The sequence below is a fragment of the Sinohyriopsis cumingii genome, chromosome 1, assembly GCF_028554795.1.
Source record: "Sinohyriopsis cumingii isolate HCF-2022 chromosome 1, ASM2855479v2, whole genome shotgun sequence".
Lineage (NCBI taxonomy): Eukaryota > Metazoa > Mollusca > Bivalvia > Unionida > Unionidae > Sinohyriopsis > Sinohyriopsis cumingii.
In genome coordinates, this window is record NC_142961.1 from 3,650,797 (window position 1) to 3,767,074 (window position 116,278).

A 116,278-nucleotide genomic window follows, 5' to 3' on the forward strand; every position below is an offset into this window, starting at 1 on the left:
GTGCAACACATGTACTTTATTTGATATGTAACACAAAGTGACATGTACTTTATTTACACTTGTGAGAATTAAATGTGTAACACATGTACTTTATTTAATTTATAACACATGTACTTTATTTAATGTGTAACACGTGTACTTTATTTAATGTCACACATGTACTTTATTTGATGTGTAACACAGTGACATGTACTTTATTTACACTTGTGAGAATTAAACGTGTAATACATGTACTTTATTTAATTTATAACACATGTACTTTATTTAATGTGTAACACATGTACTTTATTTAATGTGTAACACATGTACTTTATATAATGTGTAACACATGTACTTTATTAAATGTGTAACACATGTACTTTATTTAATGTGTAACACATGTACTTTATATAATGTGTAACACATGTACTTTATTAAATGTGTAACACATGTACTTTATTTAATGTGTAACACATGTACTTTATTTAATGTGTAACACATGTACTTTATTTAATGAGTAACACATGTACTTTATTTAATGTGCAAAATATGTATTTTATTTACACCTGATATAATTCAATGTGTAACATCTATTTTATTTAATGTGTAAAAGGTATATTTTATTTAACTTGTAATACATGCATTTTATTTAAACCTGTCTGGATTTAATGTGTAACACATGTATTTTAGTTACATCTATTTCACCTTTATCAGGTTATGATTTACTTATACACTCGATGTTTTTAATAAGTTTTTTCCCCTGCTAACTTTTACTAATTATTTATGTGTATTCCTTTTTCTCAAGCGTAAACTGTAACGCTCATATGTTCTCGTAACATAAAAACCAGACTTCTCTTTTAGATGACAATGTGTTGAATTGGAATGAAATTAAACATAAATCGAATTATTTTAAATTGAATAACCAAGATTTCATCCATATTTGAGTTGCAATCCATGAAAGTTCATGCACCTGTTTACCTATAGTTGAAATGGCACATTGTGCACACACACACACACACACACACACACACACACACACACACACACACACGCACGCACGCACGCACGCGCACACACACACATACACACATATATACACATACACACGCACACATACACACACAACCACAACAACGACGACGACAGCAATAATAAGGTAAGCAGCAAGCATATATAAATGCAAGTTCTGCAGTATTATTTTGCATGATAATTTTTAAACTATGGATGAACTACGTGGGTTTTTTTTATGCATTTCATTGTTTGTTTTGTTTTGCTTTTACTTTCGCATACTTAGAACTGTGTAAAAGGGCTGATTCCAAACGACAAGCAAGGAAAGATTGTTTGTTTATAACTTGATGAGTATAAAACAGAAAACGAAAACTCTCCTGTTCAATTTTTTTTTATAAAGAACTCTGCACCAGAAGTCTTCAAAAAAATGAAAATTTGCATTTTGTTCACTAAAAGGGTTTTAAAAAAATTAAGCATCTATTAATTTACCTGAAATTAGTGGAAAGACAAAAATATAAGCTATGACGCATTACACATTAAAGAAAAGACACGTGTCCCTGTTTCGGGGGTAATTAATGACTTGCATGCTTAATTAGCTAATTTGTGGATAATTAATATCCTTCATAATTAGGCGTGCTTCCTTGACTCAAATCGCACAGGTTGTCAGCTAATGACTGCATAGGAGATGAAATATCAAGTCCGGAAGTTTTAGAAAATGTATCGGAAAACTGCATTCGTGTGATTCCTCCACTGGATATTAGGACACTTACTGTGATCTTCTTTCATATAGCCAAGGTTTATGCAAGTGTGTATTTATTTATTTATTTATTATATACATCATGGCAGAAAGGATCCAGCAATTCTTCCTACAGATGATAGTTCTTTTCATCCATGGAACATGTGCAGATGTCGGACCGTACAAAAAAGTAATCATCAGCATGCACAATAATTACCGGGGTGCAGAAATGTCGTCTGATATGAAATTTATGGTAAGTTATGAACGTCATGTATATAGAAGTGTATTTTGTTGAGAGAGAGAGAGAGAGAGAGAGAGAGAGAGAGAGAGAGAGAGAGAGCAGCCTAAGTTATTGTGTTGCAATTCGTTGAAGTGTACAATGTAAATGCAACGAATTATAATGAGGTCTCAAGTGTATTCTAGACTCTTGGTGGACTTTTACATTTATATATAAATAATCCAAGTCGGCAATAAAAGGAGCTGAAAAAGATTTAATTAGGAAAGTTTGAAACATGTTAAAGTTTGAAATAGATTGGGAAGTTATTACTGAGATTTTGTTATTGACATAGTAATGACGTAGTAATGAATATATGTAATTAGGACGTAGTAATGAAGTGTATATATGCTCTTAAACTAAGCAATATAAAAGAATGAAACCAACAAGTTTTCTTAAATTCATTTTTTTAATCTCACTTAAATACAAAATGAAAATTTAAAAATAACTTGCAGTATTGCGACTTAAATCCCAAATAGTCCAAAATGTTCTAATTAAATTCAAGTGCTGTTCAAAATAAGATTCAGCGCTTAAACCATTGATGGGCCTGTAGTCTTTAATGTATTAATTACCAATGGCCTGAAGTGTGATGACGTACGAACAGTCTTCCTATTAATCACAATAATGTAATCCAAGATGTCCTTGTCCGAATTCACTGTAATTCCATATTAATGTTTCTGTCCAAGAATATTATTTAAGAGTACATTGTATTTCCAGTGAATACTAATTTGAATAAATAATTTCACCCAAACCAAATGCTGAACACAATAATACAGTTGATTCTGCCTAAGGATGTTAAAGCCGGAAGGAATAATTTCTCAAGTTAACAAGATTATATTTACAAAAAAACTACGACACAAAAGAGCCAGGATGTAGGACAAACGGTCATTTCTAGAACAATCTAAGTTATAATTAGACACGGTCTGCAACTACAGTTATAATAAAGAACATTGTAAAAATAATATTATTGACTCAGACAGAGAAAATAATCATTATATTTAACCAACACTCCTAGAGGAATATTAACTATGTATTATTCGTTTGCAAAATAAGAACAATATCAGTGTGTCTAGTCAGGAACAACACGAACTTGGCTTTGGGCAAGGTCAAGTCCAAAATACAATTATCCATAGCATATAATGAATTTAAATTATCCAACCAACAATGTAAATTAAAGATACATTACAAGTGCATCATACACTATTTTAATACAAGTACGTCAGTCCATGTAAGTACGAAAATGGTTTTAAAATCTTTACATAGTCCTTATGGAGAAAATTTATATTACTATTTGAGACATACAACAAGAATTAATCTTTGACGAAGCTCAATATGCCACTTGAAAATTTTGGTTACTGTTTCTATTAAAATAATGTCTATAGGAATATCCTTTATTTTTAGTGGCCAAGGCTTCCCTGCAAAGTTCCATGACGTCATAGATTCGTTTAAAATCTGTATATTTTTGCAGTTTATCTAGACCAACTCTAAATGTAAATACATCAATCTGTCATAAATAAAGGACATATATGAAATTATATTAATTAATAAATGGTGTACCTGAACCCTTATAAATGGCAGGGAATTTTAAATGAAGACAGCAAATAAATAATATTATTAGACGAATAGTAAAGAGTTTTTTATTCAAAGAACAGGCACGAGCTATAACTACGATGGTTTCATTCAAAATGAAAGCTTGCAAACTCGTTCTTATTTTTCTTTCGTCTCGTGACAAGTAACCCGTGGATTGGCAGTCATAGTATTCAGGGAAAGTTTATGACACGTGCAAGTGGTTTCATAGTATTCAGGGAAAGTTTATGACACGTGCAAGTTGTTTCATAGTATTCAGGGAAAGTTTATGACACCTGCAAGTTGTTGCATATATCACATGCATAGTCAGGGACGGTATATAACACGTGTCAGTGACTGTATATAATACACATACAGCCAAGGATGGTATCTAACGCGTGCTGGTAGCTGTATATAACACATGTAGAGTCAGGGAAGGTATACACCACATGTATAGCAAGGGGCTGTATACAGAGGCTGTATATAACACATGTACACTCAGAGACGGTGTATACCAGGTATGTTCAGGGACGATACATAGCACATGTATTGCCAGGAACGGTATATAATACAGTCGGCTCCACTTAAATGCATATCGCTTAATTGCACAGATCGCATAAGTGCATAGCGAAAGTATAGTCCCGTTTTTTCTTCATTAATATGCATAGTAATCAGTATCGGATGAGTGCATATCGGTTAAATGCATAAATCGTTTAATTGCATATAATTTGCTGTTATCAACCATTGACTTTAATTATACGTATTTGACACCGCTTAATTGCATAAACATGGTCATTACATCTAAATTGGAGGACAAGGCTGTATACGTGTAGACTGATATCCCAAAGATCGTAAAATATTGTAGACTGGTGCCCCGGCCAACCTCTGCGCTCATTAGCTAAGGCGTTATTAATGCCGGTGCACTGGTTCTAGAGCTAGAAATTATTGCCAGCGGGCAGCGGCCAGATGACCACCTGATGAGTCATTAGTCACAGTAATCTCAGTGGTTAGCACAAATTCCTAGTTGGCTGGCGGCCTAGTCTTAACCCCGCATCAGATCAAGTTTCTTGTACAACTCCTGAAGAAAGCAATGTAAATTCAACCCATGGACCAAATCCAAAATGGCTAAGCGCACATGTAAGACGTTATCGTTGGCGAATCGTGTGTAAGTGAAAAAGATGATAATAAAGAAAGTCAGTCGTCGATTTAGTTATTTGGTGTTAACCAAAGTGTGATATCGAGAATTCAGAAAAATAAGGAAAATATTCTTGAAGAGTGACAGAGTAACAGCAATCCTAACAGAAAGCGTCAAAGAGCAGGAAAAGCGGAAGATGTCGAGGAAGCCCTGTTGCGATGGTTCACCAAAGCGAGGAGTCTACAGGTACTTATCAGCGGCCCACTGTTGCTAGAAAAAGCCGATGGACTAACAAAGAGCTTAGAAATTGCGGATTTTAAGGCAACAAATGGCTGGCTAGAGAGATGGAAAGATCGCAATAATATAAAGTTCAAGAAGCAGCATGGAGAGAAGCAAAGACGCTAATGACTTTGCTGCTGGACGATGGATAACTGACGTTTTGCGAACTTGATCAAAGATTATGAACCAGCTGACATTTTTAATGCTGATGAGACTGGGCTTTATTGCAGAACTATCCCAGATGGAACATATTCATTTAAAGGTGCTGATGTATCCGGGGCTAAATTTGCGAAAGATCGGCTGACTCTGCTGCTTGCAGCTAACATGGATGGAAGCCAAAAACTAGAGCCACTAGTGATCGGCAAAAGTAAAATTCCGCGTTGTTTAGAAACGTTAAGGCATTACCTGTGCCATACGAAGCAAACAAAAACGCATGGATGACAGGGGACATATGGCCAGAATGGCTTAAGAAAATCGATAAATAGATGCGAAGCAGAACACGCAAGATTCTCATGTTGTGCGACAATTGTGCTGCTCACAGTGATGCTCTTCGCTTGACAAATGCCATATTATTCTTTCTACCTCCTAACACTACATCATTGATTCAACCGATGCTAACTTCAAGAAGCAGTACCGATCACTAGTGCTGCGTCAAGTTGTTAACATCATCGACAATGGAAGTGAAAGGCGTGCTGCAGAATTGGCGAAACAACCGAGTTGAGTTTACTGGATGCCTTGCATCTACAGAGAGAGAGGTGTGGAATCGAATTTCAGGAGCAACCATCGCCAACTGTTATCGACGTGTAAGTTTTGTCAAAAACACCGGGTTTACTGAAGACGTTACCGATGACGACATCACCTTCATACGGATGAAGAAACAACAGATGCCGATATGTGTTCAAACAATGTCCAGCAAGAAGTAAAGGATTCAGATCCAGAGGATGTGGAGGAGTCTACCAACGATTTGTCTGTCCCGCCGCCATACTTTGCTACTGCCATAGAAAGTCTGGAGACTATTAGAGCGTTTCTGGAAGCTTTTGGGTGCAAATCGTAGGACGGATTTTATAACTTGCAGACTACTGTCCACCAGATTGGCCGCCCAAACTGTGTTCAAAAATCAATTACGGACATTTTACCAAGTAACTTGCGCACTTTTGGCAACGACTTTGACGTCTTTCTTCTTAGGTAAACTTATTACTTTACTGGGAACTAATTTTAGTAGCGACCCGTATACTATTTTGTTACCAAAGAGCAATACACACTGTCAATAATAATTTCGGCAATAACAGTTTATAGTGTTTATCTGAATTTACATGTATTGTGGAATTAAATATATACGTAGATGTTTAATACTCTGAAACACAGTTATACAGCATATGAGCTTTGTTTGTATGATTTTCCATTTTCCAAGTACATGTACATTGCAAATATACATGAATTCCGCGTAAATGCATACTCCGTTTATATGCACACCTTGGGAACGGTCCCGAGGCTATGCATATAAGCGGAGTTGACTGTATATGTATAGCTTTGACAATATATAACATATAAAATTTGCACTGTATAATATACAATGTCAAACAATTGTGAAACCCATTCTTTTAAATAAAACTTCGATGGAGAATATTTTATTTGTATATTGATTGATACAATAGATTTGTGTATATACTTGCAAAACCTGTGTTTCTTCTCCGAAGGTACACGTTTCTCGTCTCTGTACAACAATATATATGCATATAGAGTATGCATTAAACATATTAGCATGCTAATTTTCGAAAGGACTCACGTTTGAGAGTTAAACATCGTAGAAATTAAAGGGCTTATATTCGAGGTCGGCCTATTTTGGAGGTCGACTTAGTTTCGAATATTTTTGTTCTTTTTCATCTATTCACAAAGAAGACTTTTGCGGGACCGTTTATGTACCATAAGTTACACTTCGAACAAGAGGCAAACGCCGAAACAGTGATGTCGTATTGGTACTTTCCATCACATGTATATTTGTATATTAATATTCTTTTGTTTCTATATTAGTTAAAAGTGGGGAAATAAGTTGAGTTACAAATGCAGACTTAACGTCTACGGCAAGGTATTGAGGCTATAAAGGAAACACGCACGCTTCCTGATTTCGAGCTGAATTACGCGAACGAAAGGGAGCCAACCAGAATATACCTTTAAGTTACATGATCTCAGAAACTCACCTAATCGAGATCTCCATTAAGCGCAATCGAGTTCTCTGTTTTGCACACTCGAAACGTTCACTTCTCTAATGGAACTAATTGTTAGCGTAACAGGCCAACAAGGACATAGCATGCCAAAATTTCGCGTGCTCAAGGCTCCAACATGCGATGTCTAGAGAGCCAATTGGAAAAAAGACTTTGATTCACATGACAAGTATTTAAGACAAAAAAAAAAAAGAAAAGAAATGCGTGGTCTCGAGTCTTGAATCCATGATCTCGAGACAACAAATCGGAAAGTTGTTTATAAACACATAGTCTTACTCTATATCACGTGTTTGAGACTCCAAAACACATTTCGCTCTTTGAACCCGTGATCAGGAGAGAAATCGTGGGATAAATATACTTCTCTGATTGAAATCTGGAAATCTCTACTTCTTGCTTTAATAACGCTCATTCATACTTTCTTGAATATGTGATCATGTGATTCAAAGGAATTTTCCAAAGAAGTATTTGTCATCACATAATTTCTCCTCTAATAACATATTCGATTAGCGATTCGCGCTTTCAGGGTTCTAAGGCGCGATCTCAAGTCGCGCATACGCGATCTAGAGATAGATCAGGTGATTAAAGCCAGCTGTCCAATCATCTTCGCCTCTCAAGGTTTCTATATGATAACCCTATATACACCTTTGGCGTATGGAACAGATATAGTGGTGATTTGTCCTAGCGACATCTATTGGATTTCATGAGTTGTCTCCCTTAGTATGTAATTTCAGTTATTCAATAGCGTAGTTCATTGTACATCGACTGAAAATGGTGGAAGCAATTGACCTAAAAATGGTACATTGGAAGTTTAACATCGAAAGTGTGACTATGTACCAGAGGGAAGCAATTACAGGTGTATTTGAGTGAAAGGTATTTGTGCAAACACGGACTGGCACTGGACAAATTCTTATTTATCGGTCCATTCAAGTTGTGTGCCGCCCTTATCTCGATCATGTAGGAACAGTGCTCAAATTTTAATTGGATGCTGTGACTTGCCACCGCATCCAATGAAATTTGCAGACCCAAAGTACAGAATTATCTGCTGGATACGCCAAGGTGTAGATAGGGTTATCACATCGGAATCTTGGCTAACGAAGATGGCTTTCCAATTTCTGCCTCAAGATCGCGTATTTTTCTGTTATCTCTGATATGCCATCGCGCGATTCAAATGACTTTTCCGAATTTCTCTTGCGAGAACTCAAGTGGAGATATTGATTATACATAATACGAAACATGGTTACGCGAGTTAGGAAGGTTATGTGATTGGGAAGTTTCTGCTGATTGGCTTTCTTTATTTCTCGTTACCGAGCCTCGACAGTGTGAACCGTTTCCACGTTATGGCCCAAAATGGCTTGCCATACAAGCCACATGTCAGACACAAGGCGTGACCAAGTATGTTTGTAATTAGTTTGTACTCCCTTTTAGAAACATTTATGAAGTTTAATGTTTCTGCATGTCACGTGGGGCAAATGTATACTGTTCTTTGTTGTTTCTACTTGAGAATATAACACATTGCTGTCTGTGAAAATGCAGCTCAATCGAATCGGATTAGATATTTGAAGATTAAATAAAAATTAGAGTAAACTGTTTATTTACAAACCTCAGTCGAACTTCAGAGCGATCTTTAAAATGATTCTGTCTAGGCCAAATGTTATAATAGCAGCATGTTTGGTATTTTTTTCACACACACGTTCACTGAAAGTGTACTGGTCTGTACAATGTTTGGAATAATCGAGTTCACAGAGCAGGGCTCACTTTCATTCAGATAAGCAATTAACTGATTACGATTTCTCTGATCGTTTTGAATTGAAATACAGTTCTAAAACATTCCAGCCCTATAAGACTAAGGCATAGCTCTAGAAAAATATGTATTGGAAAGATGAAATATTGACAAAGTAATCGATTATTACTTGATTATCGGCCAATCAGAACAAATGATGATCGATTATGACATTTGTTTCCTGATTTTAAACACTAATGATCTGTCACATATTCAAGTATGTCTTCTGTCAGCATGTTAGCCCCCCCCCCCCCCGTTTGAAGTAAATTAAACATACGTGTAAATAACATAAATTAGTCATGATGCGGATATCCATATAGCCTTGTCTTACAGCAAAGCGTTGTAGAGCTGTATTATACATGACATTTCCTTCATGAAGACCATGGTCTGTGTACGTGTTTATAATCTACAATCATTTCTTAGTATGAAACCGGACTTAAAACCTTTAATTACCTCAGTGCATGGCACAACTATGTTAGTACAGGACAGGTTACACAAATCTCAATGATATTTGATGTGAACTTGCAGACCTTGTAAAAAGTGTATGTACATGTTTATAGAAAGATAACTGAATACTACAGATGACGCATGGTTACTTTTTTATATTTTTATGGTCAGTGTATCTACATCATGTATGCTTGTAGCATCTTTATGAGATTAAACGAAATTATTTGTGGGGAATAATTTAACTTGATATAGTTACTTCTTTGTTATACCCAATGTGACAAGCACATGTGATGGTATGGTATGTTTATTATTTTATATTTGAATATCCCATCTGTTTTAATAATAAATTGTATCTAAATTCAATTTTACCTTGCATGTACATTTCTTCAGGCCTAAGTGGAAGACAGATCTAATGGCAAGTGCAATGCCTTGTTAAATATAGTATCAATAATATTGATAATGGGCTGCTTTACATTATCTCTGTGAAAGTCACGATGTGGCCTCGACGAACATTGACATATTGACGTGGCCTCGACGAACATTGACATATTGACTTGGCCTAGACGAATATTGACATATTGACGTGGCCTCGATTAACATTGACATATTGACGTGGCGTCTACGAAAATTGACATATTGACCTGGCCTCGACGAACATTGGCATATTGACGTGGCCTCGACGAACATTGACATATTGACGTGACCTCCTCTACGATCATTGACATATCGACGTGGCTTTGATTAACGTTGGCATATCGACAAATCTCGAAGAACTGTGCAAGTGACATATCGATCGGGCCCTGACCAACGTTGCCAGTGACATGTCGACGTGGTCCGGACTAAAATTGCCAGGGACATATCGACTTGCGTTATTGCTGACGCTTGAGTTTTAGTGTTAAATGTTTTTCAACATCTAAGAAAACCCAGTGAATTCTCACAGATTTTCCTCATAAGTGTTATTAGTTTCTGAGACTTGTATTATATATCGATATTTCATTCAGTCATGTTGTGAACTAATACGTCGGTAAACTATCGTTTGTCAAATCTAATTGGAACAAATATCATTCAGTTGTAACTAATTTTAAATTTAATACGATTTCGAACCTTAAACTAATAAATTACCGCAAACATAGTCATATCACCCATAATTCAATAAACTGTGTAATTGGTAACTGTATTTAAGTTTTCTTGTTACGATGGTCATTACAATGACATGAAATCTAGTAACTCGCACCTGTGAATTAATATAACAGCAACAGTGATTGCATATTTTTTTGTTGTTGCAGATAATGTTTTCCAGTATTATTACATGGACGTGGATTGAATTTACGATTTTAAATGAGGTACTGTTTGTATATAAGTCAGTATATGTTAACTATAGCCGTACCATTTCTCGCCTTATTTATTTACTTTCTTCATCCGCCAATCTCGCATTTACTGAAACTCACTGAAAGAGAAATCAAATGAAACTAGAACAAACAAGATAGACAGACAGACGGACGGACGGACCCAGCCCGTTAAGTGACTTCATGAAGAGTATATGCTGCTGGCAAGTGGCCTCCTGACTATTGGCACCTTCGTTATTAGCAGTATATAACACATGTAAAAACTGAATAAGTCATAACTTACATATTTCTTATCAAATTGACGTGAACATTTCTATAGTTTCTGATGTTTCATTGGGGTTTATTTTTTATTAATGCAGTCAGAAAGACTTTTAAACGTACATAATTTGCTATACTTGAAAAGGAGGCAGAGCTGTGCCTTCTTTGGCGAGACAGTAGTTCAAAAGAATTAATAAATAAAAAAAAACCAAAATACGAAGAAGACTCTGAGACGGCAAATGTTGCATGGCAGATCGGAGTCTACGATTTTCGCAGTTTTACGCATGTTATGAAAGAGAAAATTGGGTAATCTATAATCATCTATTACCTACCGTAATTCCTAAATCACCCAATTACCTCTACCAAAGGTGAATCGCTTGCGAGATCAGGGATTTAGATTAGCCTCGACGAGCCCTTTGACATATCGTAAAACGCGGCTACTGAAGACATTTGCCACACTGGCGCAGTAGCTAGTGCACCTGACCGATGACCACGAGGGTATGGGTCGAATTCTATTATTGGAGCATCCCAAAACAGCTAATGTGGTACGACCTTGGGCAAAAAATAATGCTCCGATTGCCTCGGCAATAAAGAACCTACTTGTTTAATTCCTAAAACACCAAAACCAAAACTAAGTCCACCTATGGAGATCAAAGACTAACTGTCATAATTCAATGCATGACGCCTAAGGCACAAACATCAATACATTAGGTAAAATAAGAGTGTTTTTATATATTCACGGTATATGTACCTATTTACCAAAAACTAAACAAGTATGTGTATGAAGAAAACCAAGAATAAAAGCTTTATTATTCTCCATCTACTTTTGATCCAATATGTCCAGAGTGGATCAAAGAAGTTGATACAATAAGAATATTTTGAAGAAAATAAATTACTAACATAATATTACAAGACTCTACTGAGAATGCGAAATGAGAAAAGTATGCATTCCAACTCACATAATTAAAACTTGGCATACTGAATCGCAAAATATTCACAGATTCCAGTCTGTCGGACTAGTTAGGGAGCATGGGAACTCCTGTAGGAAGTTGTGAGTGACGATTTTGTTATGATGGTTTAACGCCATTTTCCAAGACACGATGGTCTATACATAGCGGCTAGTATAACTGGTGGAGGAAGAACCCAAGAAAACCCCTTCAAGAACCACCGACCCACGTGAAGTTACTGGCACGATTTCTCAAGCACCTACATTAGCCATTTTCTGGAACAACGAGACCACAGTAAACTCGGCGATGCCGTCGCCACAAGAATGTGGCTGGCATTTAAATTTTAAGAGTTGGTTTTTTAGTCATAACCTTGCAACTTCCAGTACTAAAGTTTGTATTACTAATGATGACATGTAGCTCCACCAAGACAAGATGCCAAACATCAAGGCGGACCTGTCCGATCTCAGGGTTCAGCTACTGATACATGTGGCTGTTCTGACTAGGGAAGACGTGTTACAAAGTGGAATACGCGAGCACAATGCACGAGGAAAAAGAGGAGGGTACTCCTGTGAACTATATGTTGTACTTGCAAATGTCAAAAGTGCTTATGTGGTGGCAATACAGTCTTAAATATTAAGCCCGTAATAATTCTGAGTTTTCCCATAACACTATACCATTTATCAATAACGACTGTAGAATGGTATATAAATGTAAGAATTTAAAGCAGTTAACGTTTATATGATAAATGATAACAGTACTTAGAGATTGTTCCATTTCCTTGACTTAAGGACAACATATGCTTGATGTAGTGCATCTTGTGTAGATAGTAGCTTTTAGTGGCTGTGTCTGTTCTTTGTGAACAACCACCACCACATCTTTCCCATCTTTGAAATCTGGCTTTGAAGTAGTACACATTATAGATGAACTGTTAGATAGCAGCAAAGGTGTCATCAGTAGGCAGCGAGTCTATGCCAGGTCTGCAAGTGTAGTCACTGGCATACTGAAAATCCTTCCAGCAAGCTAGTTTTCCCTGTTCAAAAAAATTGCCTAAATTGTAAACACCGCTGATGACATAGAATCCTGGCACGGCGGCAGTCTTACTAGGTCAAAGGGCTTCACATATAGGTCTCAGTGGGATCCTCACCTCATCTTTTCCATCTTTGAAATATGGGTTTGAGCTAGTACACATTATAGATGAACTGTTAGATAGCAGCAAAGGTGTCGTCAGTAGGCAGCGAGTCTATGCCAGGCCTGCAAGTGTAGTCACCGGCATACTGGAAATCCTTCCAGCAAGTTGGTTTTCCCTGTCCAACACAATTGCCTAAATTGTAGACACCGCTGATGACACAGAATCCTGGCAGCCTTACTAGGTCAAAGGGCTTCACATATAGGTCTCAGTGGGATCCTCACAGCTGTTGTATCAGAGTCACGCAGCAGAAGCATTGTGTCGGCTTCTTCTTTGTCACTTTGAAAATGACCTCCGTGCCATCACCAAGTACTTCTCAGTTGCCTTATTCAACATCATCTCAGCCAGATAGCAGCAGACCAATGGCATCTTCATCTTTATATCTAACAGAACTTGCTTCATGGGTATCTTTGATATGTTTGTTTTATCCATTATACCATATGCTATTACTGGCTGGCTTCCTTGCCTCCTGTCAGGGGTGGCCGTTTTTAATGACATAGATATATCGTACTGGTCAAATACAGGGCGCACTGTATCCACGTTGGTGTATCTCTCCAGTACAGGCTGGTGAAGTGATCGGACAGTTGGTTGCGGTTCTGTATGGTGTCTGACGTTTCAAATTACTGAACGGCTTCAGTTGCATCCACAAGTGCAACGTTCACTTCAACAGGCTAACTAATATCTGAATCTATCATGTCTTCTGTGTCATTGTTGTTTATGCATGCTCATTTGTGCCAGGTACTGTGTCTTCTCCTTTGGACAGCTTCTCAAAGAAGGTCATTAGATCACTCTTCACTTTGCCGTGCAGCATTGCTACATCAGCTGCAAACATCAACCTTGACACAAGTGAGAATTTGTGCCTCATAACAGTTTACTGATTTCTAATCCTGACTTGGACACCAACAGCATCTAAGCAAACAAAAAAGGATTGCGTCTTCTTTCAGTCTAACCATCTTGTCTTTGGTGTTCATTCTCGTTTGCTTCACTGTGATTTTTCAGGTCACTGTTTGATATTTGCAAGTTTCCAACACGCGAATAGTTGCTTTCCTTGTGCTCTTAAGGACACGTTCTGCATCATTCACATGTTTTGGTTTGTGGAATTCTTCATAGGATATTTCAATTTGTATGAGTTGTTTAAATATTTCAGAACTATTAGTTCACCACATTATTGTCAGATAGGATGGCTATCAGTTCATTGGCTGTACTCGGCTTAAATGACAATGTATTTATTACTCTGCGACGAACATTTGTGATATGCATTGTCCAGCACCACATGTGTTCTTTGATGTCAATTTGTTATGCATATTTAATTTGCATTGTTTTATTTTTTATTCGTTATATGCTATGGGTGATGTAACATTGTTTTTCGTAACTGACCTTGTCCAAAATAAAGTTCATTTTCTATGATCGTTTTTTAAAAATTCTTGAAACAACTAATACATAGTTTATTTTTCTCTGTGAGTGTAAATATTACGATCATTATCTTCGTTGAGTCAAGGAGATTTTGTTTATCATGTTGTTCAGTATAATTTTAGGAACAGACCTTCCGATTACTGTATAACTTAGATTGGTCAAGAAATTACCTTTTGGGACTCATCCGGGGTCTTCTTTTGTGTCTTAGTGGGTTTTTAAAAAATATAATCTTGTGTACTGGAAAATTTATTTATTCCTCCGATCACATCTGGGCAGAAATCATTTTTATTGTTGTATTGAGATTTTGGTTTGGTTGAAATTAGGTATTATTACCTGGAATTAAAAAGTGCTCTATAATAATATTCTTGGACAGAGAGATTAACTTGGAATTATAGCAAATTCAAACAAGGACTTCTGGGATTGTATTATTGTTATTCATCAAAAGACCGCTGGCACATCATTGCAATTCAGGCCATTAGTACATTAGTGACTGTAGGCAACTATATGCACATAAACACCATTAGCATCGGAAATTATTTGAAAGACCACTAACAATATTTCAGAACTTTATTCATTAAAACTTGTGTTACTAATTCTAGGATTAATTTGGATTTAAATCGCAATTTCGTAAATTATGTTTACATTTTCATTTTGTATTGCAGAGAAATCAATTATTTGTTAACTTTTACAACACTTATTGGTTTTTGCTCTTTTCTATTACGTATTTCAATTGTTACGAGTATATGCTCTTAAAATAAGTAACATAAAAGAGTGAAAACAACAAGTTTTGTAAAATTCAAGAAATAATCTATTTCCATAGAATACAAAGTGAAAATGAGAAGAAGAAAAAAAAAACATACGGTATTCCAAATCAAATCCCAAAATAATCCAAGAATTACAGACACAAGTCCTAATAATTTAAAGTCCTGAATAAAACTCAGTAGAAGTCCACACTAAATCCAAAACTGAAGGTGAAGACGTGTCTGTGGAAGCTCCTTGAGATTCGATGTGCCAACAGTCACAGTCAAAAATTCCAGATTTCAATTCACTGTAAATTGCAGTGAATATCTCTATCCAAGAATTTTATCAGAGTAATTCTGTATTTCCAGACAAAATAATCATTTGAATTCAATAATGTGAAGAAATAAATAAATTTCAGCTTGGAGGTGCTAGGTCGTAAAGCACGAACGAAAAAAAATCCTCTTAGTTACAAGATGATATAGATCTCTACTTGAATTCAGGTTACCATTTTCTACAAAAACCCTAATAGGAAATAATTTGCTAGAATGATCCATGGTAAACAAATTAGTTATTATTAGAAAACAGAACCGTGACTGTGTCAAATACACTAAGGAAATTCCAAAACATAGACCTAGACCCAAATAAACACATTTACTTCTATTAATAATAATTCTGATTTTAAACGCAAACACATAGAGAATAATTTAGCTTTGTATTAGTAGTTTACAGAAAAAGGTAAACTCAGGTAAAGCAGAATAAACTCAAGGCCAAGTCCAACATACAATGCGTCATTATAACAACATGTAATGTGATTTAAAAAATAACAAACAAACAATGCAGATTAAAAATACATAGCACAATGTCATGGTATTTGTCAGAGAATGACTTCATAGAACCGAGTAAAAGTGTCTGAGTTCACCATATATTCTTGTACCGAAACCAGATAATACGTTCCGCATATGCTTCGACTACAGAAAAGTGATTTATGTGACTAAAACAGATTCATTTCCATTGCCAAGAATCGATGGAAATGCAAAATATGTTACCAAATTTGACCTTTGGAAAGGATTCTGGCAAATTCCACTGACGGAAAATACAAAATAAATTTCAGCATTCGTAACGCCAGAGGGACTTTATCAATATAAAGTGATACCGTTTGGGATGAAAGGTTCGTCTTGTACGTTTTAACATTTAATGAACAAGATTACATCTGGTCTAGATAACTGTGATTCTTACATCGATGATGACGTTCATCTACAATGACATCTGCAAAGATCACTTGGAAACGATTCTGAAATATTTTGACAGACTCGTTTATGTGACAATTATTTTGTAAGTAAAACCGAATTTTGTCCTGTTTGTGTTATATTTTATAGGTCCTGTTGAGGGACACAGTCATGTTAAACCTGTTCCCTGTGCCTATCAGTAATAGAACAACTGATAAGAGATTTAGGCATGGCTGCATATTATATGAATTTTTTTCTTTAATTTTTCCATAATTGCTAGACCCCTGACCAATTCGTTGGGTAAGAAAACCACGTTTCATTGGTCTGAAAAATGTCACGATGTTTTAGATATGCTAATGGCCATACATAAGAGCTCACCTATTCTTTCATCACCAAACTTCAGTCAATCATTTAAAATGTCTGTAATGAAAGTGATCTTGTGTTTGGTACATTATTGATTCAAGAAGACATACATAATGTCAATCATCCAGTGTGCTATTTTTCTAAAAAAAAATTAATAAGCACCAGATAAATTATTCCACAATCGAGAAGGAATGTTTTGCTTTTATATTAGCCTTGCAACACTTTAAAGTGTATATTATATTATATTATATTATATTATATTATATTATATATATATATATATATATATATATATATATATATATATATATATATATATATATATATATATATATATATATATATATATATATATATATATATATATATATATATATATATATATATAATAATAATAATAAATCTTATCAAAATATTATATCAGAATTATAGTCCCTAAAAATGTATCCGGCTGAGCCAGTCAGGTGAAAGATCATTTTGTTAATATTGTAAGAAATCAAATGAGTCTCTTTACTGGCCGAATCCAACCCTGCTGTGAGTTCTGTTAGAAGTCACTTGTTGTCTCCTGATTTCCAAGGACTTCTCGACAACTACCGTTGTCTACTTGAAACTACAACAAGCCCAGCCTATAAATAATTTTCCTCTAATCAATACATGACCACAAATATCACAACTACACATTTACATCACTACGTCACAACTGCATGCCAACCTCACAATTGAATGGTTTCTGTTATTACATTCCGGTAACGTAGCGTCAGTACTTCACCCAGTAAAAAAGAAATACAACTCAAACACCAAAGACAATGAATGTTTTGCTACTCTAGCCACAGGTCAGTTAAATCATGATTTGAAGCCTCATTTCGTCTGTAACTAAACACTATATTTACCATAATAGCAACAATAAACTTCGTCTTCAGGTAATGGAACAGTCCCTTCTCATTTATTCCATTGTGCAAATCATCAGTCTCTATCACACATACTTCACACGGAGGGACACAATCAATCATCACAGTTAGATTCTAATTGAAACTACTTGGCTAAGGGCCCACTTATGCGGCTCTGACCTGAACTCACTACTACACTAAACCATGCTATCACGAAATCTCATTAACATTGCACTCTGTGACATTTTCTCCTAGCAATTATCTAATTACTCTGGCTAAGGAATATTTCCCCCAATACTGACTTCCCATAATCAAACAACGAATCAGAAAAATCTCATGAATCTATAGAAATGGAGATGTACTTGCAAATGGCACATGCTCCAGATTTATTACAACATGTACTGGTGTAACTTATTACAGATTTATTACAACATGTACTGGTGTAACTTATTACAGATTTATTGCAACATGTACTGGTGTAACTTATTCCAGATTTATTACAACATGTACTGGTGTAACTTATTACAGATTTATTGCAACATGTACTGATGTAACTTATTCAGATTTATTAAAACATGTACTGGTGTAACTTATTCCAGATTTATTACAACATGTACTGATGTGACTTATTCCAGATTTATTACAACATGTACTGGTGTAATTTATTACAGATTTATTGCAACATGTACTGGTGTAACGTATTCCAGTTTTATTACAACATGTACTGGTGTAACTTATTACAGATTTATTGCAACATGTACTGATGTAACTTATTCAGATTTATTAAAACATGTACTGGTGTAACTTATTCCAGATTTATTACAACATGTACTGATGTGACTTATTCCAGATTTATTACAACATGTACTGATGTAACTTATTACAGATTTATTGCAACATGTACTGATGTAACTTATTCAGATTTATTACAGCAGGTACTGATGTAACTTATTACAGATTTATTACAGTATGTACTGATGTAACTTATTCAGATTTATTAAAACATGTACTGGTGTAACTTATTACAGATTTATTACAACATGTACTGATTAACTTATTCCAGGTTTATTACAGCATGTACTGATGTGACCTATTCAGATTTATTACAACAGGTTCTGATGTAACTTATTACAGATTCATTACAACAGGTACTGATGTAACTTATTACAGATTTATTACAACATGTACCGGTGTAACTTATCACAGATTTATTACAACATGTACTGATTAACTTATTCCAGATTTATTACAGCATGTACTGGTGTAACTTATTCCAGATTTATTACAGCATGTACTGATGTAACTTATTCAGATTTATTACAACAGGTACTGATGTAACTTATTACAGATTCATTACAACAGGTACTGATGTGACTTATTCCAGATTTATTACAACATGTACTGGTGTAACTTATTACAGATTTATTACAACATGTAGTGGTGTAACTTATTACAGATATATTACAACAGGTACTGATGTGACTTATTCCAGATTTATTACAACATGTACTGGTGTAACTTCTTACAGATTTATTACAACATGTACTGATTAACTTATTCCAGATTTATTACAACATGTACTGATGTAACTTATTACAAATTTATTACAACATGTACTGGTGTAACTTATTACAGATTTATTACAGCATGTACTGGTGTAACTTATTACAGATTTATTGCAACATGTACTGGTGTAACTTATTCCAGATTTATTACAACATGTACTGGTGTAACTTATTACAGATTTATTGCAACATGTACTGATGTAACTTATTCAGATTTATTAAAACATGTACTGGTGTAACTTATTCCAGATTTATTACAACATGTACTGATGTAACTTATTACAGATTTATTACAACATGTAGTGGTGTAACTTATTACAGATATATTACAACAGGTACTGATGTGACTTATTCCAGATTTATTACAACATGTACTGGTGTAACTTCTTACAGATTTATTACAACATGTACTGATTAACTTATTCCAGATTTATTACAACATGTACTGATGTAACTTATTACAAATTTATTACAACATGTACTGGTGTAACTTATTACAGATTTATTACAGCATGTACTGACGTAACTTATTACAGATTTATTACAGCATGTACTGACGTAACGTATTACAGATTTATTACAACATGTACTGATGTAACTTATTACAGAACCTATCTAAGACCTTATTGATATAAGGTTGATTTTTAGTTAAATTCGATCGCTGTTCAGTCTCTTAGGTGGTAACTAGCTCAGCAAATCAGATAGAAGATTATGTGATAAATATGCACAAATCTTGTTCAAAATCAAACTGACACAACACCTTTATAATACTAGTTTGTAAGTTTGAACAAATTTTGATCAAAGATATATACTCTAGACTGGAAACAAGCTCAACGAATCCGATGGAAGATTTCGTTATTTATGGGTCTCCATGCAAGATCCTGATGGTATAGACCCATAATTTAAGTCTTATTAAAGTGGAATCGGAATATTGCCTATAGAGTGTTGGCAAGCTCAGAACATCAGGCTGATAATTGCCAGAATAGTAACAAGATGAAATAATCTGATTCAAAATCATGAATATCCGTAAACCTCGCTCATTATCGAACCTCGCTCATTATCGAAGTGGATATTTTGATGATATACGACTATAGTCCAAGTTTGAAGTCGTACCAGAAATATGCCCCAGAGTAGTACAAAATAGTTGTTTACGGATGGATGATACCAGAATCTCACCTGACCTTATGGCTAGGTGAGCTAAAACTTCATCCAACTTCCAGTGCAATTACTAGGAGATGACGAAGTTTACATGCGAACGCCTTGCTTTCTGCCCACGGAGACTGATATTTTTTATCTGGCATATGTTGTTACAATAATTAAAAATGAACATTGCAGACAGGAAATAAAGAGTTTTAAAAAACCAAAAAAAAACCAAAAAAAAAAAACAAACAAACAATAAATCGATACCCCGCTTTAAACAGTTGACAACTTAATTCCGTCGTTAAAACAGTTTACAACTTGACTCCATCCTTTAAACCGTCGACAAATTGACTCCTCTTTTGAAGCATTATAAAAGGCTTGCTCGACTTTCTCTGACGAAACCATGACTGTATGAATGTACATATCTATCAGGAACATTATAGCTGATAATTCATCTTCTATATTCTCACTTACCATTGTAGCTAAGAATGGATTTGGTACGTTCTCGTTTCCCATTCTAGTTGAGATTGGATCTGGTAAGTTCCCACTCATGATTCTAGTTGAGACTGGATCTGGCAAGTTCTCACCTTTCGTTCTAGTAGCGATTGTATCTTTTAAGTTTTCACTTATCATTCTAGTTTAGTGTCTTGTATCTTGGTCAACGTTCCTGTTCGCTGCCGTAATATATTTTCCTCGATAAAAAAAACTATCATCTGCCTGTTTTTCTGTGTACATTTTATCCGGCAGAGACTTATTTTAACTCTTAAAAGGATTGAGTTCTGAAATAGGGGACGAAATTGATTGAAAAATAAAATAAAATTTTGCACAATATTCCAAATATCAATGAAGAAAACATCACATTTTGAAAGAAACAGAATACAACAATTTAGAGGAAATGTTGTTATTTAGTTAGTGGTTTGTCTCTGTTCGCCCTACTTAATAACAGTAAGACTGCGCATATAAAACATAAAAGATAAGTAAATAAATAAATGATAGATATATAATTAAATGTTTCAGGCTGAGGTGTATACATAATTAAAAGTTTCAGGCTGAGGTGTTTGGTAATTACTTATACATAATGGAAGTTAGTATGATTTCTTTATGGAAAAGTAATTGCTTTGCATCTCTGTTAAATATCTGCTATATTTAGCGTTGGTTTTATCACACATAGGGTTATGGGAATGTTTTTAAAGGAGCAAAAGGAGTTCCCAGTTAAACTCTACATACAAAGCCAAACTTGTTGATGTGATAGTAAGTTTAGCTATAAATTAATTATTCGAGAGTAGAGATAAACCCTTTCAACAACTAATCCTTGATGTAATTTCATTACCTTGAGCCACTTGAAAAAAATGCATTATTTTGCTTATTTTGCAATACTTGCTATATGAAAAAGATACCTACTTTGACCTTGACCTGTGAATCCGAGATCCTCTTTGACATGCAATGATTGATTTCTATCTCCGAACATTTTTTATATATCATTGGTTGTTTCAAACAGGTTGAAGAGACATTGTGGTTGATCTTGACCTTTCACCATCTTAAAACCTACTAAGTACAAGTCCAAATCAATGCTAATAATCTTTTCAGCACAATTTCCATGACTACCATTCCAATGATACATTTTTGGCCTATATTCGATAGCATGGGTATCGAGTCAACATCTGACCCAGACCTCCAGCCGGTGTCGCCGTACATTTTACATATATAAACTTAATTGACGGGCAGAAAAATTATGTAGTATATACGAAATAAATAATGAGAAGTAATTGTGGACTAAATCGAGAAATCCTACATTAAACGACATTTTATATTTATACGTTTTCTTTCCCTCTAGAAATGGAATACAGATCTCGAGCGTGAGGCCAGACTATGGGTGGAAGAGTGTTTTTTTGACCATCAACTGGCCGGGCATGGCGAGAACATGTATTTTAGCACCGGAAAGAGACAAGAAAACGTCCTGATTAGGGATGCGTTGAGAGCCTGGCACAGGGAGAAAAAAAATTACAAGTACGGGAAGGATTGTGGGAATGCGTGCCATTATACACAGGTAAATTCTAAAAGAAAACAAACCTAACAAACAAACAACAAATGACAACAACATTTATAATAGAAAATCATTATTTGATACCGACCATAATCATCTAGTGTTATTATTCCAAAGTGATAATACATATTTTTTTCTCCCTTCACAAGAAGAATTAACTAAAGATACATTTTTTCGACGTGCTTTATTTGTTAAAAATGTCAACAAAAAAAACGATGGTGTATAATGAAATCAACTATAAGGACATTTGAGGTTTATATTGAGAATAACTGCGTTCATATCATGTATGTATGTAGGTAGGTAGGTAGGTAGGTAGGTAGGTATCTTAATATAGAAAAGCAAACATAAATTAGATACAAACTAAAAACATGCCAATGAACCCCATCGTTGGGGAAACCGGTTATACCAATTTATCCACCTGACATATAGACATTCAAGGTCTAAATAGGTTTCAAAATATATGGTACAGAACAAAGGAAACATATTACATGGCTGTACATTACGTCATAAAGTTAGGTCATGCATTCCACATGTTGTTTGTTTCTTCGAATATGTTTTCTTTCCCCTTCAATTCTTGCCTAATGAATGGCAATCTGTATCAACTAATTATATGGACAAATCGTAGAAATGACACTAAATTTTGAATTATTAGGTTGCCCTCGTCATTACGAGATATATAGCAGTATATCAAATGAAACGAGCTACTGCCCTCATCATTACGAGATATATACCAGTGTTTCAAATGAAACGAGTTACTGTCCTCGTCGTTACGAGATATATACCAGTGTTTCAAATAAAACAGTTACTGCATTCGTCATTACAAGATATATACCAGTGTTTCGAATAAAACGAGTTACTGCCCTCGTCATTACAAGATATATAGCAGTATATCAAATGAAACGAGTTACTGCCCTCGTCATTACGAGATATATAGCAGAGTTTCAAATGAAACGAGTTACTGATTGCCTTGTTTTGACATGATTATTTAGAGATGATCAATTCATATACGTAAGTTGTGGCAACATGTCAGTAAGACATCAAAGATATATCAATATGTCATCATCTCTACATAATCGTGACACTACAATGCAATCAGTAACTCGTCTAGTTGGTATAAAAGATGCCTTGATCACTTATTCCATGAAAATATCTCACACACAACTTTACTATCTTAATATCTGGAAACGCCTTCGTTCTTAGATGTAATCGGCGCACCTGAGACAATATAGTAAATTCATTTAAATGGTGTGGCTTGTTGCAAAGCATGCTCAAAGTCATTACAGGACGCTTATTGGACGATTTATTAGATACGGATAGTTGTGGTCTGCTAATATTTCTTGAAGTAACAGAGTACTTTCTTATTGGACTGTCTTGCTCATATCATAGAAGAGAAGCTGAATCTGATAAGAAAGTGGTGTGCGCACGCTGTAAATAGTACAGTGGTGTGTGCGCACGCTGTAAATAGTACAGTGTACCCGATAATACTGGACTATCATTTTAAGAATAAGTGGGTACCCAAGAAGAATTCTATTTCTTGATATTGTTAGGTATATTTAATTTGGAATGGGTTTTTTGTGTGCATTTCTAAATGATTATATATTATCTACATATACATTTTGTACTTTATCTTGTCCAAACTCAAACTCACTATGTACCTAACTAGAGTCATTGATTTTGGAAACAACATAATACATAGCTAATATTTATCTGTAAGACCAGATTAAATATTAGAACCATTATCAATAGAAGTAAGCATGTTTATCTTAATCTGAGTCTAGGATGCTGGTATTCCCCCATATAAATATCTGGCCTAGATAACTTTCCCATGTTTTCTTTATTATAATTTCGTAATGGATCTTGTCTTGTTGACAACTTAGAATGTTTTAACAATGAAGTTTCGACCCTCATCCTGGTTCTATTTTTGTGTCTTAGCTTTTTACGTAATGTTGCTTACTTGAGAATTTATTCATTCTTGCCTTAACATCTTGAAGCAAAATCAGTCTTATTGTTATGTTCAGTTTCGTTTGGGTGCAATTACTTATTCAAATTATTATTCACTGGAAATACAAAGTGATCATCAGTAATATTCTTGTTTTACGTGTTTTGGTTTTTACAAAACGTAACAAAAAAGTGAAGACAAAAAGCTTTGTAAAATTTAACAAATAATTTATTTCCCTAGAAAAACAAGGTAAAATTGAGAAAAAGAACTTATGGTTCTACGAATCAAATCCAAAAATAATCCAAGAATAATCCAAGAATAAAAAATAGAAGTTAGAGTAATAAAAAGTCCTAATGAAACTGAGTTCGAATCCCGATGAATCCAAAATCAAAGGTGATGACGTATGCTGTGGTCAGTGTCGTACTGATGTGTCAACAGTTCTTTGTTGAGTCACAGAAATTAATATTCCAGTGTTTGAATGCTGTGTAAACTTCGATAACCGTCCTTGCCCAAGAATTAATTTTGAGCACTGGTAATTCCAAGGAAAACAAACTTGAAATCCAAATAATTAGAAGAAACCAAAATAATTAGCAAAGAAAAAAAAAATGGTTTCAAGATAAAATACTTTAACTTTTCAACAAGTGTTATGGCAAGAGTAACTATTCTTTTTCAAAATATCAACAATAAGTCTATCTACGAGCAAAACAGATGCCCGGATGTGGGTCAGTTCGCAGGAAAAATCAGAGTTTGAAACAATTGTTCATGTTATTTGTCGTACTCCAAGCATGGCCTCGATTCCACTTTATGAATCTTACTCTGAGAAAGAATATAACATAAATTAAAAAAGCTGTTTACTTCGACTCTTACTGGTTCTGAATCAAGGTCAGGTACTAAGTCAGCATTAGATATAAAGTTTCTATCATTATATGTTTACTACTGAATTAAATTTCTGGACAATGTCAAATCCAGTAAATAAAATTACATTACAATAACATGTAATGGAATAAAACACTTAAAACTAATAAGCAAACAATTAAATTAAATCAAATATAAATTAAATCAAATATGCATAACACTTGGAAACAAACATTAATTTGGAATTATGGTGAATTCAGACAAGAATATATTTGGTTTATAATATTGTGATACATCAGAAGACTGTAGCACATCGTCACAATCCAGGCTATCAACACATTCAATATTGGAATTTAATTGGAATACCACTAGACTTCAGTTCTAACTTATACATTTGGACTCGTGGTAGAACCTTACGGACCATTTGGGATTTAATTTACAATACTGTAAGTTCTTTTTAAATTTTCGCATAACAAATATCTTCTGAAATAAAAAAATATTTGTTGAGTTTTACAAAACGTTTGGTTTTCGCTCTTTTCTGTTACTTAGTTTAATACTATGGAGTCGTAACAGGAAATGTTACTTAGTTTATTATCGTAATGTCGTAACAATATCATGTCCTATTTTCGATTACTTCTGCGTGCTTAGTTAAAGGGGTTTGGATTATCTATCGATCGAATCTTGCAAAACAACTAAAGGAATATTAAATATGTGATCTAAAATGAACATAAAAAATATCCTTTGAATAACTCATCTTATCTGTTCCTTAAATATCAAATTAGACATGGATTGTAAGCATTGGACAATGTATCAGTTTGGATCCGGAAACTGGACGACTGGTTGCAGCTTTGCAGGTTGCGAAAGTTTTAATGTTAGCAGGTAAAACTGTCAGTATGGTGCATAATGTGTCCAAGTGTTAACAAATAAAATTTGGGGCGAGAAGCTGGAAAAATAATTTTCAACACCTATCAGCTAGATTTATTCAGTGATCATATTTACTGTGGCAAATTACTCCTTAAACCCACTGATACGTGGACACATCAAACTGCATTGTGTTGCAAGTGCAAAATTCAAGTGATCGCTGACCAATACATTAGTTATAACTAAATGCTTCGTTGTCTTTGGATGACACTACTATACTACCATCAAAGATTGATCATAGTTATTTCTTGCACTTTTATTATAGAACGTCCTCTTTGCTTTATCTGGGGTTTTGGGTGGATGTGAATTTTTGTGCTATTTTTATTCTTTCCGTAGAAGAGTACTTTTATTTGCAAGACTGTCCCGTTCATAATTACATAAAAATACACAGTATAATAAATGAATAATGCACCCGTCACATATCCTGCAAATTGAACTCAGCAGTCTACTACTACTGCTACTACTACTGCTAATAATAATAATAGCAATAATAATAATAACAATAATAATAACAATAATAAGAAGAATAATAATGTGGACTTAGTACAGCGCATGATCCATAAGATACAACGATAAGGTTACAGAAACAAACACTATGAAATTACAAAACAGAAAAATGCTGACAATAATTAAGGAAGCAAACATTATTAATTTGTTAAGGCTATTCTTTCTGATGAAATAAGCGAGTTTTAAGAGCACTTCTGTATGAGATCTCAGTGTCTTTGTGTCTAGGATCAATGGGCAATACGTTTCACAAAGCTGGGCCCTAATATGCAAAAGAGCATTGTCCGTCTTACTTCGTTTAACAGTTGGAACAATGAGAATGCAAGTGTCTGGATTAGAAGCGTAAGTTTCTAAGTGGTGTGTACAATGGGTGAAGTCAGATAGGTATACTGGACTGGAGCCAGTCAAAGAAATGTAGCATAGTGAACAGATTATGTATGGTTCTGGTTCGAACGGTTAGCCAGTGGAAGTTACAGAGCAGGGGGATATGTGCTCAGTTCTTCGCACTCTAAGAATAATCAAAGCAGCTGTGTTTTGAAAATTTTGAAGTTTTTGAGTTTGTGAAGTAGATACTGAGACGAACCAGATATAATTTTATTGCAATAGTCTATTCTTGAAAGTACTACGGTACACACAAGTGTTAAATTGCATCAGCTGAAAAGAATTGCGAATGGACCTGATGAGTCTCAGCTCCAGATATGCTGCATTGCATATATATTCATAACATGTTGCTGTAATGAGAGAGTACTGTCGAGAGTGACACCTAGGTTTCTTACTGACTGTTGGAGTGTAATGTTGGCATTGCTGATACTTATTGTTTGAGGTAGAGGATGTAAATGAGAAATTCTTTGCGTGGTGATCAGGATGACTTCAGTTTTATCACCATTCATCAGCAACTTGTTACAGGACATCCATGACTACACATCGGAAATGCACTTCTCTATGCCTGGGATTGTAGCCTTAGCTTCAGCTGGTCAGGTAGATTTGTATTTTAGTGTCGCCAGTGTACACTTATTGAGACACCGGATGTTGACACTTGAGAACGGCTGAGTATATAAAATGAAAAGAAATGGTGCCGAGAACAGATTTTTGTGGAACAACAAAGCATAAATCAACTGGGCTGGAATATTTTCCGTTAACGGACACAATTTGTCTCTTGTTGACTAAGCAAGACTTGCCCATTGTAAGGCCTATCGTGAATACCAAATGCATGCTGGAGACGGTGAAATAATATATCATGGTCTATTGTGTCAAATGCTGCAGGGAAGTCAAGGAGGGTGATTACTGTAATATTTCCACAATGCAAAGCACAATGAAGGTCGTCAACTACTTCCAGAACGTCAGTTTCAGTACTGTGGGGATGTTCGTACTATACATTGCTAAAATGACTATTTGAATTCAGACGAGATACAAGATGGGATCGAATAATTATTTCTAATATTTTTTACATGAATGGGATGTTAAAAACAGAGCGGTAGTTCTTTAAATCCTTATGGTCAAGCGTCGGTTTCTTCACCAGAGGCTATGCAATGGCAGTTTTAAACAATGATAGGAATTCTGCGAATGAGAGAGAAATATTGACAACATCGGTTATATAAAGCAATATTGAATTTAAGCACCCAAGCAGTAGTGATATCGGAATCATATCAAGTTGACATTACTATGTGGTGCTCATGGAATTGTATGTACAAACTCCAAAGAGACAGGTTCAAATGCTGTTAAACGTTGCCGTTGATATTCTGTATCACAAATGAAATTGTGTTGTCAAGCTTTTCTCTAATGGATTGTCCTTTGTCACGGAAGAAATCTGCAAACAGGTCCGGAAGGTCGACCGGAGAGAAGGTCGTAGGAAGTGGTGTACATTTATTTATTTCTTGACATTATCTTTTTCGTAATCTCGAATAGCTGTTTGGAGCTGGAACCTTCAGTGATCTTACTCCTGTAGTGGACTGATTTTGCTACATAAACTGTTTGTGACATTCTTCTTAGCAGCTTCATAGATCAGCTAATGAATAGAGAGGCTTGTGGAAAGCTAAATCTTCTTAGCCTCACAGAGTTCTCTTTTAAGAGTTCGAAGCTGGCCTCTAACACTAATACACCATGGACAACACCATGCCATTAACTGGTTGCTGGGTCATGTTGTCAAGCAATAAACGCAAGCACTTATCAAGTATTTCTGCTGTAGGAGGTAACGAAGTTGTTAGGTTTTCCTGGATGTCATGCATTAGTTAAGGTCTATTCATCATGTGGAGATTTCTTTTAGTAGCATAGTGGATGGAGTATTACATACTGATACGTTGAGATGGCATATGACGCAGAGGTGATCTGATTCAAATGAAGACTACAATATGACCATCAGGTCTACGAAGAATCCAGTCTAACGTGTGGTGGGTTGGCTGACTGGTTGTTTTAAGTTGCAGATGTGAATAGAATCTAGGAGATTTTACATATACGGGTTTCCAAGACATTAAAAATGAAAGGTAATGTCTCCCAAGAATAATCATGTTGCCACCTATAAAATTTTCATACTCCGGGAGGTTATGAATTTCCATACCGCTGGAGGTTATGAATTTCCATACTCTGCGAGGTTATGAAACTGCTCCAAAAGAGAGATACAGTCAGCTAGTATATTCAACTACGGGGAGAGCGGTAGATGAAAAAAAAAAAAGATTGACCTTTTGTTCGATTGTGAATGAGGTTTGGGTCAGTTCAATATGATGTGTGGTATAAAACGTTGGATTAAGGTGTTCTTTGCAATGCAGTGTGAACGTCTTGGTGGAATAACCTGAGGGTGTTATATCCGCTGATTTTGGCTCGTCGCCAGATCTTTTTAGTCTTGTTTCTCCGTCGATATCCTGACCGTTGATAAGGTGACTACTTCATTGCGCCTTTCCAGTGCTCCTACTAAATGAGCGTTGAATATTACAATACGCAACGGTTGCTCAGACTTCAATGTTGACAATGTAAGAGTATTTGGAGTTGTTATCCAAATTAACGGTCGAATTTTCAAAATGCTGTGACGAGAAAGAGCGGAAGGGAGATATCTGGAATTTTTCTTATTGTTTTATGCCGGTAGACTTTAAACCAACGTTTTTTATTTCGCTTTTATTTACATTTAAGTAAACATGAATGGAGTCCCAGATCGTTAAGTCTAGTGCACAATGCAGTGTGGAGTACCGACGAGCGTTTTTTTTTTTTTGACGCAGTATGGAGTGCCAACGAGTGGTTTTTAATGCAGTCTTGAGTGCTAACGAATGGTTATTTAATTCAATTAACGAGGGTCCATCGTAGCATAAACCAGTCGTCTTGCGAGTGACGTCATGTACAAAACAAAAGGTGTTTTCAGCATTTGGTTATGATGACTGAGAAAAGTCTAATAGTTCGCATTTCCAAAGCAAGTAAATGAAGAAACACATTACAACAGAATACCGATGCGTGATTAAAACACTAATTTAGACGAATACTGTCAACAAGCACATGTATAATGAAAAACGGCACACATATACGGAGTAGCTGTCACAAGCCTGTCAAGTGTGGCGGCCGCTTTGAATTTGTACTGTTCCACTCTTCTTTATGTGATGATAAATCTTTCTCGTATATGCTACCAAATATAAGACTTATGCCAAATAGTGTCATCAAAATAATGTCTTGAAACAATACTCTTCAAAAAAAACCATGCAGCAAAAATGATATGCAACAAAACAAAGTGAAGTCCTTCACACATGTCATACATCCCTTTGACGTTACTCTTACGTAAAGTACGAACCTTGTAGATGCCTGAAATTTGATGGGTGTGTTCACTTTTGAAATCACCACATGCTGAAGGTACATGTACGTAGATGTGAGATATAGAAACTGCACTGAATATTATCTTGTTTTTGTTTTCACGAGCACGTAAAACAGTTTGTTATCGTCACACTGTCAAATATTGTCTAAAGATATATTGGAGAAAGATCCAGGGAAATATTTGTGGTTGATTTTAATGCCCAACATAAGAAACTCTAAGATCGCACTCTCGAAGGTCAAATGGGAACAGTTTAATAATCTAGTTTTGCTTATACATTTGAACCATTCCTATCAACACTGTATTTAATAATGTTAAGTAAGTCAGAGTACAAGGCTGTCAAGTTATTCAAATGTCAGGTACATGTATAGCCGCTGAACATATTCCTATATCTGTATTCTGTTATTTCCTGTGGTCGAGCAGGAGTATCGAATATCGCCTTCGTTTCTATCGAGGGATGCAGTGTTGATTCAAGAACGAACTGAATACCAGTAAAACACTGAAGCATGTTTCACTGCAATCGAAACTATACGTTCTAGAACACGTTATGATATCAAAAATCTTTAATTGATAATTGTGAACTCTATGATACTAAAGAAAAAATCATTATCTACATATAACCATCATAACATATCCAGGTGGAATTCAAACGTCAATAGAACCCCTTCCTTCGAGATGGATCGAAAGTGATAATGGACAGTTCAAGATCGGCCATGTGTAATTTAATCATAAAAGTTAAAGGCTGAATAAGAATGCAGATAACTTCAGAGTACAAGAAAAAGACATATTAGATTTTAAAAAGCGTTGGTTTGAAGAACAGATACAGAAGCTGATTGTGATATTCGATAATTGTGGTATTTCATGAAAGCGAAACACGATATAAATTTAAAAGATTGTTTTGAGAAGAAGAAAAAACGACGGAAAGCATAGTACATCACACCAAGAAGTAGGAAACACCATCTCCGATTTCTTTCAGATGTGGTGTGAATTATCCCCGTATTGAAAAGGAAGATGACTGCATAAAAATGAAAGGCAATCCCCATACGTAAACATACATAATACTCCCTTTACATTAGAAGAGATATAACAAAACGGAACATATTATAATGCATAAAGCGCAATGAATAGATGATGTATGTACAGATGAGGTACAGAATATTCATTATAGAAAACTTTGACAAGTACTAAGCATATCTTTTAATGCTATTTGTCCAATCAGATATGTCCCAGGTACGTGAAAGCATGGATTAATTGTGTCTGTTTAGAAAAGTAATCGGCGTCTTCCTAGATATGATGAAGCGACTTGGTACAGTATAGCACAATGGTCTATTTTAAAATAATCTGTTAATCTTGGATTATCTGGGAAAATGCTCTCCTGCGTAAGGAATGCATGTCCAGATGTTAAACGTTCAGCACTTGTCAATAGAGTTTATTAAAAATTATTTCCAAAAAAACATGGCGTAAGATAAGGAACATAAGGAACATGCGTGACTTTAGACTTACTTGAAACATCACACATTGGAGCGAGTCTTTACTGCAGTAATCCGATTGAAGTGAATGATCTTGCCTTGTTACTAACGATATCATCAAACCAGTATCACATTTTGTGAGACACAGCGGTAAAGTATGCAAAAGATTGGTGCTCGACTCTCAGCCCAGAGAAAAGTTCTATCTATTAATTACAAAAGTACCAATCTATGCTCCTGTAATTGGTATGTAGTCAATAAATCACTAGAAACAATGCTTGGAACGCAACACATTGATATCCCATAACAAGCTAACCTTAAATGTTGTTCTGACAGTGACAAGGTGCGTTACAACAGGAGGAATGTCTTTTATTCAGCAAAAACTATATTCGTTTCCAGATCTTACCCAAACAAACAAAATCTTTCTTCAAAGACATTATAAGTACATGATAAACGGAAACAATAGAAATAAGCTTGTTTTACTTTAATAGTTGCAATTTTCCTGCTAAAATAAAAAATAAAATGGAAACATTGTTTTTTATGCAGCAAACTTTGACCGAATAGTGAAGTTTCAATGATCGTTTGCGAAAGATAGATTTTACTTTTTTCTCGAAAACTACATAGCCAAAATTATACTAAGATTGTGGAAATATATGTTACAAAGAAAGAAAATTTGAGCACGGCTACAAGTCGGTATACTGACCTGTATTCCAAAGTTAGCATTCAAGTCATGTCATCAACCTGTCTAACTCAATGAAATGCAAAATTAATGCATGCACTAGAGTTATTTAGGGATGATAATAGTGTGTGTGGTAGTAGATATCATTAAATATATATTAGTTTTGCTGGCGCGGTATTCATGAATTCGTGTATTAACATGTACATAGACTGCATTTCTTGCTTGGATAATCCTTAGAACTATATAAACGTACAAGTAGTATACACTGAATGTAAATTGTATTATCAAACTTCACCAAAAAAGAATAGTGTCCCTTAATGATCACAGTAACCTACATTGAAGTTTGTTTGTCCCATAATAATTACAGTAAGGGAATTGAAGTTTGTGTGTCCCATAATGATGACAGTAAGGGAATTGAAGTTTGTTTGTCCCATAATGATGACAGTAAGGGAATTGAAGTTTGTTTGTCCCATAATGATGACAGTAAGGGAATTGAAGTTTGTTTGTCCCATAATGATGACAGTAAGGGAATTGAAGTTTGTTTGTCCCATAATGATCACAGTAAGGGAATTTAAGTTACTAGTCACAGATTTTCGCAAGATGATTTAAACCCTCCTTTTAAACACTCATTTTGACTTTCCACCTGATTTGGATTCTTTAACCTTGCAAACAAATATTTCAAGTTTGATCCAGATAACACCAAGACGTGATATCCATTGCAGAACAGGACTTTTCATTTATATGAAAGAAATCTGGTGGATCACCATCATCACCATCAATGTCTTGGATCTTTCCAGTGTGCCAGTTATGTGTATTGTGCCGCTTCAGAGCCTCCAAGCGGAACGAAAATATTCGATGTAGGAAGTGTTTCACCAATCGCTACGCTAAAGTCAGTACCACACTGCAGATTTACACCAAATACCAGTGTATATGCCTGCCGTGCGTGTTCTACTGGAGAGGCCCCAATGTGTTCAGCTGACCAGGTTGTCTACTGCACATACCTCCCAGAAACAACTGACCTCTCTCACAAACAATATGAGATTCTTTTCCATGAATATAGTGGATCTTCATCGAGCCTTTAACAGGCTTAACCTTGAGATTGTTGATCCTTTTTAACTTAGGATTATATTTTATTTAGGGACAAAACTGAAAATGATATTTATATCTGAACTGGTTGCCCAGGTGCATAAAAAAACGTTCTTAGAATATTTTATGACACAACAACAACAACTCTTCACAGCCTTCTTTGCTATCCGTTCGATCGTTCCTTCTAACACTCTGTAGGTCCCAATACCGTGCCCTGCTTCGAAATAATCTCATAGTACATTCGTGATTTTTTGGTAGGTGGCAACCAGTGAAAGATTTGTTTATTTCTATACTGACTGATAGGACTGTCCGTCGACTTAATGTACTATATCTACTTCGTGATCTAGAATTTTCATTTCAGAAATCATTATCCTTCCCTTTCTCTTTAAAATTGACTCTTGTCCACCGCTCGACTGGGATTTCTTTACCACGGGCCAATATTAAGAAATATTATTTCATAAAAAAAAAACAACACTTTCTTGAGTGCTGAGTTTTAGATAGCTTCCATAGTAAAACCCTGAGGTGGAAATAAGGTAGGCAAATATATTTATAATTGCACAACCGGAATATAATAACTTTATTAATATTTCATGTAAAAATATTTCCTTATAAATAATCAGTTGTTACATTTTAGAAAAAAATGTACGTTACCTAGAGTCACTTATATTTCTTTCTGGTCAATGCTGTAAGCAGGAACATATCAAATGCTAGTTTAAAAAAAATCAGCTGCTATTGTGTACTCAAAAATGATACATAGACAAATTTTCTTTGCGTAAAATAACAATTTTATGTAATATTTGGTCAAGAGAGTATTTACATAGGTTATAGACAGAAACCGGCCGTTAATAAAAAATGCAAATAAAGATGTGGTAAGCTCCCACCCTAAGACCGCCAGCGCCGACACGTTACCATACCAGGTGTCACAGTCAATACACTACTGAGCAAACTGGTATAGGGGGGTATCACGGTACCAATTGTTTTTCCATAGACCTTAATGCTAATGTTTGGAGAAATAAATATATTTTCTATCCTACTTTAGCGTGCATGTCACAGACTTTTCTAGAGAGCTGTGTTAGATTGTCAATTTGACAAGGACAAAACCACGTACTCCATTGCATTTAAGAGAGATAACTCTGCTGGAACTATACAGGGTAAGAGTTATCTAGTCACAACAGACACGGTTTCAGACATGTGTACCACATCTTTTTAAAAAATCATAAAAAATACAAATATCATCTAGATAGGAATTAACATAATCTCACATGTTGAAAGGAGACACAACTTTTTTAAGCCTTACAGAAAGTACAACTCTTACATAATGCACCAATCACAGCTAGTTTTGTTGTTTATTTCGAAATACAATGTTCCCTACACCTTAAGCTCCGCCCACCTGGACTTGCGCAATTGGTACCGTTATACCACAGGCTAAACAGTTCCTCGATTTTACCACACTAGGTGCCAGTTGGGCGGAGTTTATTCATTGTACTGAAAATATGTTCTGCTACTGCGAGAAGTTACGAATAGATAAGTATTTGTGAATGAAAATGTATCAAAAATTGTTTCTTTTTCCAGTTCCATCTACAACATCGGTTACTATCGATTAGTTCCGACTTGTTGCAATGACAGTCGCTGTGGCTGCGATTTCCGACATACCCAGACCAAAGGTGGTTGCCGCGGCGATTTTACAAACTCTATCGGCGACAACACACACGTGTTTGTATTCACGAGAGGCGAGGTTTACTTGATGATTTCATCTAGCAGATGTTGTTCCAGTTTGATTATTTTCTCGCGCGGTCGTTTTGAGAGTCTGTCATGATTGTTTTCTCCCGTCGGTCATTTTAAGGGTCCGTCATACTTCTTTTACTAATACTGTCATCGTGGAGACAAATTACTCCACGTGGACGCGCTTCCAACTAAACACTTTTCTTCATTTAACAACCGTCATGCAATCATAGAAAATATCTGCCGGGGGAGTATTAAGGTCTCCGGCAAGTTTGACTTACTGATATTTGGCACCACGTTGATTTAGAAACGCACTAGTACTTTTTTCCTTTTCCCTTTAACGATCCTTTTCGTCTAAGAACTGTTACGCTGACAAGTGCGTCCTTGTTGAATAACAGTTGATGTCTTTTATTCTTAGTTGAGTCTGTGTTGGTTTACCATAATAGCTGGAGAATGTTACCGAAGTGAATTTGACTGTGAATTTTGCTTCATCGTTGTTGAAACAATCGATGGCTTATTTCACGCTTGCGGTGACGTCACTTTTTTGTCGCGCGTTTTCACCTAGCGTCAATATTCATTGACAACTAGAACATAGTTCCTATCAACGTTAGTATCGGCTGTCCAAATGCCCGTCCGCAAATTCCGCGACATCGTCATCGCGATCATAATCCATCATGGATATGTAATAACGAATGTTAAACACAAGCTCCAAACGACGGTTCAATACCCTTCCCGATAAATGTTGAATATTTCAAACTGAATTTCAACTTCTGTGACTAATGATATTGATACTACAAATGTGAAAAATTCACAATGAGTCACATGGTTGGTTTTGTCGATTCGTGAAAGTAGTGAAAAAAATCCAAAATGTCGCTAATTATGTATCAACTTTACTATTCTACTCCACCAACCTTTAGTTCCAGTTATGATAACAAAAGATGAGCTGACTTGCGCACATTTAAGATGCGAATTACACGTGCATAAAAGTGCATGTCGAACACAGGCTGCATAGGTCCAGGTGTTCCAACGAACAATAGTAAATCACATCTGACTACAGCTGATTTGTTCAGCTACTTCCGTTGTATTTGTTTGACTGTTGGAAAGCGAAGTTTCCACAAGAACATTCAAACATTCCAATCCGCGCAGATGATATACGGTTTATTCATCTTCCGTTGTACAGGGATAAATTCTAGAATGTTTATGCTTGGTGTTGTCATCATTATCTGCTACGGTTTCTCACTGATTTAACCACGGTAAAATTATTATCCGCGAGCAATATTTACCTGCTTAATACGTGCCCGCATGGAAGCCCTTTACTCCCTGATGCCTACTGTTTGTCGTTATATCATTCGTGGAAAATCTTTTATAAAAACATAATGATATCCGCACCACCGAGCAATCCATGTTGCTCAGCATTAGTAAATCAATATTGTACCGAAAATTTCTCACCGTGGATAGTCAAATCATCTGAAGGCCTGTATCAAAACCGAAACTTACTGATGTCGGTGCTGGGTACATGAAATTCGACGTTGCCAAACTTAAGTTCTCATGGGTATTGCTATATTTCTAGGCTGATCTTTGTTGCTTCCGCGCACGCAGCGTCATTTCAAAAAATCGGTTTTCATTAATTGTCACATTGATTAATGACGATGGTGGAATATACACTGGTGTCGGAATATAGCTAGATCATCGTAAAGGTTTGTATGGGAAAATGTGAAGTTGAACTTCCACGCAACTGGAAAACAACCGTCCTAAACCTTCTCTGGAATATTTTTCAAACTTTTCCAGGATCTTTGCATAACTTTCTTCAGTTTCGTTATTAATTGCCTCAATGTCTTTATGGTTCAAGTTCACACAAGGACCACTATGAAACATGGCTGTCATGCTCTAGATGGCGCAAAGCCGTCCATGGTTACATGGCCAAGCTTGGCAAACTCCACATTGTCAATGTCAACATTGAATCAGGATCATAGCGCCGTATCGCCGACATGCTACGGCATATCTGTTTGGCTTATATACATGTATTGCATTTATCTTAATCAACCACTGACACACGTGACCCCTTGCTGCATCATCCAGTGCACTTGAAAGGACTGTTATTCGCCATATTATTTGTATTATATATATATATATATATATATATATATATATATATATATATATATATATATATATATATATATATATATATATATATATATATATATATATATATATATATATATATTATTTTTGAGATAACCGTCCGGTAATATTTAAGACTACGAGAGCGCTTAAGTAACTCGAATTTTGGAAGCTCATATTGGTGAACATACGTAACAGCTTCAGGAGCAATAGTGGCTGCAATACGGTGGATTTTTTGTACACCCTACAGTATGCGCGCAATTTCTGAGCTCCTGATCAGTATAATATTTACCGCGGTACTTGTTTAAGATGCTATTCTCACACAATCTCTGCAAAATATATTGCATAGAAATATGACCACAATCGATATAAAATTCTCACACAAAGTAAAACATATCAGCAGAACAATCCTATTCCTGTAGATACTTGGTCTCACGGAAAAGGTTTATGTAAATCAGGCACTCGGATGTGTTCAATGGTCAAGGGTATAGAATACTTTGATGCATATCAATTACAAAATTCTAAACCCCCAGAATTATACTACCCTTGTCTGTAACCTAAAATCTGTTTAGATTTATAACGTTAATTAGATACATTCTACCTGTGCAGACTAAATCTCTTTTCTAAAAATCAAGAGTAGCCATCTGGCCAAATACGTTATATTTGAACACATTCCAAATTTTATTTTACTGGTTCTTTTTTTTAGGCAACGATTAATAACATGTTTATCAGTTAACAGTTTAGTTGGCAGCTACCACCATTCTGTTAAGACTTACTTGTAAACACTAGTCAATAAATATTCGCTAAACATGTATTTTTATTCAATTTTAGAAAATGATGTGGAATTTTTGTGTCTTATTTCACCACTGAATTGTGTAATTTGCCTTTGCTGTCTGCTGGATCTCATGACCTTGGATACAATTTATTTTGCTATATAACAAGGTTCTTTCATTTATTTTACAGATGGTGTGGGCAAAAAGTAGTGAGATAGGTTGCGCTTCCAAGCGTTGTTCAATGCTATTCACTGTAGACAATGTTTACAACGAGTCTTGGTTCTTTGTATGTTTCTATGAGTCACAGTAAGTATTGCATTCACCTAAGTGTATTATTTATTACACGTTGGTTACTTAAAATCATATGTTCATATTTGAAACAAAGAATGATGATCTGGTTCCAAAATGATGTTTTAGGTTGAGTGCGCATTTTCACAGAAAGAAAATTCAGTAATATTAGTAATATTTGGCAGGTCCCTTTCTTGAAGTTTGACACTTGGAGATATGTTTTGATATTGTTTGTTTCTTACATTGCTACAAATTTTATCTTTAACTACTATACCGGGACTATTTCACGCCAATAAATGTACTTTTCTGTAATTTATTCAGTATTTGTCATACTTTAAGGTCAGAAGATTTTAAATTTTGTTTTTGTTCAAGTTTGCGTTATGGATAATATTGAATGGAAACTGATAATTACTGTATCCGAAATACCCAATATTGTTATCACCCTTTTCTGATCCAGCTGATGAAAGGTGCACAAACATGTCCATTAAAACGTGGCCTAAAATGTGACTATTTTGCTTTTCAGGGGTAATATTGTAGGTTCATTTCCGTTTCAAAAGGGGAATGCATGCACAAGATGTGAAAAGGGAGAGCACTGTAATGGCAAGCTATGTCATAGTATGTAAAATTAGTTTGAGTTTTTATTGCACAATGAAAAGAAGACCCCACCCCCAATATATCAAGTTAATTTTGACCAGCTGATCGTTTTGCATTAAATTTCAGTAAATAATTATTTTTTACATGCTTATTTGTATTTCTCACCATACAAAAGAAAGAACCATCATAGACAAAACCTATTAAACGAAGCGCACATCATATATATATATATATATATATATATATAGATATATATATATATATATATATATATATATATATATATATATATATATATATATATATATATATATATATATTGCATATACTAAATATTGTATGTATTTACTTGTCGACACAGCAAATAATAAATCTGTGAATAACAAAAGAGATTTTGTTTTAACATAAAGCCATACTATTATTCCAGAAATGGATTGTTATAACAAAGTCTGTCTAAATACTTTTCTGTATGAGGTTGATGATGTTTCCAAATGAAAACTGCATAATATTTGCATTATGGGTAATATTGAATGAAAACTGCATGATATTTATACTAAGGTTACACTTAGTATGCAAATGACAAGAAGCAAAAACATTATCGTGTACACCAGTCTATTTAAAACATCTATGACTAGAACATCTGAATCTCAGGAGAGCTTTACTTGTATAAAGTGGTAATCCTATGTAAAGATATTTCTCAACATTTAAAAGCGTTTAATAACTGTCATAATACATGCATTTCGGCAACTCAACATTTAATAGTGTTTATAAATATCATAATTCAGGCGACTCAGCAAGTAATAGTGTTTTCTAAACGTAATAATACAAATATTTTCACGACTCAAGATTTAATTGTGTTTTATAAATGTCATAACACATACGTTTTGGCGACTGAGTGGTTTTATTTTTCCAATTTTGACTAATTCAATTCTTCACTCTTTGAGAAAAGGTTGTTATAGTTACACAAACATCTCAAACTTCTAACGACATCCATACAAAGCCAAAACCAATATCTAAATAATAACTTCTAACGACATCCATTCAAAGCCAAAACCAATATCTAAATAATAACTTCTTCCACGTAACTTGCCTGTTATCATATAATGACTGCGTTATTTTGTAGCATTCTGATGGATATCTGTTCATGTTGATTTGTTAGCACCAATATTTAACGCACATATGCAAAACATACAATGGCGTCTTTCACGTTCTCTAAGGGCCCCATAAAATTAGTAACATTCTCTAAGGACCACATACAATTATTCACGTTCTCTAAGGGCCACATAAAATTAGTAACATTCTCTAAGGACCACATACAATTATTCACGTTCTCTAAGGGCCACATAAAATTATTCACATTCTCTAAGGGCCACATAAAATTATTCACATTCTCTAAGGGCCACATAAAATTATTCACATTAAGTCAGATAATAACATATTATTTACAGAAGTGACTTTCAACACCATGCATAAATTCTAAATAGGTGGGGCATCGAAATTCAGAACCATAATATAATAATGGTTTGACCATAGAATCAAATATTTTAAAGGCATATCCACAAATTAAGTATCCAAAATTCCTTTGTTGATAAGGTGACATAGTTTTGATACTCTGGGCTACTGAAGTTTGTTTAGATTTTGTTTAAGATAATTTGGGTGTAAACACAGGACTCATACATTTGTAAAATGAAGCTCTAGCAATTCTTGCTCCGTTCAAACTTAAAAACAAAACAAAAGTTTTAAATTAAAAAAAAAAACGAAAACAAAACAAGAACAATAAAAGCTTCCCCCCCCGTAAAAACCAAAACAAACCACTTGCATAATTCTTAAAGGTTCTCTATTGCGAAACACAATTACTTTTGTCATAATCAAGTTAGCTGCCATTCCAGCATGATATTACAAAAGCGTTCTATTTTGTCTGTTTGTTGTTGTAATGTTATCGATTTATCAGTGCAGTGGACTCCATGATCAGCAAATAATAGGTCTGGTAGATCAGGGACATTTTCTGATCCCAAAATACGTTTGGAATAATTTTCTTTCAGTGATAGATTCAAATCGTTAATCAACAAATAAAATAATAGTGGACTCAAAACACAACATTGTATAGTGTCCAGTGTAAAATAAAAGTATTCGGTTAAACTTCGCTTGACTTTACACATGATCACAAATCAGAGTGCATTGCATCTATCATGGTTACAAATAGTCCAATGATATCTTTTTGAAGCTAGCCACCTCCACAATTTAACATGCTCGAAGTATTCAAGTACTTTGGAAAAATCTACATACAGGCAGTAAACCTCCTCCTCTTCTTGTATACATTTCTGTTGACAGATGGTAAAGTGAATATGTTTTCCCCGTCGAAACGCAGCTTGTGTTTCGTGAATAATGCAATTGGTTTCAGTCCACTCATTCAAACCGCGTTTAAAACATCGGTAAATGTTTAACGCATATCTTGAATCGATGATAAATGGTCATATAATACTGTCTTCGAATGAACAAGGAAAGCACAAGTATTAAAAATCTTTGTTGAATAGTGTTACTAGAAATGGTGTGACAAGCGGCATAGTACACGTGACAAATATAATCCGTACTCCATCTGGACGGCAAGCATTTCCGGATTGGAGTCTAAGTATAATTCCTCCTCAGATATAGGTTCTTTTAGAAAATCATAATCTACATTGTGTCTGTCCAGACGAGATTCCCCTCATTAATCTCACCAACAGTTTTTGAATGCAGTCGATGTTTAAAATGATTCATCCAATCGGAGCCTTTTATGCTAGATTTCCTGATATAAACTATCTTATCACAATATCTAAACGTTCTCAACCACTTTTGTGGATTATCTTTAACGGAAGCAAGCAGTCTATTCTGTTTCTCTTAACATTTTATTTTCTTTATTTCACAAATATATTTGTATTTATTTAATGGGAAAAAAATTCAAAACTCACTGGAGAATTCATAGCCCTAAAACTACGCAATACGTTTTTCATCATGTTTACGATTATCACACCCGGTATATCACTATCAATGATGGGATGAGGTTTATTGTACAATTTTCATACCCCGTACGTCACCATAAAGGTTGCGATGAGGTAGTTTGTTCAATTTACACGCCTAGTATCTCAACCAAAAGGGTTGTGATGAGGTAATTTTTTATCTTACAATTTTCAGACCCGGTATATCACCATCAAGGTTGGGATGAGGTCTATTGTACAATTTTCATACCCCGTACGTCACCATCAAGGTTGCAATGATTGCTGTATTGAATAGAATGTGTCGAATTTTTAAGAAAATCCAAGGCCTATAAAACAAACTAACCAAAGCGCATGTCTCTAAATACACCGTATACAAAGGTCATTGACTGGTCCCTAAAGAGAACCAATCATCGTAGTTTTCAGGCGTGGGTGGGTGGGTGGGGTAATCTTCTTTAATGGACAGTTTGTGGAATTGTATTGCATATAGCGATCTTTTCTGCCTATAAAATTAATGCACGGCCACCAAAAGAACTGTACAAAATATTCATGTGCTTCGAAAATAGCCTCAAATAGTCACACATTAACAAAATTTCAAATCATATCCATGTATATCTAGCTATTTCTGTTAGGGGAAAGTTATAAAAATCTAACTTTGACCTACCTATTTCAATCTAGATTAAAGTAAATCATACTTAAACGTATATTGTATATAAAATATTATGTTGTCTTCTGTCGATAATGAAATAGTGAGGCAATATGGTCTAAAAGATATATACCAAAAGCAGGCCTCTTTTTTCTCTTGAAGCCATGAAATCCCTGGAATCCCTGAAATCCCTGAAATCACTGGCAAACAAGTATTTTCATAGCCATGTGTATGCACATCCCATATTTACTTAAGTAACCATTTTCAGGCTTGGGTCTTGTATAGCAATCTAATTGAAATCTAGATCTCCGACATAACTCGATTTCGATTCTAATCATATGTTCAAGTAACATGGAGTGTGTTTAAAGTCACAACATTTGCCCAGTCCCTGTTATAAATTCTTACGTATATGTCAGCTTTTTCACCCTGAAATCTGCAATCCATCAACTCTTAGGCTTAGCTGTCCACTAATTACAATTATTTGTAAGATTAAAATAACGCTGCAAAATGTTTATTGTTTATATGTCAACTTTATATATATGTAATCGAAATATCACGGCTTACATGAATGCCATCTTGCTTCTTTATTTCTTTGTTTATAAAAGCATGAATGAATATTGAAAATAATAAAACAAGAAAACTTTTTCTTACCAGTAGCGTAGTTTTATCATTATCACTTGTTTAAAGATTCGAAATTCTCGAATTGATTGCTATATAAATTAGAGAAAAAAATCATAAAGTGTACAAAAATCCACAAATTCTGTTGCGAATCCGTAAACTTGTTTAAAATTCCGAAGTCTGCAGAAAATAACGTCAATAGATCAATTATTTTGGTTTGCAGATTTAAAGTCTGTGTAGATCATATTAAATTTTTAAATTTCAGATTAGAATTTGCATTTATTGATTTTCGTACAACACTTTGAAAGATTTTTTCTCTCTATTTGAACTTCATATTCAGGCTTTTTCTGTGACTGTTTTATTGAAATAGAACCAAAGGTGAAAAACATGTTTAAAACAGGAGACTGTGCCTGTAATGGGGTTTATTATATGCTCATTTTTTTTTCTCCGTTAAATTTACATTGTCAGAATCGTGCAATATTTTACAATATTGCACTCACGTGTACGTCATATTGCACTCACGTGTGCCCAATAGTGTATCAGGAACTACTTTGCAAACAAATCATTTACACTCACATAGTAGGCGCTTTATGTTTTGGTTGATTAAATTTGTTTCTAAATGAACTAAAGCAGATGTTTCGTGGACTGTCATATACCAGCTGCTTTGCCACAATCTGCGTTAACTTTATTGATACAATGTTTCGGATTCAGGTCATTGATAAACGCCAGATTTCATAAAATTTCTTGGTCCTTACAAATAACATGCAAGTGACAAGACATAAACTGTCTTCTTTAGCTGGTAATAAGAATAGCAAAAATATTCTAACAGTTTTACATCCTGAATTTCCTCAAACTGTACTTTATTAGTTCTGCAAATCCGAATTACATGAGCCATGTCACTGGTTCTCATACTTGATTAAACATTTCGAAATTGTACTGTAATTTCGACTACCGGTATATTCGAAGTGCAATTACATCCTCCTTACTGCACTCAAAATGAAATAAACATTATATTCTATAGCGTTTTCTTGATAATCGCAATTGAAAGACTTCATATTTTTCCCACATTATGATTTCAAACATTCAGTGGCAGAACAGAAACACACTTGCAGATGTCAACACGCTACTCCCTCTCCGCTGAAATTCGACGTACTTCATGTAGTACTGGCACAAATAAATCCAGTCCATAATCACGAAATTGCGTAGAATCGACAAAAATACCCAAATCTATTCATTTCAGATCAAATGGAAAAGCTGCTGCAATGCGCATTCATTCACAATACGACTCCAAATTTAAATGTTAAGTAGACCAAAATGCCATTTTCTTTCGAAAGTTATGTCTATCGCGTGACTAAGTTCAAATTTATCTGGGCGAAGTTATGTGCGCATTAATAATGTATTTGTGTAATGATGAATCAATATATTAAAAACAGGAGACTGCGTAAAACAGGAGACATTGTGTCTTTAAGGGGGTATATGGTACATATTTACAAGATAGGAAGCACTATGTAAAATAGGAGACCGTCTCTTTCTAGGGGTATAATACATATATTCAAAACAAGAGACACTGTGTCTTTAATGGATTATATAGTATATGCATTTGTTTCTGTGATCTTGTGTTTCATGCATCAGCCATGGAAGAATCAAATTGTGCAAACCTGAAAGCAAACGGTACACGAATCCATTAAACCTTTAAAGACCAACTGGATAGTTTCGTATTTTGAATCTCTATATTTTTTACGATAGATAACGAGCCTTATAATTATGAGCATAGTGTTTATAAATTTGTGATTTTGGTGTGTATTTACTCTTAGTGAGGGTTTAAAATTGATTGGTTTGTTTTGTTGTATATTTACTTTCAGTCAGGCTTGAAAAGTGATTGGCTTATTTTGGTGTATACCATTTACAGTTAGAATCGCAAATGAAAAGCCTATGCGTAACTTGGACTTCAAATGAACGGCCAATTCTGTTTACTTGTTTATGTACTTCTCCTACAGCGATAAATATCTAACAATCGGCATGACTGAGGGGTGACGAATAACAAACCAGTCTGTTATGATAATAGTGAACATTAATCATGCACAAGACCCATATTGTTTGTTTGAGTCACCTTGTCACAGTGGAATATTAAGAATAGGCCATGAATGAACTGAACATTGTACAAGAGGGGTTAGGGAAATATCAATTCAGTATAAAAGTTATACATTATACTCAGATTTAACTCAGATAAGTTCATAAATATGTTACAAGCTTTCTACAAAAATCGTTGGTTTATTTTATTTGTATCCTTTAATGCAAATTATTTTTGTGCTTCTGTCTTCTTCCTATAAAACTTAAATAAAAGGATGAAAGAGACTCACCCACCCACCCCAAAAATCCATAACAACGACAAAAACAATAGCTGTCCAATCTGACCTAGATGCTACCATCGTAAAACTGAATTGTTTATTATCCACCAGATGGCGTGAACGTAGTAAGAATCTTTTGGTCCCCTCGTTCACAAACTTTCGTTATGAAGTAATTTTTAAAAAAAGAAAGCAAGTCTAGAAACTTGACAGTACACTGACAATAACTAGCGATGAGTGAGTTCAGTTAAAAGCTGTCTATTGATGGGAAAGATGTCTGAGTGAGTTCTGTTAAAAGCTATCTATTAATGGGAAAGATGGTTGAGTGAGTTCTATTAAAAGCTATCTATTGATGGGGAAGATGGCTGAGTGAGTCCTATTAAAAGCTATCTATTGATGGGAAAGATGGCTGAGTGAGTTCTATTGAAAGCTATCTAGCGATGGGAAAGATGGCTGAGTGAGTTCTATTAAAAGCTATCTATTGATGGGAAAGATGGCTGAGTGGGTTCTATTAAAAGCTATCTGTTGATGGGAAAGATGGCTGAGTGAGTTCTATTGAAAGCTATCTATTCATGGGGAAGATGGCTGAGTGAGTTCTGTTAAAAGCGATCTGTTGATGGGAAAGATGGCTGAGTGAGTTCTATTGAAAGCTATCTATTGATGGGAAAGATGGCTGAGTGAGTTCTATTAAAAGCTATCTGTTGATGGGAAAGATGGCTGAGTGAGTTCTATTAAAAGCGATCTGTTGATGGGAAAGATGGCTGAGTGCGTTCTATTAAAAGCGATCTGTTGATGGGAAAGATGGCTGAGTGAGTTCTATTAAAAGCCATCTATTGATGGGAAAGATGGCTGAGTGAGTTCTATTAAAAGCTATCTATTGATGGGAAAGATGGCTGAGTGAGTTCTATTAAAAGCGATCTGTTGATGGGAAAGACGGCTGAGTGAGTTCTATTGAAAGCTATCTGTTGATGGGAAAGATGGCTGAGTGAGTTCTATTGAAAGCTATCTTTTGATGGGAAAGATGGCGGAGTGAGTTCTATTGAAAGCTATCTATTGATGGGAAAGATGGCTGAGTGAGTTCTATTAAAAGTATTTATTGATGGGAAAGATGGCTGAGTGAATTCTATTAAAAGCTAGCTATTGATGGGAAAGATGGCTGAGTGAATTCTATTAAAAGCTATCTATTGATGGGAAAGATGGCTGAGTAAGTTCTATTGAAAGTTATCTGTTGATGGGAAAGATGGCTGAGTGAGTTCTATTGAAAGCTATCTATTGAAGGGGGAAGATGGCTGAGTGAGTTCTATTAAAAGCTATCTATTGATGGGAAAGATGGCTGAGTAAGTTCTATTGAAAGCTATCTGTTGATGGGAAAGATGGCTGAGTAAGTTCTATTGAAAGCTATCTAGCGATGGGAAAGATGGCTGAGTGAGTTCTATTAAAAGCTATCTGTTGATGGGAAAGATGGCGGAGTGAGTTCTGTTAAAAGCTATCTATTGATGGGAAAGATGGCTGAATGAGTTCTATTAAAAGCTATCTATTGATGGGAAAGATGGCTGAGTGAGTTCTATTAAAAGCTATCATTTGATGGGAAAGATGGCTGAGTGAGTTCTATTAAAAGCTATCTATTGATGGGAAAGATGGCTGAATGAGTTCTGTTAAAAGCGATCTGTTGATGGGAAAGATGGCTGAGTGAGTTCTATTGAAAGCTATCTATTGATGGGAAAGATGGCTGAGTGAGTTCTATTGAAAGCTAACTGTTGATGGGAAAGATGGCTGAATGAATTCTATTAAAAGCTATCTATTGATGGGAAAGATGGCTGAGTAAGTTCTATTGAAAGCTATCTGTTGATGGGAAAGATGGCTGAGTAAGTTCTATTGAAAGCTATCTGTTGATGGGAAAGATGGCGGAGTGAGTTCTATTGAAAGCTATCTAGCGATGGGAAAGATGGCTGAGTGAGTTCTATTAAAAGCTATCTGTTGATGGGAAAGATGGCGGAGTGAGTTCTGTTAAAAGCTATCTATTGATGGGAAAGATGGCTGAATGAGTTCTATTAAAAGATATATATTGATGGGAAAGATGGCTGAGTGAGTTCTATTAAAAGCTATCTATTGATGGGAAAGATGGCTGAGTGTGTTCTATTAAAAGCTATCTATTGATGGGAAAGATGGCTGAGTGAGTTCTGTTAAAAGCGATCTGTTGATGGGAAAGATGGCTGAGTGTGTTCTGTTGAAAGCTATCTATTGATGGGAAAGATGGCTGAGTGAGTTCTATTGAAAGCTATCTGTTGATGGGAAAGATGGCTGAATGAATTCTATTAAAAGCTATCTATTGATGGGAAAGATGGCTGAGTAAGTTCTATTGAAAGCTATCTGTTGATGGGAAAGATGGCTGAGTGTGTTCTGTTCGAAGCTATCTATTGATGGGAAAGATGGCTGAGTGAGTTCTATTGAAAGCTATCTGTTGATGGGAAAGATGGCTGAATGAATTCTATTAAAAGCTATCTATTGATGGGAAACATGGCTGAGTAAGTTCTATTGAAAGCTATCTGTTGATGGGAAAGATGGCTGAGTGAGTTCTATTGAAAGCTATCTATTGATGGGGAAGATGGCTGAGTGAGTTCTATTAAAAGCTATCTATTGATGGGAAAGATGGCTGAGTAAGTTCTATTGAAAGCTATCTGTTGATGGGAAAGATGGCTGAGTAAGTTCTATTGAAAGCTATCTGTTGATGGGAAAGATGGCGGAGTGAGTTCTATTGAAAGCTATCTAGCCATGGGAAAGATGGCTGAGTGAGTTCTATTAAAAGCTATCTGTTGATGGGAAAGATGGCGGAGTGAGTTCTGTTAAAAGCTATCTATTGATGGGAAAGATGGCTGAGTGAGTTCTATTAAAAGCTATCTATTGATGGGAAAGATGGCTGAGTAAGTTCTATTGAAAGCTATCTGTTGATGGGAAAGATGGCTGAGTGAGTTCTATTAAAAGCTATCTATTGATGGGAAAGATGGCTGAGTGAGTTCTGTTAAAAGCGATCTGTTGATGGGAAAGATGGCTGAGTGTATTCTATTGAAAGCTATCTATTGATGGGAAAGATGGCTGAGTGAGTTCTATTGAAAGCTATCTGTTGATGGGAAAGATGGCTGAATGAATTCTATTAAAAGCTATCTATTGATGGGAAAGATGGCTGGGTAAGTTCTATTGAAAGCTATCTGTTGATGGGAAAGATGGCTGAGTGAGTTCTATTGAAAGCTATCTATTGATGGGGAAGATGGCTGAGTGAGTTCTATTAAAAGCTATCTGCTGATGGGAAAGATGGCTGAGTGAGTTCTACTAAAAGCTATCTATTGATGGGAAAGATCGCTGAGTGATTTCTATTAAAAGCTATCTATTGAATGGGAAAGATGGCGGAGTGAGTTCTATTGAAAGCTATCTAGCGATGGGAAAGATGGCTGAGTGAGTTCTATTAAATGCTATATATTGATGGGAAAGATGACTGAGTGTGTTCTATTAACAGCTATCTATTGATGGGAAAGATGGCTGAGTGAGTTCTATTAAAAGCTATCTATTGATGGGGAAGATGGCTGAGTGAGTTCTATTGAATGCTATCTATTGATGGGAAAGATGGGTGAGTGAGTTCTACTAAAAGCTATCTGTTGATGGGAAAGATGGCTGAGTGAGTTCTGCTAAAAGCTATCTGTTGATGGGAAAGATGGCTGAGTTCTATTGAAAGCTATCTGTTGATGGGAAAGATGGCTGAGTGAGTTCTATTAAAAGCTATCTGTTGATGGGAAAGATGGTTGAGTAAGTTCTATTGAAAGCTATCTGTTGATGGGAAAGATGGCTGAGTGAGTTCTATTGAAAGCTATCTATTGATGGGGAAGATGGCTGAGTGAGTTCTATTAAAAGCTATCTGTTGATGGGAAAGATGGCTGAGTGAGTTCTATTAAAAGCTATCTATTGATGGGAAAGATGGCTGAGTAAGTTCTATTGAAAGCTATCTGTTGATGGGAAAGATGGCGGAGTGAGTTCTATTGAAAGCTATCTAGCGATGGAAAAGATGGCTGAGTGAGTTCTATTAAAAGCTATATATTGATAAGAAAGATGGCTGAGTGAGTTCTACTAAAAGCTATCTATTGATGGGAAAGATGGCTGAATGAGTTCTATTAAAAGCTATCTATTGATGGGAAAGATGGCTGAGTGAGTTCTATTGAAAGCCATCTATTGATGGGAAAGATGGCTGAGTGAGTTCTATTAAAAGCTATCTATTGATGGGAAAGATGGCTGAGTGAGTTCTATTAAAAGCGATCTGATGATGGGAAAGATGGCTGAGTGAGTTCTATTAAAAGCGATCTGTTGATGGGAAAGATGGCTGAGTGAGTTCTATTGAAAGCTATCTGTTGATGGGAAAGATGGCTGAGTGAGTTCTATTAAAAGCGATCTGTCGATGGGAAAGATGGCTGAGTGAGTTCTATTAAAAGCTATCTATTGATGGGAAAGATGGCTGAGTGAGTTCTATTGAAAGCCATCTATTGATGGGAAAGATGGCTGAGTGAGTTCTATTAAAAGCTATATATTGATGGGAAAGATGGCTGAGTGAGTTCTACTAAAAGCTATCTATTGATGGGAAAGATGGCTGAATGAGTTCTATTAAAAGCTATCTATTGATGGGAAAGATGGCTGAGTGAGTTCTATTGAAAGCCATCTATTGATGGGAAAGATGGCTGAGTGAGTTCTATTAAAAGCTATCTATTGATGGGAAAGATGGCTGAGTGAGTTCTATTAAAAGCGATCTGTTGATGGGAAAGATGGCTGAGTGAGTTCTATTAAAAGCGATCTGTTGATGGGAAAGATGGCTGAGTGAGTTCTATTGAAAGCTCTCTGTTGATGGGAAAGATGGCTGAGTGAGTTCTATTAAAAGCGATCTGTTGATGGGAAAGATGGCTGAGTGAGTTCTATTAAAAGCTATCTATTGATGGGAAAGATGGCTGAGTGAGTTCTATTGAAAGCCATCTATTGATGGGAAAGATGGCTGAGTGAGTTCTATTAAAAGCTATCTATTGATGGGAAAGATGGCTGAGTGAGTTCTATTAAAAGCGATCTGTTGATGGGAAAGATGTCTGAGTGAGTTCTATTAAAAGCTATCTATTGATGGGAAAGATGGCTGAGTGAGTTCTATTGAAAGCTATCTGTTGATGGGAAAGATGGCTGAGTGAGTTCTATTGAAAGCTATCTATTGATGGGAAAGATGGCTGAGTGAGTTCTATTAAAAGCGATCTGTTGATGGGAAAGATGGCTGAGTGTGTTCTATTGAAAGCTATCTATTGATGGGAAGATGGCTGAGTGAGTTCTATTAAAAGCTGTCTGTTGATGGGAAAGATGGCTGAGTGGGTTCTATTAAAAGCTATCTGTTGATGGGAAAGATGGCTGAGTGAGTTCTATTGAAAGCTATCTAGCGATGGGAAAGATGGCTGAGTGTGTTCTATTAAAAGCTATCTATTGATGGGAAAGATGGCTGAGTGAGTTCTATTGAAAGCCATCTATTGATGGGAAAGATGGCTGAGTGAGTTCTATTAAAAGCTATCTATTGATGGGAAAGATGGCTGAGTGAGTTCTATTAAAAGCGATCTATTGATGGGAAAGATGGCTGAGTGAGTTCTATTAAAAGCTATCTATTGATGGGAAAGATGGCTGAGTGAGTTCTATTGAAAGCTATCTGTTGATGGGAAAGATGGCTGAGTGAGTTCTATTGAAAGCTATCTATTGATGGGAAAGATGGCTGAGTGAGTTCTATTAAAAGCGATCTGTTGATGGGAAAGATGGCTGAGTGTGTTCTATTGAAAGCTATCTATTGATGGGAAAGATGGCTGAGTGAGTTCTATTAAAAGCTGTCTGTTGATGGGAAAGATGGCTGAGTGGGTTCTATTAAAAGCTATCTGTTGATGGGAAAGATGGCTGAGTGAGTTCTATTGAAAGCTATCTAGCGATGGGAAAGATGGCTGAGTGTGTTCTATTAAAAGCTATCTATTGATGGGAAAGATGGCTGAGTGAGTTCTATTAAAAGCTATGTATTGATGGGAAAGATGGCTGATGTTGTTGTTGTTGTTGTTGTAGGGTTTAACGCCATTTTTCAGCACAAGATAGGCTATACATGGCGGCCAGTATAATTGGTGGAGGATGAACCCTGGAATACCCCGGAAAGAACCACCGACCCACGAGAAGCTACTGGCAGGCTTTCTCACGTACCCACGTTAGCCGAGCCTGAGACTCGAACTCACGCAGACAGAGGTGAGATGGCAGTGATCCGTAACGGTGAGCGCTTTAGACCACTCGGCCACTCGGGGCCCCGGGAAAGATGGCTGAGTGAGTTCTGCTAAAAGCTATATATTGACAAGAAAGATGGCTGAGTGAGTTCTACTAAATGCTATCTGTTGATGGGAAAGATGGCTGAGTTCTATTGAAAGCTATCTGTTGATGGGAAAGATGGCGGAGTGAGTTCTATTCAAAGCTATCTGTTGATGGGAAAGATGGCTGAGTGAGTTCTATTAAAAGCTGTCTGTTGATGGGAAAGATGTCTGAGTGAGTTCTATTGAAAGCTATCTATTGATGGGAAAGATGGCTGAGTGAGTTCTGTTAAAAGCTATCTATTGATGGGAAAGATGGCTGAGTGAGTTCTGCTAAAAGCTATATATTGATAAGATAGATGGCTTAATTGAGTTCTACTAAAAGCTATCTGTTGATGGGAAAGATGGCTGAGTGAGTTCTACTAAAAGCTATCTATTGATGGGAAAGATGGCTGAGTGAGTTCTACTAAAAGTTATATATTGATAAGAAAGATGGCTGAGTGAGTACTACTAAAAGCTATATATTGATAAGAAAGATGGCTGAGTGAGTTCTACTAAAAGTTATATGTTGATGGGAAAGATGGCTGAGTGAGTTCTATTGAAAGCTATCTATTGATGGGGAAGATGTCTGAGTGAGTTCTATTGAAAGCTATCTATTGATGGGAAAGATGGCTGAGTGAGTTCTATTAAAAGCTATGTATTGATGGGAAAGATGGCTGATGTTGTTGTTGTTGTTGTTGTTGTTGTAGGGTTTAACGCCATTTTTCAGCACAAGATAGGCTATACATGGCGGCCAGTATAATTGGTGGAGGAAGAACCCTGGAATACCCCGGAAAGAACCACCGACCCACGAGAAGCTACTGGCAAGCTTTCTCACGTACCCACGTTAGCCGAGCCTGAGACTCGAACTCACGCAGGCAGAGGTGAGATGGCAGTGATCCGTAACGGTGAGCGCTTTAGACCACTCGGCCACTCGGGGCCCCGGGAAAGATGGCTGAGTGAGTTCTGCTAAAAGCTATATATTGATAAGAAAGATGGCTGAGTGAGTTCTACTAAATGCTATCTGTTGATGGGAAAGATGGCTGAGTTCTATTGAAAGCTATCTGTTGATGGGAAAGATGGCGGAGTGAGTTCTATTCAAAGCTATCTGTTGATGGGAAAGATGGCTGAGTGAGTTCTATTAAAAGCTGTCTGTTGATGGGAAAGATGTCTGAGTGAGTTCTATTGAAAGCTATCTATTGATGGGAAAGATGGCTGAGTGAGTTCTGTTAAAAGCTATCTATTGATGGGAAAGATGGCTGAGTGAGTTCTGCTAAAAGCTATATATTGATAAGAAAGATGGCTTAATTGAGTTCTACTAAAAGCTATCTGTTGATGGGAAAGATGGCTGAGTGAGTTCTACTAAAAGCTATCTATTGATGGGAAAGATGGCTGAGTGAGTTCTACTAAAAGTTATATATTGATAAGAAAGATGGCTGAGTGAATACTATTAAAAGCTATATATTGATAAGAAAGATGGCTGAGTGAGTTCTACTAAAAGTTATATGTTGATGGGAAAGATGGCTGAGTGAGTTCTATTGAAAGCTATCTATTGATGGGGAAGATGTCTGAGTGAGTTCTATTGAAAGCTATCTATTGATGGGAAAGATGGCTGAGTGAGTTCTATTAAAAGCTATCTATTGATGGGAAAGATGTCTGAGTGAGTTCTATTAAAAGCTATCTGTTGATGGGAAAGATGGCTGAGTGAGTTCTACTAAAAACTATCTATTGATGGGAAAGATGGCTGAGTGAGTTCTACTAAAAGTTATATATTGATAAGAAAGATGGCTGAGTGAGTACTACTAAAAGCTATATATTGATAAGAAAGATGGCTGAGTCAGTTCTACTAAAAGTTATATGTTGATGGGAAAGATGGCTGAGTGAGTTCTATTGAAAGCTATCTAGCGAGGGGAAAGATGGCTGAGTGTGTTCTATTAAAAGCTATCTATTGATGGGAAAGATGGCTGAGTGAGTTCTATTAAAAGCTATGTATTGATGGGAAAGATGGCTGATGTTGTTGTTGTTGTTGTTGTTGTTGTAGGGTTTAACGCCATTTTTCAGCACAAGATAGGCTATACATGGCGGCCAGTATAATTGGTGGAGGAAGAACCCTGGAATACCCCGGAAAGAACCACCGACCCACGAGAAGCTACTGGCAGGCTTTCTCACGTACCCACGTTAGCCGAGCCTGAGACTCGAACTCACGCAGACAGAGGTGAGATGGCAGTGATCCGTAACGGTGAGCGCTTTAGACCACTCGGCCACTCGGGGCCCCGGGAAAGATGGCTGAGTGAGTTCTGCTAAAAGCTATATATTGATAAGAAAGATGGCTGAGTGAGTTCTACTAAATGCTATCTGTTGATGGGAAAGATGGCTGAGTTCTATTGAAAGCTATCTGTTGATGGGAAAGATGGCTGAGTGAGTTCTATTCAAAGCTATCTGTTGATGGGAAAGATGTCTGAGTGAGTTCTATTGAAAGCTATCTATTGATGGGAAAGATGGCTGAGTGAGTTCTGTTAAAAGCTATCTATTGATGGGAAAGATGGCTGAGTGAGTTCTGCTAAAAGCTATATATTGAGAAGAAAGATGGCTTAATTGAGTTCTACTAAAAGCTATCTGTTGATGGGAAAGATGGCTGAGTGAGTTCTACAAAAACTATCTATTGATGGGAAAGATGGCTGAGTGAGTTCTACTAAAAGCTATATATTGATAAGAAAGATGGCTGAGTGAGTTCTACTAAAAGCTATCTATTGATGGGAAAGATGGCTGAGTGAGTTCTACTAAAAGTTATCTATTGATGGGAAAGATGGCGGAGTGAGTTCTACTAAAAGCTATATATTGATAAGAAAGATGGCTGAGTGAGTTCTACTAAAAGTTATATGTTGATGGGAAAGATGGCTGAGTGAGTTCTATTGAAAGCTATCTATTGATGGGGAAGATGTCTGAGTGAGTTCTATTGAAAGCTATCTATTGATGGGAAAGATGGCTGAGTGAGTTCTACTAAAAGCTATCTATTGATGGGAAAGATGTCTGAGTGAGTTCTATTGAAAGCTATCTATTGATGGGAAGGATGGCTGAGTGTGTTCTACTGAAAGCTATCTATTGATGGGAAGATGTCTGAGTGAGTTCTGTTGAAAACTATCTATTGATGGGAAAGATGACTGAGTGAGTTCTACTAAAAGCTATCTATTGATGGGGAAGATGGCGGAGTGAGTTCTACTAAAAGCTATCTATTGATGGGAAAGATGGCTGAGTGAGTTCTATTGAAAGCTATCTATTGATGGGAAAGATGGTTGAGTGAGTTCTACTAAAAGCTATCTGTTGATAAGAAAGATGGCTGAGTGAGTTCTACTAAAAGCTATCTATTGATGGGAAAGATGTCTGAGTGAGTTCTACTAAAAGCTATATATTGATAAGAAAGATGGCGGAGTGAGTTCTACTAAAAGCAAGATAAGTACCATATACTACTGTCAATCTCATTATAAACAAACTGTTTAATTTTTTTATAGCTTTACAAAATCACTACAAAGCCGGTCCTGATCACTGGAGTGTTTCGCAGTGGAAAGAGTTCCAGCAAAGACAACAATCACAAGGCCAACAACAGTTACAACAAAATATACAAAAACAATTCATGGGAGGTAAAAATAGTACAAACAATGCCCTCCGCCAGGGAACAACTGCTCCGCCTAACGAACGTAAGATCTTGTGTTATGTTTTCTTCCGAAACAAAAAATGGATTATAAAGAGAGATAGATTGATTGCTTTATTGCATCATCAAAATACCCCCCCCCCCAAAGACATCGTCTTGCCCATTGCTCACATGAGAAATATCTTTATTCATTGAACGAAACACTGCCATTGATTTGAGTATGGTTTATGCATGTTAGGGTCTATCAGTAAATATGAGAGAGAGAGAGAGAGAGAGAGAGAGAGAGAGAGAGAGAGAGATTTTGTTTTATATCTATAGTCATTTGTTCATTTCTTTAGACTAGTAACGCAATAAACCACTCACTCTGGCAAAAGTATACATACCCAAAAGGAATTTGCACTTTGATAGTATAACAGATGATTTGACTTAATTTTAGACAGACACGTATACATACACAAACACATACTTACCTACGTAGGTACCTACCTACCTACCTACCTACCTACCTGCCTGCATGCCTGCCTGCCTGCCTGCATGCATGCATCCCTACATGCATCCCTACATGCATACATACATACATACATACATAGATGCATACATACATACATACATACATACATACATACATACATACATACATACATACATGGATGGCTATATTATTGAAACAAAAATTGTAATCTTAGATAATTATCACTACTTTTATTTCACTGTAGTTTCCAGCATTTACAGTATACTTACATGACCTTGCGCGTCTTGTTGCAGCCAACACGTTTTGAACAACTACCATCACCACCATCACCAGAAAACCATGCTTTGCACTAAATCAACTGTCAGTAACATTACTACTTCTAACACATTCCCTTCCTGCTACTACTACACATTGTGCGATTTCTCTTGTTTTAATACATCTAACCAATTTGGTGAAGTTGTATTACTTCTACTGCTGCTGCTACTGCTACTACTACTACTACGACTTTAACCAACCCCCTCCCTCGTCTACATATTAAAGATACGCGGATTATTAGTGTGACGCATGTCACTTAACAAAAAGTTTATCTTCTTTTACTTCATTATCTCATCTTCATTTTATTATAACAGAAAGGACTGCCTTGACCTTTCCAACAGAGCCTGCCTGGGGATTAGACCTGCAAACAACGAAAAGCCACCGAACAATTCCAACAATTAAAACTACAACACAACGACCAACAACTCCTGAGATTCCGGAACGTGAGCGCAATACGTTAATATTCAAAGATTTATACTTTTTAATGTGTAATTTGAGTACTTTATAATATTCCAAAGGAATATGATTTACAAATAATCACTCGTTATTATTTTAATAATTATAACAATAAATCCCAAAACATAAAATCATCACTTTGCAAAGTCAAGTATTCAAATATGTAATCTGGATTGCAGAATTTTTGTTATCTGTTTAATAAATGCTCTTTTCACTATAGGAAGCAAATCACCTCTATTATAATTAGTAAGCCACTGAAGTGAACGATTCCCGATATCCTCTATTACATAAAGGCCGGTATAATATGCTGTACATAAGGTGTGATAGGTCAAGACAGTATAGTGGCCGATTTATGTTGCGCATGGGATGTGATTAGTCAACTTTTTATTCTGGTTGGTATATTGTGTTGTACATAAAGTGTGATTGTTCAAGTTGGTAGAACTGCATTACCTATCCGTACCAATAGTGGTCTGAAAATCCTAACACGTGCTGCTTGATCTTTGGTGCAAGTTGTAGGGCACATGACCTTTGTACACATAACATTGATACTACATATAATTTCGTTTCCAGTAACCTTTCACGAAGCATTATTGCCTTTCAGTCTACACGAACCACGCATTTATAAGGAACCAGTCCAACTAACCATGTAATTCTGTTTCCAGTAACCTTTCACGAAGTATTATTGCCTTTCAGTCTGCACGAACCATGCATTTATAGGGAACCGTTCCAACTAGCCATGTAATTTTGTTTCCAGTAACCTTTCACGAAGTATTTTGCCTTTCAGTCTACATGAACCATGCATTTATAGGGAACCAGTCCAACTAGCCATTTAATTTTGTTTCCAGTAACCTTTCACGAAGTATTTTGCCTTTTAGTCTACACGAACCATGCATTTATAGGGAACCAGTCCAACTAGCCATTTAATTTTGTTTTCAGTAACATTTACACGAAGTATTATTGCCTTTCAGTCTACACAAACCACCCATTAAGGAACCAGTCCATCTAGCCATTGTTATGTATATTTAAATTAATTGTTTGTCTTTTAGTTTTAAAATATTATTATTTCATTACATGATATTGTAATGTAACATTGTTAGTGGATTTGACATTGTCCAGAATTGAAACATTGTGTGTTGTTGCTGACCTTGTTCCAAAATTAGTGACAGTTTTGGTAAACAACTTTTTTTTCTGTCTCAGAGAAAGAATCAATAAGATCCAAATAAGAAAACAATAACAAAAAGTGTTTTCACCAAACTTATATATTATGGATTGAAGCCCATTTTAAAAGAAACTGGTCATATTGTTTCCTTAATCTAGTGGTGTATGTTTTCAGTTTTTATGTTTCATTTGCTTACATAACAACATAAATGGAAGGATATTTTTGCACATCGAATCTACGATTGTAAATATAATATTTAGCCAAATCAAGTTCACTTCCTGCAAATTACAGTTTGTTTAAAAAGGTTAACAGAGTTCTATAAAACGGTGCCAAAAGTTTAAAGTAACATCACATTCATAGAAGAGATCTGAAATGCTTTGTTCCTCACTCTTACAAAATGTAATCTGTCATCATCTTAATCACCATAATCACAATAAGAAAAAGAATTCTTTATTTCAGACTACATAGTCCATACATCTAAATTAAAATATAGATATAAAGTAAAAACATTGTAAACATAAGAAAAGCATATATATCATACATACAAGTACACAGACACATCTATACAATTAATTGCGCCCTGCATTGTTACGAATGAAATTAAGTGGCACATTTAAAGAGTAATTTCTTCCATCTTCTAATAATATGAGAAGCTAAATTAATGTCTTGGTTCCAAAGAGATTTCAATATACAGTTCTTACTACTAGATATTCTTGTCATCATTGAGAATACATACTTTCTCATTACTTTATCAAAACTGAATACATTATGATTTACAAACATGTTGGAGGCACTGTTCCACCTAGGAAGACCTAATAGAAAACGAAGACTATTATTATAACCAATAACTAGTTTTCTTTTCATTCATTCACTAAAGTTTGTCCACATATTAGCAAAATACATAGTGCAGCAATAAGATAAGAATAATATAATTTTGATATTCAATGAACAATTTTTTAAGTTACGTAGAAGCATGTTTGTTCGAGTACACAAAATTCGGTAATGTCTCATCATATCTTCATTATCCGACCGATTGGATTTCAAAATATGACCCAAATAGGTATAACTGTTGACATATGTAAGAGTATTGCCATTATGATGTACAGGGGGAGGAGCTGGTAATTTGAAAGAAGTTGGCTAAAAGACCATGCATACTGATTTATTTATTTTTTGCATTATAGATGATATCATTCTCAAATGCGTTATGTTCACATATCTTTAATAATTTCCATTAAACCTGTGATAGAAAGAGTTATCAATTACATATCATCAGCAAAACTAAAATTAAGAAACAACACATTTAGTGGCAGATGTAACCCAACGTAACCCGTAAAGAATACCCCCTGCCTCACTAAATGGTAAGCGCTGGATATACACTTCCCCATTGCACATAATACAACTGTAATCAACTTATGTGTTCATCCCTTTCCAGAAATTATTTGTAGCCTGCCTGTGTTCTTGTGAATGGGAGTAACTTGGTGGCTTTAATAAAAAATTTCCGCTGACTATAAACCTGAGACCACTCCTCTCTACCTATATTAGTATTTCATACACGGACCTGTGATGTGATGTGATGTGATTTTGATTTTTAACGTAGCTTTAACAATTTTTAAGTCATATCGCTACGATGTCTGCAGTGTGGCAGTTTATAGTGATGTCTAGCACTGGGGCATCATACCACAGACATGTAGCATGATGTCCCACCCAGTCAGATTATCCTGACATTAGGCTGACCAGTCCTAACACTAACCTCTTAACGCTGAACGCCAAGCGAGGCAGCTGTTAGTACCCATTTTTTGTAAGTCTCTGGTATGACTCGGCCGGGGATCGAACCCACGACCTCCCGCATCCGAGGTGGACGCTCTAACCACTTGGCCACCTTAGGATACGCGGACCTAAGTTTCTTGCTCAGCAATATGGTGCTTTTAACCTTTTGTGAAAAAAGACTTTATAGATTATTTTTCAGTGAGTTTTGATTTTGTAAATTCTTGACTTTATCATCATGCTTATAAAATTATTTTAAACTAAATTTTTAATAGCATCTTTCCATAATTTGGAATTATTGATGCTAAAGAGAGGGATTTAAAAATTCATAAATCTAGTTTTTCATTTTATCATCTTTTCACAGTAATAAATTCCCCTGATAGTCTACTAAATCATTAAGAATTTCAGTGTCAGGTTTTTTCCAGTACTTGTATTTACAGAATGGTCTGAAAGACACACATCCTTAAATCCTCTTAGATCGATATTCAATTGAACTTTGTGATTCGTCTATCCAGTAAGGTGATGCAAAAATGACATCCATACAAATACTGTTTGATAGGAGTTATCGGAATTCTTAAAATTACCTTCTTCGTAGATGTTAAACAAACTTTTAGTTTTAAATATAGTTGTAGTCGTTGATTTTTCCACAGCCCAGTTTCATTCTAAAAAATATTGTAATCCACTCTATTTTAATACACCCAATCAATAAGCAAATATAAATCTGTTTTGCCCTCCTTCATTTACAGATGCTACTAAGACGTCACGTTAAATTCTTTCAGTTCTACTACTCTATTAAAAATTGTATACTATTAATTCGTATTTCTACTTTTGCAGTTATAGTTGGAAGCTCTGAAAAAGATGTATGGATATGAACAAACAAGAGTTTTTGCATTGTACTTCACCAACTACTGTGACATTTATTTCATTTCATATTACCAATACTTTATTTTCCCCTTTAAAATTTATTTCAATCATTTCTTCAAAAAGATAAAACCTAATGCCAAGTAGTTTAAAGTTAAAAATAGGCAAGTTAAGGTCCATCATCAAAACATTTATTGTTGCAAATCCAATGAGCCTTTTTTTATGTTGCAATTAAGTTCAGATTAGAAAAATATATTCAAAAGTAGTTACTTTGAGAGAACGTACAAATCCATGAAGTCATCTTCAGCATAATGACCCAGTTTATATTCATTTACATCAAAGCTATCTCTTTCTTTATCCACATTCTGCTCTTAATTTATAGCTAAAAACTCAATGCTAAACAAATAGAGCCTAATGGAATCTTCTTGACGACAACCTCTTTCAAGTTTAAAGAAAGTTTTCTCCATCTATTATGTAGATTTTTGTTCATTTATTTTCCCCAAACTCGTATTATCCAGCCCTAAAATTTACTATAATACCGTTTTTGTATTTTGTTATACACTCCTTCTGCTTTCTTTTTTATTTTATTTTTCTCCAAACATTTTCCCCACGTAAGATATATTTATGAATTGTCAATATTTCACATTTGAGTTTTTCAGTCTCTCTTTTGTGTTTCTAAGAGTGTAATCTGTAGTTTCTAATCTTATTTTCATTTTAAAAATTTCAAATTGAATTTGATCATGAAATGAAAGAAAATATAGAGTCCTTCATGAAAAATATATAAAGAATCCTCCATGAAAAATATATAGAGTCCTCCATGAAAAATATAGAGTCCTCCATGAAAAATATATAGAGAGTCCTCCATGAAAAATATATAGAGGGTCCTCTTTACTTCTCCATGAAAAATATTCTTCTACAGTAGCATTTACAAATTAATGTATAAAATGTTCCTTGATATTTGGACATTTTATTTACAGTATCCATTTCCTCTTGGACACTTTGAAAAAAGTATATGCATAAACTCAACTTATATCAGATGCAAGAAAATAATCCCATCTTCTTTGTTCCAAAACGAGAATTTTGCCCCCATTTGTGCGTCTCTTCTATGTGATTGGACGGGTCAGTTTAATTCCAGTTCAGTTTTCATGTCTAGACGGTTGGTGTTTTTCTTGTTAAATATTATCAGCATATACATTTCAGTCTACGCACACTACAATGGATGAATATGCAAACACTTTTTGTTTTCTAAAATTAGCCACGATTGGCATTATTATAACCAGATAAATTCGCATGAACTATTTCTTGCCAGTATCTGTCAAATGAATTACTTGTTTTACCCAACGAAAAATGACTACTTGTTGAGAGACCAGACCATGCAGGCGTCTCACATTCGTATGCTACTATCCATCCAAACAGCAGAAAATTTTTTGCATATACGTGTTCTAGTACAGGAAACAAATGTAATATCACATCAAATTATCAAACACATATCAATCACACTAATACAAAATGATACAGTGGATGACAAATTGCATATACTAGTTAACTAATAAAAAATCATTGGATATAAAACAACCAATAAGAGCAGCAATTCCAACAACAAGAAAAACAAATAATAATAATAATAATAATAATAATAATAATAATTATTATTATTATTATTATTTATTTATTTATTTATTTTTATATTATTATTATTATTATTATTATTATTATTATTGACGCTCCGGTGGCCTAGTGGTTAAAGCGTCCGCCTCGGAAGCCGGAGGTCGTGGGTTCTAACTTCGGCCGAGTCATACCAAAGGCTTACAAAAATGGTACTAACAGCTGCCTCGCTAGGCGCTCAGCATTAAGAGGTTAGTGTTAGGACTGGTCGGCCTGGTGTCAGGATAATGTGACTGGGTGGGACATCATTCTACATGACCGAAATTGGAAGGTAAGCGTAATATTGAGGTGTTAAAGGCCACTATGTTTTTTCACTTAATGGACATCGCTACAGCTTCCATTGGTTATTCCTGAATGAGTCAGCAGGTTACTGCAACTCCGTTGACGTATAGAAGTTATGGAAAAATAAAAATAATAATAATTTTAATAATAAAATGTTTGCAAAATAAAGTATTCCCCACCCGTCCCCATCTCCATAAAAAATTACACCCAGATTCGGCAGCTAGTAAGTTTGTGAAAAATTTGTATACTGCTGATGATTGCTGCCAACATTCAGTCACATTTTGAAGTTTGTAGGACATTTTGTTTTTATAAGGACCGTATCTAACGATTTGGAATAAGCATTTAAAAATTTATTGTCATTGGATACGATGTTGAATTTGTGATTAATTATATCAGGGGTACACAACCCATGGCCCGTGGGCCGGATTCGGCCCGCGAACGTGTCTTGTCCTCACCTCAGGGCAAATTAAAACAAAAAATCTGGCCCGTGAACAATAATTGTAATAAAGAAATTAGTGATTGCGGCCCTCGAGTGGTTTTAGAAAATTAAATCGGTCCCTTGGCCGAGAAAGGTTGTGCACCCCTGACTTTTATAAACCATTGTTGCTATTTTCAGATAATTTCAAAGGTATCTGGTATAGTTCATCGTTAATGGCTTACAAATACCGGCTTTACTATGTTGCAAATCTGTTACGTGTATGATGGCCGGTTGGCGTAATTTTCGTCTGTTTCCTGTTTCTCTCTTTCTTGGCAAAACAGCTCCAGATATTCCTATGTGGTCATTCAACTTAGGTCTACCAACTCCACCAACATCTTCCATTCAATATCCAACGCCTGGCTCGCCACATTTTTCAGACATTGCGCCGCCTCCACCTTACCCAGGAGCTAATGTTTTACCACCTGGCCATCACGACACCAGTAATTTTAGCCCCTCAAATGGCCAACCATCGTATCCTGCAAACTATCCACCGCCTTTAAATTTAATAGGTTCTCCGCCACCTACACCGCCATCTCCACCCGGCGCACCTCCAGTTTTACAGCAAGCCAATCCGATGCCACCTTCTAATGTGGCCGTACCAAGCCCTGTACAAGCGCACTCACCTCCGATTGCCCAAATGCACCATCCGGCAGTAATGCATATGCAGGCGCCTCCACAAATGCACATGCAGGCAGTGGTGCCAGTTCAAGTTCATCTATCAGCGTCCGCACACTCACAGGTACCAGAAGCGCAACACATCCCTGCTCAGGCTTCAATACCTACACCGGTACCAGCATCAGCACCAAAGCCAGCTGTCATCCCTAATATTGCATCGATAGACAAGAAAGAAACCAATCCTTTTCCAGCTGCCATCAGTGCAACACATATTGTCCAACCAAATCCAAATATTCATCCTGGTCATCCTAGCTTCCCGTCTCAACCTGCACAGCCAGTGCAACAACAATCAGTGCCTATGCAACCACAGCCGGTACACCAACCCGTCAATCATCCGGGGCATCAACCTGTTGAATCACAACCCGTTTCGCAATATCAACCGATTCAACCACAACCTGTGCTGCAACATCAACATGCTCGACCACAGGCCGTTCCACAGTATGAACTTGTTCAACCACAGGCTCTTCCACAATATCAACCTGTTCAACCACAGGTCGTTTCACAATATCAACCTGTTCAACCACAGCTCGTTCCGCAACACCAATCTGGTTATCCACAACAAATGCCGCAAAACCAACCAGTACACATGGTTCAACAGCAGCCTCCTGCGCATCAACCGGTTCAAACCCATCCTGCACCACAGAATCATGCGCAACCTCATGCAGTCTATCCTCAGTCTCCACAACACCTTGGAGTACAAACGCAACCTGTACAGCCACAGCAATATCCATCCCCAAACGCTCAACAAGTCCATTACGCTGGATACCAGCAACAAACAGCTAACCAAGCGGCTCAGCTTCATCCACAACAATATCCAGGTAACAATATCACTTTATTAATTGACTGAACCATACCTTCAAATTTATTAATTGACTGAACCATACCTTCAAATTTATTAATTGACTGAACCATACCGTCAAATTTATTAATTGACTGAACCATACCGTCAGACTGCATAGAGACATATAACCTGTGTTAGAAAAAGTAGGCACTTAAATAGTGTTACGTTTTCTTTTGTCATTCTTCAGTAGTTCCTGTTCGTTGTTTCATTAGCTCATGCAAACAATGCATATTTTCTTGGCGTTCTATGTAAACTGGTACACGTAATGGACGATGCTGCATGGGTTACATTTGGTAAAAGCCTGTAAAGGTAGTGTTGCTAGAAGTCGTATGTGTCGAAATTTCTACTTTTAATTAAGAACGTGTGAAATAAGCAAAAACGTCTGTAACAGGATAACCATATGTACTTTTTAACCAAAATAAAACTTTACATAAGGCTTACTTTTAAATTTAATTGGCTGGAGCCTGTGTGATCCAAGCATCCATACCCTTTCGTAATAAAATAGTCTGTGTTAGCTTAGCGATAGTTTTAAAATTACGAGTGCCCTTCAATTTAAGGATGAAACATATCCATGGAATTTGGATAAAAGAGGGAAATTCGTAATTAGTCATAGGTAAAGTGGGAATTCTCTAGGAACGCCTTCTAACTTTTTTTGAGAGGTTGCTATACGCTCCAGGCATCAATGCCCGTTAGCATTCATCCAACATGAAATAAGGACCAAAACGGAACCATCAGTATGATGGTAATAATATTATTTCGTTCCCTCAAGTTATTATTTTGTACCCTTAAACTAATATTTCGTTCCCTCAAGTTATTATTTTGTACCCTTAAACTAATATTTCGTTCCCTCAAGTTATTATTTTGTACCCTTAAACTAATATTTCGTTCCTTGTTTATTTTTTCAATCAAAGTATTAACTGGTTCACTCAATAATTATGTTGTTCAATGAAAAAAATAATTCGCTAGTTTTTTACTCCACGTTATATTTTGTTCCCATAAATTAATAATTCATTCCCAGAGTGAGAATTTAATTCTCTCAAATTAATAATTTGCACCTTCTAATAAACATTTCGGTTCCTCAATTTCATAATTTCGCTCACTTGTATTAGCCAATTTAAGAAATGCAGAATGTTACAAAATACCAACTAGAATTAAAGGAAAAGATTATTAATTTGAGGGAATATAATGTTAATCTGGGAAAGAAATACAAAACTGAGGGAAAGAAATACAAAATTGTGTTCTGAATTTGAGGGAAAACGCTACTAATGTTAGAGATCGAAGCATTAATTTATAGAAAGAAATGAGAATTTGAAGAAACGAATTATTGTTTTTAGAAATCAGAATATTTATTTGAGGAAAAATACTAACTTGTTATTTTTAAGCAACACAACATGACTTTATTAAATGAAATATTAATTTGTTGGAATAAAATGGTATTATCGCGTCGTATCATTTCGGGACTTCCTAAGCGTAATGAGGAAGGGGAAAATAGGTAGTCGCTCAAATACTTCCACAGTTCCAGCAAGTAGAACGAGTCTTATTACAGCCTGAAAAATATATGAATTGAATTTAATAGAATTTTAATGATTTGACGTATTCAAAAAAGCACACAGTCAGTATAATACGATTCAGATGCGATACTCTGATACATAAATGAATAAATATATTAATGAACAATGGCGATACAAGCCTGTGTGCATCTCAGAGAGAGAGAGAGAGAGAGAGAGAGAGAGAGAGACAGGCAGACAGACAGACAGAGAATAATCTGTGTTCGATTGCATAATACTCACAAATACCAGTTTTTGTAATTATTTTTGTCGCAACTGGGTAGACATTAATCGGTAGATATTTCGAAGAATATAATTATCTCTGTTTATCAATTTGAATAATTAGTCAATGATGCGAACATATCAGTTTAGATCACGTGGATATCGGCCTAATTCTCCCTATATAAACATAGTGTTGGTAGAAAGCTTAACATCTATTAACCACTATTTTCTACGTATCCATTCTATATTGCCAGCTTTTAAAAATACCCAAATTTCACCGCAACAAGACAAAACAGGAGTTATAAAATAATCAAATAAATCATGGAGTATATTCACTGAATACTGTAGATATGAAGTATTATTCAGAAGAAAGTTCATTGCTTTGACACATTTTCCAGCAATAAACTCGGTAGCACATGGAAACAACCCTCTGTTAGTGAAACCAATTCCTAACTAATTAAAATTATCCACCAGCTCGATATACACCTCGGTACTTCAATGAAATTTCTAGTCTTCTCTTATGTTAAAAATCATAAAATTCGTTTTATAAATATTTACGTATCAATCTGTTTCATAAGCTTTTCGTAGAAAGTACAGTGCCGACACAAAATGCTGACGATACGTTCTGTATTGCTCTAGCATAAGCTTTGATTCAGAGCGAATGTTATCAGCGTTATGCATTTTATAGATAATAAATAGATCTTATGATATGAAAGACGGACAATGCGGAATATCGATTTGCAATCGACGATTAACAGTTAGTTTATTGTTGAATGGAAGGACCCAGAAGCCTTCGCGTTCATTTCATTCAGACGGAACTCGCAAATAATCAATGAAACTAACGAAGTATGTTTTTTTCTGCATGATGGCGAATGTAGAGTTCTCAACCAGTCATACGATCTATCTATCTATCTATCTATCTATCTATCGTCAATAATTACATTTCAAAACTTTCGCCTTCTTAACACTTGTAAACGTATTGTCGTGGAATTTAACAAAAAGATTCTTACATAATTTGGTTATAATATGGGAACAATTAGTAATTTTGATAACAATAAGGTTGGTTATAGAATTATGATTAATTGATTTTGTGGACAAATCGATCATTAGATTATTTGACTGATTGATTTGTTTATAAATTGACACACATATAATATATAGATATACAGAATGATTGACTTATTGATTAATCTACCAGGCTTCCAGCCGTTGCAGCCTACACAGCCTCCAGCACCATGTATTGATAAGGATATAAACTGCAAGCACTGGAAGATGTACTGTCTGAATAACGGTTACGTCAGAAATAACTGTCAAGTCACGTGTACCACGTGCCCCGGACAGGGAGCAGCTACGGTACCACCCCCACCTTTGATGGGCGCCGGTATGTTATTCCAGATTTATTTATTTTCTTTTCAATTCCGTTATTAAGACAGGTCGAGGAAGATTTTTTCACATCAGTGGGTGTTTATTTAGCGAGAATGGGAGGTATGACTGATTTCAGTCAAAAACACTTGTTACGATATTCAGTCAAAAACTTGTTTTGATGTTCATTTTAAAACACGTGATACGATATTCAGTCAAAAATACTTGTTACTATATTCAGTAGCTTACGAAAGATTTCTCATTACAATTATCAGTATTGCCATAACATGTTGCAATACATAGGCACTCAAACATCGAAACAAATACAGTAAGGCACAGGGATAAACGCTTGCTAGTGTTACATATACGAGACCCTCTAACTGTCGTTATTATTTTCTTTATCACGATGCATTACTGGTAAGACGACCTATCATAAATAGGCGGACAGGCATTTGACCCCCCCCCCCCAAAAAAAATAAAGTAAATAAATAAATAAAAAAATTACTTTACAAATGTTAGAGAGTTGGAATGGCACAGTGGATAAACACGTCCTCAGCGCCTTAGATGTACTAGAATCGAGGGCCTGAACTTTCATGTTCAAACCTGTGTGATTGCCATCCATAACCAGCTGTAAATTCTGGGAAGTCCGTTTTCCTATACGAGATTTCCACTTAAAATTTGTGTTACAGTCTTTTGTCGGTGTTCACACCGAAAGGAAACTAAAAAAAATTGGAATTAAAGAGGCTCTTGTTCGAATACGACATCATTTTAAGAAACAGAATGAAAAGTTTACAGGATGTTCGATGAAAGTCCTCAATAAATATCGCAAAAATATATAAATTAATTGAATAATTACAAAACGTCCAAGAGAGCAAGAAATGTAGACGATATGCATAAACGAACAAAATTATAATGAGTGGGGAGATTGATTGATTTGACTAAGACCGATTGAAACAAATAACATTTGTTAAAAGATACATATGAAGGGGGAGTCTAGTCTTGTGCAATTATTGTTCGTATGCGTCCCCAAAAGGATGGCAGTTACATATTTTAATATCCTTAATTCATATAAACGAGATATTTCGCCAATGAAATCACATTAACGTCCTTAAATTAACCGTTGATACATTGATAAACTGACTACGATGAATTTTGAAGTAGCGCAGCCTTTTAAATACTCGAGAAATATCTTGAAATTACAATTCGAGCTCAGTGAATGTATAAGCTCTACAAAAATCCTTGATCACTGAGGCCTGATTATTTTACCATAATTAAATATATTACTTCCATGCTCTGAAAACAATTAGCTAACATAAAAAATGCTTTGTGATCTTTACACATAAAAATAAATGGGACAAAGCAACATTACATCGAAAAGAATATTTAACAAGTTTAACATGACAAGAACATTGTAGATTTCTGGAGACAATGTTTGTTAGTTTCCATGTTTGGACTGTATCAAAGCGTGGTCAAAGCAAGATGTGTTGAATAATAACATTCAAGAGAATATATAGCATTGTTAATTTGTTAATTTTAAACATCAAGAAGGTGAAGTGTAGTGCTTCAGGTTTAAAGATTACATGTAATAATGCTAACGTTGGTGTAAGCTGCATCAACTCACCTCGAAAGATGGTTTATCAGTGCAGCACGAGGAAAGAATAAAACACTGTTTCCTTGTCGGTACAGTACAACTTGAAGGTTTTTATCCAAGGTTAATTTGCAAATATTCAGACACACAGTAACAGGATTGATAGACGACAAACAGCTTTAAAACGAAACATGGTGTCTCGTTACATGAAGTAACACTAGCAGAATCCACAATAGGAATATTTTGATATCAATATGCAAGTATTCAAGTATTATAGGTGTTCTCTAATGTTGTAAAGCGCTTAGAGTTTCTAAAGATTAGGCGCTATACAAAGTCCTCATTATTATTATTATTATTATTATTATTATTATTATTATTATTATTATTATTATTATTATTATTCATACCTTTGGAAAAATTGAAGAAACGTTGGAAATTGTTGACAATAAACGTTTTTGCACTAGACAGTCTTTCGATTTTCTGGTTATATATTTTAAAGACAATTTATAAATTATAAAACATACTCCAGGAGTTATTATTTGGCTCCAAATAACCAACAAATATATATTTAAGACAGCTGTACTGAGATATTGAAAGTTCAGTTGCTATTAAAAAGTATCAATCAACTGTGGGAACAAATTAAACGGAAGAATAAGAAAATAAATTGCACTGAATTGAAAGAATGGTTGATTGATCAGTTTACTTTCACATTTTCTTTTACACAACATATGCAGACGATAAAAAGGTAAACTTCATAAGAGTCTCTGTTATTTACATTTAAGACCAGTGGTAAGCAGATATTGCTGACATGCAAACATAAGAAAAGGACAACGATTGAAACAAATACATTTAACAGTGATAGAACATATTGCAAAGTTGCTATAGAAATGAAAATACAAAAAGAAGAAAACGTATAATTTTACATACAATTAATTAAGGGTGTTCTGGAAAAGGAAAACATTTCATATTTTTTAACTTAGGTAAACAAACCTTTGTAAATGAAAAGTTTAGCAGAAGTTTAAAGACTGGAAAATGAAATATTTTCCGCCAAGAAAACAAAATCACCCTCCATAAAAAAAAACAACACAAATGCAACAGAAAATGGGCTGACGGGTTACCAAAGTTCCTTTTTGGGGTGGGTGGGGATTAAAGAACACTCATACATATCAATATATATAACTCCAGGTGAAGCAGGTAGAAAGGAAAACAGAAGATGAAAAGAACGGATCTTGGTTCTTTAATTATTTTATTTGGAGACATAAAGGTATAATTATTAAAATAATTAGATTTGTTGTTGTTGTTGTAGGGTTTAACGCCATTTTTCAGCACACGATAGGCTATACATGGCGGCTAGTATTAATGGTGGAGGAAGAACCCGGGAAATCCCGGAAAGAACCACCGACCCACGAGAAGCTACTGGCAAGCTTTCTCACATACCCACATTAGTCGAATCGGAGACTCGAACCAAAATAATTAGAATTTTAAAATTCAAAACAATTTTGTTTTTAAAGAAAGGCAAAACTTTCTAACTCGACAAGAAAGGAATATTTAAAATTAAGCAAGTAATTATGGATGATCCAGTCTTTTACAACGTGGAAGATTTAAAGGAAGATGAAATAGAGGGCATGTTTAATAAACACAAAAGAGGGACATATAAAAAGTTGAGTAAATTGTTATCTATATTTGATTTAATTTATATCTGATTTAATTGTTTGTAAGTTGTCAAATCTTTTTATTTTTTAATTTCATTATATGTCAAAATGATGAAGTTCTGTTTACTAGGAACTGGATACTTTTCCAGAAAATAGTTTGACCTTGACTGTTCATTTTTTAAACATAAGGCTGACCTGGTTCCCGACCCTAATTCAAAATTAGTAACAGCCACGTGAGCAAGTTATTTTAATTTTTTTGTGGGAATAATAAGGCTGAGATCGAGGCTGTGTTGGATAAGTGACCCTTGACTTGTAAATAGTTTTTAGTAAAGTAAACAACTTTTATCATCGGATCCTCTATTTCGCAATTAGGCATTTCCAAAATTGCGCATTACTTAGTTTAAATAGTGATGCATAAAGAGAGATCTCGCAGTCTGGGCTCAAAAACGCTTGATGTCAAGTCGTTTCCTTCTGTTGCTGCCAGTTTTCGAGTTATATGTTAATTTTTCTTCAGATTATTTGGATTCTAAAAGATTAATTCGTTTCTGTGGAAATATTTTTGTGCTCATACAGAATTCTTGAACAAAGACATTTCTTAAAAAGTTTATTCTGATTTCCATCATCGGAGTGTTACTTGTGTTTCTACAAGGAACTGTAGACCACAACACAATACAGGATACAAAATACGTCATCGCCTTCCATCTTGGATTCTTCGTAGGGACTCGAACTTGATTTCATTAGAACATTTCAGTATTAGGACTTCTAAAATTTTATTCGTGGATTATTCGTGGATTATCTTTGGATTTAATTCTTAAAACCGTAACTTATTTTTTTCTTCATTTTTACAGTATTTTTACAGGGAAATAAATATTTGTTATATTTTTCAAAGCTTGTTGTTTTCACTCTTTCTTGTGTAACTGCTTATTCGAGCCTAAACACGTAACATAAGAAAATGTTAAGAAACAAGTAACGGCAAAAGCATGCACGCGTGAAATAGAAAGAAACACATGATGACTCTGATAACAGTTGCGAACCTGCGGAAATATTATGTCATTAAAAGGAATGATGCATCAAAGACATATCTATCGTCTGGAGACCATCTACAGAAAGTTCATGTCTCTCTAGAGACGGATGTAGCGCCATGAACAGATAGCCGTTGTAAGAAGCACACAAGTTTTGAGTTTTTGAATGATAACGAGATAATAGATTGTGACAAATGTGGAGAAAACAGTAAATTAGAACCCTAGCAGGGTAATATAATTAATTACATAATACATAATGGAGTTACCATTAAAATATGAAGATGAATCTGGATACGTATCAAAACCACATTAACTCTAAAATACTAGAATCCAGCTCACTGGATTTTTAACAAAGATAGGAGTCAAATATATATCATGATGGAATCAAGGGAACATTTATATGTCTGTTAAATTTTATTAAAGAAATGTACAGGAACTACGCTATAAATTATACTTATTTTCTAGAAAGTGTTTTATACAATCTACCGTTTACAAATATTATGACAGGATTAACTAAAAGTGGTTGCTGAATTGGGAAGAGTGAATACAACTCGTGGATAAAATAAATATACTAAACTCCTTTTAGAGCATGTGGATATAAGGATTTGAATGACTTTTATTTCCTGCTTTCCGCTTGAGTTCTGCGGTTGTAAAGAGTCACTAGTCCATTGGATAAGGGCCGAGAGAAGAAATTAAAAAATATTAAAAATACCAGAATTGTAAAGAACATGAAAAGTCATTGAAAATAAAGTGTTATAATTATACTTGTAAAAAAATAGCTGTTATTGCTCAGTGCTAATTTTAGATACGAAAAACTATATTTGATACGAAACTTCTCTGTAAACACGCTATTAAACCATCTGTTTATAAGTAGGTACAACAATAGCTTTAACATCTCTACCATGCCAGTGTTATGTATATTTAATTCGTATTGTTTTGTTGGCTTTTCTCTATGACTTTAGACGTTATGTATATCTATATTTTGTAGCTGTTCTATCCGTGAATTGTAAAAGAAGATACCTATTTACGAAAACGAATTACTGTTTGCATTATACTAATTAGACGTACAAACAAGAAAAAAAATTATCAGAGTGGAATGGGGTTATGAATGTTTTTTTTTTACATCGCAAGTAAGAAGAACAGTAATATCACTTAAATTTAAATATGAAGTAGAAAAATCCTAGTGTGATGCTGGAGTTGGGGGATTGATAGTGCTATAACTGGATATTAGTAAAGAAAATGAATGTCTTGCAAATGTGTAAGGACGAAAAGAGCAGGCCTCTTTTGCTTTACATCTTTACGAGTATATATCCTATCTGTACTCCCGTCTTCGCATTTTCTGAGGAAAAGACTTTTTTTTACTATAACGAGATTATAACCCGTTGTTATTCACACGATTCGCGAGAATATACCCCAAAGAATACAAGGATGTAACATCTATTGATTAATATTGGCTTTGCATTTTTTAAAGTTCTAATTCGTTATTCAAAAGTTTTGCAGTCCTACCCAAAGCAAGAAATGTTTCAATTTGTTACATCATGTAATGTTCTCGGATCTCCTTTAAATCATCGATATGAAAGTCCATCAAATAGGATCGATATGAAAGTCCATCAAATAGGATCGATATGAAAGTCCATCAAATAGGATTGATATGAAAGTCCATCAAATATGTCCAAATACCATTAGAAAAGGTCAAACACATTTTAGTGTTGCTTCTATAAAGTCTGTGCTCATTTACATTTCTTTTCAAGTCTCTAACTTGTTTAAATTTTGTCCATTCACCCACCCACCCACCCATTCTTTTCTATTTTGAAAGTACATTAAAGGAGGTCATACTATTTTGCTCACTTGTTTTGGTATTCGTGCATCAGGTATAGAAATCTGAAACTTTGTAGCATATATTTATCTATTTACGTTTTGCGTCACTATTTTATGTGATCAACTATGTTCAAATTTTATGTATGCACGTACGGTTTATTTCACACGTTTTCTGTATTTTTATGTCCCTGTATTTGTACTGTGACCTAAATTTAAGTTGAAATCATGTTATGGAGTTTAACTTGTCTTTTATGCTTTGATGTGTCCACAAGATAAAAAAAGTCCTCTCTACTGAAATCCAATCTGCAGATCTTGGGTCTGTACAATTTTTGCTTGATATGCCGGAAGCTTTCTCAATTATGTACACAGTAGAAATATGCCGGAAGCGTCTTCAATTATTTACACAGTAGAAACAAATCTATGAAATTAGTCGAATCTTTAAATACAAGACTGGTATCCCATACTAAGTGTTGTTTTTAAATTATTTGCGTATCTTTTTCGTTTTCTCTCTTCCAGAAATGCCCGATGCCCCGATAAGAATGGGCCATTTCTGTAAGGACCACAATCCGAAATGTCCACATTGGTTGTCGTATTGTCCCATGGGTGACCAAATCGAGGACATGTGTCCAAAAACCTGCCGTGTTTGTATTGTGTAGTATGATCTCAATGGCGATATTTGCCAATAATTAAAGAAGAACTTAATAACGGTTAATAAACTTGAAATACGCATATAGATGTGGTTTTATTTCACGCATTTAACTTCCTGAACTGACGTTTTTCAATACGTTTTGACCCTCATGCTGCTATAGTCCGTCGGCTGCAAAATGATCATTTTTGGTATCTTTCACACAACAACACGGCAATTACGACACAAAAATACGGTAATTACGAAACAAAAATACGGCAATTACGAGACAACAATACGCAAATTACGAAACAACAATAAGCGAATTACGATTAGTGTTTGTTAACTCCTATCTGAATTATATACACACATGCATGTAGATAAATCATCGATGTATTTATTATGTAAACATCAAACATTCTGTTTGTATGAAAAGAGATCGAAATATAAATGACAGAAGGAAAAACATGGAAAATGCAGATGATGCTGTCACAACAACTATTATATATTTTAATATTTTAGCAAACATGAGTCATACATTGTAAACATCAATCTTATCGCGACATCCTAATTTGTGTAGTATTCTAACAGCTAATATGTAAAAATACATGCAAGAGAAATACTTTCATTCTTTGGTCATATTTGGGATCAATGGTTCCAAATAAGTTGCGGACATAATAATGTTTTCATTTGCAATCTTCGTTGAATATCGCAATCGCAATTTCAGTACTTTGTCAGTTCAGCAAATTATAAATATTATATAATTCTATGCTTGACAAGATAACAAATTCAATTCGTATGATGGGAATCAAATTTTAGGAATCAAAGTCATTGGGGTCAAAGAAGGAATCAACATGCGTTTTGCTAGCTAGCAGTTTACAATGATCTCTTATGAAGAAAAATAAGCTCAGTTATCGATGTTGAATAATCTAGGAAAGTCGTTAGAAAAGCCGTCACATAAATGATTGATAACTATTTAAATCCTTTTGTTTATCATTTTATTCTTCCTAAGTGACAATTAAAACTGATGATCATCTTTGTATTTTGTAGAAAGCGTAGCATGGAATGGTGAAGCAAGCTGTTGTTTTTATTTTTTTGTGTGCACAAGACTCTATTAAAATCTATCCCCCCAAAAAATAGTTTCGTTGTCCTCAATAGTGAGCGCAGCTTTCAACAAGGAAACTATCTCTTGTGGCTATGTGTAGTGTCTACGTGCTGGACTTGGCGTACAAGTCTTCATTCTAGTTTTCCATTCCAGAATTTACTGTTTGCATGTGATACAATTTTCTGAACAATACCATAGACCATGATAGAGAGGATTAATTTTATTATTACAACGCCACACTTTAGAACATGTTTAGTCACTGCAAATATTAATAAATACTCCTTGCAGAGGCTACACATTAACACAAGTTCTTTTTCCTGGATGAATGCTAACAATTCAGTTTAATCTTGGCTCATTGTCTTGAGAAAGTGAACTATTGAAGTCAAGTCATACAAGTCAACATAAACCGTAAAAAACAAAACAAATTCGTATCCGTTCAACTGCATGCTAACTCAATCGGAGTATCTCAGATATTGATATATGTTCAGCTGCAGGCTAACTCAATTGGAGTACCTCAGATATTGATATATGTTCAGCTGCAGGCTAACTCAGTCGGTGTACCTCATATATTGATATCCGTTCAGCTGCATGCTAACTCAATCAGAGTACCTCAGATATTGATATCTGTTCAGCTGCAGGCTAACTCAGTCGGAGTACCTCGGATATTGACATTCATTTTAAATCGAAAAAGGAAAGATTATGCAGAGAGGGTGATAAATTGACTGTATATTCTAAGGAAAATCTGTAAAGTTCTTAGAAAAATGGATTATATGACTGACACGATTTTATCTATAAATAAAATCGGTTATATAATATCATCGCAAGGGTTGCACCCCACCCCCGCCAGACCCTACACAGCCTATAATCACGACGCATGGTGCTGTGGTATTATGTAACTATTACTAATCAATTCATCTGCTCAAATTTGGTTTCGTGCTTTACGGCAAAGCAAGTAAGTTATTCAGTAACGAGGCAGTTGGAGTCAAGTTTGATGGTAGATTCGAAACCGGACCCTTTCAGTCGTGAATCTGGTACACTAACCATTCAGCCGCGACGGCTTCTTCACCTTTGATATTTCTATGCGTTGGCTAATATGCTATATAAGCGCCATTGTCATCTTTATTATTTAGCGGGATGAAAAGTGACCTGAAGTTTACAACACCCTCTTATTTTAATGCAAATGATCAATTATGTATAATAATAAAAAAAACAATTTTGGAATAAGATCTTATTGATAACTGCAGTGTTTCTTGTGTTATTTTAGCCCTTAAATGACCTTCAACCTCATGCCTTCTTTGACCATAACCTGATTTGTCGTTACATGATATCAAATTGTTCAATATTTAAAATTATTGAAAAGATATTGAACTGATATTTAGCTTTGTGTTAAATATACATTAGACTGAAATACAACACTCTCGTCAATTTTATGTTGAATTTACATTGCATTTGGGTGAGTTCCTACCATGGGCTATTTGCGGTCAAGCTCGCACAAATTTGTTATTTTCAAAATGGGGATCAGAGGAAGTGTGTACCTGTTCTATAGCCACCACCTAAACCAGAGGATTAGTTAATACAGCAAATATTTATAAAGGACACGTGCATTTCTCTTCAATAGTGACGCTAATTATGTCGACGGTGTACTCTACATTTAGAAGGATAGGAAGACGGCAAGAATCCGCGAACTATTGCACAACCATGACGTGTTTGAGCAAGATGATGTTTTTTGTTCCAAGCCATACTAATAGACATAACCGATGCCAAACACTGAATTGAAAGAGGATATGGACTGTTTGTTTAGCACCAACCAGAGATTAACCGACGAGATGGAATCTGGTGCGCTACCAGCGGTTGTGGCGTCTGTGTCCGAAATCAACTATGCAGAAGCGAAATAGTGCGAAGCTTTTACTGCATTTATACCTCCTACCAAGACAGAAAGGTCATCAGTCTGATGAGGTGCACTCCTCCGGCCCAAACAGGGCAAAAGGCATTCGACAACGCTATCAACACGATCGAACACGAGCGATTTTGCAAAATTCCGCGAAGAAACAACGGTATGGGCACACGGTATACATATAACTTCTAGTCGGGATACATACCACTTGTCACTGCTGTAGACATTCGTAGACAACGAACGTAAAAGAATGGACATTGATTATAGAACACAGGTCAGTGGGGTCAGCAACGGCTTTGCCTTTTGTATACTAGAAAAGAAGCAATGATTTACATAGCAAAGAGCGTATTAAGTTTAATGTTCTTATATTTGTTTGGGCAAACCTAGGCACGCAAAGTCAAACGGGGACCTCAAGCAGTAGGAGTAGGATCGGCATTTTGACGCCCCTAAACAGTTCCTACCAAATATCCGAAATATGTATTCCCACGAAGATGACCTCTCAGAGTTGATACAAAATTACCAAGATTCGCTCCATCATGCGGTAACCAAGATAGATTATGTCCTGAATGGTAGGCTGGATGTGACGTGGAACTTCGAACTGGCATATACGAGCGTTAGAACAACAAAATTGTTGTGGCAACCGACGATATGGTGTTAGGCACTAACGCTGATGTTTATTCCAGAAGGACGCACACCACCGTCAGCGATGTTTGCATAGTCAGTACACCAAAACAACGGTAAATAAAAAAGCATCGCGGATTGACCCTGTCACGCCTTCGCAAAACTACAGCCGAACAGTACTGAGCAAGCAAAACTACAGCCGAACAGTCCTGAGCACGAATCTTGGGAAGGGCGTTATTTCTCTATAGTATGGCCTTATGACCCACTCAATAGTCGCACACATAATCAGGCAGAAGTACATGGGAAAAGTGGCTACCTTGTACTACAAAATCCTATGCATTCAGATAGTGCTTAACGAGAAATACCCCTTGTGTAACATCAACCTAACCCGAACATTTTATGCAGCCGAATTGTTCTCTCTGGTTCTGGATCTCTCAGATATATCCATACTGCGTCCCTTCGACAATTTAACGAGACATATTTGATATTTCCTGAGCTAAATTCTGGCTCCCACAGAAATTGAGACTGAATAATTTCGCGAGCGGATTATTTAAAACCTTGAATATCGTCTGGGAATACACGCCCACTCGTTTAGTTTAGCCAATCACGATTAACTTTATCTAACAGCCAAACTTTTAACACTCCAATGGAAGTTAGAATAGTTCTCCCTAGTCCGCCGTTATTAATAAATATTTTGGAAAATATCATTTTATGGCACCCATTTCAAATGGCCCATGATTTCTCTAAATTTATCTCTGGATTGTCTCAACTTTGTCATTTTCGATACATGTCCTTGCATTAATACCGCTCTCTCCTATCTGCCTCACCGTTACCGTATGGACTTTAATTGAAATCCAATCACGGCCCGCCCCCAACCAGAGCATATCCCATTCTCCGCACAGCAATTTATTGCAAACCTAGCCCATACCTAAAAGTTATTTGTTCGTGTCACGCTGACCACGAAAAAAATTTGCTGACAAAACAGCTACAAGATTTTTGCACCATTGTATATGTGTGTGCGTATATATATATATATATATATATATATATATATATATATATATATATATATATATATATATATATATATATATATATATATATATATATATATATATATCTGTGTGCGTGTGTGCTTACGTGTTTCAAGAGTTTACCACTGCGACTCTTACTGATACTAAATATAATAAAATATCAGCTGACACTACTAAGTACTAGTACTATTACTGCTGAACCGTGAGGTACCTATAATAAAAAATCTATCAGCTGATGCTCTTTTTGTCAGATCTTAAATACTATTAATGAGACCTATATAAAACATATGTATATTATTGATCGCATATTTAACAAATAAATGTATGCATTATTTTCTCAAACAGTGGATCAACTCACCGGAGAAAGTGCGCTTGCGCACGCACACACACACAGACACAAACACGAACACAAACGCAGGCACACTCCCACACACAGAGGGTGAAGCTCTAACAAAAAGTCAGTTCATATATATATATATATATATATATATATATATATATATATATATATATATATATATATATATATATATATATATATATATATATATATATATATATATATATATATATATATATATATATATATATATATATATATATATACGGTTCTCATCGACCTGCGGAGGCGTGCCAGCAGGCAGGTGTTACCGTACAGCACTTGTTTTCGTTTCAGTTTAGGTCATTTATTATGGGTGTAAATCAAAATGGCAAAGCTTAACGACACTTTGGCTATTTTATATATTTTTGCTCATATGAAGGGCTTTTCATCCCTAATTAGGCACCATACGTTTATAAATGCCAAAGCTGTGGAAGTCATAATGAATTTAGAACTGTCTGTAGAGCTACGTATACATGAATAATCCATTGTTAAACATTCGTGTTTTATTAATGATAGAAAAAAAAATGCTTTATAAATTAAATGTCATCCCAATGTTTGTCATCAAAAGAATAATAAAGAACAGTAATTATAGATTGAAAGTAATTTTTTTGGAGGATGTTTTCCTCCAACAACTAACTTTAGCTTTTAATTGGCACATATAACCACTTATGGAATTAAATCATCAATCAACAAGATATAAATATGAAATTTTGTTTTAAAAAATTCTGTTCTGGTCTCTTTTGGACAGCAAAGTGTGTATAGCGTTCCGTCAATGCATGCGTGCCTTTCTACATGTGTAAAATCATATTTCATTCTGTAGATATGTAGCTTGAGTTCCAGAATCAATAGCTTGGGAAATATGTGATACAATATGAAAATTGGGACATTGTTATCATTGGTTGGGTATACCAAAAACAAATATCGGGGGTGGGGGGTGGGATCAACAAATAAACATTTCTTACAGATACCGTTTCTTCATTAGACAGAAGGAAACTTAACAAACACGAGCGCAGGATAAAACAGAGTCAACAAAAACTTACACAAAACACGCCATATACCTAAGGGCACAATACAACAGTAGCTACTAAAACCGAATGGACCTTATGGGGAAAGATATCACTGATGACACTGGTCAACAGTGAAATCATTACTGACTTGAAAAGGCCCTAATCTGTAGTATTTTGGTGTGCCGAACACGAATATAACCGTGAAAAATTTGTATTGGCTCTCGTTTTGAAGATATTCATATACCTCATTTTCTATGTTTCACTGTGTAAATTTCTCCAGTAGGACTGCAGCAACATCCGGAATAATGATGTAACATTGCATAATACCATCATGCTCACATCATCCACAGTTGATTGCATCATTTTCTGATGCAATGCAATACTAATGCCATGCGGCTGCTGAAGTAAGTTGACGTCAGCAGTGTACTATACATGTGTAGGCCTATTATACTAATGCCAGGCGGCTGCTGAAGCTGATGTAAGCAGTGTACTATATAAAGCCCAATCAGATAGGTTCAGCATTTAAAATATTTTAGACGTTGTGCGAGACAGTTCAAGCTACTGTTACATAAAACTTATTATTTTATCCATTTACGTACAATAAAGAACAGTAATGCCTCGAAAGTGTGTTAATACCGCGGACAATTTTTGCTATATTTGTGGGGAAGTGACATTTGCCAACCAGAAGAAAAGTATCAATTCTCAAGTGAAGAAGGCATATCATCTTTACTTCGGATGCAAGGTTGGTGACCAAGACAAGCCTTGGGCTCCGCATATATGCTGTGCTACATGTACAACACAGCTTTCACAGTGGTTGAATTGCAAAAGGTCATCAATGCCGTTTGCAGTCCCAATGGTGTGGAGAGAGCCAAGCAACCACCTAAATGACTGTTACTTCTGCTTGGTTCCTCCTCTTTCCGGCGGAATAACGAAGCGAAAGAAGTCGAGAATAGTCTACCCAAACATTCCGTCTGCATTGAGACCAGTTCCACATGGTGAGGGACTTCCTATTCCAGAACCTCCAGCAGAATATTCTCTTGATTCATCTGACGAAGACAAAGGTGAGTCGACCTGTTCTTCTCCTGGTCCATCAGCATGCAGTGATCCAGATTTTCACTGTGGTGCATCATCAACTCCACACAGAATAACACAGGAAGAACTAAATGACCTGATTCGTGATTTGGACTTATCAAAGAACAAGGCAGAATTGCTAGGATCAAGACTCCAACAATGGAATCTTCTAGAAGAAGATGTCACAATTACTGCATATCGAAAGCGCCACCAGCAATTGGAGCCTTTCTTCAGAAAGGAAAGTAATCTGATATTCTGTTCCGATATTTAGGGCCTCATGAATGCTTTAAAAATCACTCATGACCCACAAGAATGGAGACTATTTGTGGACTCTTCGAAACTGAGTCTCAAGGCTGTGCTTTTGCACAATGGAAACATTCTTCCATCTATTCCAGTAGCGTATGCTGTCCACATGAAAGAGACAGACGATAACTTAAGGCAGCTACTGAATTCCATTGAGTATAACAAGTACAGCTGGCACCTCTGTGGTGATTTGAAGGTAGTTGCCCTTTTAATGGGACTGCAGCAAGGATATACAAAATACATGTGTTTCTTATGCGAGTGGGATAGCCGAGCAAGGGAAATGCACTACATGAGGAAGGAATGGACTCACAGGCAGAATGTAGCCATTGGAGAGAAGAATATCCAACACCCAGCTCTGGTTGAGGCTCAGAAAATCTTGCTACCACCCCTTCACATCAAACTAGGTTTGATGAAGAACTTCGTGAAAGCCATTGACCGGACTTTGCCAGCATTCCGATACCTGCATGAAAAATTCCCTCGACTCAGCGAAGCAAAGATTAAAGAGGGAGTTTTTGTGGGTCCTCAGATTCGAGAGCTTTTCAAAGATGACCGGTTCAACAACTTGCTGGAAGGTGACGCGAAACAAGCATGGAATGCTTTTCGCCTAGTTTCTACAAACTTCCTCGGAAATGTTAGGGCAGAAAACTATAAGGAACTAGTAGAAGACATGTTGATGAAGTATAAGAAACTTGGCTGCAATATGTCTCTAAAGATTCACTTCCTTCATTCCCATTTGGATTTCTTTCCTAGCAACTGTGGTATTGTTAGTGATGAACACGGCGAACGTTTTCATCAAGATATCGCAACAATGGAACAAAGATACCAGGGAAAATGGTCCACTACAATGCTGGCTGACTACTGCTGGACACTCCTCAGAGATGCTCCCGAACAGCTGTACAAGAGACAGGCGAAGAAATCTAAGATGTAGTCAATGACTTGATTTTTTATAGGTAGGCTATTACAGTTGACCTTTTACTATTGGAATGCATTTCGTTATGTAAACATTAATTTCTTGCAGATTACAAAAAAACTAGAGCCAATTTTGCAATTTGACTGTCATATTCGTGTTCAGCACATAAAAATTGATAAGAATTGACTAATTTTATTTCAGTAACATGACTTTTGTAAAAATTTGTTGTCCAGTGTGATTCAAAACTTGGAATTCAAAAGGAGAAACAAGACAAGGAAATCAGCCCAACCGGTTTCCTTTGCCTGAAGGAAAGGGAGTACAAGCTCATAAACCCAGGTTAGAAATAACACATGAGAAACAGACATAGATGAACCTTATTCTAAATTCGTTATTCAATTTTTTCTTTGTGTTTTAATAGAAATACCCAATTATATCAAGGACAGAAAATAACAGACATAACGGTCTTTCGAGTTTAAAACATGAGGGGTCATCTAGTAAGATCAAACCACTTCAATATTCTGGAACGTGGCGATTTCAATATGCTGGAACGTGGCGGTGAGGTGTCAACAAATAAAGACGAAAGGCTAATTGAAACGATGTAGACAGTCCCCTCGCTGACGAGAATCTGTCGTTGGAGTGTGTAAAGAGTACAAAAGGAAACTACCACGCCGGTGGCCTAGTGGTTAGAGCGTCCGCCTCAGGTGCGGGAGGTCGCGGGTTCGAACCCCAGCCGAGTCATACCAACAGACTTACAAAAATGGTACTAACAGCTGCCTCGCTAGGCGCTCAGCATTAAGAGGTTAGTGTTAGGACTGGTCGGCCTGGTGTCAGGATAATGTGACTGGGTGGGACACCAAGCTACATGCCTGCGGCATGATGCCCCAGTGCTATACATCATTATAAACTGTCACACTGCAGACATCGTAGCGATATGACTGAAAAACTGTTAAAGCTTCGTTAAAAATCTAAATCACACACACGCGCGCGCGCGCACACACACAAACACACAGAAGGAAACTCGTTTGGACGATGAGATTCGGCGCAGAACAATTTAGTTTAAGGAGTTGGTGAATGAGTGGCCTCAGGATAGGACAACAAGGGTGATCAGAAAGACAAGGACGTCAACGAGAAAAAAGAATTGAACCCTGATGACAGTTCGCTTCAACGTGCAGAATGAATCGACATCATCAATATCGTCTAACATTATCAAGATAGCTGAATGTGCGTCACAGTGGAATCAGAAGGTTATGGCTCCTTCAAGTGCAGCGTTGTCAGTGTTCATGTCGAAGTCTGAGATGATGCAAAAGAAAATGATCATCCTCAGAGGATTTTGAAAAAGACGATCTTTACTCCGATATCACACGATAGGATATTAGAAAACGACTATCGTTACTCCGATATTGTACGACGGGATCACACCATTAACTGAATTTATCGTAAACTTTGAGATGTGATAAACCTTACTTATGGACTGGAAAAGAGATGAAACTTTATTTAGGTATTTCATAGAAAAGTCAAGTACATTAATTGCTTTCGGGACATGAGAAGAAGTACCAAGCTGAATTTGTTGAGGGTCTAAAGCAGATATTCACACTACAGTACGATTTATACCGAATTCAACTAAGGGTTCGGGGTTACAAGAATGGCCATGATTTACCTGAACTTTTGAAATCAGCACGGTTGTTTAAAAATCTTGCCTACCCATGAAAGAGTAATTATTTAATCGACTTGCTTGCAACGAATAGTTTATTGATGTCCTGTATGATTCTGAGATGCGCAGGAAAGTCAGGAAAGATATGCTTTTTTTTTGAGACATGCAGTACATACATTTGTCACATTCGAGGATTTCGACAGCTGAGCTGAAACAGCAATAAGGCAAAAAATGCCACCACCACCCAAAAAAACATGTCCATTAAGAAAGCAAGCACTGGAGCAAACGAAATTGGTCGCAGAACTAGGAAAAGAGGTAAAGACTACAAAGTCAGCTAAACCGAACCCAGAACGACGCAGAAATAGAAACGGAAAAGAACTTGCTTGCTACCGACGTGGCCAGTTTGGACATTTAAGAAAGATTGTCTTGACATGAACACTGCTAACGAGAGTTCGAACCTTTATATACAGTTGGCAGATCGCTTCAGATATGACTGCAGCAAAAATACAAAATTGTAGGAGAATGAAGAATGCAACTTATCGACTTGGGAACTGAATGTTTGCTTGCTTGCATAAGTAGGGTAGGTGATAGGTGGAATATTATTTGCTTGCGGAAGTAGGGTAGGGTGATGGTGTAGAATAGGACTTGCTTGCAGGAGTAGTGTAGGGTGATAGGGTGGGATAGGGGTTGCCTGTGGAAGTAGGGTTAAACATAGCAATCACCAATGGCCTGATTGATCCGGTTGCTAAATTATATGTTCTATCTAAATAGGTCAGAGAACCGAACCGGAGAACCGTGTAAATTTAACCGAGTAAGATGCTGATTGCAGCATTCCAGCAGAAGATATACATGGGTTGGTTTTCACAAGACCACCTTCTGTCAAATCGATGTTGACCATGGTTGCACTTTTCTTTGGTAAAAAGAAGTCATCTTGTACATTTAAAAGATAAGTAGGATGCTCTAGGATAACCGTCGCAGAGATGCACAAAAATATCTTAGCAACAATATAAGACAGGCTACCATCTTCATTAATGCTAGAAATTTGAATGGAACTACAGCAAGATAAATTCAGAGATCAAATTCAATGAGATGAATTTGCCAATAAGAATATCGAGGATACACGGACACTACGCTGGGACGGTCATTGCAAGCCTATAAGTTGCCGAAGGATTCTTTGTCTTCAATGAAAGTGTAACAAATTCTTCAAGAGATGTAGTTAGAGGTTCGGATACGGAATCATCTAGAAGAATTGGCCCTTGTATCACAAGAATCTCCTTCCAGATCAGGAAGAGGAACTGAGATCTTCTACTACTGTAACATAGATCAATATCTATGTAAAACGATTTTAAAAGCTCATACGACCTTTGTCTTCTTCTATTTAGTATGCATTATAGTCTTACGATTGCTTCTGTTAAAGTTATAGAAACATTCAAAGAGTCTTTCTGTGAAGTGTATAGTTTAAGATTATCCCTGTAACTGAGGAAAGACGCAAGATCAATTAAATCTGAGGATAAAAGTATATCTTCCAGTAATAAAATTTTGTTTCTACCGAAACATTTATTATTGTTTACCAGAATAGGTTCCAGGTGAGTTTGATTACTTAGGCTTCATTTTATAGATATAGTTTTCTTCTTTCGAATAAAAGAAATATTTAGACAAAGTTTTCTTCTTTCGAATAAAAGAAATATTTAGACAAACGTTCTTCTTACTGTTTTCCAATGATTTGTCTAGCTAACAAAAAAGCAACGTACTTTATGAGTTACTGGAGTTCCATGTTTTGTGTCATTCAGTTTTTCTAATAGGTCAAGTAATATTTTTTTTTTACAAAGAAATGGTTAGTTCTGTACACGGGTTCTGTGACAGTTTCTTCCAACATTGTTCAAATGGTTTTCTGAATCAAGAAATTTGTATAGTCTGGCTTGCTTAACTATGTTACGTTTTGTCCAGGAGCATATTTCGTACCAACATTTTTCTCTTGCAAAATGTCAATATATATATATATATATATATATATATATATATATATATATATATATATATATATATATATATATATATATATATATATATATATATATATATATATATCACCCCTGATCCACCATCATGACCTATCTACTTTTCTCTTCTGGGAGTTTAATTAAATTATGTCTCAAATCGATTGCGGACACTGAATGGATCAGCTACGATGGTTTAAAGGCGATCACAAGTTCGAAATAATAGTGTTAAGATTGTTCCTGTAGGTATCAGAAAACGGGCACCTATTTGATAGACACGATCTTTTCGTCTGTGTTTTTAATAACGACTGTACAAAATGTGAAATCAATTCATTATGCCTAGATTCAAGTTTGGTTTAGATTACAGGAAAGGGTTGATTACCATGTAAACTGACCTTATCTTTAATTTCACGACTGTTGATTTCTAGTGTTGATTACCATGTAAACTGACCTTATCGTTTCATTACAGGACTCTCAGTTTCTACTGTTTACTCAGTGAATATCACCATAATCTTCAATTATTTGTGACTGATCGTTTTACGAGATAAATGAATTCCAGTAGTTAAACAGAACAGATTACTTAATCGATATAAATGCCCCATGTCAATATAATTCTCATAGCAACATTGGTCAAGGAGTCATTCCTGCTTTGTTGCTATGTAACGTTCAAAGCGTGATGATTTAACTCGTACCGAAATGAATAAAACTGTAAAGATGATGAATAATCTTTTAATTCATTAAGATTTTCTTATATTTTTGCATCTAAAAATGTGTAATTTATAAAACATTTTATTGGTCATTCAGCATATTACAGCGGATTTTTCAGTGGTTAGCCAAATTTTCCAAATGACGGAATTCACTGTTTTTTTTTTCTGACGTACTGCATTATTTTTGTACGTTTGCGATTAGGCACCTTCATTTTTTTATCATCCGTTTTACTAACAAGACGTTTTCAAATAATAATTATAATAGGTGATTTGTGTTCTTTATTACATTATGCAGTAGAATTTGAATAATGTGTATGAAAAGAAACAAATCCTGCAAATCCATTTTCCTTGCAAATAATTATTATAAATAAGACCCATCTGAACTTTATTTTCGACATAATTCAATGTGATTATTTTGAATCAGGAAAAGGTGTTCCATTTCTTAAGTCAAATGAATCTTTGTCTTTAAATATGAAAATTATTAAAAGGCAAGTGCTGTGAAGGGACCATCGTTTTGAGACATCATAAAATAAATATAATGTACACGTCACAAGAAACATGAGCGTTAGGAAACCTTGCACCGATATATTTTAAATCTTCTTCTTCTTCTTAATAATAATAATAATAATAATAATAATAATAATAATAATAATAATAATAATAATAATCCTTGCGATTTACTAATATGTGATAATTGATTAACATTTAATTTTTTTCATGTTCTGTCTTATTATTTCCGTGTTTATTTTACGAGGTTAAAAAGTTTCCTTTGTTTTATAACAAGCCAATCAGCAGTCACCCCACACCGTTCACTTGTTCTACTAATCTTTCCGGTATTAATGTATGGCATTTAATTCAGTTTAGAAATGTACAATTACGCAATGATATAAGATATATGGCACAGCTTGTAAGGTGCCCTTTTATACAACAGTTCACTGGTACAAAGTTAAATTTCAGGTTTAAATAATTTCTGAAGTATGATTGGTGTCATTGGATAACATACACATAAAAGTTACATTAAAATAGTATAATAAACGAACGAATTGTATTAAAATGCATTTCGTGTAAAAGTGTTTCGATCCATTTGTGAAGTTTATTGTTATAACTATATATGTTATATCTGCAATACATCAACAGATGAAGAGATTATGTGGTGTTACCTTTAAGGACTAAATTGTTCGTGAAAGCGGAGACATATCATCCAAACTAACTATTGAATTCATTGCTTATAGAATACGGTTGAGACATATCATCCAAACTAACTATTGTATTCATTGCTAATAGAATACGGTTGAGACATATCATCCAAGCTGATTTTTGTATTCATTGCTTATAGAATACGGCTGAGATATAATCCTAGCTGATTTTTGTATTCATTGCTTATAGAACACGGTTGAGACATATCATCCAAGCTGATTTTTGTATTCATTGCTTATAGAATACGGTTGAGACATATCATCCAAGCTGATTTTTGTATTCATTGCTTATAGAATACGGTTGAGACACATCATCCAAACTAACTATTGTATTCATTGCTTATAGAATACGGTTGAGACATATCATCCAAGCTGATTTTTGTATTCATTGCTTATAGAATACGGTTGAGACATATCATCCAAGCTGACTATTGAATTCATTGCTTATAGAATACGGTTGAGACACATCATCCAAACTAACTATTGTATTCATTGCTTATAGAATACGGTTGAGACATATCATCCAAACTAACTATTGTATTCATTGCTTATAGAATACGGTTGAGACATATCATTCAAACTAACTATTGTATTCATTGCTTACGGTTGACACAATAATCTTAGTTTCAACACCATCTTATTCAAGAAAAATTAGAAACGGAAGTTAAATATGTATGCACCCCGATTAATCACTTCAAGTTATCATTTGGTAAGTACATTTTGAGATCAATCAAACGTGAGATTAAGTACATTTTGAGATCTATCAAACGTGAGATTAAATTGTAGATGTAAACTTCAGTTGCCCTTTTTTATGCTGGAAGCTATCCGTCGTTTTCACGTTGATATTTTTCTACAATGGATGATGGATTTGTTGAATGTATGGTATAAACTATAAAAGTGAAATACACTCGTTGGATTTAACCCGGAAAACGTCAAAGCAATAATCTTCAAATTGGGATTGTCTACGGATATTACCGAGGGACTAAAAGATGGCAACTTTCCGTCCAGTAAAAAAAATGTAAACTATCTAACGTCAAGCTCCTGTTAATCACTTATTGTACTATATAAACTAACTCAACTGTGAATCACTTATTGTACTATATAAACTATCTCAACTGTGAATCACTTATTGTACCATATAAACTATCTCAACTGTGAATCACTTATTGTACCATATAAACTAACTCAACTGTGAATCACTTATTGTACTATATAAACTAACTCAACTGTGAATCACTTATTGTACTATATAAACTAACTCAACTGTGAATCACTTATTGTACTATATAAACTAACTCAACTGTGAATCACTTATTGTACTATATAAACTATCTCAACTGTGAATCACTTATTGTACTATATAAACTAACTCAACTGTGAATCACTTATTGTACCATATAAACTATCTCAACTGTGAATCACTTATTGTACTATATAAACTAACTCAACTGTGAATCACTTATTGTACCATATAAACTATCTCAACTGTGAATCACTTATTGTACTATATAAACTAACTCAACTGTGAATCACTTATTGTACCATATAAACTATCTCAACTGTGAATCACTTATTGTACTATATAAACTAACTCAACTGTGAATCACTTATTGTACCATATAAACTATCTCAACTGTGAATCACTTATTGTACCATATAAACTATCTCAACTGTGAATCACTTATTGTACCATATAAACTATCTCAACTGTGAATCACTTATTGTACTATATAAACTAACTCAACTGTGAATCACTTATTGTACTATATAAACTAACTCAACTGTGAATCACTTATTGTACCATATAAACTATCTCAACTGTGAATCACTTATTGTACCATATAAACTAACTCAACTGTGAATCACTTATTGTACTATATAAACTATCTCAACTGTGAATCACTTATTGTACTATATAAACTAACTCAACTGTGAATCACTTATTGTACTATATAAACTAACTCAACTGTGAATCACTTATTGTACTATATAAACTAACTCAACTGTGAATCACTTATTGTACTATATAAACTAACTCAACTGTGAATCACTTATTGTACTATATAAACTAACTCAACTGTGAATCACTTATTGTACCATATAAACTATCTCAACTGTGAATCACTTATTGTACTATATAAACTAACTCAACTGTGAATCACTTATTGTACTATATAAACTATCTCAACTGTGAATCACTTATTGTACCATATAAACTATCTCAACTGTGAATCACTTATTGTACCATATAAACTATCTCAACTGTGAATCACTTATTGTACCATATAAACTATCTCAACTGTGAATCACTTATTGTACTATATAAACTAACTCAACTGACCGCTGTCAGGCTGACTATTTAATCTTGTGGAAAGCTATACTTAGCACGCGATCGCTATGATACAGGCTATATAGTCTTTCGGACAATTATACTTAGCACGTAATCACTATGAAACATGCTGTTTAGTTTTGTGGAAAACTAAACTTAGCACGTAATCACTATGAAACATGCTGTTTAGTCTTGTGGAAAACTAAACTTAGCACGTGCTCGCTATCGGGCAGGCTGTTTAGTCGTACGTACAACTTATAATTAGCACTTAATCGCTTTCAGACAGGTTATTTAGACTTTTGAACACACTATATTTAGCACGTGATGGCTATCAGGCAGCCTGTTTGATCTTGTGGACAACTAGTTGCAATAGATGCCTCCCAAAAAAGTATAGCTAATGCCATGATTTGCAGTTACATATGCTATCAGAGAACTTTGGAAGTTTTTTTTTTGTTTGTCCTGTTATAGTCACGTTATTAAAATTGTATGGCCAGTCTAAATACATCAAACCCTTCGTAAAATCGCTAGAAAACGGATTCTCAAATTTTTGTTTGTTAATCTATTAATTGTTTCCTTATAAAATTAATTTTATTTCAGTTAATTTATTTTTATTCTGACTATAATTTTCACATACTTGTCACTCCGCTGTTAAACACCGAAAACAACGTATTCTTCATTAATTGTACTTGTTTGTTTTAGGGTATAAATGAATTTTAAGCCCAGTTTCCTAAAGGCACTTTTCACTCGTGTCCTAAACTATGTTCTACAACAGGGGTACGTAATCGGAGTACAACTTAATAAAAAGAAACAGATTTACCTACAACACAAGTGTGTGTGTGTGTGTGTGATTTGGATTTTTAACGTAGCTTTTAAACAGTTTCAGTCGTATCGTTACGATGTCTGCAGTGTGGCAGTTTATAGTGCTGTCTAGCACTTGATCATCATGCCGCAGACATGTAGCATGATGTCCCACCCAGTCACATTATCCTGACACTAGGCCGACCAGTTATAACAATAACCTCTTAATGCTGAGCGCCTATCGTGGCAGCTGCTAGTACCAGTTTATAGTATTTGGCATGACTAGACAGGGGTTCGAGCTAGCGACCTCCCGCATCCAAGGAGGACGCTCTAACCGCTTAGGCCAGTGGAGCGGTCAACTATAACAAATTATTATGAATTATCCTTTTCCATCATGCTTGTGTAAATTTTCCAGTCATATTCTTATTCAGATAAATCATGCACATGATAGATCCTTATTCAGATAAGTGATCTTTAACCGAATGTTACTTAACACATGCGGATGACCCTTAATCAGAAACCACTATTACATGCGAGTAATGAACTTGTACATACGAGTAATCCTTAATTTTCTATTACTATTATATATGTGAGCGATACATGCGAGTGATTGTTAATCAGATATTACGTGCGTGCGATCCATAATCATACATAATAGTTTCTTGATTAGATATTACTCGTATGTGTGAGTTATCATTAATCATATATTATTCATAAATGCGAGTGATCCTTAATATATTACAACCACGCGAGAGTGATCCTTAATAATATATCATTAATACATGATCGCTTATCGGATATATCCGATACAAACGAGTGATCCTTATTAATATTCACTAATACATGATCGTTTATCAGATATATCCGATACAAACGAGTGATCCTTATTAATATTCACTAATACATGATCGTTTATCAGATATATCCGATACAAACGAGTGATCCTTAATAATATATCACTAATACATGATCGTTTATCAGATATATCCGATACAAACGAGTGATTCTTATTAATATTAACTAATACATGACCGTTTATCAGATATATCCGATACAAACGAGTGATCCTTATTAATATTCATTAATACATGATCGTTTATCAGATATATCCGATACAAACGAGTGATCCTTATTAATATTCATTAATACGTGATCGTTTATCAGATATATCCGATACAAACGAGTGATCCTTATTAATATTCATTAATACGTGATCGTTTATCAGATATATCCGATACAAACGAGTGATTCTTATTAATATATCACTACTGCAAACTAATATGTGAATAATACATAAATGGCTATAATAATAATGTGAGTAAACGATACTGAGACACAACTAATAAATGTGAGTAATCCATAAATAGCTATACTAATAACTGTGAGTAATCCATATTCAGATAGAAACTGACACGAATCTAGACTTTATTCCGACAAACGGGTGTATTCGAATAATTTGTTTTTATACAGACCAAATAAATGTGTCATCCCTATTCGAATAATCGATTTTCATACAGATCAAATAAATGTGTCATCCCTATTCGAAAAATCGATTTTCATACAGATCAAATAAATGTGTCATCCCTATTCGAATAATCAATTTTCATACTTACCAAATAAATATGTCACCCGTATTCGAATAATCGATTTTCATACAGACCAAATAACTGTATCATCCCTATTCGAATAATTTGTTTTCATACAGACCAAATAAATGTGTCATCCCAATTCGAATAATCGATTTTCATACAGACAAAAAAATGTATCATCCCTATTCGAATAATCGATTTTCAGGTAGACCAGATAAATGTATATCATTCTCATTCGGATATAAATAATGCCCTCAGTAGTCTTTTTTTAAGACTAAAGTGACACATTAAAGTAATTTTCATTGATATATATAATTGATGCAACTGAGATACTCTAATATTTGTTACTATTCCACTGAAATATTCCATGTGCAGATATAACCCAATATAACTGAGCGATCCATCTTCAGGCATAAGTACATACGAGTAATTAATTTAGGAATTAAACTGACACAGCTGACTAAATTAATAATCCATACAACCCAAGTAATCCAGACTCAGATAAAAATTGCATATCGATTATCTTTAATAGAAGACTTTGTGCCTGTACGTCGGGTTCTTATTGCTGTATTTTCGAGGAAGCGGGGGATATAAGGAATGCGTGTCTTTGTCATATACCAAACCTCGAAATTCTCGACGTCTGGACTTTGGGATCACATTTTTCCCATTTCCGTCTGAAATTTCCTTGAGGAGTGGGGTCTTGGGACTGTCATATTGAGAGATGACTACTTTGACTGGTCCTAGACAAGATGCAAAAACACAGTTAGAACACCCTTGTACACACGGATAGCTAACTTTGTACAATTCCTTTGAATTTTCGTATACACTTTTCTCCCTTTTGCGTCGTACGCTCACTGGTTGACGGCTTACCACACGCTGAGCCAATCTTGGAGTCCTTATTTTTGTCCTTTCTCTGTCAGAGTGACTTTGTTTTGTATTGTTTAAGGATTTAATGGTAAGAAAATTAGAACTGTAATAGGGTGACATTGCTGGTTTACCCTTGAAGCTGTACTGAGTTTGCCATGCTCCAGAAATCTGTCGGAATGAATTCGCTTTATCACTCTTCCTTCGTACAGAATTGGCGTTATTATTGTTGGCGATGACGATCGGATGTTCAGGAATGGGTGGCATGTCGTTAACGAAGGGATAACTTTGTATCGTAATGTTGTACTTGGTAGACATGGCTGTCTCTAATACATTCTGAAATATAAATAAGAACTTAGTTCTCTGATCGCTTTAGAAACTCTTATTTTGGAGGAAAATAAAGACCACATTTCAATAACATTTTTCATTCACATTCAATACTATAGTTATAAATTGATGTTTCATCAATACAAGTACATTTTTCATAAACTGTTAATTAAAATTTATTTTAAAAAATAACAAATTTAAAGAAAAACGTACAAAATGTTATCACATAATCACGCCAGTAAAAGCTGGTTTAACGCGTATGATTTGGTGACATCAGCCGTACTCAGTATTGGAACAACACGTACTCCATGATTATATGTTTTCTCGTGTTTGAAAGAAACTCCCACTTTGTGTATGATGTTCCTTATTTTTCCTGATAACTGTTTATGAAATTTTTATTTGCTTAAAATTTAGAGATAAGGCATGGAAATTTGTGAATTTATTTACTTAAATAAAATCTAATGTATTTATATATTACGAGTACAACGTGATAAAAAAGAGGGAACATTACAAGTTGACGTTTTAAACCCATTAGTTTGTTTAATGTTTTTTTTAAAGCACCTATCAATTAAAAATATTAATTCAGAACCAGAATGTCCAAACTTGTCCAATTCAGTGCCGCTCATAAAGATTACAAGAAATAAAAAAAGGATCAGCATTTGTAAGTTTAATCTTAACACAAGTTTTATTTTTAAAACTCAGTTTGTCAATATCCAGGAATTTTAATCAGAAACAGATCGGATGGTAGAATTGTACCCTCAAGATAATTTAACACATAAGTGTTCTATTTTAGTAATTAAATGCGCTATTTTGCGTTCACACTATGAGAGAGAGAGAGAGAGAGAGAGAGAGAGAGAGAGAGAGAGAGAGAGAGAGATTATTCCTTACCCATTCATTTTATCTTGCGTGTGTCGTCTGCTTCTGATTCCGATACTAGCTGCGGTGTACGTCTGCACCAATGACTGAATACACTGTGATATCTGAAATGACTCCAGAATCAATCGGCGTCCAGATTCAATCGGTTGCTTACTACATAATTAACCTTTCCAACTGTAAGGTCGTAGACAGATCGCAATTTGCAGAAAGAAGAAATCTGTGTACAACGCGTTTACGTGTGGTACGTGATCACTGAGAACATCAAATTTAAATAAAATTCATCTAATGAGAATTTCTAGACGGAAGACCTTCCAAAAAGGAAATGAATCGAAACACAAATGACCTTTTTAGTTTAACATCTGTCGAAATTGTACGTTTTAATTCTTTTATATGTGCCTAGCCTCAACCAAGTAGTTACAAGTTTAATGATAATATGCGACTGAAAACCGTATGGAACGATATAATAAAAATGTAAGTATACATTGCAAAAGAGCAGAAACTCCAATTTCAGTTTACCATGAAGACTTACATTTTAAAAGACTTCCGCAAAAATATTCCCGTCCAACAATATGTATCAGCAAACAGTCTGTTGTTACAGAAGCAATGAACCTGCCTTTGTTAAAGCTATTCACTTTAACCCGACATGAATAAATAAACTTTATAATGACCGTCATGCATCACATTTCGTTGTTGTCCAGTATTCTGTAAGATCATGCTCAATACCATTTCTCTGAACATCATAAAATTGAATGAAGAAGACACCAATCGACTGGCTCATGCTGCAATAGTAAATATAGGTCTACCTTCCTTTCTACTGTAATGCTTTTGGTATTGTGTGTATGTATGAGTCAGATTGATCGATGGAAAGGAATAACACTGCGATGTTTCAATCGACTTTGGAAATTCACCGGGTGACACTTCCTATTAAAACACTCTTAAATGAAGAGATCATAAAACACGAGTCCCGCAGAATCGGTATCTCGATTCAATCAGTGGTGAAGTATTGTTTATGGTTTTGGTAGTACGAGGTCGAGCACTTCGTAAAACGGAAATTTATATCGCTAACATGTCGAAGATTGTTACGTCAGGGTGTGATTGATAAATCATGATATATGACTTTCACAAGTGAATTTTAAAGAGAGAAAACCTTGGCACAGCCAGACTGTGGTTGGCCTGCACACAGCACCATGGCCAATATGTAAGCTCATCTCCTATCTAGCGATTTACAATCCAATTTTGGGTAATATTCGTACGCCTACCAGCTAGGTTAACATGTAAGTATGTTAAGAGTAACAAAATACTTTCAAACATTTGACTCCTATACATTGTTTATTTGCATGACTTGTTACGGTCAATCTATGTCTTAATTGCAAATTTATCTAAGTACAATTACTAACCAATACATGTTTTTTTTTCGCAAATCATACATTTGCCCAAGCTTTGTTGGAGCACTTCCTTTGTCATATCTTAAGTTTTGGAGATCAGCAATCCCATAATACCTAAATAGAGGTGCTCTGTTCAGAAAAACAGCAGAACTTCTGTAGTCTGAGATGATCTGTAACGATAATGTCCTAACTGACGATAACACGGGATACAATGATTACTAGGTACACTGACAGTGGTGTTTTCAAGAATACAACCTTTTCTCAAGTGCGCAAATCCCACGAACCCTAGCAGCAAATAAAAAAATACGTTTCCAGAAATTAATATTCCAGGACTCTCATTTGAAATCACCTTTCCGGGACTCTCATCTAAAATTATTTAACAAGTCAGGCTCGATGGTATTATTTCTCAAACAAAAAAATTATTACGCATTCTGACGGTTAAGCAAATGGCGAACACAGAATAATAACTTGAAATTTCTGACAGATCATAAATAACGACGCAAGCTCCACTGTATTTAATCAGTAGTTTTCAAAGAGGTGAGCATGGATACATAAATCAGTATTAATCATTCATTCGCTACGATTAACAGTTTTACACCTCACGGAATGCATAATAAATTAAAATAATATCACAAGAAATAATAACATACTGATCAAATGTTATCTCTGTGTACATCTTTGTTTACTATAATATTGACGCTGTTCTATCCGTAATATTTTAGTATCTGTACTTTGTAAAGCCTCTGTATTATTTGATCAATGTGAACTATTTCTACTTTTTGAAAATAAATAGTTCTAGTGACATGTAATAGTTGTGGAAAAATCTTCTAAGAAGAACAGATGAGCGACGATGAAAATGCCGGTCAGAACGTTGTGCCCACCCACCCACCCCTCATCTCTCATATCGAACAGCTTTTGTCGAATCCACTTTTAGAACCTTTTTAAAAACGTTCTTTTCTTTCCTCAAGGAAATAATAACCCTATTTTTGCATAGTAATAGGGCAGGGAAAATTTACTCTGTGCCATACAGACTGAGTTCCTATTAAATATGGAGCGATAAAACAGTGATTTCTGACAAAGAGAAAACACACAGCTGCAAAGCTTGGAGCATGGTTCTTTCTAGAAAACGTAACATGCTAACAGATATAGACAATACTAAAAACTCAAAATTATGTAAACCATTTCTAATTACCGCACACTTTTGCCACAGCGTAATGATGGTGAAACTATTTAAAGGAACCGAATAATCAATAGATAAACATGCGTAATAAGCTAAGATAGGCATTGCGGAAGAATAAAACCCATAATGCAATGGTATATTTCCGATTTGAGATTACGGACAAGTGGTGTTAACATTTTGAAATAAAAGGGGGAAGAAGAAAAGAAACAAAAGAAAACAGTACCTTTTGTGGAAGAAGACTGCTATACAAGGTAGATGGGTAAAATAGCAGTTTTACAAATCCAGAAAATATTATTATAACCCATTATTATAACCCCGTAAAGGGTGTAATTAGCAGATATAGAACTTTCCAGATTATTGGAGATACACTAAAATAAGAGAATTGGAAAAACAAAATAAATTCTTTTTGGATTGCGATGTTACTCTGGCCAAATGCGTATGTAGTGGAAATCGTTAACAAAACTATTTAGAATGTCGAAGTCTTTACACAAAATGAAAACAGAAAATTGGTTATCAAAGACTAAATAAACACGACTTCATTTGAAGCAAGGAGAATACGTGTCAAAAGTATTGATCAACCTGTTTGGTTACCTAGCAACATATACATTTGAAATCGGTCAAACAGTAAGAATTTCATAATACGCAATTTTTAAAAGAAAATATTTAAAACAGGCAAGTAATTTGGGGATTTGTTGTTTAGAAACTAGAATATTTTATGGGGTATGTTATAGAGGGCATGCTTTACGAACATGAGTTATTTCCATACGACGAACCAAATGACATAGGAATGAACATTAAACAAATAACGAAATGGGAATTCTATCATGAGATCATTTAATTTAAATGTCGTCTCAATCGGAGACGACCTTAGGAGAATCCATAAATAACTTTATTAAAACAAGTTTCTAGTTTTGAGAGATAATACAATACACCAGAGGAAAGAAAGTAGAAAAACGTTACCAGTGGGCAACTGAATGGAACACATTTTTTAAAAAACAGGCAACACAGTGGCATTACAGTAGAAATGGAAATACATAACATTCAAAAGTGTAAAGTTAATTCCAGTTACTTCTTAAAAGTCTGAGAAAGAGATACATTTTAAAAGACTAAATTATTAAAAAGCTGAGAAAGAGTTACATTTTTAAAGACTACAAGGTCTACGAGATGTCTATCGAGATAAAAGGTAGCAAAACTAATATAAATGTTGATGTAAACATTTAAAAGTCCTTCTAGTTTCATTCAAACAAAGGTACGGTACCTGCATCATTGATTATGTATTTCCTGAAAACACCCTTTCACAGTGTGTAGATATAAAAATCTTGAGGAATGCAATTTTGTAAACAGACTAATTTTGATATCTAGAAGTTACTTAATTTAAACTAGCCCAGAAAGTTAGGCAATCAACATTGGATGTTGTGAAGTCCAGTTTTCAAATGTTACAAATGAGAAAAACTTATATAGATAAAGTAAAAGCGCAATATAGTATACCACAGATGTAAAGAGCTTCTCTTTTGTGGGGGTGGGGTAAGTGGGTTGGGGTTAACATATTACAGGCTTCAACATTACGAGGAAATTGTCTCTAAGCGTCTTTCACAAAGACACAATGAGGTAGCACAGACTCTCTTGGGTCATTCATTCTATTTACCATCCTAAATATATGTCATGCACTCTATATTCCATCCAAAATGTATGTCACCCCCTCCATATCCCATCCTAATTGTATGTCATTCACTATATATACCATCCTAAATATATGTCACTCACTTTATCTCCCATCCTAAATGTATGTCATTCACTCTATTTCCCATCCTAAATATATGTCATGCACTCTATATCCCATCCTAAATGTATGTCGTTCACTCTATATCCCACCCTAAATGTATGTCATTCACTCTATATCCCATCCTAAATATATTTCGTGCACTGTATATCGCATCTTAAATGTGTATCGTTCACATCATATCCCATCCTAAATGTATGTCATTCACTCTATATCCCATCCTAAATGTATGTCATTCACTCTATATCCGATCATAAATGTATGTCATTCATTCTATATCCCATCCTAAATGTATGTCATTCACTCTATATCCCATCATAAATGTATGTCATTCACTCTATATCCCATCATAAATGCATGTCATTCACTCTATATCCCATCCTAAATGTATGTCATGCACTCTATATCCCATCATAAATGTATGTCATTCACTCTATATCCCATCCTAAATGTATGTCAAGCACTCTATATCCCATCCTAAATATATTTCGTGCACTGTATATCGCATCCTAAATGTGTTTCGTTCACATCATATCCCATCCTAAATGTATATCATTCACTCTATATTCCATCCTAAATGTATGTCATGCACTCTATATCCCATCCTAAATATATGTCATGCACCCTATATTCCATCCAAAATGTATGTCATTCACTCTATATCCATGTCATTCACTTTGTATCCCATCCTAAATGTATGCATTCACTCTATATCCCATCCTAAAGGTATGTCATTCACTCTATATCCCATCCTTCGTATATGTCATTCACTCTATTTCCCATCCTAAATATATGTCACTCCCTCTATATCCCATCCTAAATACATGTGATGCACTCTATATTCCATCCTAAATGTATGTTATTCACTCTATATCCATGTCATTCACTTTGTATCCCATCCTAAATGTATGTCAATCACTCTATCTCCCATCCTAGATATATGTTATGTACTCTATATCCCATCCTAAATGTATGTCATTCACTCTATATCACTTCCTAAATATATGTCATTCAGTCTATATCCCATCATGAATGTATGTCATTCACTCTACATCCCATCCTAAATGTATGTCATTCACTCTATATCATATCGTAAATGTATGTCATTCACTCTATATCCCATCCTAAATGTATCTCAGTCACTATATATTCCATCCTACATGTATGTAATTCACTCTATTTACCATCCTCAATATATGTCATGCACTCTATATCCCATCATAAATGTCATTCACTCCATATCCCATCCTAAATATATGGATTCACTCTATATCCAATCCTAAATATATGTCATTCGCTCTATATCCCATCCTACATGTATGTCATTCACTCGATATCCCATCCTAAATGTATGTCATTCACTCTATATCCCATCCTAAATGCATGTCATTCACTCTATTTCCCGTCCTAAATGCATGTCATTCACTCTGTATCCCATCCTAAATGTATGTCATTCACTCTATATCCCATCCTAAATGTATGTCATTCACCCTATTTCCCATCCTAAACGTATGTCATTCACTCTATATCCCATCCTAAATATATGTCATTCACTCTATATCCCATCCTAAATGTATGTCCTTCACTCTATATCCCATCCAAAATGTATGTCATTCACTCTATATCTTATCCTAAATATATGTCATTCAGTCTAAATCCCATCTTAAATGTATATCATTCACTATATCCCATCATACATGTATGTCATTCACTCTATATCCCATCCTAAATGTATGTCATTCACTCTATATTCCATCCTACATGTATGTCATTCACTCTATTTCCCATCCTAAATATATGTCATTCCCTCTATATCCCATCCTAAATATATGTCATGCACTCTATATCCCATCTTAAATGTATGTCATTCACTCTGTATCCCATTCTATATGTATGTCATTCACTCTGTATCCCATTCTTAATGTATGTCATTCACTCTATATCCCATCCTAGATATATGTCATGTACTCTATATCCCATCCTAAACGTATGTCATTCACTCTATATCCCATCCTAGATATATGTCATGTACTCTATATCCCATCCTAAATGTATGTCATTCAGTCAATATCCCTACCTAAATGTATGCATTCACTCTATATCTCATCCTAAATGAATGCATTCACTCTATATCCCATCCTAAATGCATGTCATTCACTCTATATACCATCCTAAATATATGCATTCGCTCTATATCCCATCCTAAATGTATGTCATTCACTCTATATCCCATCCTAAATGTATGTCATTCACTCTTTATCCCTTCCTAAATGTATGTCATTCACTCTATATCCCATCCTAAATGTATGCATTCACTCTATATCCCATCCTAAATGAATGCATTCCCTCTATATCCCATCCTAAATGTATGTCGTTCACTCTGTATCCGATCCTAAATGTATGTCATTCACTCTATTTCCCATCCTAAATATATGTCATGCACTCTGTATCCCATCCTAAATGTATGCATTCACTCTATATCCCATCCTAAATATATGTTATTCACTCTATATCCCATCCTACATGTATGCCATTCAATCTATTTCCCATCCTAAATATGTCATTCACTCTATATCCCATCCTAAATGTATGTCATTCACTCTATATCCCATCCTAAATGTATGTCATTCCCTCTATATCCCATCCTAAATATATGTCATGCACTCTATATCCCATCCTAAATGTATGTCATTCAGTCTGTATCCCATCCTACATGTATGTCATTCACTCTGTATCCCATCCTTAATGTATGTCATTCACTCTATATCCCATCCTAAATGTATGTCATTCGCTCTATATCCCATCCTAGATATATGTCATGTACTCTATATCCCATCATAAATGTATGTCATTCAGTCAATATCCCTACCTAAATGTATGCATTCACTCTATATCTGATCCTAAATGAATGCATTCACTCTATATCCCATTCTAAATGCATGTCATTCACTCTATATCCCATCCTAAATGTATGCATTCCCTCTATATCCCATCCTAAATGTATGTCATTCACTCTATATCCCATCCTAAATGTATGTCATTCACTCTTTATCCCTTCCTAAATGTATGTCATTCACTCTATATCCCATCCTAAATGTATGCATTCACTGTATATCCCATCCTAAATGAATGCATTCACTCTATATCCCATCCTAAATGTATGTCATTCACTCTATATCCCATCCTAAATGTATGTCATTCACTCTTTATCCCATCCTAAATGTATGCATTCACTCTATATCCCATCCTAAATGTATGTCATTCACTCTATATCCCATCCTAAATATATGTCATTCAGTCTGAATCCCATCATAAGTGTATATCATTCACTATATCCCATCATAAATGTATGTCATTCACTCTATATCCCATCCTAAATGTATGTCATTCACTCTATTTCCCATCCTAAATATATGTCATTCCCTTTATATGCCATCCTAATTATATGTCATGCACTCTATATCCCATCGTAAATGTGTGTCATTCACTCTGTATCCCATCCTATATGTATGTCATTCACTTTGTATCCCATTCTTAATGTATGTCATTCACTCTATATCCCATCCTAGATATATGTCATGCACTCTATATCCCATCCTAAATGTATGTCATTCACTCTATATCCCATCTTAGATATATGTCATGTGCTCTATATCCCATTCTAAATGTATGTCATTCAGTCAATATCCCTACCTAAATGTATGCATTCACTCTATATCTCATCCTAAATGAATGCATTCACTCTATATCCCATCCTAAATGCATGTCATTCACTCTATATCCCATCCTAAATGTATTCATTCGCTCTATATCCCATCCTAAATGTATGTCATTCACTCTATATCCCATCCTAAATGTATGTCATTCACTCTTTATCCCTTCCTAAGTGTATGTCATTCACTCTATATCCCATCCTAAATGTATGCATTCACTCTATATCCCATCCTAAATGAATGCATTCACTCTATATCCCATCCTAAATGTATGTCTTTCACTCTGTATCCGATCCTAAATGTATGTCATTCACTCTATTTCCCATCCTAAATGTATGTCATGCACTCTGTATCCCATGCTAAATGTATGCATTCACTCTATATCCCATCCTAAATATATGTCATTCACTCTATATCCCATCCTACATGTATGTCATTCAATCTATTTCCCATCCTAAATATGTCATTCACTCTATATCCCATCCTAAATGTATGTCATTCACTCTATATCCCATCCTAAATGTATGTCATTCCCTCTATATCCCATCCTTAATATATGTTATGCACTCTATATCCCATCCTAAATGTATGTCATTCACTCTGTATCCCATCCTACACTTATGTCATTCACTCTGTATCCCATCCTTAATGTATGTCATTCACTCTATATCTCATCCTAAATGTATTTCATTCACTCTATATCCCATCCTTGATATATGTGATGCACTCTATATGCCATCCTAAATGTATGTCATTCACTCTATATCCCGTCCTAAATGTATGTCATTCAGTCTGTATCCCATCATAAATGTATGTCATTCAGTTTATATCCCCTCCTAAATGTATGTCATTCACTCTATATCTCATCCTAAATGTATGTCATTCACTCTATATCCCATCCTAAATCTATGCATTCACTCTATATCCCATCCTAAATGTATGCATTCACTCTATATCCCATCCTAAATGTATGCATTCACTCTATATCCCATTTTAAATGTATGCCATTCACTCTGTATCTCATCCTACATGTACGTCATTCACTCTATATCCCATCCTACATATATGTCGTTCACTCTGTATCCCATCCTAAATTTATGTCATTCACTCTATCTCCCATCCTGAATATATGTCATGCACTCTATATCCCATCCTAAATGTATGTCATTCACTCTATATCCCATCATAAATGTATGTCATTCACTCTATATCCCATCCTAAATATGTCAATCACTCTATATCCCATCCTAAATATATGTCATTCACTCTATGTCCCATCCTAAATATATGTCAAGCACTCTATATCCCATCCTAAATGTATGTCATTCACTCTATATCCCATCCTACATGTATGTCATTCACTCTATTTCCCATTCTAAATGTATGTCATTCACTCTATATCCCATCCTACATATGTCATTCACTCTATATCCCATCCTACATGTATGTCATTCACTCTATTTCCCATCCTAAATGTATGTCATTCACTCTATATCCCATCCTAAATGTATGTCATTCACTCTGTATCCCATCCTAAATGTATGTCATTCACTGTATGTTCCATCCTAAATATATGTCATGCACTCTATATCTCATCCTAAATGTATGTGATTCACTCTATTTCCCATCCTAAATATGTCATTCACTCGATCTCCCATCCTAAATATATGTCGTGCCCTCTATATCCCATCCTAAATGTATGTCATTCACTCTATATCCCATCCTAAATGTATGTCATTCACTCTATACCCCATCCTACATGTATATCATTCAAGGACTGCAGCATGGTTTAATATTATAATTTAATACATGCTAATTCTGTAAAGCTGTTTTATGCTACTCGAGCAACTCAGTCACTGCTCTATTCCATAATTCTGAAACAGTTTGCTCTCATTAGCTTGATGTTGCCATGGGATAAGGCTGATAGAGTGGTTGGTTACCAAAATATGGGATAAGGCTGGTAGAGTTTTTGGTTAACTAATTATGGAATAATGCTGATAGAGTGGTTGGTTACCTAACTATGGGATAAAGCTTATATCGTTGGTTGGTTAGGTAATTATGGAATAAAGCTGAGAGAGTGGTTGGTTACCGTAAAATTGGATAAGGTTGAGATAGTGGTTTGTTACCTAATTATGAGTTACGGTTTATATAGTGGTTGGTAACCTGATTATGAGATAAGGATGATAGAGTGACTTGTAACCTAATTAGGGGATAAAGATGATATAGTGCTTGGTAAAAGAGGAGAACTAGATATATCTTGCTAGATCCAAAGGAAATAAAAATCCGTCATGTGAATGTCTTCAACCATTGTTACATGTTCAGGATTTAGACATACATCCCATATTTGACGCTTTGAAAGCAACATGTTTAGCGAAGATACATCCTAGATATTTCAGATACAATTTTCAGTAGTTTCATGAAAAGAAAAAATTCAATTGTGATCTTATCTTGTATGGCAGAGGTTAACGGCAGCCATGCTAACATATTGTTTCGCAGTCGTTTGTATGGCGACAACAACACAGATGCAAATAGTTACCGGACGAAACAGTAAGCGATACCTGTCATCAGAAATTGTAGTAGATATAATACAGTGTTATTGTTTTGAGAGAAGAACTCAAATGCAGGCCATTTAAGACACTTTGTCTCAGTTCATCTATATTTATGAACCATAATAAATAATTTAGGCTTTCAGTTTAGGCAAGAAATGCAGGTCATATTAAGGCTTTTGTATCGTTAAGTAAATAGGTCATATCAAGGCTTTTGTATCGTTAAGTAAATATGTCATATTAAGACTTTTGTATCGTTAAGTAAATAGGTCATATTGAGGCTTTTGTATCATTAAGTAAATAGGTCATATTAATGATTTTGTATCGTTACGTAAATAGGTCATATTAAGGATTTTGTATCGTTACGTAAATCGGTCATATAAAGGCTTTTGTATCGTTAAGTAAATAGGTCATATCAAGGCTTTTGTATAGTTATGTAAATAGGTCATATAAAGGCTTTTGTATCTTTAAGTAAATAGGTCATATTAAGGATTTTGTATCGTTAAGTAAATAGGTCATATAAAGGCTTTTGTATCATTAAGTAAAACGTTATTTTGGCTTCGGAAAATAAATAAACATGATCTTGATCTCAGGAATTATTAAAGGATAGAAATCCCCCGTCCTAAATGTATACCAGTCCAGGACTAAAGGATAGAAATCCCCCGCCATAAATTTATACCAGTCCAGGACTAAAGGATAGAAATTTCCCCTCCTAAATGTATACCATTCCAGGACTCCTGGATGTCTTTGTTTTTAATTGTATTCATACATGCAATTTCGGGGGTGGGTAGCTGTGTTATGTGAAAGTCAATACCACAAAATGATCCAATCATTTGATACAAACACAAATGCTTGAACTTTTAAATTGTTTTAGATGTTTACAATATGCAACTCTTCACTTCCACTGTAGTATAATAAGTAAATTACATTAAGCTGTTCCATGGTTGATTTGGAAAATAAATTCCTGAATTTCGTGTCAAACTTCGTGAGCGAGGAACATGCTCATTTCTGTGACTCATTTTAAACGAAACGTCCATGCTTGGGGTAACGCATGTTTTCATCCGTGAAGAATCGGATGTCAGTTTATGATATTTTTCTTGAATGGGTATAATGCAAACCTGGTAGAATCTCAAACTTCGTGGGATATATTTGTGTGTTTATATAATCACTGGGGCATTGGGAATGAAACTGAATATTTTCATACGTCAATTACAGTGATTAATATGATCAGATGCCTCGCTGCGTAGCTGGCATATGTGTTTTGTTTGCTCGGTCCAGTAATTGTACAATTATGAAAATTGAAATATTCCGACCAAATAATTTATGGAAAACAGATGAAATGGAAGTAAGAAAATCAATATTGGATTCAAACTGTGTCAAAATTATGATCCATTATTAGTTTCCAAGCATGTAATTGATAAGCCTACGGGGCCCCTTGCCATTAGTAATGTGTGTACCTGTTTGAGGGACAACCGTTATAGTTTCCTGGCACGTAATTGATAGGCCTGCGGCCCCCTGCCATTAGTGATGTACGTACCTGTATGAAGGACAACCGTTATAGTTTCATAGCATGTAACTGATAGGCCTACGGACCCTTGCCATTAGTGATGTGCGTACCTGTATAAAGGACAACCGTTGAAGTTTCCTAGCTTGTAAATCTAACAAGCTGACAAATATCTTGTTATATATGTAGGACAACCATTACTGAGTGGACGGTGATTCGTGTCATGGCTCCAACTAGTTTTGAGATAAGAAAATCCTTTTGATTTTGTGTGTTGTACAGTGATCATTTAATGAAATAACCAAAAGAGTGAGTAATGTACGTGATCCATACATTTCATACATATGCCAAATGTTATCGGGAAAGAATAAAAAGGAATGAAGAGGAAAGAAAACAAGCTAGAAATGAAGGGAAAAAAAACAACATCAGAATAAGAAAAATCAAAACAACGTTTTATCCTGACCTCAAAATTGATACAAAAGAGTTCATACAGCGTTATTATTCTAAAAAAAATGTTTCTTAGGGTATTGGAAACCTGTTCTGCCTATTCTTTCATTTGGTGGATATATTACAATTCTAGATCCTTGTTATTCGTATATACATTCTGAAGACATGGCAGGGTCTAAAATCCAACCATGTTCTGACTCACATTCTCATGACAGACAGAGAAAGAGGCATTATTATATTGTCTCCATATTTTTAAATAACGTACAGTTGTTAAAGGAAGATGACTAAGGTGTGTCATATTAAAAAATGACCATGTTTCATAAAATGAGTTCGTTAAGTGGAAATAATCGTAAGTGGAAAAGGGTAACATACACTGAAAGTCATTAGTGAACAACCGGAAAGCCTAATTAACAATGATTAATGAGATCATAATGATCCGTGCGTCAGACAAACACAACATTGCTATAAATGTATCGGCGAAGTGCAGATAAAACAAACATCAAGCCATAAATCAATGTCTTAGACGCCGATCAATAAGCAGCCCTTTTTTATCATTTCAATAATTTTTCGCCTTTAGTTAAAAGCATCGATGGGTTTTGGACAAGATGTAGTTATTTAAGGACAAGAATTATGCATACAAGTTCAGTGGCGGCAGTATAAATTAGATACTATCCAACACATAATAAGAGAACAACACGAAACTCTACAAAGTAATGAAGTAATAATTTTGTGCTAAATAAAAACCAAAGATGAAGAAGAAAAAAGAGGAGGAAATGAAAGACCAAAACCAACACAAAAAAACAACGATCCACCAAATAAATGTGTCTCATGAATAAAAAGCCATTTTATGACGACTTCAATTTCACTAGCGGAATAACGAGTAGTGAGTATTGGCAGGTAGATCAAGATAATGTTTTTAGTCAGGACCAGGAAACTAGTACAGTACAATGAATTTTCAATCTCAGACCCTAATAAAAGGAAGGGTGTGATTAAGATCTGCCTTCAAATTTTTTGCATAAGTGTCACAGTTTGGTGATATTATTACTGAGTGATTTAAATATTGCCCTGGTTTTGTAATAGTGTCACAGTTTGGTGATATTAATACTGAGTGATCTAAATATTGCCCTGGTTTTGTAATAGTGTCACAGTTTGGTGATATTATTACTGAGTGATTTAAATATTGTCCTGGTTTTGTAATAGTGTCACAGTTTGGTGATATTAATACTGAGTGATCTAAATATTGCCCTGGTTTTGTAATAGTGTCACAGTTTGGTGATATTATTACTGAGTGATTTAAATATTGTCCTGGTTTTGTAATAGTGTCACAGTTTGGTGATATTATTACTGAGTGATCTAAATATTGCCCTGGTTTTGTAATAGTGTCACAGTTTGGTGATATTATTACTGAGTAATCTAAATATTGCCCTGGTTTTGTAATAGTGTCACAGTTTGGTGATATTATTACTGAGTGATCTAAATATTGCCCTGGTTTTGTAATAGTGTCACAATTTAGTGCTATTAATATTGAGTGATCTAAATATTGCCCTGGTTTTGTAATAGTGTCAGAATTTAGTGATATTAATATTGAGTGATCTAAATATTGCCCTGGTTTCGTAATAGTGTTACAGTTTGGTGATATTACTACTGAGTGATTTAAATATTGCCCTGGTTTTGCAATAGTGTCACAGTTTGGTGATATTAATACTGAGTGATTTAAATATTGCTCTGGTTTTGTAATAGTGTCACAGTTTGGTGATATTAATACTGAGTGATTTAAATATTGCCCTGGTTTTGTAATAATGTCACAGTTTGGTGATATTAATATTGAGTGATCTAAATATTGTCCTGGTTTTGTAACAATGTCACAGTTTGGTGATATTAATACTGAGTGATTTAAATATTGCCCTGGTTTAGTAATAGTGTCACAGTTTGGTGATATTAATACTGAGTGATTTAAATATTGCCCTGGTTTTGTAATAATGTCACAATTTAGTGCTATTAATATCGAGTGATCTAAATATTGCCCTGGTTTCGTAATAGTGTCAGTTTGGTGATATTAATACTGAGTGATTTAAATATTGCCCGGGTTTTGTAATAGTGTCACAGTTTGGTGATATTAATATTGAGTGGTCTAAATATTGCCCTGGTTTTGTAATAGTGTCACAATTTAGTGATATTAATATTGAGTGGTCTAAATATTGCCCTGGTTTAGTAATAGTGTCACAGTTTGGTGATATTAATACTGAGTGATTTAAATATTGCCCTGGTTTTGTAATAATGTCACAGTTTGGTGATATTAATACTGAGTGATCTAAATATTGCCCTGGTTTTGTAATAGTGTCACAATTTAGTGATATTAATATTGAGTGGTCTAAATATTGCCCTGGTTTAGTAATTATGTCACAGTTTGGTGATATTAATACTGAGTGGTCTGAATATTGCCCTGGTTTTGTAATAGTGTCACAATTTAGGGATATTAATATTGAGTAGTCTACATATTGCCCTGGTTTTGCAATAGTGTCACAGTTTGGTGATATTAATACTGAGTGATCTAAATATTGCCCTGGTTTTGCAATAGTGTCACAGTTTGGTGATATTAATATTGAGTGGTCTACATATTGCCCTGGTTTTGTAATAGTGTCACAGTTTGGTGATATTAATACTGAGTGATCTAAATATTGCCCTGGTTTTGTAATAGTGTCACAGTTTGGTATATTAATATTGAGTGTTTAAATATTGCCCTGGTTTTGTAATAGTGTCACAGTTTGGTGATATTAATATTGAGTGATCTATATATTGCCCTGGTTTTGCAATAGTGTCACAGTTTGGTGATATTAATATTGAGTGGTCTACATATTGCCCTAGTTTTGTAATAGTGTCACAATTTGGCGATATTAATATTGAGTGATCTTAATATTTGCCCTGGTTAAGATATTGTGGACCTATTTTTTTCTACTTCTTTCATTCTAGATTTAGGGTTAGGGTTAGGGTTAGGCTTACTTTCTACATTGTATATGTATTATTATTTTCAAGTATTTAAAATCGTCACGTTGCAACATCACATAAACGTACACTCTAAATGTTATAATTGCTACAATAGATCTGACATTTAAATCACTCAGTTTATTCTCCAATAATGACTGTTCCCAACAGCAATTAATAAAAAGCTTACAAATAAAATCGTGTTATGGTCAAATAACTACATATTATGATCGAACAGAAGCAAATGAACAAAATGATTTGATTCACAATTTGTTTCCTTCCTCAATATTCATGGTTCGGAAAGGTGAATTGTTAGATTGTATATTAATTATGAAATGAATCAGTTCGAAATCGTAATAAATTGGGATGTTGTTCACAATTAGTAAAATTTCTCATTATCTTGACCATTAACTGGGTCTCGTGGCATTTTGTGTAAGTTTTGGTCCACCGCGTTTTTATGTTAGATGTTGTAGCTAATCGTTGCCAAGGAATACTGGACATTAATGAAGAGATGCTGGTTCAGGTAGCAACTTGATTTGGATGTTCTGAATATAGTGACGATTACATATTTCAGCGTTTATGTTACAGAATGATTAAATATGTTTCCACAAACATATGAAAAGAAAAATATACACTAAATAAGAACCGCAAAATGATTTATGCATTCAAGAAAATGGATATATAGATAGAAAATATAGATAATTCATATGTTGATGTCAAACAACAAAAGAATGAAAACAAACGCGTCAGACAAAGAAAGCAAAATCATCATAGTTTACAATCTGATTAAATTAAGCGAATGACTGCTATGCGAAAATGGGACATCCATTTAGTACTTACGCAGAAATCTGGCAAAGCTTGACCCCTCCCTCCTGTACACATTCGTACTTTTTAGACCCACACCCACCTGCATATGTACGCTTGACGCACCCCCATCCTCGAATTCAATAGAACGGCCTATATTTAATCCACGCAGAAACGATCAAGGATAATAATATTAACGTGTTTTATAAAACAGATAGTCCACTGACATTGAATGTCTGGTTGCATCAAAGAAATAAGCTGCATAACTTTTAAAAGTTTATCTAGTGTCCAATAAAATTCAAAAGCCGACTGAACCCAGTCGTACAGGTTACGTATTAGACAAAGTAATTTCGAGGTTTACCCCCCCCCCCCCCGTTTCCTATGCGTACGTACATTACCATTTGACCCCCCAAACGCAAGCTTTAGACCCCCCTCCCCCTTCATGTGTACGTACTAAATGAACGGCCCCATACTACTCTCAAATGTGTGCATTTAGTGGGAGAGCAAATAATTTGAAAATTGGTTCAAAACACAAATAATGGTCCAGACAGATTAATGTGTATGGACCTTCTACATCAGTAATTGGGGCCCCGAGTGGCCGAGTGGTCTAAAGCGCTCTCCGTTACAGATCACTGCCATCTCACCTCTGTCTGCGTGGGTTCGAGTCTCGGATTCAGCCTATGTGGGTATGTGAGAAAGCTTGCCAGTAGCTTCTCGTGGGTCGGTGGTTCTTTCTGGGGTTTTCCCGGGTTCTTCCTCCACCATTAATACTGGCCGCCATGTATAGCCTATCGTGTGCTGAAAAATGGCGTTAAGCCCTAAAACAACAACAACAACAACATCAGTAATTATCACGTCTCTGAGCACTGATCAACAGACTGGTTTAGTCAACTCGATATATCCATATTTCCCACCGATATGTTATCACGTCTCTGAGCACTGAACAACAGACTGGGTCATTGAACTCGATATATCCATATTTCCCACCGGTATGTTATCACGTCTCTGAGCACTGAACAACAGACTGGGTCACTGAACTCGATATATCCATATTTCCCACCGGTATGTTATCACGTCTCTGAGCACTGATCAACAGACTGGGTCATTGAACTCGATATATCCATATTTCCCACAGGTATGTTCTCACGTCTCTGAGCACTGATCAACAGACTGGGTCATTCAACTCGATATATCCATATTTCCCACCGGTATGTACAAGTACTTTTTGTTTTTTTGTCAACATAAGAGAAAGGATCGTTTTAACTGAAGCTTAGATTATGTGATTCGATACCTAGCCATTGTGCTTATAACACATTAAAGAAACTGAGATATGTATATAGGTGATTGGTCATTATAAAATACGAATTTTTTTTGGGTAATGTGTATCCGTAAGCACATACAATAAAATGTTATTGCATTGGGTGCAAGGAAGAAAGTGAACTGTTCTGAAAACTTAAGTCATAAGGTTAAATGTAATTTTTTTCTTGGCCACAAGAAAATTACGTTACACAGATTGGAAGGCGTACGGCACCAAATATATACGTCATAAAGTAAAGGTATATTTTTTTCCTTGGGCACAGGAAATTCCACTCTATAGTCTACCCGACAAATAGTTCCGAGAAGAGTTGCAGTGAATACGTACCATTACGTACCATTGAGTTGGAACAAAAGATCTGTTCAGATTGGTCTCATCACCAAAAAATCAATCATGATGGGAAAAATATATCCATGATAGAATGCTTTAATTGTTTCTTTAGTGCAGAATTTTTTTTTCGGAACACACAAGACTATGTTACTATGTAGATATAAAAGGCCCAATTTTCAATTTTACCTGCTATCAGCATCAGTTATAAAGTTCCGTATATTGTGCATTGTTGTTTTGAAGGTATTTTAACACAAACGAAGTGTCCGTACTGCGCACCACAAATTCTAATAGTGGTACGCATTAAACAGATATATACTGGACGATTCAGACATATAAACACTTTCCATCAATCAGAGTTTTGTTTGTATTCCAAGCCAATTCACAAATGTCGCAGACCATCCACTGATAGAGATCCTGTCTGAATAAACAACACGTTGGACAGGATCGCAAACATTGGACAGGATCGGAAACATTGGACAAGATCGCAAACATTGGACAGGATCGCAAACATATTGTATGACGAATTAAGACTGAAAATGCGAATACTGTTGTATTCACGGAGAACGACGGAACTCAACGAATGCATGCAATATCAGTTAGAGACGCAGATTTCAAGACAAAGCTAAAGACTGCAATCACTTAAGAAGCAAATACAAGGGCTTGCGTGGATGAGAGGACACATTGTTCGTTTCGCTTAATCAAATTAAATTTCCAACTCTAATTACAGTTTGAAGTCAAATCTGTGGGATTTGTTGATTCTTCTTCTGTATACAAATTCAATCATCAAAGTATATCATTATTATGATATATGAGCAATCAAACTTATATTTTACTTGCTTTCAAATTTGCATTATGTGCTAGTCAAGGTGATTTCAAACTAGTATCATAAGCTAGTCCATGTGTTTGTACACTAGCATCATTGGGCTAGTCCATGTGTTTTCAAACAATCATCATGAGCTAGTCCATGTGTTTTCAAACTAGTATCTTCGAGCTAGTCCATGTGTTTTTAAATTAGCATAATGAGCTAGTCCATGTGTTTTCACACTAGTATCATTGGCTAGTCCATGTGTTTTTAAACTAACATCATGGGCTAGTCCATGTGTTTTTAAACTAGCATCATGTGCTAGTCCATGTGTTTTTAAACTAGTCTCTTGAGCTAGTCCATATGTTTTTAAACTAGTATCTTGAGTTAGTCCATGTGTTTTTAAACTAGCATCATGTGCTAGTCCATATGTTTTCAAACTAGCATCATGGGCTAGTCCATGCGTTTTTATACTAGCATCATGGGCTAGTCCATGTGTTTTTAAACTAGCATCATGTACTAGTCCATGTGTTTTCACACTAGTATCTTGAGCTAGTCCATGTGATTTTAAATTAGCATCATGGGCTAGTCCATGTGTTTTTATACTAGCATCATGTGCTAGTCCATGTGTTTTTAAACTAGCATCATGGGCTAGTCCATGTGTTTTCACACTAGTATCTTGAGCTAGTCCATGTGATTTTAAATTAACATCATGGGCTAGTCCATGTGTTTCTAAACTAGCATCATGTGCTAGTCCATGTGTTTTTAAACTAGCATCATGTGCTAGTCCATGTGTTTTCACACTAGCATCTTGAGCTAGTCCATGTGTTTTTACACTAGCACCATGGGCTAGTCCATGTGTTTTTATACCAGCATCATGTGCTAGTCCATGTGCTTTTACACTAGCATCATGGGCTAGTCCATGTGTTTTTAAACTAGCATCATGTGCTAGTCCATGTGTTTTTAAACTAGCATCATGTGCTAGTCCATGTGTTTTTAAACTAGCATCATGGACTAGTCCATGTGTTTTTAAACTAGCATCATGGGCTAGTCCATGTGTTTTTAAACTAGTCTCTTGAGCTAGTCCATATGTTTTTAAACTAGTATCTTGAGTTAGTCCATGTGTTTTTAAACTAGCATCATGTGCTATCATGGGCTAGTCCATGTGTTTTTATACTAGCATCATGGGCTAGTCCATGTGTTTTTAAACTAGCATCATGTACTAGTCCATGTGTTTTCACACTAGTATCTTGAGCTAGTCCATGTGATTTTAAATTAGCATCATGGGCTAGTCCATGTGTTTCTAAACTAGCATCATGTGCTAGTCCATGTGTTTTTAAACTAGCATCATGTGCTAGTCCATGTGTTTTCACACTAGCATCTTGAGCTAGTCCATGTGTTTTTACACTAGCACCATGGGCTAGTCCATGTGTTTTTATACTAGCATCATGTGCTAGTCCATGTGCTTTTACACTAGCATCATGGGCTAGTCCATGTGTTTTTAAACTAGCATCATGTGCTAGTCCATGTGTTTTTATACTAGCATCATGTGCTAGTCCATGTGTTTTTAAACTAGCATCATGGGCTAGTCCATGTGTTTTTAAACTAGCATCATGGGCTAGTCCATGTGTTTTTAAACTAGTCTCTTGAGCTAGTCCATATGTTTTTAAACTAGTATCTTGCGTTAGTCCATGTGTTTTTAAACTAGCATCTTGTGCTAGTCCATATGTTTTCAAACTAGCATCATGGGCTAGTCCATGTGTTTTTATACTAGCATCATGGGCTAGTCCATGTGTTTTTAAACTAGCATCATGTACTAGTCCATGTGTTTTCACACTAGTATCTTGAGCTAGTCCATGTGATTTTAAATTAGCATCATGGGCTAGTCCATGTGTTTTTATACTAGCATCATGTGCTAGTCCATGTGTTTTTAAACTAGCATCATGGGCTAGTCCATGTGTTTTCACACTAGTATCTTGAGCTAGTCCATGTGATTTTAAATTAGCATCATGGGCTAGTCCATGTGTTTCTAAACTAGCATCATGGGCTAGTCCATGTATTTTTAAACTAGTCTCTTGAGCTAGTCCATATGTTTTTAAACTAGTATCTTGAGTTAGTCCATGTGTTTTTAAACTAGCATCATG

At 35.2% G+C, this 116,278-nt stretch overlaps 1 protein-coding gene across 2 annotated transcripts; it reads left to right on the plus strand.

Annotated features, from left to right (window-relative positions):
* The first annotated feature begins 1,621 nt into the window (after window positions 1-1,621).
* On the plus strand, window positions 1,622-74,794 carry LOC149806330 (uncharacterized). Of its 2 annotated transcripts, none has more exons than XM_089951646.1 (9): window positions 1,622-1,976; window positions 22,333-22,545; window positions 38,586-38,701; window positions 39,207-39,298; window positions 55,745-55,930; window positions 56,986-57,114; window positions 63,618-64,829; window positions 67,820-68,002; window positions 74,580-74,794. In XM_089951646.1, exons 1-9 carry the CDS (start codon window positions 1,827-1,829, stop codon window positions 74,717-74,719), a joined length of 2,421 nt encoding a protein of 806 aa, XP_089807772.1. In that variant the 5' UTR covers window positions 1,622-1,826; the 3' UTR covers window positions 74,720-74,794. The 2 variants fall into 2 exon arrangements, with proteins under 2 accessions (XP_089807772.1, XP_089807782.1); XM_089951656.1 differs by having other exon boundaries at window positions 63,846-64,829.
* The last annotated feature ends 41,484 nt before the right edge of the window (window positions 74,795-116,278 follow it).

Excerpts from the sequence above, each read along its gene's own strand:
- LOC149806330 (XM_089951646.1), top strand. The coding sequence starts at position 1,827 with ATGGCAGAAAGGATCCAGCAATTCTTCCTACAGATGATAGTTCTTTTC. Across the intron at positions 22,546-38,585 it reads ATGCGTGCCATTATACACAG|ATGGTGTGGGCAAAAAGTAG; the intron begins GTAAATTCTAAA and ends TTTATTTTACAG. Across the intron at positions 38,702-39,206 it reads GTATGTTTCTATGAGTCACA|GGGTAATATTGTAGGTTCAT; the intron begins GTAAGTATTGCA and ends TTTGCTTTTCAG.